The 144,179-nt window shown below is 36.5% G+C and overlaps 1 protein-coding gene across 1 annotated transcript; it reads left to right on the top strand.

The window, feature by feature from the left end:
- Nucleotides 1–53,989: 53,989 nt before the first annotated feature.
- Nucleotides 53,990–139,362, top strand: LOC134531626 (membrane-bound alkaline phosphatase-like). The gene is made up of 8 exons (XM_063367384.1): nucleotides 53,990–54,205; nucleotides 57,672–57,845; nucleotides 101,319–101,510; nucleotides 114,410–114,611; nucleotides 118,060–118,194; nucleotides 126,960–127,151; nucleotides 129,895–130,017; nucleotides 138,878–139,362. Exons 1-8 carry the CDS (start codon nucleotides 53,999–54,001, stop codon nucleotides 139,150–139,152), a joined length of 1,500 nt encoding a protein of 499 aa, XP_063223454.1. The 5' UTR covers nucleotides 53,990–53,998; the 3' UTR covers nucleotides 139,153–139,362.
- Nucleotides 139,363–144,179: the final 4,817 nt, after the last annotated feature.

Below are 144,179 nucleotides of genomic sequence, written 5' to 3'. Positions count from 1 at the left end.
CCAAACACATCTTCTGCTGCCGATGAAGCTTTTCCACTAAGAAATGTCAGCCCTAACATTTTTTCAGTTATTGAAGAGCCTACAAGACTTCTTCAGAGTCCGCGTCCTAAATCACCACCGGGAGGAACTGCATTTTCAGTAGGCCCTAGTGACATTTCACCATCTCCAGTAATCGCTAAAGCAGCAACAACAAGAGGTAGGCCAAGAGGAGCGGCATGTGTTGTTACATCATCTCCTTTCAAAAACAGCCTTCAAGAAAGTCGTAAACGAGCTGCCAAAAAAATCCGGCCATTTCAGCCTACTGGAAAAAAGAAGAATAACCTAAATAAACAGCTATCTGGGAAGACTATGGATACAAAGCAATCAGTTGAGCGTAATACATTTGACGAAACTGATGCTACTTGTATCTATTGCTCTGGAAAGTTTTCTGATAACAGAGCTGGGGAAAAGTGGGTTCAGTGTTTGGAGTGTTTGGACTGGAGTCACGAAGAATGTGCTGACAATGAAACTGCGCATTTCGTATGTGATATTTGCAAAACCTAATCCACCACTTTAGCACATATATCTACTGACATAGGGCTACACGTATGTGGTTAGTGCATCCTTATTACAATCATGTTGTCTAGAATGTTTTCAGTGTGCAAATAAGACATTTAGAATATTTTAGTAAATGTGTGCAATATTATTCTGCTAAACTTTACTATTAATAACTTCTTTGTCTCCGAAACATGTACCCACTGTATACTTATACAAATTAAAATGTAATCTTTGTTTAAAAGTTTTAATAATTTCGGATGGGTAAAGTGGACCCATGGTTCCACTTTACCCACACTGTTCGGGTAAAGTGGACCTTTGCATACTTTTTTATATATCACTATATAAATCCAACATCCTGAGTGAAATTAGTAGGTTCCATATTTTCGTTACCCTTACATACCACGCTGTCATATTGAATAGAAAGATATAATTATCTTATAAAGATACTGAAATACAACAAAAAAACAAAAGGGGGGTCCACAATACCCGAAGCTCCTCTGCATTTTGAAGAAGGACATGTGCATACTTATTTATATTAAAATGTGATCTCTCAATGTTAAAGATGGTGTAGGCCGCATATACAAAGGTAGATCTAAAAACCTACATCGTACAGACTTTCTCATATCAGCAAGATTAGTGCATTAGGGACTGGATGCATTTATATTCAAATAATTATTGGTATTTTTTATGTTCTAAGTAAAATATTAGTATTACTTTGTGTACGCAAATAAATATTATGTTTTGTGGAATATTATTACCACATTAAAGCAAAAGTAGCACATTTTAGAACAATATATTTTGAGTTTATGTAGGAAATTGAGAAATAACATAAGTCCAGCATTTTTAAATATAGTTTTTGGGGGTGTTGTAAATACAATGTCTTTCTTTTTTACATTAAAGAGAAGTAAATTAATGTTGTAATGTATCCATAGTATCACATATACATATTTAGCCACACGCCATTGAATATTACATTTTATTCACTTTCTGTAAAATCTGTTGTTTGTGACTTATGTTGTTTCTCAAATACTTAATTCAAATGTTCATTTAACCACAGACCGGTTTAGTACAATGCGATCGTTTAAAAAAGGGAGTTAGTTAGAACTTTCATTTACCACAAAATGCAATTTCAGTTCCTATTCGCTTGCCAAACAATATTTAAAGCCACAGATCGTTCTTAAAAAATACTGATTTTAAAGTTTCGCTCAAAAAACAGTTCAAACTCTTTGCTCAAGAATTTCATAGTCTACAAATTATCACTTTACTATCAGGTGCCATCACTATTTGACGTAATAGTTCTCGCAACATTTGTGCAGCTGTTTCATACCAAAAACGTCTCTCAAAATCAAATCTTCTCTACACATTCCAGTAAATAAATTACGAGCTCATTAGATAGCGTGCGCTCAGATAGCATAATCCTACGTCAATTTCCGTAAACGTATTTTCGGAAAGCAACAGCCTTTGTTTACCGATTTAAACTGTCTACATTACACATAACGAATCTTGCAAACCGACCGTGTTCACCCGCGAGGGCTCAACTATCACCATAAGCTCCACGCTGTTACTTTGTTCTTTCGGCGCTGAAGTCCAGCCCACGTAACGGGCGCTCTCGCCCAGCCCTGCGTTTCCATGACATCACCCAGCCGTGGGTCGGCCAGCAGTCCGATTTTTCCTAACCTAACTAAAACTAAGTGTATTTTGGAGGGGTCCGGGTTATGGAGGGACCTAGGTGCGTCTCAGGTCGAAGCCTATACGCCTAGTCATGCTGGGATTAGCCATGCAGGGAGAGGGTCGCATGCATCATGTGCTAGGAGGGGATTGGCCAGCCATGGCAGCGATTGGCACAATGACTAACTCCCCTCACTCTTAAATCTAGACTATAACTAGAGATAGGTTGGGCCCAGGTAAAACCTGCATAGACACAGGGAAAACCCTGGGCACATTCATGCGGGATGCAAATTGGCATGCATTACGTGTAGGAATTTACAGGAGACAGAGGATGGTCTGGATGAAGTGTTGGACAGAGTAGAAAAGAGTCTACCATGCGGGGGTTGGGCACTTGGACTCGTGGTCCGCTCTGCTAATTGTCCAGTACTGGATTTAGTGACCAGGGACGCCACCCCCCCTGGTGGTGAGTGGTTGCACTGACCACTCACTCCGCCGCCAGTCAGCACCTAAAAAACTAAGAAACTAGCCAGCAGTCCGTTCCCACAGCGCGGCAGCGAGTCTGGTTCTTCTCGGCCATTTTCGGGCTCGTTCGGCTCGCACCCGAACATCGACAAGCCTTATGGCAAGCAAATAAACCAACTAATAGATTCTTAAGTTTTGCAAAGAAAATGTCTCTCGAACAAAACAAATAATAAAAAAATGAATAAACTGTAATGAGCTTCTCTCTCTTCTCCCACCGGTACAGTAAGGGGAAGAGGGAGAGTCTCTAAGAAATAAACACTAAGTTAAGGCGTTAGAACGTTTCCTTTTATTATTTAGGATTATTTTCAAAAGTGCAAAAGGTAATAACAACAATAATTTATATTAATAGCTGCACGCCACATTTGCCACTAAAACTAACAGTTTTGCAGATTACAACCATGCTGGTGGCTAATACATTTATATAAATCTCCTAAGATCACCTCATGCCACATTCGCCACTAAAATTAATAGTTTTGCAGATTACAAACATGCAAATGGGTAATACATTCATATAACTTTCCTAAGATCACCTCATGCGACATTTGCCACTAAAAGTAACGGTTTTGCAGATTACAAACATGCTGGTGGCTAATACATTTATATACATCTCCTAAGATCACCTCATGCCACATTTGCCACTAAAAGTAACGGTTTTGCAGATTACAAACATGCTGGTGGCTAAAACACTCACATAAATGTCTAAATAATTCTATAAAATTGTATATTGTCATCAATCAAGTTCACATAAAAATTTATGACTTTACAAATATATAAACATATATATATATATATATATATATATATATATATATCAAACGCGGACTATACAGCTTCTCAATAGCCACAATAATTCTTCAAAAGTGTCACACCGCACTTAAATTTTGATTGTGCAGTAATCAGGCCGTTATCCAATATAAACTAAAATCTATTCCAACCTGGGTCACCGATGATTTCTGCCCTTCCTCGAAAAACAGGCAAAATCCAGGAAAATGGCTGCTTGCGGCGCGGAGAAATGGTATAATCCCATCTCAACAATGTCAGCTATTGGAGGAACGGGACAATTCCACCACAGAAATTGGCTGCTACCGGAGAAACGGGGCAATTCCACCTCAGGAATTTCTGCCATCGTAGACCGACACGACACAAAAAAAGTTATAGCTCACTGCTATACTATTCGCGCACCGCGAATCCACAACCTCTCATGTGAGTCTTACAACTCTTCGTCAATCCCCATTTCCCTTGTAGAGCCCAACACTCTTCCTAGACGCTACCGTTATAGTCTCGTCTCCAAGACTCCCCGAAAACAACTCAATCACAGTTCGCCTGTTTCTCTTCAGCTTGACCCACCTCGTCCCACTCCACCTAACTCGTTTTCTCCCTTCCTATGTTTCAGACAACAAAAGAACAACGCAACCACCAACCTCACAAACCAAAATTTCCCGCGTCGCACTCACCACAAAAAAAGGGGGCGCTGCCAGCACACAGCTAGCAGTGACGCCTTACGGTTAAACGGGCACAACATACCCGGACGAAGAATATAAACAAACAGGTGACGGCCAAACTCGTCAAACTCGTAATCAAACAAATATTGAATATAAAATAGTAAAATGCAACAGGTATTTAGTTAAAATGCAGACACCCTGATGCCAAAGACGACGGAAGTGACGCAGATTTCTTTGGCATCGTCGACAACAACCACGGGGACCTTGATGGTTGTTGTACCACCGACAGCGGAGATCTCGTCTGTGACGACGCAGATCCCAATGGAATTTGTATCGACGTCACCAACAACACTAGATAAGGGTTTAACAGGTGAAGTTCCACCAGCAGAAGATACTTTAATTCCTGCTGCAGTGCTTTCTCGAGAAGAAACCTCAACGAAGGACTTTTGGCCAGCGAAAGAGACTTAAATGGTTGCAGTATTAGTAGCATTAATGTGATTTACTGAATGTGCATCGGCATCTTCCCAGCATCTAAGTCATTTCCGTGACAATATTTTCTTGAAAAATAGTAATTTTCATCAACTCGAGAAGAGAATGTGTTAATAATCTTTCTCGCAAAATGATTGTCTGCAAAATGTGTCGCATGCAATTTAGAAGAAATTTTAAGTTGAAAAGACACTTTAAGACATGTTAAAGTCCTGTTGTGAGATAGAAAGTAAAGGTTTCGCTGCAACAGCACTGCATTAATGTGCATAAGAGCACACCGTTATTTGGCATAATAGCATTAATATAAGTATCTTGTTCGTCTTCACGACTAGGTTTACTTACAGCTACTGCGATATGTCTTTTCAATTTTTCCATGATGCACGAAGGCACAAGAACATTAAGAATTACTATCGTATGAATTTACCCTGGGATAAGTGTGTGTTTAGTTTACTCGTATTGTTAATTTGAGATAACACATAAAAAACGGTAAAGGTGAAGTGCGTGTGCCTACTGTGGACCTATCTGCAGACATTTCCTGTCCTCGGTTTAGGTTGGAGACTAGTTTGAGTACAAGCTCACAAGCAGATGTGCTGCAACTGATTTCGATAACGTCTGAATATTAAACGTAACCCAACGCTATGATCGGTGCATTACAAATAATTGATAATGGGTTCCACTTGGCTTAATCTGCATTTCGTGGAATTTTGAAAGACTACTATTATCTTAATTTGTTAATTTCTTGACATCAAGCAGAACAATATCAATCAGCTTACTGATAAATTAGCAACACATAAATCTTTATAATACAACTTGTGGCTGGACTGTGTGTATGTTATATCCGTTCGAGGACCAAGTGAAGAGGCGTACTTTCAAGACAATGAATACTATCATTTACAGTTTTGACTGTAAAGCAGTGTGTTTATGTTGAACAAAGTATCGAGAAACTCTGTACTAAAAGGAAGACTATGTCAGTAAATTATCGGGCTGGTCTCTGTCTTCAGTAAACCGATTGGAGCTGAAAATTATGCAGTTCAAGCCAATGCAGAACTAAAGGTTTATTAAATTGCTTACTTTCGCAAGTTTTCCTGTAGTAGAAAATAATTTACATGACTAATTTATATTTGTAGATTTCTTGTGTTTTTTTTCTGGAACCTTTAATTTTATGATAATTTTAATGAAATATTTTATTTACCTGAAATTATCTTTTATTTGCACCAGTCAAAAGATCGAACCGAGGAGGGAAACCGATTGAATCAATAAATTTTTAACAAGTGATTTTTCGAAGATTTTTTTAAATTTTGGCCCAAATACTAGGTCAATAATTAAATTTTTTTAATATGGTGTCTAAGACAGTCAATAAGATGGCGGGTGATTACTGAAAACAAGATGGACGCCTCTAGCATACGAAAACAAGATGGCCGTAATGACGTTATACTGGATGATATAATACCTGCGATGCCATTAGTGGTGGGAGTTCAGTCTACCGGTGCCTTCCGTGCAGGAATGATCTGTAGACATTTTTCTCTCTCACCAGGTTTTAACAGAGATCCACATGACATAAGTGCATTTTATTTAAATTTATTAAATGATTTATGGAGAATTTAAAGTCTTGTTTCTCATTTTTAGCATAAAAACTACTGATTTTATTACCTATGGTAGTCGTGACATAATGATATCAAAATGTCAGAATGATTTTTATTAAAATTTTACTAGAGATATAATTTTTTTTAAATTTAAAAAATTTCTAGATTTTCTATTTAAATACTACAGATTTGTAGATGGTGGATGGGACATCATCCAAAATGGCGGTGAGTTCATGATCAAAGTCAAAGCTCCCCACCAGTCGCTTATTGGAGGCTTGTAAATTGGGAATTTATGTCTCAGAGGAGACAATTCAAGCCTCTGGCATTTTTTGGGAATAAAACGGGAAAGCTTCCTTTAAATCAGGAATTTTCCCTCGAAATAGGGACATTTTTAGGAATATGTAAGAGTTTTTAGGTATTCTGAGGAATTTGTAGGAGTTTTTAGGTATTCTGAGGAATTTGTGTCACCAAGATGGTCACCATTACGTCAGAAGAGGATATGCCATTGACCCTACATCACAACTCACCCATAACCCAGTTCCTAGTAGACCCTTTTATATAATACTCTTATTTTATCCGCTGAGTGCAGAGGTTTCTTAATTTTTGTATTAAAGTATGTTTACACATTGTCTCTCACCAATGAGTGTCTGGAACAAGAAGCTGTATAATCAATGTTTATTTTAAATATGAAAGTTCGGGTAAATGATTTATTTTTTTTTGTGGTCAATCTTATAACTGTTCGTGTGAAGCGTTGAATACATATTAACCATAGGCGGGTGGTTGGACGCAGAAACGTAGGGAATATTTTATTATTCTGAATCCAAAATTTTATTTTCCAAATGTTTACAATATTACAATTATTGAAAGACACGATAGTTTAAAAATTTTGTGCCGGCAACAAAGCATGCGTATAATTACTGCAAAATATTATTTGACTTCAATGTAGTTTTAAAATACTAGATATATTTAGTATTTGGACAATGGATGTGGAGTGTACACGCTTACACAAAATGTTTGTCCTGCAAAACATTATTTACAAACTCTTGATGTTTTATCGACTTCCGTCTTTGATAAGTGCGTGGAGATACATAATTTTGTTATTTCATTTATAAAATTGTTAAAGAAACCTAAGCTTTCTGCGCTTTTTAAACAAAAACATTTTTAAAAATAATGTAATATTTTATTCCTTATTTTATAATAATAAAGTAATAATTTAATAGACACAAGTATATGTACTTTTGATATAACTATTCTTACACTATACTTCCTTCCCCTCCTCAATTCCCGCTTCACTATTATTTTTGATTAAAATTTGTGTTTTCACTAAACACCTCCTTTTTACATTCCTGCCTCTATTTTCTCTATTTGTGCAATGAGAATGTTTCTGCAATCAGACTCTCCTCCTCACACCCTCCGGATAATCACAGCACTGCTTCTTCTTCCCTGAATATTTGAAATATTACATTAATTGACACCTTTTGTACTAGACACCCCCACTTTCAAAACTACTGCCTCTTTTTACTATGTTTGTGTGACTTGTGGATTTCTGCAATCTTGACCCTCAATCTCATACATCTCCAGCCAATTGCAGCACTGCTTTACACTCACCCCAGAGAGGAGAGGACTTAAACAGCTCCTCATTGGACAGTTATCCAAAAGTTTCTACTTTAGACAACACCTCATAGAGTGGCAGAGACACTAGATTTGACTACACAGAGATGTTGGGGGAAGAGTGGAAGATTACCAGCAGAAGGCAACCCAAGAAGTCTCCAAGGGACCTGTAGATCAAAATAGTGTGGCGTCAAACATCCTACGAAAACGAAAACAAATATAATACAACGAAAATAATTGTCATTACACCATAGAAAAACGATCGATAGTTAAAAAATATATTTTACGTATAGGACAAAATTCTAATATCCATCGTTTGTCACACAGTTTTTAAAACATGAACCAAAATTTTGGTACGTCACGTCGAAATTTAAACACTGTACCTTAATTATGGCACAATTCTACTTAATACTTAGGCGTAAGTAATTACAAAATACACAGGTTTCCGCAATACCATGCCACATTTGGGGCTTTGAAGACTGCCCCCACCCTCCTTGGGGATAATACCGGACAAAATCGTGGGATGGGTAAAATTTTCCGACGTCAAAAACGTACTCCTTCGGTAACGCTATCTACTTCGGCGGTTAAGGGTAAGTGGCGTTTGGGGGGAGGGGGATTGAGAGAGTAAGGGTAGTAGATATGTTTTAGGCTTGGACGTTACCATCGGCATTCCCATTTTGTTTTGACATCTCCTATAATTTTGTCCTTTTTCTGTAGAAAAATTCTACTCTTGCTCAATTAAATTAATAGGACAAACGATGCACATTTCAAAAAAAATTTCAGTTACATTTCATATAATCTTTATATCTGGAATTCCTCTTCTGCAGACAAATTTCATTCAGCCAGTCAGATGGGATATGAAGACATAACACAACAAAGGCCGGTGATTTCTTTAAGTGTTGATTTTAAAAGTTTGGGTATAAATTGAAATGAACTACATTAATAGAAAAAAGATCTGAATACACTGATACAAACAACTTTTTTTTTGTTAAAAATGCGCTAAAAATAGCTCTAGGTAGAAATGCATTCAAAAAGCATAGCTTATTGTTCGATATTAGTACGATTTGTTGGGTCTTCCATTAAGTGCTGTGACATTTTACTTGATATGGATTTCGGCTACCATATCATATATATTAAACATATTAAACTTGATTGATGAGAGCTAAATGTATTTTGAAGATATAATTTTTTATGTTTTGGGGTAAGTTTGTTTAATGTCGTAAATTATGTTGCACGCACACTACTGTTTTATAGAAACAGGAGTAAATAGCGTGACTTTTATCTGAGCTATTAATTCTACACCCAGACGCTGCCACATAACATTATATACTTTGAGATTCAAACAATTTATATATGACTCAATAAAGATAGTGTTATCAGTCGTCTGTCTTAACGGCATATAGTAGCCTAAAAGAGATATTAATTGGATTACATGTGTGTGAAGAACTTGTGCTCATAAGAAATTAAAATTTATTGAAGTGACAAAGTAAGATTTCAAATTTGGTATAAATAATATAAAGACAATTATGGTTTGCTGCATAGCGTCATAGTTGTTCCTCTAACTTACAACACGATGCAGTTTAAAATGGCCATTATTTTGGAGGCAGTATTTTTTTCGGTTTCAACAACTCCTCATATGGCTATGAAGAACAGTATTGATGGTAAGTAGTTGGAAATCATACCTATAAATTACATCTTTAAATATATAAGGTACATATGACTTGAATTTGATTCACTTTTTTTCTAACATAAATCTCATTATTTTATATAATATTTGGAGGGAGTAAAACTCTAATTTTTCTTTGCAAATAAATAAATCATTGTCAAAAACTTTTATTTCGGTACTTAAATGAAAAAATCTGTAAAATTTTTTTTGAAAAAATAGAGCAAAGTCGTTTCACAATTTTTAATTTGGCAATTTTCCATTACATTAATTTAATATCATGATTTGACAATTTAATTTTAATGGAAAAAAATTAATTAATGTAGTAAATAAGCAAATAAAAATTATTCAGCGAGTCTTTCAAGAATCTCCAGTGCTGTGTAAATATCTTACCTTGGTAAAGAGCGAGCTATTGTGTTCTCATAATGAAAATAAACTTAAATTATGTAACTCGGGCACGAAATTTAAATTAAAATTCTTTGAAATAATGCAGGGCTTGATAAATATATGAAAATGATATTTTTAACAATATTTAATGACGCAAAACCACCGCAGTTTTAAAGATATAATCGCTGCTTTAAAAATAACTTGAATTTATTAACCAGAAAATTGTGTTGGAAAAACGTGGTGTCCAAGATATTTACCACTTTGTTAGTTCTCTACAGCATAACGAACTAAATACTTTAACGTATTTTTCGTGCTTAAAGATACTGTTCAATAGATTAATTTTACAAAATTAACCTGAAATCGTTTAAAAGTCATATTATAACACGAAGTACGCGTATGTTTTTTTTCCCTTAAACTACATATATTAGTCTATAAACAAAAACTTAACCTTATTGAAAAGATTGAATATTAAAATTAAACAGTAAACAATTTATCACCGAATTGTTTTATTTTTAATGGCGTCGAACATTAAAAGGCTAATAATGTGTCGTGTCTCTACAGTATGATAAACGCTGCGCTATTTCTACACTCAGTTTTAACCAAATCTTGTAATTACAGGATTCCAACGTATTTTTAAAGTTGTCATTATTTATTTTTATTACTATAAATGATAACATTAAGTATTAAAGGATTGTTGTACTATTATAAAGTGTTATTTTTTAAAACCTATGTGTGGTGTAAACACTGCACTGTTTACGAAATATATTTTACGGATGAATCACGTGAGTACGTAATCTTTTCAAGATTTTTGAGAATTGCACAGATGGCAGCAATGTGTTACACATTATCGTTCCAATCAACTTCCATTCCATTCACGCAATTACTTATACTAAATGCCTTAACCAAGTGCTAAGATGTTTGTACATCAATAAGTAATAATTATGTAATCTATACTAATATTATAAAGCTGAAGAGTTTGTTTTTTTGAACGCGCTAATCTCAGGAACCACTGGTCCGATTTGAATAATTCTTTCAGTGTTGGATAGTACATTTATCGAGGAAGGCTATACGCTATATTATATTATCAATAACATTAGAAATCCTTACTTAAAGTCCAATTTAGAATCAAATGCGCTGGAGGGGGTTAGATACAACATGCAGTACACGTACGAAGTGTGTGTTGACAATGCCGCAGGTGCTAGAAGTTTATTTCCTATTGCCTATAAACATTGTTGACACGCACTAGATGCCTTATCATTCTTAATTTTCCCATACAAGTAAAAAACACCTGTGTGATATTAACAACGAAGCAATCAGTACCCTCATAAGAGTTCAAATAGTATTTAAATACTTTTTATCACTTTAAATCGCAAACCTAAACTATTGTTTTGTTTCCTCTCTCTGTGTTTAATTTGTTTTTATCTTTAACTAGAATTATTTTTATTATTTTTAATTAATTTTAATTTTTTTTCCTCTCCCGTTACAATTCTGACAAGGACTTGTACACACACACACACACACACACACATATATATATATATATATATATATATATATATATATATACTAGCTGCAGTACCCGGCTTAGCCCGGGCTGAACACCGGGTGATATATTGTCCGCGAGTTACAGCAAAATGAATAGCGATATGTCCAGTGTGGTGGACATTAAGAAATAACACATAATTACTGTTTGTGTATCTGTGACCTATGGTTTTCTGTTTACCCATGGTGATCGGTTGAAAGGTTTAGAAGTTGATGCGCTACAGCGCCATCTAGAGGCGAGTTACAAAAAAAAATTGTTAACATAAAAACCGTCTCCATGATAAAAACACTTTGATGTGCCAACTTTCATGGCGATCGGTCAAACGGTGTAAGATTTTATCGACGACGTACATGCCAACATCCAATTTATATATATTCTTATATTTCGAAATTTTGGGGCTTTCACTTTTGCGGAAAGTGGATGTTCAGGACCTCGAATGGTTTGGAGCACTCCATCTCGAAAGAATAGATATTTGAAATTCCTGAATTTGTCGAAATTTTGTGGCTTTGTTCCCAGAGGGGGGCGGGGGGTTCGAGGACCCTGAATGGCTCGAAAACACTTAAAACCGAAACAGATAAATTTTTCAAGTATTTTAAATTTTGGACATTTTGGGGCTTTTTAACCACCTGGGGGGGGGGGGGGGGTTGACGTTGAGGACCCCGAATGGCTCGGAAACACTCCAAATCGAAAGAGATCTAAAGGAATATAAGAATGTAGGCATTTACTGTACTCCTATCTACCATAATAACAATATTGACAAATAAAAAGCTTATTTCCTACCTATTAATAATTATCTAAATAAATTAATAAATAACTCTATGTTTAAGAATTTACGTACATACATAATTTTAAACTTCAAACTATACACACCAAAAAAAAAACTAAGGATGTTTGTGAAACTATATATATTCGTCATAATGTTTAAAACATTTGTAGGATTTCGTTATATGTAAAACTGTGGTGGCAATATTCGCTTATCCAAAGGAGTATAGAAATAAATAGAGACATCACTCCCTGTACACACCACAAATCTTTGAATTAAGTATAAAAAAAACATAGGTAGTCCAAAATGAAACAAAAAGTATAAATAACAACTAATTTGACAAAAAATTATACAACTGGAATGACAATGTTAACATCCGCCTGAAATTTAATAGAAGTAGGTAGGTAAGAATATATATATATAAGAAATTAAATGAAATTAAAACATACATCAATAAAATTATCTTACACTCAACCAAACATAATGTTTAATATAAAATAAAGGAAGATGGCAATTACACATAACTATTCTTATAAATAAAAAAAAATCAACTTTCCTGAAATAGTTAAATTCTAATTTTTCAACAATATATTACATAATTGATAATATTTCTGGTCTTCGGTCTCAGCAGCCCTAAGACTCTTGACGCTCAGCAGATAAATTATAAACACTAAACCAAACTCCTTGCAAATAAGTAGGTAATGTAAAAAAAAAAATAACAATATTGACAAATAGAAAATATTAGTAGGCCCTACCTACCTATGAATAAATTTCGAAGAAATTTATAAGTTTAAGAATTTATGTAGAGTACCTACATAATATTAATTTTGAAACTATCCACACAACAAAAACCTAAGAATGTTAGTGAAACTAATTTTTTTTATTTGTCATAATACCTAAAATACGTATGTTTCCAAAATAAAACAAAGTATAAATAATGACCAATTTGACAAAAAAAATTGTACAACTCGAATGACATTGAAAACATACACGTGAAATTTAAAAGAATTATGAGTTTCCTAGGTAGGGAAAAAAAAAATATATATATATATATAGAATAAATAAAATAAAATAAAAAAGGGTGCGTGTACTTAGGTACGCGCATGAGAAGTTATACTTCTTTGGCATCATTAAAAAATAGTTTTTATTGAATGCAAAAATATTGCGTGAAGTCCCTCCGTGTGGAAGAAGTGAAACTTCGTAATGTGGAAATAAAAATAGGAATGGGTAGAAATTGACTTTTAGTGAAATCATATTGTATCAAATCAAACTAAAAATATAAAGGAAATAAATTTGTAACGATTCATAGATTGATCTTCAGAGAGAGCGAGACACCTATTGAATGTCTATAAAACTAACTTTTTTATGAGAGCAGATTTTCATGAAATAAATCATGAAATCATTCAACGATAAAACCTGTTTATTTAATCAAGCGGACGGGTTCGCCCCAAGGAGAAAATAACGCGGCGAGAACTCGTGGACATAGAGAAATGACACACTCACTATTTATGTGTCTATGAAACATGATTTTTTTCTGCAATTTAAATTGTAATATACAAAAACGGTATTGAAAATTGAATTAAATATGGCGACACTACAAACTGTCAAGAGCTTTTTTTTCTTACTCTCTACTTAGTTCCTTACAATAGCAAAACGTAACGTAATGGCTTGAAAGCTATTTCTCGGCAGGCATAGATGAATGACACTAACAGTTTGTATATCTATGACACACATTACATTTTTTAGTTTTTTCTTAACTCAGAATCGAGATAAAATATCCAATTGTGAATCTAAACCATCCTCGAATCCCCGTGAACTCACACAAAAAATTTCATCAAAATCGGTCCAGCCGTCTAGGAGGAGTTCAGTGACATACACACGCACACAAGAAATATATATATAAAGATATATATAATCGAAATACCACTCACTGACTCACTCATCACGAGATCTCTAAAACTATACACCCGATTGACTTGAAATATAGCATAGTTACTCATTTTGTGATATAGACGCTCACTAAGAACGAATTCTGCGGAAATCCGATCCCAAGGGGAGTTTCGGGGGCGTAATAAATAAAAATTTCCAGTTTTTGGTAGGAAATCACCATGGGAACGGCTATTGCTTTGTTGATGCTTCATTCGTCTCTATGGCAACGACTATTTCATTGTTAGTGCAGTCCTCATCACCGTTGACATTTTGCGGGTACTTTAAATATCAAAAATTGCCCTTTTTTTCAAGTATATATATTTTACAGACTTGAAACTTCACAGTAATGTTCCTTATGTTACGCAGGATGACATTTTCCGGAAATTAGATCCCATGGGTGGTTAAAACCAGGCAACAGTGGGTACTTTGTCTGCATGAGAACAGGATTTTGCATTGTTCATGCCTTCTGCGTCTCCATGGCAACGGGCATCGCGCGGCAGTGGCGTACCCACAAAAAGGGGCATGTATAATGAGCGGCGCAAGAGTGATCTGCCTGTAGGCTGCCGAAGCAAATTACGGGTACATCAGTTGTACGTTACGTGCACGAGTCGGGAAAACATCGGTGCTATTCATTTTCTCTCCGGTACATTATATAGCATTGTAATAAATTTTCACTGAATTTTTTTTATTTACCATTACTGTAAATGGGTGATGTGGCTTAATTTTTTTCCATTTGTATAGCCGTGCGAAGCCGGGTCGGGCAGCTATTAGATTAAATATTTCTCTACTAAGATATTATAACAGCAAAATTTCCTTTTTTAAAAGTTCTTTGCATTTTCAGAATACTATGTTATACCTATATCATACCTACATTAACAATCTACTTTCCTACACATTATATAAAAATGAAAACTGGTACAAGGATAATGAAAATACTTAAAATTCTAATATTTTTTCTAATGTTCATATTTTAAAGCCAAAATAATTATTTTTAAAGATATAAATCACAAAAAAAAACAATCATAATACAGTGGTAAATATTGGTGTTCTTAAGCACTAAGCAAGTGCTTTTATTTAATTATTTAATTTACAATTCTTTAATATTGGTAATAGCAAAAGAATGGTAGAATTTTTTCCCCATAAACTGTAATAGTCAATTAAAATAGGATCATTTTAATTATGCTGTAATCCAGAGAATACGCCGTAAATAACTTAATATTCTTCGAAGTTTGATACAATGTTAATTTAGCTCATTTCATGATATAAAAAATCGAAATTCCTCAGTTTTATTCCCATCCAAGAGTAGAACTTGTTTGAACTTAGCATATTACCTTTTAAAACCAAAAATTAGAAAACAATGTATTTTGATATAATTTAGACAATTATAATATTAATTAAAAGATAGTCCAATCCCGCTGGTTTTATTATTTTCTACTTGTTAGCAGATAAACTTTATAGTATGAAGCCTAACCATCGCTTAAACAAATTTATGTGCATATAGCTTTAACAATGTATAAAGGTAAGGTGTGTTTTAATGTTTATATTCTAGTTCGAAAATACCACCTCATACCTCTTTCCTTTCCCTAGAAAGTAATCTTGGTAATTCCTGATAAAAGTTTTCTAAACTGATTATTAAAATAACAGAATTTGTAAATGAAAAGGAAGATCACTCTTTCTACATAACATTTTACAATAACCACCCCATCTCCCGTTTCCTCCCTCCCCAGGCAAAATTTTGGTACTTTTGGATGATTTTTGTTCAAATAACGAAAAAAGTGAAATTAAAATATTAATTTTTTTCATCTGTTTCCAAAAAAGAGAAGGTAAATTGTGGCATTCCTTGGTGAAATTTCGCACACTTGACGAAATTTATTGTGTACATCTAATTTCGAAAAGCACTTGATATGCACATGAGATATATTATAAACCATTTTTTCACTAGTATTAATTTATACTTCTTTAAGTTAAAATTTTTGCATGCGACAGAAATGCAACGTTATTGCCAAAGTCGTCCAGCTAGCCAGACAGCCGATCACGTGGCAATATATATATATATATATATATATATATATATATATAGAAAGATATATTCTATTTTATAAACATCGGTTAATATTTGTGACATAATTACCGGGACTGTAAGCTAGAATAGTACGAAATAGAAAAAGAACCAGGTGCAACTTTAAAATAAATTATAATATTGAAATTATAACACTGATATACCAATATTATCCATTACTTTCGGAGTTATATCCCTTTCTGATTTCAATTCTAATCTCCCCACCAACACTTGTTACGTCATGAATGAAAATTTTTACCGGTTAAGTCCTATGTAACGATTACGAGCAAAGTCTGCTCTACTAAGATATATTTACTTCAACACTGTAGCTTTCATAGTTTACGAGTTTTAAGCGGTGTCGAATCCTTAGCCCAAGTGACACCGCACCCGAGATAAAAGACAACTATATTCCTGTTGGAATTTAATGCCAAAGTCGGTTATTGCGTGGTTTTATACTTCAGATCCCTAAGTTCGAATCCCACCAAGTGCACTATTTTTATTTACTTTTTTATGCAACTTTTTTAACTTTATAACATTTTATTTAAATATATATATATATATATATATATATATTACTGCTTGTTCTTTGAATAACAAACAATTTTAATAAATATTATATTTAGCTTAATCCATTTTATTCTGAACTGGTTGAAGTATGCACACTTGACATTCGAAAAAAGAGGAATGTTGCTATCCTCATTACATTTGGAACAATCATTTCCATCCCCTTTTCCCACCACTTTAAGTAAACATGTTCTAAAATAACATTTATATTAAAATGAATATTACCACCACTATCTTATTTAAAAAAAAAGAGGAATATTACTGTCTACAAACCCACCATCCCAAACAGAGTTAACACCCCATTTGCCTTTCCCCTCCAATAAAACATAATTTAATATTTTTGTATGAAAGTTTTGCCGAGCTAACGAATAAATTGAAATTGTAATTAGTGCATACATTTGTTTGAAAAATGCTTTAAAATCAACCTATCCACCTTTTCACCCCTTAAATAAATTATTTTTGGTATTTATTGAAGAAATTTAGCATAACTGACAAAATTACTGTTTGAAATTAATTTAAAAAAATAAAGAATTCCACTATTTACAAAATATTTCGGAAAAACCACCTCATGTTCTATTCCAGCCCCTTGAAACAATGTTACGTATTTGTTATTGAAATTTTGTATATTTTTCATTCAAAATAAGACGAAATTTAATATCCAATTATGATTACAAATTTAAAAATAATCACAAGCCTCACCGCCAGCAACTAATTTATAAAATAAAACATATTTTATCTTAGTATTCGATATACTTAAAAAAATTGGTTGTCTGTAAAGTCGGTTTACGGATGATAGTTCAATGTGACAACGTCATAACAAAACATTGATGAAATGATTGCATACTTTTTTGAATAAAATAGAATCATCTTTATTTTGATAATAAAAGAATAAATACTTGAAATTATACTAGAAATGAGATTTTTAAAATGCAAGAATAATTAACCTTTATTGCCGAAATTGTTGTTGTAATAAGCAATGAAAACCACATTCTTTCACTTCACTTTATAAACAGTCGACGAAACATTTCACGTGACAATTGTAATTAATTTTAAAAACTGGCGTTTAGCTATAAAGTTTAAATATAATTATGAACAAGTTTTCATATAAATAAACTGTAATCAAATATCTATCATAAATTATATGAATCACCATAATTTTTTAGTCAATTGTAACATAACCTTTTATTACTGCACTCACTGACAGATGCTACTTTTTTAATAATAAAAAAATAAATACTTGAAATTATACAAGCAATCATATTTTTAAAATGCAAGAATAATTAACCTTTATTGCCGAAAATGTTGTTGTAATAAGCAATGAAAACCACATTAACTTTTCATTTAAATATAATTATGAACAAGTATTCATATAAATAAACTGTAATCAAATATCTAACATAACCTATTATTACTGCACACGCCGACAGATACTACTTTTTTAATAATAAAAGAATAAATTAATGAAATTATACTAGAAATGAGATTTTTAAAATGCAAGAATAATTAACCCTTATGGCCGAAATTGTAGTTGTGATAAGCAATGAAAACCACAGATTAAAATTCTTCGAGAATATTTTACGTTTTTATGTCTTCCAGTGCTCAAAATGATATGCAATTGTTGCCCTGGGCACGAAATTAATTTATAATTCATTAATAATAACGCCCATCGCGATAAACAAAGGTAAATATGTATTAACGAGTGCCTGGTTCCCGCGGCAGCTGATAGAGAGCACGATTCGTTCAGTTCGCGTCCGTCACCATAGATAGCAGCACCGTAGGGGAAAAATATAATTTCGTTTTTATAATACGATTTTATAATAAATACGCATCCCAAATATATCAAACTTATTTATAATGGGTAACAATATTTTTTAAAACATTGTGCAAAAGATCCCGGGTGTAATTTGAATTATTATGTGTAACTGTAAAACACCATTGCTCGTTAAAAAGTATTTGAAAATTCAAAATTACTTTTAAATAACCGTATCGACTGTGCTGAAAATCGGTGGACGATCGTTAAATTATATAATATTAATAATTCAAACGACGAAAACATGATTGAAAAGTCAAATCGATTGTTGTTACAATCAAGTGGAAGAGTGATACGGCGCATGCGTACAATGAGCGTAACGGGACACATCCGTAGTGGGTCAATGTGCGTTACGGGACACTTTTTCGTGAGTGCAGCCGGCGTTCATCGAAGGATTAGATATTGTCACGTCAAAAAGATGCATTTAATCTGCGTAGAGTCCGGGAAATGCTGTGTGCATCAGCTTATATGTCTACATAGCCCAAAATTACCACAGTATTTACTGAGCTGTAAATAATGTTTTATTAGAAAACCACGTAACCAGAATATTTAATTATTTTTCAAAACAATTTTTATAATAGTCATGTGTATAAAATCTAAGGAAGTATATCTTTTAACGGCCAACGCAATAGAGCAAGAGCCCACGACGGCCAGACCTTCGTTATTTTATAAAAGCTGAAAGATTTCTGTGCATGTCCCCTATAAGTTAAGAACGACCAGGGACTATAGAGATAGGGTTGTGGTTACTTGGGCAGGTAACAGGTATTAAAGGTGTTTAAAATAGTACCTTAAATTCTTTAAAGTATAAAAATAATTTTTTTATTTTTTCGTAGAGATAACTTTTGAAATCTGGTCATCCATTGCCGGACACTTATGACAGTTGCTACCCCTTGCCAGACACCCCTAAACTTTAATAAATTATAATTATACTTTCGTTATAGTATAAAAGCTAAATATTATATATGTTACTTGGGGACCTATGAAAAAATGTTACCTCAATAGCCGGACAGTTTTAATGGTTTTTACATCTGGCCAGACACAGGATTATACTCTCCAGGTAGATGAGGGTAGGCAAGCATGGGGCTAGAATACAGGGATTTCTTGAGGTCTTGAAATGCAGTCTCACATGCTGAGGTCCAGATAAATTGTCTTTTGTCCTCGGTCAGCTGATGAAGTGGTTTTGCGATTGTCGAGAACCCGGGCTCAAACCGTCTGTAGTAAGTGCAGAGTCCCCGAAAACTTTTTACTTCATGCTTGTTTTTAGGTTGAGGCCACTCCATAACAGAACGGATCTTCTCAGGATCTGTTCGCACTCCATCGTGCTAAACGATATACCCAAGGAATGTTACCTCATGCTTGAACAAGAAGCACTTCTTAGGACTTAAGCTGGCCATGGCGAAGCCTGTCGAATACATCCTGGAGATTTTGCAAAAGTTCCTTCACTGTATTACCTACTACAATAATGTCGTCCAGATATACTAGGCATGTTTTCCAAGTCAAGCCATGCAGGAAAAGCTCCATCAATCTCTCAAAAGTTGCAGGAGCATTACGTAACCCGAATGGTAACACAGTGAACTGGAACAGACCACTACCAGTCGTAAAAGCAGTCTTCTCCTTATCCTCTGAGTGTAGCTCCACTTGCCAGTAACCACTCTTCAGGTCCAATGTAGAGAACCATCTGGTGCCAGAGAGTGTATCAAGTGTGTCATCGATACGTGGCAGGGGGTAGCTGTCATTTTTGGTGATGTCATTCAGCTTTTAGTAGTCCACACAAAACCTCAGTTGGCCATCCTTCTTCGCCACTAAAACAACTTGGGGAAACCCAAGGACTTGCTGATGGTTCTATTACACCACCTTCCATCATACTCACGATCAACTTCTCAGCCTCTTCCTGTTTTGCTAGAGGCAGCTATCGTGGTGCCTGTCGGATCGGCTCTGCATCACCTGTGTTGATGCGATGATAGACCAGGCTGGTTCTCCCAAGGTCAGTATCCCGTGAGGAAAATACATCCTGGTTGTTTACTAGAAAAGCTACTACATCTTCTATTTCCCCATCTGTCAGATTATTTTGGCATGGTCTTAGTAGCTGCTCTAGATTCGGGTTCAGTGTTTGCGCATCATGTCTAACAGGTGAGGAAGACTAGAATTAGCCTACCCAAGAGACTGGTTCGCAGCTAACTATTGGGTCCACTGGTTTAAGGACCTTTGTTCGTGAGTCGAGGTTGGCACCCTGACTGGAACAACCTCGCCGCATCTTGCAGTGCTTCGAGCGACCAGGAGTGTCTTCAATCCTAACTTCGTATCTGGCTCTATCAGGTAGCTCATGTTGCCCCTAGGGTCCCCCGTAGTCCTAGCTGTTATTATCTTCTCATAATTTGCTGGAATTGAAGCAGTTTCGCTAACTACCACTTGCATTACAGGAAATTCTAGTTGGTCGGGAATAAACAAAGCCACATCTTCATCTTTAATACGCAGTACATGTCCTTCCATGTCAATAACGAATCCGTATCGATTCATGATGTCTACTCCTAATATTACCTCATCGGTGATATCACCAACAAGATAGGTCAGTGATAATGTCCAAGTTCCAATCCTTAACTCCAGATTCAACTGTCCATGCACAGGTGAGGTGTCGCCGGTTTGCTGTTTTGTGTCTGTATGGAATGGGTGTTGTTTTCATTTTTTCTCTATTTACAATATATGTGCGAATAATAGATGCCAATGCTACTGTGTCAACAGTAAGTAAACACTGTCTGTCATTGATCCATCCATTGAGCAACAAACTGTCATGGCCTCTACGAAATACGGATACAGGATAAACCCTAGGGGCTACCATTTTCTGTAGAGCTGGCATGCATCCCTTCATACGAGCTATTGCTCGTTTCCCTGTTGATCTTGTTTTTCTTCCTGTTGTGTTGTCTTCATGCATATGGGACAGTCCCACTTGATGTGTCCTATTTCATTGCAGATGAAGCACCGCGGGCATCCTCCTGCTCTTTTTATCTTGTTACCTGGAGTATCATTCAGCAGCTTGTTCAATGCCCTTAGAATATCTACTTCATTAGTGGTGTTTCTAGAATTTGCTGCATTGTAAGGCTCCAGTCCAGTTCTCCTTGTCCTGAAGCTTGTGTTTCTTGAGACACTGCGTGCTGCTTCGATTCCCAGGGCATGAACCAAGGCCTCACAGCTCTTCTTGTGTCGGGTCAAACGAAGAGTTTGCTGAACCTCCGCATCTCGGAGCCCATCTATAAAAGCACTAGTGGCTAGCTGCTGGCGGAACTCTGTTGGTGCTTCTGGGTAGGCGAGGTGCACAAGTCGCTCGATGTCGGCTTCGAACTCTTGGAGGGTTTCCGAAGATCTCTGTTGATGTGTCTTCAGGGCTGTTCTGTACACCTCGCCCATGTGTCGGTTGCCATACCTCAACTAAAGTGCCTCTACTAATACCACATATTCTTTCTGGTCTGTAACTGGTATTGTCTGCAGCAGCTCTAGTGGAGATCCTCGCAGGGCCAAGACGAGTGCCATAGCCTTTTATTCATCGTCCCACCCATTTACTTCAGCAGCTGCCTCAAACTGTCGCCTGTAGACAGCCCACGACGATTGGCCATCAAAGGTGGGTGGCTTGAATTTTGGGAGACCAGTTGCACCTTCCACCTTCACATCTCCAGAATAACTACTCCGTTTTGTAGCAGATATAGCTTCCTTGAGTATATGATGCCACACTTCGGTTACCGCTGATACTCGCTTTTCAGTAGCCTGCTCGAGTTGAGCCAGCTGTTGTGCTACTAGTTTTTCATGTTCTGCTACATGTTGCTCCAAACACTGTACTTTGCCTTCTAAGTGGTTGCTGTTTACATCGATCTTCTTTTTTAATTTCTTCTTGTGCAGCAACTATTTCGTTTCGCATCTCTTCTTGGTTTTTCTTGATGTCCTCTATCTCTGTCTTCATAGCATTCTTCATCTCCTCTTGGCCGTTATCAATTCTATTCTTCATCTCGTCCAGCCTATTCTCCATTTTCTCCTGGCAGTTATCAAATTTATTCTTCATTTCGTCCTGGCTGTTATCAATTTTATTCTTTATTTCATCCATTTTCTCGTGGCTACTCTTCAGTTCATTCTTCATTTCTTCCTGGCTGTTATCAATTTTATTCTTAATTTCGTCCATTTTCTCGTGGCTACTCTTCAGTTCATTCTTCATTTCTTCCTGGCTGTTATCAATTTTATTCTTCATTTTGTCCATTTTCTCGTGGCTAATCTTCAGTTCATTCTTCATTTCTTCCTGGCTGTTATCAATTTAATTCTTCATTTCGGCCAAGAATTTCAGGCCATTCTTAAGCTCGTCGGCAGCCATCTTTCTTGTCCACATACACTACAAATCCAACACTAATGTCTTATGACGACACTGCAATTTCCCCTATGTGCTAACCTAAACCCCTACTAAATACTAACACTAATTTTAAAACTACTACACTCAAAACTAACTACACTTCCTAACACTGTTGCAATCTCGAAAATCTAATTAAATTTTAATTCACTATAAACTAATCCTAAATTCTTTAAATTAGGGCTATAACACTTCTGACACCAAAAATGTTACGATTTACAGGGTTCGTAAAGGGATATCCCAATTTAAGATTATATTACACACACACAGTTTTATTTATTGCCACTATTTACATTGCTAGCAAAGAATCTAAAAATGCCAATTAATCAATTGTACTTAAAAATGTTGCTTCCTCAGTCACTCGCTTTTACACACCGCACACCTGGGCCGCACCTCTGGCGCAACTCTCGCCGCAGCACCCCTCGTGGTCTTCCGTCGCAGGACTCCGTCACCGTACTCCGCCGCCGTCGTCGCACTTCCCCTTCGCCGAGATCCCACTCAACGTCTCGCTCGGAACTCCGCCACGCCCGCGACACTATCGCCTGGAACTGAACTCTTCGCCCTGGACCATTCGTCCAGGGACTTCGTCGCTCTATCGCCAGGAAACTCCGCCGCGGGAAAACTCCCGACATCACTGAACTGAACTCTGAGGTCGGCGTCCTCGTTTTATATATCCAGACGCAATTTCTAGAACTTACGAGCGCGGCTGGGGCCTGTCGCTTTATTCCGCGCTGACCCGACGGCAGAGATCTTTCGAAACACGTGTCGGCGGCTCGAGCAACTCCGCAGCTGTCAGGTTTTGGATGTCAAACTATCAGCGTTGCGCGGGGAAGAAGAGGGGGAAACGGCGACCCAGGTGCGCGCAGCATCTCATGTTGCAGTGGCCACCTGTCAGCCAGCTAGCGCTGCACCTGCGCGCCGCAGCTCTGCTGACGTTCGTAACAATACGTTTGTACATATGTAGCACAAAGAGCATGAAAACCTATTATGATCAAAATTTAGTAAGGTCGTTTAGTAGGTAATTTTACTAAGAATAGATGCCTAGGATAATAAAGTAGTTATTTTTATTTTTGGTGACATAAAATATATGTTAATTTAGCCACCAGAAAAAACAACATAATATCCTATTCGAAATCAATCTGAACTCTTTCTAAACTGCCGAGCGACTTTCTTGGCCTCAAAATCACCATTTCGTAAATAGCCTTTCTTCACTTACGTTACTGGAAACAATACTTAACTAAAAACGTATTTCAGTTATAAGTTTGAGTTGAATTTTTAAATTGTAGGAAAACAAGCCTTAATCGAGAGAAAATGCCGCGGATAAATCGAATATTATCCACATTTATTACGGTCATACAGCGGCTTCATACGACAGCGTTTTAGAATTTGTTAGTAAATATGCTATCAATTTAAATAGTTGACTCTCTCCGAACATTGGATTTATAGAATTTAAAACATTTCGTCGTCGAAGGACATTTGAGTCATTCCGAATGTTAAGAAAGCAGCCAGCACAACGTACAATATCAGTGGTGTTTGGAAGAAATTTATTTTACTGCTTGGATATTAACGTATTATACTGTTGGTATATCCTACAAAAAAAAAAGATTCCTCACAAGGTCAAATTCAATGTCTTTTTGTATCCAAAAAAAAATCTTAAACCACTGAATGGCTTATCGAAATTCGTGGGTGAAGTTCGTTTTTAGTAACTTCTTGGGGAAAATTTGATTATAGAGATATGTATTAATTTTAAGAGACAGACGTCTATTGAATAAAATATTACCGAAACCCAACATGTGAAAATTGTTTGCTTGTTCGGGCTAGCGTCATGTGTTACTACAAACGGAAAAAAAATACAAATATTAAAAAAAAGTTATGCTAATGTTTTCTGAATAAAATATTTTCATCAACGGTTATTTTCAAAGCCATATTTTCTACAAACTAAAACAAAATCACAGAGTACGTCATGATATTTAGCGAAATTCGCCAGTAAAGTTATTCACACTCGGAAACTTTGTACGCGAAAGTTAAAATTATTTGTTACGCAATAATTAAACCTAACTTACTGTATTTGTAAAACAAATTGTAAATGTTAATTTGCGTGCGTCCGTCTTGACGCATAAGGCAAGTGTAAGATGGGTGGCATGTGCATCTTACACCGTTAAATATAATAAAATGCATGCACTCTTGTAAATTGTTAGTGAATCCTACTACACGTTCAGAAAAATCGTTGAGAAATTATTGATTTGTATGGAGCTTAAAATGTTTGAAAATTGAAAGTTATACTTCTTTAGGCGCTTTATGAAAAAATGATGAGGGTGAAATTTTAAAATGCGCGCGCATCACTGTAACACAAATTTAACAGGTTGAAGCTGCGCGCGCACCATGTGACGACATTTTCACAGGAAGATGGCGGACCCACGTGTATGAACATAAACCCACATTAGGAGACATACCAAACGTATTGGTGTGCCAAATGAAACTTTATGATAGCGAAATTACCATGGAATTAATTTTCGTAAACTAAAATAGTGACAGTAAAGAGTAAATCCCAAGGTTTAAAAAAAAACACATTATTTTGGTATTACATAAAAAAGAAAACACATTTTTCTCGTAACCTTCTGTCAGATCAGTGGTAATACTGCACGGTTAATATGCTGAAGGGTCGTGGGTCAAACTCGGCGGTAGGTATTTTTTTTACTTTTATTTTTGAAGTTATACTTCTTTAGGCGCGTTATGAAAAAATGATGAGAGTGAGATTTTAAGATGCGCGCGCATCACTGTAACACAAAATAAACAGGTTAAAGCTGCCCGATAAATCGCTCATTAAGTCTCGCAAAAAATCTACCAAAAAAATAAAAATTGAACCTCTATTAGTCGCGCATGTTGGCACGCTCGTCGCCTATGATCACTGTTTTCATATTTATAATATTTATCCACATGTTACAAAATTCTACATTCACAGCACGTGTTTTAGTTTCATACAAGTGCGAATTATATACCGTATGTGCTAATAAATTATATTCAGTAGCGATTTAAATGGAATATTTTAATTAATTTTATTTACTACTAGCTGCCCGACCCGGCTTCGCACGGCTATACTAATGGAAAAAAATTAAGCCACATCTCCCATTTACAGTAATGGTAAATAAAAAAAATTCAGTGAAAATTTATTACAATGCTGAATAATGTACCGGAGAGAAAATGAATAGCACCGATGGTTTCCCGACTCGTGCACGCAACGTACAACTGATGTACCCGTACTTCGCTACGGCAGTCTACAGGCAGATCACTCATGTGCCGCTCATTATACATGCCCCTTTTTGTGGGTACGCCACTGCCGCGCGATTCCCGTTGCCATGGAGACGCAGAAGGCATGAACAATGCAAAATCCTGTTCTCATGCAGACAAAGTACCCACTGTTGCCTGGTTTTAACCACCCATGGGATCTAATTTCCGGAAAATGTCATCCTGCGTAACATAAGGAACATTACTGTGAAGTTTCAAGTCTGTAAAATATATATACTTGAAAAAAAGGGCAATAAAAACAAATTAAACACACAGAGAGGAAATAAAACAATAGTTTATGTTTGCGATTTAAAGTGATAAAAAGTATTTAAATACTTATTGAATTTTTATGAGGGTACTGATTGCTTCGTTGTTAATCTCACACGGGTGTTTTTTTTTGTATGGGAAAATTAAAATGATAAGGCATCTAGTGCGTGGCAACAATGTTAATAGGCAATATGAAATAAACTTCTATGCGCCTGCGACATTGTCAACACACACTTCGTACGTTTACTGCATGTTGTAACGAACTCCCTCCAACGCATTTCATTCTAAATTGGACTTTTAGTAAGGATCCCTAATGTTATTGATAATATAATATAGCCTATAGCCTTCCTCGATAAATGTGTTATCCAACACTGAAGAGTTTTTCAAATCGGACCAGTGGTTCCTGAGTTTAGCGCGTTCAAACAAAGAAACAAACAAACTCTTCAGCTTTATAATATTAGAATAGATTCGTAAATATTAGTAAAAAAAAAATGTGCCTTTATATTTTTTCAAGTGCTCCAATATAATTGAGGTTAACTATCGGTATGTATTATTTATTGATATAAATTAAAATATTATTATTTAATCTAATTAATAATATATTATTTAATTATTAATAATAAATAATTATTATTGTTTATTTAATATTTAAAAAATAAAGAAATTAATTTAATAAAACATTTAATAAAATATTTGTGATAATTTAAAATTGAACATTAAATTAAAATATTAATTTTTAATATTTATTATTAAATTGAATAAATAATAAATATTTATAAATTAAATGAACACATTTAATGAAAACTTTTTGATAAACATGAAAAGTGAATATTAAATTAAAAAATATTAAATATTTAAAGAAATGAATAAACTTAAATTAAATTTTGGAAATTATTAATAAATTTATTTCTTTTCTTTTAAAATATTAAATAATCAATAATCAATATTTAAAATTAAGAATCTTATAATATTAAGTACAAGTTATGTTTTATATATTTATTTTTCTCTAAATTTTATTTATTTATTTTTTTAAATTTAAACTGAACTTTATTGACTGTGTTGACTATCTTTTTCCAGCACTTGTATTATTTTATTGTAATTAATTATTTGCATGCAATGAAGAACTATTTTTTAATGATGCCAAAGAAGTATAACTTCTCACGCGCGTACATAAGTACACGCACCCATTTTTTTATTAATGGTGTTATTTAATATGTTTTTTACCTAATTTAAGGAAGAACAAAATTTATTCGTTTGTTCAATGATAATTACTCTACGCCGTAGGGCCTACTCATTTAAATATAGTACAGAATAACAATGACTTTGAACCCTTTTTGGTGAACATTTTAAAGATACCCCTTGACGTATAAACTTAAATAGTCCTAAAAATTTCTAAAAATACCATTATGCGTCAAAAGATGTGAAAAAAATTTTATCGTAAGAGATTGTCTTGTATTTTTTCTTGAAAGTTTGTGTCACTTTCATTAATCACGAATAGGTACCTAACAATCTGTACAACATTCTAGTAATTTTTTGTGAGAGTCTCTGTGAAATAAAAAAGGTAAAGACGAGAGTGAGTACATATATGAATAATATGACTTTCTTCTTGCCTATTGGGCTTGGTAGTGTAAAGACAACGGTTAATTTTTTTGTGGTCTTCCCGAGGTACAAGTACAGAACTAAATTGACACTGATAAATATTTATCACGTGACTGGTTTCAAAAACGTTTTAACATGAGTTATATTTTTTAATAGCGATCTGAATAAAAGAGGATAAATATAAATAAACTCAACATTTAAAAATAATATTTAACATTTTTGGAAGTTATTTCAAGTTTTCTTTTTATTTAAATTTTAATTTTTCTTGGAAAAATTGCATATCTGGGATTTGGATTTCACTCTGTGCATCAAATTGTGCATGATTGATCGAATTTTATTAAGTGTAAGATTTTTCTGTCAAGGTGAAATGTCAAAGATTCGAGGTTGAACCTGACCTGCACAACTCTAAATTTTGTTTTCACCTCGCCAACTACTTGTAACAACGTAGAAATTTGTATGTCTAAGAAAATGTTTTGTAATTTGCTCTCTTTTGCTCCGTTACATTATCAAGTTAATCAACATAAAAATAATACCTGCTGGAATGTTACTTACCGTTTCTACTTCATTTAAAGGAACGTTGCCGATGTTAAAAAAACGACAAAATTTTTGTGATTGCAGAAGTCGCGAGTAAAGTTTATACAAAATCCAACATTTTAAAAATAGATCAAATATTAATCAGTCCACTCATATATGTCTTGTGTAAATAATCTGGGCTCATTAATTTAGGTATTGAAAAAAAAGTCTGAATTTTTTAAAAAAAATATTTGTTCAATCCTTATTAAGCCATTTATGTTTTATATATATATTTCATTAAGTTTTGTTAAAACAAACCCCATTGATAATTAATTTTCCAGATTGAATGTTTAGTGGCTGAAGCCCTTTAAGCATGGACAGATTGGTACATAATATTGCACGCGCATATTTTAAAATACTGCACGAATCATTCAAAATTATTTACAGTTAGTTTAGTACACTGTAAGTCATTATGTTTTATTATGTAATACAAAAGAAAAGGCATTTTTTTGTATGTTTACGAAAAAACTTCTAAAAATTTGTTTCTACGCTATTTCTTCATATAAAATTATAACCAAATAATAAATATGTGAATACAGAATTAAAATTCTAGAGCAATCGTTAAAAAAATAAAATCCTGAATTATTAATTGTATACACAGATAAATAATTATGGATAGAAACAGTTATCTCAGGAAAAATCCAATTCATGTGCGTCTAGAAACCTAGTTCCTAAAATATGGACTCTCTTAAACAAAACACGTTATTAATCGCTATATCAGTGTCAAATTTAATTTCACAACACAACTCTTGAACTATGTATATGTTTTTGGCGTTTTTTTCCTTGAATAGTCCAAGCTACGGTCAGATTCCATCCGAAAACCCTCAAGAAGTATACAAAATTATAACGCTAGGTTTTTTAAAATTATTTTTGTAATTTTACACCACTACACCACAAGCAGTAGACGATATACCTGGACATAATAAAATGTTAAAGTAATATTTTGCTACGTATAATGAAACCAAAAAACTACTAAAATATACATTGTTAATTGTATGATTTTAAAATTCTACAATAATTTTGTTACATATTTTATATGGAAGGTTAAAGCTATACGAAATTTGTTATTTCATCCATTTTCCAAAGAATAAAAAAAAAACCGTTACATGCTCCTACTTAAAAAATTACTAAGTGCAAATTTCTTTAGACAAATTTCAAACTAAAAAAATATTTTAATTGTGATTTGCGCATAACAAGACCTTTACAAAATCGCTTCCCTTTGATTTGATTCGATTACTTTCTGTGTTTTGTGGGATAGTTATGCATTTGCTATAACATGGTGACTAACCGTGGTCACAAATACATTTAATTTCACGTAATAGTTCACCGAACAAAGTTTATCATAGAACATTGGATTATTTATTAAATTTTCCGCTTCACAAATGACCAATTTAACAGAGCTTTCCCAATTAAACACATTAGCATAAAACTTTAAATTACGCAGTAAAAAAAATAAATTAAAAATCGGTATTCCCTATGACAAAGAATAAGGCCAAAATAATTATCGCCAGTTATAAAAACCATGCAATAAAAATACCCAGTAAATTTGGGTTGCTGAGAAATTGGTACTATTTTTATACATTATTAGCTAATTTAAATGGCCGGTATTTCCACCATACCTAAATTTTGATGTTAAAATTTAATTTTCAGTTTATTTTGCAATTCTTTTGTTAGAAATCATTTTAAATACTTTACCCCTTCTTTACGGTTTTACTTTTTGTTTTGAATATAAAAAATGCGCTATTTTGTGGGGTGTAATTTATATAATTTATAAAATTTATTTTTCACAATATTTTCGCCGTTAAATGCACGGACTGTGTGAGAATGCCATCTGCCGAGAAGCAAGCAAGTCTGAAAAAATGTAGTTTTCAACGAACCACATAGAGAACGCTGGTGGTGAAGATGGTATACATCGCTACCTTACTTTCAAAGTGAAAAGCTTTGTAGGGGCTGGATATAAGACCATATGAAAACATTTGCCACAAACACTCAACCAAACGTTTCCCCAATCAATATCCACACATCTTAGAAACGTCATAACTCAGAAATTAATAACTTAGAACTATCACAACTTAGAATCACACAACTTAGAACTGTCATAAGTTAGAAACACGTAACTTAGAAACACGAAACGCAGAACCACACAACTTAGAAACGTCGTAACGTAGAAAGTCATACTTAGAACCATCACAACTTAGAAACACACAACTTCGAACTGTCATAACTTAGAAACACGCAACGCAGAACCACACTACTTAGAAACGTCATAACTTAGAACTATCACAAGCTAGAAACTCATACTTCGAACTGTCATAACTTAGAAACACGTAACTTAGAAACACGCAACGCAGAACCACACAACTTAGAAATGTCGTAACTTATATTGTCATAACTTATAACTATCGCAACTTAGAAACTCACAATTTAGAACTGTCATAATTTAGAAACACGTAACTTAGAAACACGCAACGCAGAACCACACAACTTAGAAACGTCGTAACGTAGAAAGTCATAACTTAGAACTATCACAAGTTAGAAACACACAACTTAGAACTGTCATAACTTAGAAACACGTAACTTAGAAACACACAATGCCAAACCATATAACTTAGAACTACCATAACTTAGAAACACACAACTTAGAACAGGCATAACTTAGAAGATTATATCTTGTGTGTTTCTAAGTTATGTGTTTCTAAGTTGTGATAGCACCCCGCGAGCCTCTACAATTCGAACGAGTGTGTGCCTGTACAATTTCGCAGCTAATTCGGAAATGGCACTCGCAGTGTGAGAAGAGCTTGCATATATAAAAGGCGTGCAACCATTCGTGCCTTCAGTTGTCGTATGACCTGCAAGAATATGTTTTCGTTTCATCCTGCCAACGTGTATGAGAGCGTTAGACCTAGCTTCAGCAGTGTCGAGTACAGCAACTGGGATGCCGGGTATCTGCGTACATATATATAAACCTGTGATAGAGGCGCTCAGCACTGGTGGTTTTCACACCTACCTGTGTCCTTCGAACCGACTCAGCAGCTGTTGGATTGCTGCAAACCTGGAAACTGTCCTTTCAACGAAACTAAGAACTCTGAACTGTGTGAAAAATATGGTCATCAACTGTCATGTGTAACTGTCCTGAAACGACAGTGAAAGCCTGTAAAGGTTTCACTTGGCCTTCTAAAACGGCTGTAGATAACGAGAAACGCTTGCAATTTCCTTGTTTTTTTTTTGTACTGGTAGAAATTACATATTTTTTTATATTTCTAATTTTTTTTTCTGGAATCTGTCATTTAGTATGGTAATTTTAATAAATTATATTTTTTACCTATAGTTAATGTTATTGTTTTGATTAAGAATCGAGACGAGATAATAAAATCAATCATTATTCTAACAAGTGATTTTTTTGATGATTTGTGATTTTTTCGAACTTATAGATTAAAAATTACTGAAATTCAAGATGGTGGCCAAAAGTTAAGGTGGTGGATGCCAAGGTAATTAATAAATACTACACACCATTGGGTAAAAATTTAACTAATAGTGGCAGTGCCATCTAGAAAACGACAACAAGATGGCCATCATAATTTGTAACATATGCCTTGGCAGTAGTGGTGTGAGTCATATAGCGGACAGATTCCAAAATGGCGGAATAATTTTTTATTGAAAGATTTTTATTAAATTTTTAATTTTAGTTTTCAATTTTTTCCATTAAAATTTGACAGCATGTTACGGATTTTCAAGATAGCAGCCGTAACAAAAATTGCATCATTTGTGGAGTGGCAGAATGTTCTAGAAAACCAACTAGCGGAATACGAAATGGACGAATTAAAGATTGCGGATACAATAAGGCCGCCGAGATCAAGACCTAGGTCAAAGGTCAAGGTCATCCAAGATGGCCGCCGTGACATCAATATCCTACATGGTGGACATCAGCTCCGTCTCCACGAACCAGAACCGATGCCAGTAACTACCAATATATACTACTGTAGTGACGTGGCATTTCAAATTAGCGCACCCTTACTCTAGCTCCTTACTCCGAGTCCAGGGTTGGGAAATATCAAGTTATACTAATTCTAACCTAGAAGCTAAAAACCCATTAGGTAATTTTTGGGATCTCGTTTCAAGAGTAAAATTTCAATAAGGAAAAAAAAAACCGCAAAATTACACATACACTCACATAAAAACAGCAAACTAGGGTGAATATCTTGTGACTCTCTATGAACTAAATGTCACATCAATCGGAAAAAAATTAATTTGTAAACTGCCCAAACAATACTTTCATCATAAATACATATTTATTTAGGTAATAATAAACATGCCTTACAAAATTTAACTCTCTTTTTTACACGCCTTTGTTTGCTTTATTTGTAACTAACGATGTATTAAAAACTTGAAAGTCGATTTTAACCTATTTCTAATTGTCGAATCGATTTGGAACTTTGCAAGTGGTGTCATCCGGACGACTAAAAAATAATTTCACGACTATTACCTGAAGAGAGAAGGGTGGGTTATAGGGGCAAAAGACAACTATTTTCGAGCTTAAGTCTTTTTGTGTATCCACGAGGCCGGGGTGTTGCGGGATATTAACCCGGGGATAGATTTCCTCCCGCTTCACCTCTCAGGAGGTCAACCCCCAAAATTTCGAATATTAAAAACATTTGATTCTCTTTCGATTTGGAGTGTTCCTCCGATTGAAGAGGCCGGTACATGGTGGTAACTTTGGCCGGGATTCGATGCACCCCCACCCCTCACGTACAGGAAGTAATTTTCTCCGATTTTTCAAAAGTCAGGAATATTGAAGTACGTTGATTTTGACGTGTTCCTGAGGTTTTTGGGCACCATCGTACCTCCTCTGGTGTTAGCTCAGATTTATGGAGGGGGAGGGGCGTTAATTGCGTCTGAAATTTTCGGGACTCAAAAAATTGATTTTGTGGTACACTTGGAGGAGTATTACGCGAAGTCGGACGTCGGTGGGTCCACAAACCACCCCCCACCCCCAGGGGCCGGGGTGACGGGGTCCTGGCACTTTTCAATCAAATATTTGTTTTCTAAAAAAAAAGTGTTTACTGGGTCAGTCTTCAAGCCTTAGATAGAACCATACAATAATGTTTTCGGCCACTGTGTTGTGTTGACCGTTGCTATACCATGTGTTAAGTATTACACGCTATGTCTAATAGGTGTTATATGGTGTATTGTGAGAATCCAAGATAATTGTGCGCATACCCTCAACAAAGCTCTCATATTTTTTTACTATAGGACCGATGACAATACAATAATTTCATAAGTATTGTCTGTAAAAACAAAAAAACACTACTTTAAGGCTATGGGCAGTAAACATTATTTTGGTATATTTATGAGGCCAGGGCATGTTGAGAAATTTACCCGAAGTCGTCTGCCCTCCACAATGTTGATGGGTTGTTAATTTACGGGGCTTTAAAATTAGACTTGTGGTCTATTTCGAGGAATTTTTAAATTTTTTTATTTAATATGAACTGAAAAGTAATAATTTAAAAAACTAAAAAAAAACCATGTTTTTATGTTCTTTAACTAAAATGTATTTTTATTTGTATTTTACTTATTTAACTTAATTATATTCCAGCTATCTTTAAAATGAAAACATTAAATAAGAGGGAAATGAAATTAATATTAGTAAGTTTAAATCATTTGTTCATTCTACGTACTAACATTGCATCTAGTATGTCATTTACTTGTGATATAAATAAATTACAATTATATTGTAACTTATCTGTGAAATATTTAACATAAGGTTAGGATTGAAACAGAGATTCGTTGATCTTGTAACACATTTGCTGCTCTCTCACGCAGATGACTACACCATGCATCCAAGGGAAGCAGCCCAGCCCGAGACTTTCACCACGGAAGCTCGAGGAGAACAAGGTAACTATCCTCCCGCTCTTGTTTCGACAAATTTAATACATTTCTTTGTTTAGTTTCAGAAGTTATATTGCACAAAATATCAAAGTTTATACACTGACATGTTAAAAGCATTTCAATTTTTTACAAATGATAATAAATAAAATAGTAGAAAAATATGAAACTGAACTCCAATTGTATGAACATAGTTATCAGGCTTTTATTTTGAAGCCACGTATGTGAAAATGTTGTTGTGCCCTAAGTTTTGGCATGCCTTATTGCCACCATCTCCAAGGTATTGATTTTCCAGCATGACACATCATCTATGCTCATTACTTGACAAAAAAGGACCGGACATAGTGAGAGCTCCGTGAACTTTAACGAAAACGGATGACTGAATAAGCTAATTGTATTATCCCGTCGCTCTTCCTCGTGTTTACTTTTTCCTTCCCCCCAAGTCCTTGAGCAGCAAGGGTGGACCCCCGGAAGAGGGGTAGTAGACAATAAGTGTGCTTCCAGTAGTATAAAAAAGGGGCTACTATACAGGATCCAGGGTGAGCCGGTCCACCATCTTGGAACGTGATGTCACGATGGCCATCTTGAATGACCTTGATCTTAACCTTTGACCGAGACCTTTACCCTGGCGGCCATTTTTGATTCACGATCTGGAATCCGTCACTTTGTTTTTCTGCCATCTTGGTTTCTAGAATAAAACGCCATGTTTTGATGCCAAAGTTGCAATTTTCGTTAGGTCGACAATTTTGATTTTATAAACGTTGCAACTTTCGTTACGACTGCCATATTGAAAAACTTTAATTTTTATCCGGTTTATTGGGAAAAATTGAAAAATTGATTAAAAATATAATTAATAAAATTTAAAAAAAAGAACTCCTGCCATTTTAAAAACTGCCCACCATCTTAAAAATCCGTACTTTTAATGCTCGAAATCATTAAAATTAAAACATTTATAAAAAATTACTTAATGAAATTTTCAAATAAACCGATCTTACGACATGGAGTTCTGAGTCCTCTGTTAGAATCCGGCGAAAGCATCCCTTCCCCTGTGATGGCAGATGGGATACTGACCCCTACCACTTTTTACCCGGACATATATGAACTGACATTTCCCCTTTTTTGACTCGTAAATTACTCCCACTTCTCCTTTTCCCAGAAATTACGTGTTTTTCAACCCTTAATATTTAATTTCATTGACTATTTATACCCCCATGCTCATTTCTGAATGCTGACACCCCACCCTCTAATTAATTGCAATTTTATTGGCTGTCAGCCTTCCTGCTCATTCCTGATTGGCTCCCGACTTTATGAATTGCCCTCCAGCTGTAATCTAACTGGATATCATTCCTTCTATATTTACTCCTGATTGGCTCACAACTTTATTAATTGTAATGCTATTGGCTACGACCCCTTGTATGTTTATGCACGATTGGCTCCCCACTTAATTAATTGTCCTCCAGGTTTAATCTCATTGGTCCTTCTCCTTAGTTTCCCCATATATTATTGGATATACCTCAACCCCTAACTTAATTTCATGCTTTAAATATGGAATCGTCATTACAATTGCCCACCTCGCTACAGGCGGGTTAGCTATAGAGGAGACCCGCGAGTTGTTACAGCATCAGGTTTTATTTCATGTGCCATACCTTCTTTAGAGGAAACTCGCGAGTTTGTTATTGAAATGGTACAGGGCTACGTAGGCATGACCTAAGAAAAAATTCGACAGTACCTGACATCCACCATCAGCAGCACTCTCGTCAAGTTCCTGGGGATGAAGTATTTATTCTGTACCTGCACCATGCTATTCTCTCGACCGCTGAGGCGCGTTGCTTGCGCAAGAAGAGAATCAAGATGAGGAAATTTGACAGCGGTCTGGGAGAAGAAGAAGTAGAAATTTAATGTTTATGCATCTAGCAAGACCTCCTTCCCGCCATCGCACTCTCGCATAGCTCAGTATTTATTTAATATCGTCACTGTTGATGTTGCGGTAAAAAAATCTCAGAAGACGTCTCCGGGATTTGTCAGCTACGTTACCGCCAGCCTTCCACCATGTCTACAAACATGCCCACGAGAGAATTATACGAGGGCGAATGGAGGGCTTTGGGACTGCCGCAGGGGCCTTAACCAGGGGGGGGGGGGCGTTAGGGATCACTCCCCCCCCTTAGCACCAAATCTTTAATTAATTTCTTATTCATCACTCAAACAAATTTCATATTAAAATTAATAAAATTTTTACCATTACAATATTTAAATTTGAGAACCGAAAACTGCTAAAATAGCACTATTTTACACCTTAAAATCCAAATTTTCCCGGGAGAGGACCCTTGGACCACCCGCTTTAATACGGGGGGGAGGGGGGGCCATGCTTCTTAACACCCCCCATACACAAGTCCTGGCTACGCCATTGGACTGCCGACACCACCGCCGTCCGTCCTGGACGACCTGTGGCCGAGCAGCTGTGGCAGCTCCGCCACCTGGTTAGCCCAACCAATATCCACGGTCAGTTACATGGACGTCGTCAGGGGCGACGATGAACACTACGACGACACCGACGAAGGTGAGCGTGACTTCTCCACGTGGTTCTGCGACCTGTGTCCATATCCTCGTCTGTTCGAGACGGACAAGTGCACCTTGTTCAACATCGGCGAGGATAACTACTTCTTCATCCGGGCCAGACCGCAGTGCGCCACCACATCCCACGTGTTCGCTATCTCCGTCACATATCTAGAGATGTGCCGAGACGGTATGCGTTTACGGCTTAAATGGGACTCGAAAGATGCCCACAGGACATTGAAACCAATGTCGGGCTTTGACTGCGAGGATTCTAATTGTGATGTAAAGCTACGCCACTCGAGAGCAAGTTTCCCCTGCTCGCTTTAGAACTTATAACTTCCCGAAAAGTCTATTAATATTATTTCGTGAAGTAATAAATTACTTCACAAAAATAATTCGATCAGATTTGCTCTAATGCTATGTTATTACCAATTCCAGCACTTAAACAGCTTCATAGCATATTCATCATAAATTAACACAAATTATATGCTTAAAACTCAAGCATAAACATTTACAAAACTCAATTTATTCGCATAACTAATTATAATTCTAAAATTTAAAGCATATAGATAAGTATTTAGGAATAAAATGATGTTAGCGCAAAGAGCCTAAAGCATAATTGTTTAAAAAAACCCACCCACAAACGAGATAAAATGCTCATTACAGACCTGACAATGACAAAATTACTTGTTATATGTAGTTTATTATATTAAGAAAACTGTATTATGTTAAGAAAATTAATTAACTTCTTTCATGATATATTTTATTTAAAACCATTTACATGCGGTTAAAATTTTAAACATATATATATATCATATACATTTCTCAGTTCATGCTACATACATCTTCCATTAAAAAAATTAATTAATTTGGTTTTTAGAGGGAAAAAATATAAAAATATCTCGCACAGATCCTGGTAAAACTGTTAAGGAATGTTACACAATAGAATCCCCGCATATATCGATACAAGTACCCTACCCGTACAAATTTTATAGTATTTTTTGAAGTAAATTTTTCATGTGACCAGATCCCTACACTTCTTACATAGAAATCTCGTACGGTCAAGTTTACTGCTACAATCATTATTTTCATGAATTCGTGTATTTCGTCATTGTTCAAAAATTGTAACACAATAGCGACATATATACAGCAGCGAACCATCATATTCGGATATTATAGCAGTAGTTTGCGATAAATATAACAGCAGCTGATTTCAATAAGTTCTTAGTAGCCTCATTATATGATGATGCAGTTATTATAGAGGACAGAAATCATTCGCCATTACCATAAGTCCTTCGATGTAAAGATTGCAAATGAACTTAGCTTTTACAGTGCCTAGTCAAATTAATTTCCTGTGTGAAATGTACACAATATTCGTCACATAGAAATATCACGCGAATATCCTTCCGCAGCCATGGTTTTCATATCTTATTGTATTTTGTTGATATTCAAAACTTTGGCGACGGTACCTACACAGATGATACATATGTAGATTCTGGGTCATCAAAGGCTCGGAAAGAACAGTACTTTCAATGTACATGTTGTAGGCTTTGTCACGACTGTCGCATGAGCCGGAGATTTCACAAACTTCATTGAAAGCAAACCTGTACTAGATGACGAAGAAGGTGAGCTAGTGACGACTGATGCGGAAGCTGGAAATTTCTCACACTAGGTTCGATTCACCAAATTCGATGAAATTGTAGGTATCGAGGTCTCCTCTGCTGTCGATAATGAATGCATCGAAATCTCTTGCAGTGACGAGTCAGCAGGAACTCTGGAGATGTCAGCATCGTCGCCATAGGGACCTCTGGAGCTGTTGGCTACGATGGCATCGGGATATCTGTTGCTGTCCGCGTCGCTGCCTTCAAGGTGCCCGGCGTCGATGCTAAACCTTCCACCAAGTTCTCTGCAGCTGTGGACCCCTATGCCGTTAGGATCTTCATCCCTAATGGTAGAACTTCCATTGAGGTCTTTTTAAATATGGTAAAGACGCCTTCAAGATCACAAGAATAGTGTCAGACGAGTCGACCTAGACTATCCTCAAACCACCGTAACCAGTAACAAACTTAGATGCATCCTACTTAGGCAACGCTTATATACAAACTGTTACTGAAATATTAAGTGATTCAAAATGGCAACAATTTCCATTACTTAATTTAATATATATGACTATTTTTTATGAATTTCAAGGAATGATAATTTCCAATTATATTCAAAACACTAATCGCACAGTGTAAATAACCGCTACATTTTAGCTTACCAGAGGACCAAGAGTCTCTTTACCATGGAAGCTTCAGAATCCAAACATCATTGAAACTACTCAAATATAATTTGAAATTGAACAGCTACTTATAACCTCAACTATCTTCAGTTGACTACTACACATGACTACAATATTTTATCTATACCAAGCTAGGACAGAAGTCAAGTATTTGTACCTCTCATCCCCAGGTCAGGAGGCCTGTAGTGTGGATATAACTACAGCCAATATATTGTCAATGGCGAAAATCTGTACCCAGCCTCTTCGAAACACGAGGTCCTCTGTGTTGATCCTTGATATGCGTTACGACAAAAGTCTCTGGAACAAGAGACCTGCTGTATATGTTTACTAGGCATTCTTATGCCTGACATAGTACACACTAATAAATATTTTCGTAAATAACCTTAAATACTATCAGGGCACTAGCAATCGTTTATGAACATACAACAGACCACCAACATATATATCAACCTATGTCAATTCTACATTAAGATCTGAACTTAAATTCATCGTCTACTCGGCTGCAATAAGCTTACATATCCCTTAAACAAGTCATCTAACAACCAATAATTTCCTAACATTCGGGCATTCAACTGCATACTGACAGTTGACATATTCAGAACATTATACATTTGTATAGGACCACGAATATGTGAACCGTTGAACCTTCAGAACCGAACAACACATAAATGATGCTGGATACAAGTAATTTGACGCTCATGTTCCTTCATTGACACTCAATTCGACACTCATTTTCATCATTGACACTCAATTTGACTCAAATCAATTCTTTAAAGTAGCAAACAGTATTTACTCATATGTACTTAATTTTGAGAATGAATAAAGACACATTTTAAAAATACATTTTTATATTATACTAGCTGACCCGGCCACGCGTTGCTGTGGCTTAAGTTTTTGTTATATTACATTATAGTAAACAATCTAAGAGGAACAATAAGAGAATGTGTAATATGGTGATCTCCTTATTTGACTTTCTAACACTATAACCCTTTAGTACAATGAAATTATTTACGAACAAAGACGAAAATATTGATGTTGGTATACAAATTCACTGGATTGAGATTTGAAGGGGAAGTACGTTGAACACAATTAATTAAAATGTTCTTACACTAGATATTTAGCAGAAATCAATAGGTACAAAATAAAAATTTATCAGATTTAATATTTCCATTTAATTTTATAACAAATATAAGTATATTACAGTATAATACAGTAAATAACATGTGACGCTTAAACTCATGAATGAGGTAGGCAAGGCAGACAGTCTTAAACTTTTAAACATTAATATCTATTTTTTTGAATTATAAATACTTTCAATTTCAATTTAATTTAACACCAATCGGTGCACAATGTTTTTGGTTAACCTGTCTTTAGCTAACACAAATAGATTCGACGGTTTCCCAACACGAGAACACGCAACATATAGTTGCCCATGAGAAAAACATGGATTTTCCAAATCTAAACCACAAATGGACATTGTTTGACCTTGAGATTTATTTATAGACATGGCGAAAGCTAAACGAATTGGAAACTGTAGCCTTTTGAAGGGTATGGTAGAATCTGATGGTATCATCGGAATACGTGGCAGCAGGACCACTTTTCCTTTAAACTTCCCAGCCAAAATGGTTGCTTCAAGAATGTTTCCGGTGATATTTTTGATGACCAAACGCGTACCGTTACATAATTGAGGTGGATTCAAATTACGGAGGAGAATAATAGGGGAACCAATCTTTAATCGAAGATTATGTGGTGGCATTCCAGGGATATCTAATGAATTTAAAAATTCAATCGGAAAATTTACACTTTCATTTTCATCAACAACAGTATCGATTGATTTAAAAGACATCAGATCGCCTGGTAACAACTGTTGTATCTGGAAGTTAATTTCGTCAACATCAACGTTTTTGGCTGCCAAAATCGCCCGTTGACTAAGCCATTCATGATTCAAATAATTTTTCTGTATATCCGGGAAAATACTCTGAATCAATTCATTTTTATCCTGAACAACATTGCAAAAAATGTCTGGTAGTTTAATGCATTGCGTATTTGGTTGCAGTTCTATTTTACCGTTCCCAATATCTAGTAGTTGTTCGGAAAATATTTGTGCTGATGGATCATTTTGCAATTGTACTCGCATATTTATGGTCAATCGAAGTGTTTCAACACTTCGCCATAAGAATGATTGTTTCAAACATGCATTAATCTCATCCGCGAAAGTAGAGCGAGGTATAACCGGTAAGGTCTGCCGGAAGTCACCAGACAAAAGTAAGATAGCACCACCGAAAAGTTTATTATTGCTGTTTAAATCTTGCATAGTTCTGTTCAATGCTTCAAGTGAATATTTGTGTGCCATTGTGCACTCATCCCAAATTATTATAGAACTCTTCCGCAACACTGCAGCTATTCCACTATTCTTTTTGATGTTACACATTGCATCTGGTTTATTATGAACGTCCAATGGCAGCTTGAATGTTGAATGTGCTGTTCGCCCACCATCCAGTAAAGTAGCCGCAATGCCTGACGATGCTACTGCTAATGCGATTTTTTGTTGCGACCGTATTTTGGCAAGAATCAACGATATTAAAAATGTCTTAGCGGTTCCACCGGGTGCATCCAAGAAAAAAAAAACGCCTTGTTCAGCAGCAACAGCCAGCATAATCCGATCATAAATAATTTTTTGTTCTGCTGTCAGTAATGGTTCACTGTTCATGATAATTGTTGCTAAACTTCCATGCTCATATTGATTTTCTCGTTGTAAATCGGTATTGACTAAGTCGGTGGCTGGACGATTAGGTGATGGCATACCATAATGATTAAGTGGTAAATTTGAAATAAGAACACATAAATCCTCGATCAAGACCAATGCTTCATTGTACATCTCTGGTGTATAATCTATGTTTTGGCATTGATTTGTTTGTCTAATTCGGTGCAAGATGTCTTCTGTCATACAATTTTTATATTTTTCCCACAAAGTTTGTGCTTGCGAGGGATAACATGTCGTCAAAATAATTGCAAACAACTGACGAATGTTATTCGGTGTTGATGTCAACGCAGCATCAGCAAGCGTTAAGTTCCAATGGTTATCGTCTTCTAGCAATTGCAGTTCACGACATGCATCCTGGTATGTATTGAATACTCGACCATTAACTGTTCGTAAAAATTCAAAAGACGTTGGTCTGGGAACATTCACCAATAACAAACGTAAATAGAAGCACTCACGTTGCTTTGGATGTACCGTGTAAAGTCTCCCCAATGTGTTAGCTTTGAATATGCCTGTAATGGAAGGATGTGGTTTTCCTTGTTTCCGTGGCTCCCATTTTTTACTGGATTTGTTCCATGTGAAATAACGTGGAACATCACCATACACCAATGTCTTCGCGAATTGGCCAAAAACATCAGGTTTTTGACACAATGTAAAAAATTCAGTTAGAGTCGTTTTCGGAGCTTCGAACGCTCTTTGGAGAACATTTTCTTCAGTGAAGTATACACGTTGACCGTTTTCAAGATGTATTGCCAGATGTTGGACAGCAGGATCTCTTTCGTGGATGGAAAAGCTGAGAATATGCCAAATAGCTTCATTGCTGCTAATGTATCTGCCCATTTGGTATCGTGCTATTTCGTCATTTTTATTTATGTTTTGTACTTCAAATATGGCCAAATCACTGCCTTTGTTTACATATTTACAAATATACTTAATTGATTTAACAGAACTGCAAAGCTCAACATTGATATGAGCTTTGTAAGTTTTTGAAAGTAGTGGTGAGTATGGTACCACCCACTGATTATCAAACTCAACTTGATTTGGAAAGTTCGGCAGTCGCATTGTAAATGTGTGGCCACCATTCTCAGTACTTCTGCGGCGATACATTGGATAACCATCAATATCCGTGATCGTGTCATTCGTATGCGGCTTTGGGAAGTTTTTTTTACATTTTCCATTTTCCATGCACGGTGACGTCATGTTGAAAGCACCGCATGGCCCATGGATCATGTGTTTGGTGACAATATCAAATAATTCTTGATCAATTAATGGGTCTGGAATTTCGGCTCAAATTATTTGATCGATTTCTTCAGGACGGATTCTATCTTTAAGCCAAACCAAAATGTGGGCATGAGGCAAACCTCGCTTTTGCCACTCTATCGTATACAGCCAACAACGTGTGATACCAAAAATTGAATATTTAACAATAAAATCAATTAAGGATTTCAATTTTTGTTTAAACACACGTGCAGTTAAATCATGACGATGAATGGCTTGTTGTCCTGGCAATAGTAAAGTTTGTATCTCTTCCCAATTCGGATTACATGTGAATGTAATAAATAAATCCGGTCGGCCGTAATGACGTACGTAAGTCATCGCATCTTGTTTGTATTCCTGCATGTTCCGTGGACTGCCGATGTAGCTTGAAGGTAAAATGAAAGCATTACCGATGTCATTGGGATTTAAATTTCCATCGATGTTTCCAGCAACAGCATCTCGTAAGTGAATATATTCTTCCGATCGTAGTTTTGCCTGGTTGAATCGAAGGAATCGCAAGCGTTCGCTTTCGACCTTAGCATACATATCAACAATGTATTGATGGAACAGCTGACGATATCGAAGGATATAATTGTCTTGATATTGTCTAACCATTATTCGGTGTGCGTAGTAGTTCATTGAGCTAACTTTATTATTTCTGTAATCACCTAAAAAAAATAAAAAATAAAATGCAATACGAAATTAAAATCTATACATACAGTAAGAAAGTAAATAGATAATTGTCAAACTTACCGGTATTTGGATCATACTGTTTGATATTAAGGTGATATTCATCTTGTCCTTGCCAAAATATCAATGGATATTGTACTGCGTCATATGAACGGAGTAGATCCGAAATCGTACTGACAGTGTTGTCTCGCCGTGTAATTTTTATAGATCTTTTGTCAACTGGATCACCAACCATGATAACAGCAACCTCATCAACAGTTGGAGCGTTGAATCTACCAGCATGTTCACCTAATGGTACTTTGTCGGCTTTTATGACGATTTGATAATTGTCATTTTGCAGTCGTGGCGAAACTCTTTTGATCAATTGAATTAGTTGATTGTGATCTTCTAAAAATTTTTCCAATAATATCACAATTGCTCTTTCCTCTGCTTGTTCAATAAAATTATACAGGCACCGAGTCGTCACGCGCTCTTCACAATCGCCCATAAAATAAATTTGAAGAAATTTCGGATTGTTATCAGGCATTGGCATCAGTGATCCGATTTTATGGTACACCTGGCCTTGAATTTTGAATGTAGTTTCAAAATTACGTCCATCGGATGCACGATCGCAAATTTTAGTTGCCCCAAATGACGTCATTTGGAAGCAAGTATTAAATTTGCGTATCTTACGCAAAAATAATTTGGAATCATCTGAATTGCCAGTAAGAAGGGATAATAAAGGCTCCGGCGGAGCGGGTAGAGGTGACAGCACAACTTTTCCTGATGCGCAGCACATGCCGGCTGCTTCATTCCGAAATTTCAATGCCTGACAATATTGACATACTTTATCCATTCCACCGATAGCAATTTTTGAATGCGCTGAGTAGTTAATATCTGGTGCATATTCAAAGGCAAGCCGAACGAATGATGCACGTGTTAATGAGCGGCTGATCCGTTGCCTTTGTCGATCTAGTACTCGTACTGTAGCTATGTTTCGTTTTCGTGCCGCTCTTGTTCTCGTAATATTCTGTTGCAGACGTTCGTCACGCTGTTCTTGAGATTCTTGTGCACGACTTTCTGCAGTCCTGATTCTTTGAGCTGCATTTCTTGTTTCGATTTGTTCTGGTAATTGCTGAGCTCTTTCAACACGTTTGCGTCGTGACCCTTTGCTGCTCGCGTTGTTGAGGTTAGATTTTTTCGGTGGCATTTGACTGAAAATAATAATTTAAACGTTTAAATATTAGAAAGAGGAACTGAAAAACATGTTATCATAGCACATTGAAATAATAAGTGCAAAATAATTTTCAATGGAGGTTAAATAAAAATAATATAAAATTTTTTGTACAATTATTGAAAAAGTGTGGGGAGCTTTGTGTCATTTTCTCATTGATATATTAATTAACTTTTATAAAACTATATGATATTACTTACATGTATAAATTGAAATTATTGTTCCTGTGCTCCTACTGTGGCTATGTCTCGTTCTCCTGCTGCTCTTGTTCTTATGATATTCTCTTGAAGACGTTCGTTACACTGTTCTTGAGATTCTTGTGCATGACCTTCTGCTGTCCTGATTCTTTGAGCTGGATTTCTTGATTCAATTTGTTCTGTTAACTGATGGGCTCTTTTAATACGTTTGCGTCGTGCCTCTCTGGTGCTCGCGTTGTTGAGGTTAGATTTTTTCCATGGCATTTGACTGAAAAAAATAAATTAATCGTTTAAATATTTGAAAAAAAAATTGAAAATCATTCTAATTAACTTTTATAATTATGTGATAATACTGACATGTACATATTTAAATTATAGAGTTTAAATAATAATTTCAATAAGAATTGAAATACTAATTTAATCGTTTAAATATAAGAAAAAAAATCTGAAAAACTTGTTATCATAGCACTGAAATAATAAGTGCTAAATATTTTTTAATAGAGGTTAAATAAAAACAATAAAAAAAATATTTGTACAACTATTGAAAAAGTGTACGAAATTGTGTATCATTTTTGCATTAACATTTTAATTAAATTTTATAATTATGTGATAATACTTACATACATATAACTGATGGGCTCTTTTAATACGTTTGCGTCGTGCCTCTCTGGTGTTCGCGTTGTTGAGGTTAGATTTTTTCCATGGCATTTGACTGAAAATAATAAATTAATCGTTTAAATATTTGAAAAAAAAATTGAAAATCATTCTAAATAACTTTTATAATTATGTGATAATACTGACATGTACATATTTAAATTATAGAGTTTAAATAATAATTTCAATAAGAATTGAAATACTAATTTAATCGTTTAAATATAAGAAAAAAATTCTGAAAAACTTGTTATCATAGCACATTGAAATAATAAGTGCTAAATATTTTTTAATACAGGTTAAATAAAAACAATAAAAAAAAATATTTGTACAACTATTGAAAAAGTGTAGGAAATTGTGTATCATTTTTGCATTGACATTTTAATTAAATTTTATAATTATGTGATAATACTTACATACATATATATTCAAATTAAATTATAAAGTTTTGATCAATGAAGCACAAATAAGTAAAAAACAGGATTAATTTCACTGTATTATCTTCATTATAAAATGAATTCAATTTACACTTCAGTCTAAGTAACATGCTAACACCAAAAATTTAAAAAGTGGAAATAATTGAATTATACGGTATTTCGTTCACTACAAAAGAAATTAAATTAATTTTATAGCGTCAACAACACGTGGTAAATATGCTGTTAAAATGTAGCTTATATGACACGTTCGTAGATTTACCATAGCAGCGCCATCTATTGATTACTTACTCAACCCAGTCGAAAGGTATCGACATCTGTAAGAATCATTTGGAGTTAAACGTGCTAAATATTTTTTAATAGAGGTTAAATAAAAACAATAAAAAAAATATTTGTACAACTATTGAAAAAGTGTAGGAAATTGTGTATCATTTTTGCATTAACATTTCAATTAAATTTTATAATTATGTGATAATACTTACATACATATAACTGATGGGCTCTTTTAATACGTTTGCGTCGTGCCTCTCTGGTGCTCGCGTTGTTGAGGTTAGATTTTTTCCATGGCATTTGACTGAAAATAATAAATTAATCGTTTAAATATTTGAAAAAAAAATGAAAATCATTCTAATTAATATTTATAATTATGTGATAATACTGACATGTACATATTTAAATTATAGAGTTTAAATAATAATTTCAATAAGAATTGAAATACTAATTTAATCGTTTAAATATAAGAAAAAAAATCTGAAAAACTTGTTATCATAGCACATTGAAATAATAAGTGCTAAATATTTTTTAATAGAGGTTAAATAAAAACAATAAAAAAAATATTTGTACAACTATTGAAAAAGTGTAGGAAATTGTGTATCATTTTTGCATTGACATTTTAATTAAATTTTATAATTATGTGATAATACTTACATACATATATTCAAATTAAATTATAAAGTTTTGATCAATGAAGCACAAATAAGTAAAAAACAGGATTAATTTCACTGTATTATCTTCATTATAAAATGAATTCAATTTACACTTCAGTCTAAGTAACATGCTAACACCAAAAATTTAAAAAGTGGAAATAATTGAATTATACGGTATTTCGTTCACTACAAAAGAAATTAAATTAATTTTATAGCGTCAACAACACGTGGTAAATATGCTGTTAAAATGTAGCTTATATGACACGTTCGTAGATTTACCATAGCAGCGCCATCTATTGATTACTTACTCAACCCAGTCGAAAGGTATCGACATCTGTTAGAATCATTTGGAGTTAACAGATAATTGTGATTGTCAAATAATAACAGACAAATAAATAGCAATAAATTAAAATTGCGACTATAATTTGAGATTTAAACTATCCTATCTCTCAAGTTGGATCGAACTGCACATGGTGTGCGAATTTTATTATAATCGGTTAAGTGGTTTAGGAGTCCATTGAGGACAAACATTGTGACACGAGATTTATATATATTAAGATTTATATTGTTACGATTTACCGCGGGTTCGTAAAGGATAGCCCAATTAAAGATTTCATTACACACAAAGTTTTATTGATGGCCACTACTTATATCACTTACAAATAATCTACTAATTTGGCCAATAACCAATTGCACTTTAAAAATAATGCTTCCCCAGTCACTCGTTTTCACACACCCCACACCTAGCTGGGCCGCACCTCTGGCGCAACTCTTGCCACAGCACCCCTCATGGGTCACCGCCGCGGGACCCCGCGGCCGCCGACGCACTTGCCTTCGCCGAGGATCCGCTCGAGCCTCACTCGGAACTGAACTCTTCGCCCTGGAACCTTCGTCCAGGGACTTCGCCACTCTATCGCCCGGAAACTCCACCGCGGGAGAACTTCCGACTCCACTGAAATCGCTCACTCCCTGCCCTGGAACCTTCGTCCAAGGACTTCGCCACTCTGCCGCACCCGCGGCACTATCGCCGCGGAAACTCCGCCGCGGGAAAGCTCCCGCCTGAACTCTCACTGACTCTCTCTCTCTGAAGCCGGTGCCCCTCCGACTTTTATATCAGTCCAGGCGCTTTCCAGAAATCACGAGTGCGGCTGCGGCCAGTCGCGTCATTCCGCGCCGACCCGACGGCAGAAATCTCTCGAAACACGTGTCGGTGACTCGCGTAACTCCGCAGCTGTCAGGTTTCGGATGTCAAACTAACAGCGCCGCGCGGGGAGCTGTGGGCTGGAGGGAGGGGAAGTGGCGACCCAGGTGCGCGCGGAACATCTCATGTTGCACGGCCACATGATGTCAGCCAGCTGTGCACCTGCACGTGTCGCAGCCTTGCTCACGTTCGTAACAATATTAAAAATTCATAATTATAAGTATTCTTCAGCCAACACACCATTAACTTAATAGATGTATCCTCCATTTCTTAGTTAATAAAGTATATTCCACGATTCTTTGATAACGATACATTTTCGGCATTTTTCGAAGCAACTAAAAGTTGCAACCTGTTCACCAATATGTTTGGGTCTTTTTTTACAATATGTAATCAATTTCACTTGACGCCACCATTTTCTTCAAATGTTAACTGTTCATATTCTGAAAATCGTTATAATAATGAGATTGATCATATTCGTCAACATCGGTGCTCTGTCTTTGTAATTGTCATTGTCATCAAGCTTACTTGCTAAGAGTAAAACTTTTTTTTTCCCAAGTCACTTCTCACTTTTTCTGGAGATATAGTGAGTCAGCATACTGCATCCCACATAAAAAAATAACATTATTTACCTCAATGCAAAATGAGAGAACATTTGTTGGCAAAAATAGGAACTACTTGCGACAAGTTTTTTGTATTAGACAAATTATATCTCGCGAAAGAAATATTAAAAATTCTATTTAAGTAATTGTTTAATATAAAACTCTCAGTTTGCATCTGGTAGTTACCTCAGAAGTTAAGATGGATCCTCATTCGTTTTCTGCAGCTGTATCGAAAGGACAAAAGTGTAAGATTTGTAGCAATGAATTTATCTTAAGAAAGAATGCTAGAGAACACGAGAAGAATAACTATGTTAAAGATCTACTACGTAAAATGTTAAGTTGTGATAGGTGTAGCAAGTTGTTTACGTGAAGAGAGAGCTTAAAAAGACACAGCTGAACTTGTAAACTCAAGCCCACTTACAAGAAAGAAGACAACAATGAAGCTATTATTCTAAAGAAGAGTGTTTTTGCCCGATGTCAATCATTTTCCTTGTCTTAAAAGTGATTATGTTCATAGATCTCCTGATGTCGACAAAGAATTTAAATTGAAGAACGTTGGTGATTTAACGAAGACTGAAGAAATTGGAATTATCATTACCATGAAAATTGAGAATACATTCAAGCCGAATTCAAATAGATCCTCCGTACTTTGTAAAAATAATGGACTCTTAAAAGGGAAGCTTGAAGACTATGAAGACACTTCAACGTCATTGTTTTCGAATTCTTACAGTAATCCAAGTGAAGAAGCTGACATTTACGATGAAGGCGAGAGTGACTCTGAAGTTGGTGATAATACCAAAGACTGTGATGAAACATCTAAAGCTGGCAAGATCGAAGGATCTGATGAAGCCCTGAGACCGAAACGATGGAAACATGATAAAATAAATTATTATGATTAAGATAACGATGATCACTGGGACGATAGAAATCTTCAAAATATTAATAACAAACATTCAGGAAGATGACTATAGCAGAATAGATTGATTAGACATCATGAGAAGATCCTAACATATTGGCCGATCACCTGAGACTACTGATGACATCAATTAGTGAAAGGAACTACTCGCACATTAACGAAATTGCCTTCATACTCAATGAACTGAGGAAAGCTGGCTACATAAAATCATGAATTTTTATATCTGCATGTGTATAAAATAAAGAAAAGTAAGTTATGTTTTGGATTTAAAAATTATGATTTATTTCTCGAAACCTGATTTCCAACTAAGACTGAGTTTTCGTAATACAGGTTCCTTTTTTTATTGTACTTCTGAATGTGCTTTCTATTTTTATTGTGCTTACGAATATGATTCTTTTTTTTAATGTGCTTCCAAAAGTGCTTCCTCTTTGTTCAATGTGATTCCGAACGGGTTTCGTTTTTTTGATTGGGATTTCTTTTCCTTAATTGTGTTCCTAATTGTGGTTACTTTTCGTTGATTGTGTTTTGGATTGTGCTCCTTTTTATTGTACTTCCATTTCGTTGGTACTGCTTCTAATCGTGCTTCCTTTTAGTTTTTGTGCTTCCAATTGTGCTTCCAATTTTGCTTCCTTTTTTTGATTGTGCTTCCAAAAATTGTTCTTTTTATATAGCTGTGCTTCCAAATGTACTTCCTTTTTTATTGTGCTTTCAAATGTGCTTCCTTTTCATTGATTGTGAATCGTCAAGTCTGTACTCAGGACATGATTGGTCTCGTGGTTCTGAGATGCCTAGTCTAAACGTCTGATATTGGACATGGCCTGTTTAAAATTTTTGTCAAGTATCATCGATAAATGTCACTTTGTTCGGATACGCTTGGCCTATATGCCTGACGAAAAATTAGACTTCCATGGTTGACATAGCTACAATGCATTTATTTTGTCGGACAGGTGTCTTGTATAGAGTCGTTTTTCTTTGAGAGAATGATCAATAATCTCCACGAAAGTTAATGGGTAACAGAATTTAAAATTAATTTTAAGATTTAGTTACTCTTATCACTGGCCGAGAATATAACCAAGGACGGAAATACATCGAGTCAATCTTACATTAAAAGATTATTTTATTATGATTTTTAGATTTGTTTTCCGAATTTCTGGGTAAGTTATTACACATTTCCATTATGGAAGCTAATGTGTCATAATCGGCCTCTTGGAGGCTGGTTGACTGGGAACCTAAGTGCTTTTAATATTTTTGCAAAATTTTATTGAATGAATATTTTGTTATCTAAAATTACTTTTTTTTCGCATGATCCAGGGATCGAACAAAGGACGGATATTTATCGGATCAATTACTCTTTTAATAAGTGATATTTCTGATGAATTTTGGAATTTTACACGAATTTTAAGCTTAATAGCAGGTAAAAATTAAACTATCATAGCGGTAGCGCCCTCTAGCAGACTATAATTATTTGTCGGATCCAAGATGGCGGCCTCCAGCAGACGAAAACAGGATGGTGGACGTGACGTCAATCTGGCTGACATAATATATTCCTTGGCATTAGTGGTGGGAGGTCAGTCTGTCGGTTGCTTTCGTGGAGGAAGGATCTATCGCCATTTTTCTTGTCCTTACCGGGTTTGAATCGAGGACTCTGAGCTCCATGACGTAAGTTTGTTTCTTAATTAAAATTTTATAAAGTTGTATTTTAAATAAGTTTTTTTATTCAATCATAATTTTTCCCAAATTTTAAGCTAAATAAATTCTAAGTTCTTAGATGGTGGACTTGACATAATAATTTAAAAACGACAAAAAAATTTTATTTCAATTTTTATATAATTTTTAAAATTTTTTCAAAAAAAAATTGATTATAATTACGGATTCTCAAGATGGCGGACACTACTTCATCCAATAAGGCAGCCGAGATGAAGGTCATGGTCTCAGAGGCTTTAGGCGGTTTGCCCATGAGGAAGTTTTTAGCTGCTTTGGGAATTTTCGTTTTTTCTAAGGATTTTCGAGGCATTTATAATTTCGAATTTTTAGAGAATAAAACGGGAAATTTTTTCTTAAGAGTGTCCCCCCTTCCCGACCGAAATAGGGAATTTTGAATTTCTAGATTTTGGTTTAGATTTTTTTTTCTAAAACCTCGAAATTTTTATGAAAATTGTCAAATTTTGGGCACATTTAGGTAAATTTTGAAGGTCAAGGTACATGGTCAAAGTCACAGGTTAGGTCAAGGTCATCTATAATGGCCACCGTGACGTTATATGAGAGTAGGTTCCAAGGCAGCAGACACTGCCACCAACACCACACTGATTCCAGCCGCCGGAGGAAACAAATTACACAACTCACAATAAATGCTCGTTCTTTTAAGTTTATTTTTATTCAATGTTGAGTAGTATTGTCCTAGAGTATTCTGGGACAGTTATACCAGGCATGTTTGAAGAACGACGTTTCTTGAGTTTCATCTTTGTTTATGTTATTTATGTGCTTTTAAATGGTCTTTGACCATTTATCCAGTGTACAAGCATTCTAATTAATATAACTAATCGGATGAACTTGTTATGATAATGAAAGTTCTGAAAGTCTGGTTTAACATTGGTGATCATAATACTGATAGTAGATTTTGTCCTGAAAACTGGTCTCAGCCTGTATTTGATTCACAATCGTTATTTTTTTTAGATGCATCACTTAATATTCTGGCCGTATTTTGTTAAATTAAATTATGAGTTAATTTTGACATATGTGAAAACATTTTATAGGTGTGTATTTTTAAGTGATACTTGTTTATTAGGGTTTATATTGTTGTCAGGGAAAATTATTTCAGCTCGGTAAATTTAAATGTTATTTATGCTCGTATTTACTTTTTATATAGAAGCGACGATCCTAACGCTTCAATAATCATTGAAGTGTGGGTATTGGCCTGTATTTATCGGTTTCCCGTTATATTTTGTGGTGATCAATGCAGTTTTCCTTAAAGACTAGAACATTTAGGAAAGGAAGGTTCTCATCGTTTTCATTTCATAAATGTAAGCATAGGTAGGCAGAGGGAATTAAGAAAATCCTCAAACGAAGGAGATAAAGTTTTATATCTTGGGTGCTATGCCTACATCGCTTGCCTGGTCTACCTTGACACTGTTGACATCATACATCTATATCAATAATGTGAAGAATACCATTGAAGGAATGAGATTTTTATAGTGGTCTGGTGGCCTTCTATTAATTTCGTCAGTGTGCCTCGTATACATTAATATTCCTTATCGATATTTTGTTATTTATGAGTGAGGTGTACATAAAATTTTAGTCTGTTCGATCAATGTTTTAAAGGCTGGCACTTGTGGGGTTCCAATTTACTGATGCTGTCAGAACATAGAACTGACTCTTCCACGTTTGAATACATGGTCTTTGAAAGTTATTCAACACTTGACCAATAGTGAAAAGATATTTCACTCGGTCAAGTGTAATCACACCAACATATGATAGTAAATTGGTCTTCTGCACACTAATGTGATTTATTTTACTGCTACTCGGTTAAAATTTCTATGCCTATCACTTAAAGCGCTGTAACTAATACAATATTAATTAGGGAATAGCATTACTTTACTATAACCAAAATAATAATAATGTACGCATCCACAATAACTAGTTTTAATTTGCTACATAAACAAAGTATTTTATTTATTTGCTGATTTTGTGTAAACTTAAGTTACAAGTGTATGCTCGAGGTTAGAAAAATGTTGGTTCTATTTTCAGACCCTAAGTTTTGGAAAATGAAAGCACAAGAAAAATTACTCGAGCACTTGAAAACATTCCCTAATTACAATGTGGCGAAGAATGTTATAATGTTCCTTGGAGACGGCTTGTCAATACCAACGATATCTGCTACAAGAATCTACTTGGGAAAGAAAAACGGACTACAATATGGGGAAGAACAGGAATTGTTTTTCGAGACATTTCCATACACAGGACTGAGCAAGGTACGTTATTAGATAATTAGTTATGTAAAGCTAGGTTGTGAAAGTTCTGACAAAACATTACTGCCGCATAAGTGTTTTAACTAGGGTTAGTTGAAAAATTTATGAAAAATTATTCATAAAATATAATTATATATTTGTTTACATCATGTGTACCTATGAGATTATAGATATTTTCTATATTGGATACTATTTAAATTTTTTCCATCTTTTAAACAAACATTCCTTGATAAATAAAGTAAACTAAATAATTATGCTCAAGTACATACGAGTATAGCATAAAATTGTAAAAGTAGTTATGCAATGAGAAAATATTTTTTTTGTCTGGAAATGCAAATCAGCCATATACCATAACGACATTACATGTAGGTATACGAGAAGGGATCAGAACTTCTGGCTCAGTAGTTAGCTCCTAGCTGGCGATCCAACGGCCCTGGGTTTAGGACTAGGTATTCTGTACCGCGGAAGGCAACGGTAAGCCTCAACATCCACACCACAGTGGTCCTTAGCTGGACCGGCTTGGACACACTCGGCGAGGCCAGAGATAGTGTTCGGGGTTAGCCACGGATGTGAAATACTGCCACACAATAGTCGTGAGCTTCAGGAAGGGTTAGACTCTTCCTGCCATGATACTGGCATTTTCCAGGCTTACACTAAAGAGGCTGGGTTATACCTAGACGTAAGTATGTGAGAAATTTACAACATTGCTACCGCTCTAAATGTTATCGGTTTTTGACTCCCTCATTTTCCTTTATAGTTGGTACTAGTACACTGCATTAAGTATTTTAAACTGACTGGTTAATCCAAAAACATTATATTACCATGAGCTGTGTTTATAAATCTTTTATGTTTGTGTTCGTAGACATCCGCTGTATCAAACTGCCATAAATTTGTATGAATTTAAGTATACTCCTCAAATTCGGCTAGTTAAACTTCAATCACTTTAACTATTTTAAGATTAAATAAATGTTTCCATTTGGCCCTCAAAAAGAACTTCGTTTTATAGGTTATCTAAAAATATCCTGAAAGTATATTCTCGCACGATACCTTTTTAAGGGATATTTTACATTTTATATTTAAACTTAATGAATATAATTTAATAAGCGTTTGAAAATAAAATTATAACTTAAGTTATCCAATACATAAAAAATACAATTTAAATTTTTTGAGTAAATACAAACATTTCAAGGAATATTGAGTAAAATCTGTAAAAATTAAAATTATTTTTATCATAAAAACGGGATTTTCTTTAAAAAAAATGTAAATAAAATATATTATAGTTGTTTTTGTCAAACAGCATGTTAAATGTTTGATTTTCACCGAGAAAATATAATAAGCTCGCGTTTTAAAGTACATTTTCAATAGAATAGAGTATTTAATGGTATATATTATTATAAATTATAAAAGGTTCTTTTCGAATACACTTTAAAAATACTGATTGAGTAGGCAGATATGTAATGACAATTATTGTCATTAGAGTTATTCCAATGTGATACATATAATTTTGTATTTGTATTTCATGTTATATAAATGATAATTTTTATTGTTAATATTCTTAGATTATCCATACTTAATATTTGCTTAACCAAATAGATTAGGTTGTGTTAGGACACTGCCACAAGCTTTAAACGTGAATACGCTATGTAAATGGGAAGTTAAAACGCAGTAGTCAAATAAACTGTTTATTATTTAAATTTCATTTTTTTTAGTTTACAGTCTCAATTTATATTCGTAATAATACAGAAAGAAATAATGGCAATTGTAATATATTTTCCTGTTGCCCTTCTAAGATCAATTTTAAACATTTATGGAGGTATGTTTTACACTATTGCCACATTGCCACCAAAATATCTGGCCAATAAGTTTGATAAATTTAGTTTAAATCTTTTTACTAACGTTATATGCATATCTTGACTATTTTCATTTCTATATGACAAAATATATAAGCTAAACTATAGAAAATTCATTATATAATTTATAATTTTATCTAGATTTCGCTCAAGAAATTCTAATATCCAGTTTTCCTTTTAATTTAGGCGCCTTGATGGCGAGTATGCAACGGAAATGGAAAGATCTACACACGCACTAAGAACGGAAGTTCAACATGATGAAGTCTATAATGGTCACGCACCCAACATCAGTAGTCATCCAGATAGCCAATAACAATAGCATCGGGGGAAGTACCAAGCACAAATCTTTGTGATAGCAATACTAACTTGAAAATAAAATTGATAAAAATTAATAGTCACAAAAATAAAAATTCACAACTTTAAATATAATTTGCAATAATGGAATTACACTGTAAATTTTAGTGGTATTGGCGGCCGTGGTGCCGTCGGCAACGCAGCGTGCTACGGTGCGGGGCATTGGCTTCGAATCCTGGGTAACACATGTTTGTAATTTGTGTTTTTCTCAACATATAATTGGCGCTTACCAACGACTAAAACAACCACAAGTTTGTCGAGGTTACCAAAGAAATACAACATTAGGGGTTAGGGAGAGGCGGTGAGAGAAGTGATGAGTACGAGGTCGGGGGAGAGGATTGTTAGCACACTGGTGACTGCCACACATTATCTAAGGTAAAAAAAAAAAATTGGTAAATTTTTTAAGCTGCAATCTCAAATATCCCTGATAGAATTTCTTCACAGGCGTAAAATATGTTTTAAAATAGGTATATTGTTTAATTTTTGTTTGTTTTATATTTTAATAAAATTATGTTAGTCTTTCATAAAATTATGTATTTATAATTTCTTTGAATTACTCTACAAAAATGTTTCTCCGCTTAAATTTACAACATTATTTAAGAAAACTTAAAAAAAATCACATAGCTGATCCTAGCTATGATACTATGCAGCCGCAGCTGCATGGACACCCAAGTAGCCGACAGTTTGTGCAGTGCCACTACTTGCAGGAGAAACATGGCACCCTCAGTACAGAGGTGTGTGCCATAATGTCCCTCTTTCAAGCTGTTTCAGATATACTATGCTGACACCCAGGTTGCTACTGCTTGCTCGTGCAGTGCAAACACAAAAAGTGGAACGATGACACTCTCTGTGTAGAAGCGTGTGCCTTAATGTGTCTCTTTCACGATGTCGCAGACACAATTGTGGACACCCAGGTGGTGGACTGTGCATGCTATGCCACTACATGAAGGGGAACCATGACACAGTTCTTCGTAGATGCTTGTGTCCTAATGTCTTTCTTTGACGCTGTTGCAGACATACTGTGTGTACACCCAGGTGGATGAATGGGAGTGCAGTGCTACAGCGTGAAGAGGAACTATGGCACACTCATGGCAGTGGCGTGTGCCCTAATGTATCTCTTTCACGTTGTTGTAGATATATAGCGTTAACATCAGGTTTGCCTAGACAGCGTGCAGTGTCGCCACCTACCTATGTGATATGAAGGGGAACCACAGCACATAAGGCGTAGAGTTGTATGCTTTGAGATCTCTTTCTCGCTGTTGCAGACCTACTGTGTGGACACCCAGGTGGCTGACTCAGCTTGCAGTGCCACCGCCTATCTCTGCGGCGTGAAGGCGAACCGTGGTACAATGGGCTTGTCGGCTAGCGCACCCAGGAAGAGCTGTGAGGCCATGAACAATGCCTCTAACCACGTGGAATCTATCTTTACTTGGGCACAGGTCAGCTAACATACAAACTGCTTTAAATTTTCCCGTACTGGAAAATACTTTGTTCATATTTTGTGTAAAGGAGCAATTGGTTTTCATAAGTTTGTGAAAGTTACTAGATATTTTAATCAAACCCAATTTTTATAAATCTATTTTTTGTAATTTTTGTTTTATATTAAAAGGTAACTGAAATTATTTTGAAAGCTTATAAACTTATGCTTAAGCTTATGTTTTCATGATTTTATATTTAATTTCTATTAATCCCTGCATAGTATTCAGCTGATATAAAGACTAAAAAATAATAAAAAATTTAAAAATAGCTGTCTTTAAAAACTGTAAAATTTTTATTGATTTGGTTAGGCGGCTATTATTTTTTTCAAATTGTAATGGATTTTACACATAGTCATTGCATACAAACGAAGGCATTAAAAATTATTAATCTCAGATTATGTGGTAATCACAATTTTTTTTTAAAACACGAAATGTATTTTAAAATGTGTTCAATGTAAAAGAACAACAATTTTTTCTGCCAACTAAGTTGTTTAGTTCGGAATTAAAGCCTATCTATAAGGTTCACTAAAATGTAATGATAAAGTTTATTGAAATGAGGACTACATAATATGTGAATATGACAAAAATTATTTACTTACCATTTCAGTATGGTAGCGGAAATAATAGTTTTCATCATCTAAACTAGGGTGTTAAATTTTTATTTATAAATCTTTACAATTATTCAACTGAATTTAAATAATTCAACAATTAGTTTTTATGGTAATAATTTATTAATATAGAGGTATTGGTTCGGTTACTTGATAAATGTGTAATGTGATATTTATATATATATACATCCTTCCCAAATTAATGTTTAAATGGCTGATTATATTATATTTCATTTAAAATGTTATTGGTTTTTGTCAGTTCACATATATTTATCTAAAACTTAAACCCTCTTTCAGATCACAAGAAAATCATTTCCTAATAACTTCTTGTAAAATGGTTTATTGAAAGGACTTAATAGCAAATTATTCCAGAAAAGTGAGTTAACCAATTTTAAGCTTCTGTTTGTTTACTGAATTCAGTGCCCAGCCAGATTCTTTTCCCACGAAGTTTCTTTTAGGAAATGTATTTCGATACAGTGTTTACAAGCCATTTTAAATCATAAAAATTGTAAAAGGCAGTATTTATTATTTTGAAAGCACACTTATTCAATGGGTGCTCTAGCAGCTTCGTTTTACTACATAAACTGTACAAAAATATAAATAATATTTTAAAGTTCCATTTGTCACTACCTCATCTATTAATGATTAATTATATTTTGCTCAACATCACTAAGAAAAATGCAGACGTCTGTAAACTTATCTAGGGTCTTTAAAAATAAGTATTCCTTCAACATACCACCAAATCCATATTTAACCATTATAATTTACCTGTAATGCACCGATCTTAGACTTAGGTTATGATTCATGTCCATTCACCAACGCAATAAACTGTAAAAATGGTGTAATTTTACACTATGTATATGCAGCAGAGTCTCCATCATCTTTAGTGTAATTTTACACCAATACGTGTTGGTGTATTTTTACTTAAACACAAGAGTAAAATTACACCAACATATTTAGGTGCAAAATGACACTAACATTGATAGAGACTGCTGCCAAATACATTGAGTGTAAAATTGCAATTGGTGTAGTTTTATACATAGCCTATAGATGTTGGGTATTTTTACTTCGTGTTATGTAAATGTTAAATTATAGATATGTAAATTTACTACAAATGCCAATAAATATACTGCGTTACTTAATAAATTTACCCAAAATACTAACATGTAAATTTGTACTACATTCAAAAGTAATTTACTTTTATTAACTTTTAGTTATTTTTGAATAATATGCATCTTATATTTCTTTCTAATATTATCAACTTTTAATTTATCATGTAATTACTTCGTGAGTAACCTAGTGGAGGCTCGAACCCACAAACTTCCTATTATTAGTGAAGCATCTCAACCTCACGACCATCGTGCACAATAACAATCATGAAGAAATGGGAATAAAATTGTGCAACCTAATGTCAATTAAATGTGTGTATGGTCAGTATAAACAGTAAAATAAATTTTATTTTTGCAGTTCATTGTTCGTTGTACATTATTTTCTGTGATAACTTTTATGTACTTTAACAATAACCTAAGTATGTACATACAACTATAGTATACGGACAAAAAAAAAAGGAAAAATATTTTTTTTAACACTTATTTTACATGTAATTTCACACACACATACAAATGTGTTATATAACATTTAATTTATTTAAATAAAATATTAACATTTTTATTTTTAACGAAGCCTGTAGCAAAATTGTTTTATCTAGAAATATAAGAGTTAAATTACACAAATAGTGCTTAATTAAAAAATTACTAAATGTAAAATTACCAAATGCTTGTAATTATAATTTTGCGTCATATATATACACTAGGGGTGTGATAATTATAAAAAAGGTAAATATACATGGAAAATGCGTATTTGTACAACAATTTTGTTTTTTTAGAAACTCAACCTAAATTTGGTAAAACATTTTACGTTAAAATAGCAATGTTACCAAAAAATGTGTAAAATACAAAAACATTAGGTGTTTATCCAAATAACACGACAAAAATGTAAAAATACACTTACACCGAAAGTGTAAATTTACACTTTTTAACAGTGCAATATGCTTCTTATCTATTTTACTACTAGAACCAATGAGCATAAGAGTCTACGAGATGCCAAAATATACGCTGATAGCTCCGCAGTATATAAATGGACTCCACCTTTATAGTAGTTCACATGCATTCTCAAACTGTCAAATGGAGTAAAGCAAAGATGGCACTTATTACATCAAAAATTCATACTAGAAGAATTCTTCACGCAGGTTCACTTTGTGTATCTTTGTGAGTTATGGCCAAATGCGAAAGTCATATTATAGTAGATGCAAAAATGACTATTTGAAGACAACGAACATTTCAAGTCTGAGATAAATGGTGATGTTTCTGCTATTGTATTTGTAGAGGCAGAATACAATAATTTTGAGCTGTTATGTTAACAGTCTGCCACACATTATGGCATTTTCAAGTATTTGTGTGCCTTTTAAAATTATCCGCTTATGACATTTCTCGCAGCTTTTCCTTCCAAGGTGAATTATTCGCACATTCGCTCATCTCATGTCGTCAAAGATTACTGTTGTTGAAAACACCTCTACGGAAGATGTCGATGAAACTTCAGTGGTCATCGAAGAATAATTCACCCAACTTTATGTAATTGAGACAATGAAGTATCTTCAGCTGATAAAAGGCGCATGTTGAAGTCTTATCTGTTGAGAACACTGCACCTGTTGAAATCTCTTGAATCGACATAAGTAAAGGAAATGCTCGTGAAACTATCACTGAGATGTTTGTGGATATCAGCATCACTGCCATTAGGATCCCTGTTGACAATGGTACAACATCAATCGAGTTCGAAAAAGATAATGCATGCTCGCTAACACCAAATATATTCTATGTGAGGTACTGAAGAGGTATTATCTGCTGTCTGCAGAAGAATAAATAACATTAACATAATGATATATTACACTAGCTGACCCGGCAGACTTCGTACTGCCTAATTAAATTGCAATAAAGTCCTTTCAAAATGATTTGTAATGTGACATTTTTTTGTTACTACATATATTATAGTTGGGGCAAAAAATTCTCCTGAACAGAACCGTCACCCTGGTGATAGGGCGTTGTGAATAAGAAATATAATTAAATAAATCATATATAAGCATTTAAAAATAAGTAATCTATTTATTGTTAATCATGTGAAACATAATAAGTTTTATTTTCATTGTAGTGCTTTGTGATATACGATGTTGTTTGTTTGATTATCTGGCGCATAGACAAACAAATCTGATGATTTTCCAACACGGGAACAGGCAACATACAATTGACCATGTGAGAAACATGGGTTTTCCAGATTAATACCACAAACACTTAATGATTGCCCCTGGTACTTGTTTATGGTCATAGCAAAAGCAAGCCGAACTGGAAACTGTAGTCGTTTAAAATCAAACGGCACATCATTTGGAATCATTGGGATGCGAGGTATGAGAACGTCCTCTCCTTTATATTTTCCTTTCAGTATAGTTGCTTCTATCACGTTGTTTAGTAATTTTTTTTATTGCTAACCGTGTGCCGTTGCAAAGACGCGGTTGGTTGATATTTCGCAACATTATAACAACCGATCCAACCTTTAATTGAAGATTGTGAGGTGGCAATCCTGGCAAATCCAGCGAGTTTAAAAATTCTGGTGGATATTTCACTACATCATCTTGGTTAGTAGCGGAATCAACTGATTTATATATCCTCGATTCGCCTGTAATTTGTTCTTGTATTTTTTAATTTAATTCTTTTACATCTATGTTTTTTGCAGCCAATATAGCTCGTTCGCTCAACCAATCATGGTTTCTGTAATTTTGAGAAACATCTGGAAACACCTTCTGAATAAGTTCATCTTTTGATCGAGTTAACTGACAAAAACTTGGAGGAATGTTAATGCAGCCAGTCAACATGTCTATAGGAAATTTGCCATTACCAATGTCAATGAGTTGTTTAGAGAATATGTTTCCAGATTGGTCATTTTGCAACTCGACACGCATATTCTTGCTTAAATGAAGTACTTTGACATGTTTCCACAAATTGGAGGACTTTAGACATGCATTGAGTTCATCAGCTGGTGTTGATCGTGGAATCACAAGCAATGTTTGACGAAAATCTCCTGCTAATAAAATCATAGCACCACCAAATTGGTTATGATTGCTCCGTATATCTTTTAATGTTCTGTCTAAAGCCTCCAAAGATTTTTTATGTGCCATCATGCATTCATCCCAAAAAAATAATTTACACTGCTGCAAGACCTTTGCCATTGTAGAGTTCTTAGAAATGTTACAGGTAGGAGTTTCATTGTTTTGCATATTTAATGGCAATTTTAATGCTGAATGGGCTGTTCAACCACCTTCAAGCAAAGTTGCTGCGATTCCCGACGAAGCGAGTGCAAGTGCAATTTTATTTTGTGAGCGAATCGTTGCTAATATTAATGAAATCAAAAAAGTTTTTCCTGTACCAGCAGGTGAATCTAAGAAGTCAATCCCTCCAGTTTTATCATTTATTACTTTCATAAGATTATCAAATACATACTTCTGTTGTTCATTCAACAGTGGAAGGTTCATTTGAATTAATTCTTTTAAAGTGTTGAGATCATACATTTTTTCTCGATTCAACTCTTTGTTAAAAGCATCATGCATTGGACGATTGGGCGCGACAGGCCTAAATGAATTAATAGTTTGTTTGACATCATCAAGCACATGTCCTCAATTGAAATCAATGCTTCGTTGTAAATTTCTTCACTGATTAGTATATTTGGATTTCCCATTCGATTTCGTATTTGATACAAAATATCATCACACATATTATCTTTGTACCTGATCCACAAATCAATTGGGTTTGATAGGAAGCATGTAGATAAGATTATAGAAAATAAAGTACGTATTTGATGAGCGTGTGATGATATTACAGCATCATTGAGAGTTTGATCCCAATGAGCGTCATTTTCTAGCAATTGCAAATGTTGACAGGCTTCCCTGTAAGATCCACACAATTAACCATCAACAGTTCGTAAATGTTGGAATGATTTTGGGCCACGTACATGGACTAATAGTAGTCGTAAATAAAAACATTCATCATTGCTTGGATGTACTGAATAAATTCGACCAATGGCATCGGTGGAATACACATCTGGGTATCCTTGAACTTGTTTCCCTTGTTTCCGTCTTATAAATCTCCTTGAGGAATGATTCCAAGTATAATATTTTGGCATTTCAGAATATAGCAATGTTTGTGCAAAATAATCGTTTTGATGTGCCTAAAAAAAACTGGTTAATGTAGTAGATGGTGGCTGAGCAGCTCTTTGTACTGCATTCTGTGCTGTAAAATACACTCTTTGTCCATTTTCTAAATGCACAGCTAAGTGAACAACAGAAGGGCGTCTCTCATGAATAGGAAAAGAAAATATTCGCCATACTGCTTCATTACTACTAACATAGTGGCCCATTTGGTATAGTGTAACTTCATCATTGGAATTCTCTCCACCAATTCCAATCACAGCCATATCACATCCTTTGGTTACATATTTGCAAATGTATTTAATAGATTTCACTGAATGGCAAAATTCAACGTTGATGTGTGCTTTGAAGGTTTTTGATAAAATGGGTTGATCTTCCATTGTCTGCTGTCGATCGTCGACGATACAGTGGATAACCGTCATTACCAGTAATTGTTTCTGATATTAATGTCCGTGGATATCGTTTTGAACATTTACCATCCATCATACATGGTGCATTTTGATTAAGAGTTCCACAAGGGACCATGTATGATATTTTTGATAACTACCTCATGCAATCCAGGATCTACTTGTACATTAGGGATTTCTGCTGATATCACTGCATCAACTTCATTTGGCCTTATCTTTTCAACCAACCAAATAAAAATGTGTGCATGTGGCAATCCTCGTTTCTGCCACTCCACAGAATACATCCACCAGCGTGTCTCACCAAACACATAATGTTTTACGATGAAATCCATTAAAGATTTCAATTTTTGTCTAAATACTCTTGCTGTAATATCATGAAGATCAATGGGTGATTGCCCAGGGAATAACTCCTGCTTGATTTCTATCCATTGTGGATTGCATGTAAATGTGATGAACAAATCTGCTGTACCATAATGACGAACATACGACGTGGCATCTTGAGCATATTCATGCATATGTCGAGGGCTTCCGATGTATGTTGCTGGAAGAATAGTCATCCGACCAACATTCTGTGCATTTCCATCAGTATTAATCGCATCTCGAAGGTGAATATACTCTTCAGATCGGAGTTTGGTCTGATTCAACCTAATGAATGTTAATCTCTCCGTTTCAATTTTAACATACATGTCAACAATATATTTGTGATATAATCGCCGACATTTCAATATGTGATTGTCTTCGTTTTCCCGAATCATTAGGCGGGATGAATAATAGTTCATTGAACTGACTTTTTTGTTCGTTTCGGAACCTGTAAATAGATTTTGTTTTGTTTTGTGACATTGTTGAAATATAAAATTAAAATCTATAATATAGTTACTAAGATATTATCGACATAGATAAACTAATATTATAATTACCTGTAATGGGATTTATCATTTTTATTGAGAAATCATAGCCATCTTCACCTTGTCAAAATATAATGGGATATTGCAGTGCATCATATGAGCGGTGTGTTTCTTTTATACGTTGTAATTGATCATTCCGACGATGTAAAACAATATCACGGGATTCCAAGTTTTCTCCAACTACAACGATAGCAACTTCATCAATAGTTGGTGCATTAAAACGTCTTGCATGTTGAACCGCAGGTGTTTTATTAGCTCTGATTACAATTTTGTGATTATCTGATGGCATCAGATCCAGGGCAGTTTTAAACAATATAATCAATTGATTGTGTTCAAGAAATAAAGTTTATAATTGTTCTACAATAGACCTCTTTACTAAATTGTTATGTGCACAACGCATATTAATTTATTGTGCTGAATTGCCCATGAAATAAATTTGCAGGTATTTGTAGTTGCTATCTGACACTGGTAACAGTGAACCGGCTCTGTGATATATTTGGCCTTGTATCTGTAAATTAAAATAAATATTATTTTTGCACCAAACACTATAAAATAAAATAATTAATCAATGTGGGGTATAAATTTATGGATTATCAATGATCAAATTTAATTTTTTTTTCTTAAAAATTATAGCTGTCTCCTAATTAGTTGTAACTAATATCTATAATCAAATAATTATATTGTGTTTCAAAATAATAAATGTGTTGCTAAAAATGAATCAACAAATAATACGATGACTAAGTGATGATTATGAATAGTGACACATCTTAACATAGGTGACAGAACATATTGTTCGCTAAAATAATTATGATTAATTGATATAATACGTACCTTGAAAGTTGGCATAAAATTTTTCCGAACTACATTTGTTGAACCAAATGATGTCATTTGAAAGCAATTGTATATTGTATACTGTTGAATATTTGTCAAAAAGTGTATGAAATCTGTTCCTATTCCTATGAGTACAATGGCTCTGGTGGTGGTTCCAATGGTATCAATTTCACTTTACCGTTTTCGCAAAACAATCCATTAGCTTCGTTTTTATATTTCAATGCCTTACAATGTGAGCAAACCGAGTTCATGGAACCAATAACAACACATTGGTAGTTACTGTAGTCAATTGACACATCGTACCTGAAAGCAGCTCGATTCAAACTTGCGCGATTATTAGCTGAATGTCGCGCTTGCGCTTCACGCGTTTGTGATATCCGAATTCTTTCACGTTCATTTCGGCCGTTATGTTCTAGTGCAGCATGATTAGATCGGCAATTAGCTTGGTTTGTAGCATTTCGGGTTCTTCTACCTAAATTGCTTCGTCTAATAGGAGGCATATCTATATTATAGATTATTTTGTCACATGCAATAATTAGCGATCATAGGTAAATAAACACTGCACAAAATACTATATAGGTTAAGAATTTTCAGTTGACAAAAGCAAACTCATTAGGGTAGGTAACATAAAATCCAAGAAAAAAAAAACACTGACATTGACAGTTTGTTGTTGTTTCAATTTTTTTTTAAAATTTGATATGACTTGGAGTCAAATACTTCAAGCCGTATTTAAAATAGGGAAATGAAATAATAAAAACTTAAACTTATGAAACACTTTTGGTAACGCTGGTTTTGTTGGACTGATGTAATGACTTGAAAACTGATGCATTTTAAAGTAAAACAAATGAAATAATATCGCGAAGCTGACCAAATTGAACTATTCGATTTCGTATTATTTTTTTTTATCTCTGCTCCAACGCACACTGTTTTGATAGATATGATTGAACTTTGTACAGCGGTAATAAAGTGCAAATTGACTCTTTGACGTTAGGAACATACCTACATTGTTTAAACAGCAATGAGTGCTCGTTTTAGTTAGAAAACGTTTGTATGGGAAAAACAAAAGGGCTGGTTTTAGGGTTTTTCCGGCAATTATTCGAATTTTTCTCGCGGTAAAAACCATCTTTGAACTTCAACGAACATTTAAAAAAAAATTGGCCAAATTGGTCCAGGCGTTGTTGAGTTATGCGCTTACCAACATATTTTGCGATTCATTTTTATATTATAGATAATGAAAAGACATGAGCTGCACTCTGCGAAAACCACAAGGGAACCAAGTATTCTGCTTTCTGGTCCCGTTTATATGCTTACACACACACACACACACACACACACACACACACATAAAATTTATAATCTGTGAGTCAAAACGACAAACACTTTCATTTGTGTGAATAGGTTCAGAAAACGTTTACTTTTATAGTTAAGAGAAATAGAATAATTGAAACATTGAATGTAAACACTCAACTTAATATTAAAACAATGCTAATACGAAAAGATCTGTTTTCTTTTTGATAGTAAAAAAGTACATTTGAAGTGAGCTTTAGTTAAAAAAACATGTCTTTGCAAGTTACAATAATGTAATGATGACCAAGGATACCAGCTTGGTGCAGCTACTACAGAGAACACAGTGACTGTCGGCGTAGCTGTCATCAGCATCTCCGCTGACAATGGTGCACCTTTTATCGAGGTCGACATTGGATATGCAGGTTCGCACACACCGACATCTTTCAAAGCTATATTTATTTACTATTCATTTGTTTACATTAAAATATCATTTCATGAAATTATTTTTTGATTAAATAAATATGTTCAATTTAATGTTTTATTAATGTCTATTTCGAAAATATATAAAAGTTGATATTTATAAAACTTGTTCAAACAAATGGAAACCAGTTGTTTTGACTAACATATTAAATCATTACCTGTGAAAATATAACCCTGGATAGAAGGCAGGTTCCTCAATTTCCTTGCGGCTTTGGCAGAGTACAGGTCATCTCTAAATAGTACATAATATAGAATAATTTTTTTACTATCGAATCTGCCCAGAGAGCAGTTAATCCCTCTTCAAATCATAACTTAACATTTATGTAGTATTAGTGAATTTTTATTTCCGATGTCGACCTCGATGGACAGTGTATCGAATTCAGCAGGGATACTGATGGCAGCGATGATGACATAAACTGACATCGCAGTGGTAGCTGCAAAACTGGTGCAGTTGGATAGCATATAAGACTTCAACTTGTGCAGAGTCACAAGTTGAGAAGTTGACGTCTACTGTTACAAAGACTTTAGTAGATTCATAATTGACGAATGCTAAATTTTCGCAGCAGACTTCTTCCGAGCATCGATGCCATCTTTGGGGTCAAGTGTACTCCAACAACATTTATATCGGACGAAATGAAAGGATCTAATTTGCGAAGTATCCACTTCGTTCAAATTTAACTGCGAGAAATATAACAAGTAGTTCGCTACAAACGATCACTGAAAAAAAAAAACACACACACATGAATCCATGCAAAGGCCGTGGTGAATGAGCGAGGGTTAGATATTAGCTCAAAAGCATTGAATTTATGTGGATAAAAATTCAGCATACATTATTGAAGTAACAATAACTTCACCATTTGGCTTGGGCCTGAAAGGTTCGTTGTTATTAAATATTCATTCAGCAGCTACTGTGATATATCGTTTTATTTGTCTATAACTCAAAAAGTTATAAAAAGAGTAACTGAGTGAAGAATCCAACTTGTAGGAAGTTCCGCTGTGATAAAGTTTCATCCTTCGTTTACTTATATTGACTATTTTAAAAGACATGTAAAATCTGAAAATACGGAGTCTGTTTGCTACTGTGAAACTAGCTGCTTACGTTTCAGCTCCGTAAATTAGATTGGAGACTCGCCTGGGCAGATTATTTATTAGTAAAATAGATGAGCAGCAAACGATGGCGTTGTTGGCTAGAAATGAATCCAAACCTGTGACTGTGCTCGGTGCATTACAGGTAAATGATCATGGTTTTTACTTGGCAAATATGCATTTCAATGAACGTTCAGAAACTATTCCTTTTTAAATATCTTAGGTGTGTCAAAAGACATCTGCACTTTTCTTGGTAACATTGAGCGAAATAAAATTAAACAGCCTATGTAGGAGAGACACATGGAACTTAAAAAAAAAAAAAAAAAAAAAAATAACGTTTACTTGGACCTTCTATATAGTAAACTAAAGCCATTCGCTGACTAATTAAATACGCATGGCTTCAATATGATGAATACGGGCATTTACAATAATTCTAAAAACATGCAGTAGTCTGTGAAACACAGTATTGAGAAAATCTGCGTGGAATAACAAGACATTATAGGAAAACGATCTGACTGCATACTGACTTCAGTGTACAAAATTAAGCAGTGAATCGGTAATTTCAACTCGCTACGGAAGTAAATAAATGCTTCTTGGTCTGCCTGGTTATGCAATAGTAGTATATTTTGGGGGCTCCGGGCACAGGGTTCAGGGTGTGGTGCCTGGTGCCGACCACCATCTTGGATTCTGACGTCCCAGGCCATATTGGATGAACTTGACTTTTGAGCTAGACCTTGGCGTCCATCTGGGATCCGCCATCTTGGATCCGCCATTTTGGATCCGACATCTAGGATGTCGTCATTTTGATTTCTCAAACATACCACCATTTTTATATCAGCCATTTGAATTATTATGTCACTGTTGCAATTTCCGTTACGGCCGCCATCTTGAAAATCTTAATTTATCATCTGATTTTAATGAAAAAATTTATAATTTATAAAAAATTCAAATAATAAAATTTTAACAAAAATAATTTAATAAACGCACATACGACATGGAGCTCGGAGTCCTCGGTTCAAACCCGACAAGGGTAAAAATAAATTAAAATGGTGACCGATCCTTCCTCCATGGAAGCCGCAGGCGGACTGACCCCCCACCACTTATGTCAAAGTATATACATATTGTTAGCTAGTATGGCATCATGTCCGCGATCTTGAAAATCCGTAAACTATAGTGCTAGAAATTCGGAATTTTTTTAAATTTAATAAAAAAATTATTAATTAAATTTTAATAAAAATCTTTAAAAACCACCGTTGCACTTTTTGTTGCGGCCGCCATCTTGGAAAACTGTAATATTTATGCTAGATATTTAGAAATTTTTTTAAAAATTATAGTAAAATTTTATTAATCTCATTTTAATAAAAACCTATTTAAAACGCACTTACGCCTTGAAGTCCTCTGTTCGAACCCGGTAAGAGCAAAAATAAAAAAAATCTCGATAGATCTTTCTTCCATGGAAGCCACCTGCAGACTGACCTCCCACCACCAATGCCAAGGTATATATCATCAGCTGGTATCACGTCCTGTCCGACATATTGTTTTCGTCTGCTGGAGGCCACCATCTTGTTTTCGTTGACTAGAGTGCGCTACCATCATATTTGTTAAAATTTTACCCGACAATTTCACTGCATGTTAGATTTATTTATTTATTTTTATTTTTTTGGTGTCCACGCAGTTGAATGTCTAAATCCTTTGGTAAATTTTCCTTAATGTTATTTCAATGTCATCAAATTCGTAAGAACTAACACATAACTGAATTTCTTGAGCAGTCCCATCACTTATCAGAAAGCGGATCTTGCAATTATCTTTGTGTATATTCTGTATTGCATTTTATGTTAGTAATCTGTGAGCCCAATTAACTATTCACCTTCCATCTCCAGAGGTGGGAAATTGACCACCAGCAGCTCCGAAGTGTGATCTGTCAACATAAGGGTTAGTGAAATGACTGACTAATTTTCATAACAGTACAGTTATTTTTCAAGCAAAATATTTGTCTTTTAATTAAAATTTTTATTAAAAACAAAACTCACATGTGTGTGCAGTTTGTTTCGTTTGGCACTGTTCAATTTTGTAATCGTTGTACAGCATTGTTCAATGCAGATACCATCTAAGCTCTGGCTGTGGTCTTAAATAACCTTAACTATCAAAGTTCTCGGTCTTTATTACATATTTTATGTATGCTACCCTGTGCGTGCCATGGCCTGTCAACGAATCTAATTTTTTAATAACACACTCTCGAGTCTTTGCCTTGCTAGGTAAATTGACTCACGTAAACACGCCTCAGAAATTTGTTATATTCAGTTTTCGAGCGTACTTGATAAAATATATGTTGGTGAGCGGAATTTTCGGCACATAACTTAGCATTTTTTTCACTCGTTTATTTGTCATGTTTCGACCTAATTTGTGGGGTCGTAAGTAGAGATCTGCACCTTTTTTTCTCCCATGGCAATGAATTCCATGCTATCATTGTGTCTTTGTGCTTCCTCCAATTTCTTGTGCTCATTCTTGGAAGTATTGACTACATGTATTATACCACTCGTAGTACCGATGAGGCCGCCCAGGGCGCCCAATGTTGGTAAAAGTAGCGGTAGAAATTCTCACAAATTTTCTTATCTAGAGTATGTCTTTTTTGCTTTACTTTTACATCCCTGCATCAGTCTTACGTTTGGTCTTGCGGGGATTGGCTCAGCGAGCATCCATTCCTAATTTGGTTTTTTCCTTCATGATTTTGGATATGCCCCATGCAGCGATTTTCTCTTAATTTCCTGCGTCTGGTGATTTACTTATATCTTCGGCTTCTTGTTCAAATATATCCTCAGCTTGGTGTCTTGATTCCAGTTTCCTGTTGGGAGAATAGGCTAAAACGGGCTGCATGCACTTCACGTCAAGAGAATTTATACCCACGTCACCTCGGGGTAGTCGTTTGGCTAGTTTCGTTCCTGTAGTTCGAAAGGCAGATTGTTTATCATCGAGTTTACGAGACCTGCGCTGATGTGTTTTTGTTCTTACCTCTTCGAGTCATTATGCGAAACTGCGTTGAAAGTAGAAAATTTAATTACTTTTATATAATTTCGTTAGTACGGTGCAAGTTGTCATGCAAGAATAATTGTGTTTACGCATGCACCTAAAACAGTAAGATGTAGCTAGTTTGCGCGAATCGCGCCACAGCTCGTTATTGCCTTCTACTGTATGATGCATTATGGCAAGCCCGTAAAACTACGGCAAAACTTGCGTGTTTGCTCTTAGAACCAAATGACCTTAGGTTCGAAAATATGTACCTCTATTTGAAGACATTTTTAACAGCCAAAGTGTAAGCGGCTTGTTACGATTCTATGATCGGTGGAAGGCCTGGAGTATTTTCCTTTTATCGATAATACTGATGTGCTACCTCCTAGTAAAGCTCCAGCCAATTCAGTTATGATCTTTGACGAAGTCGTGCACGAGACGCAATGGATAATCCAAGATTAGGTACTTTTCGATGGGCATACATGCAAAAGACAATGCGAACATCATAGTACTTTTTCACATGGACGAAATTAATTTACTTCACACTTATGGCGATCACGTAAACAACGACACGACTTTTCAGGAATACAAATACACGTGCTACTTGTGCTGAAAAAAAAGTTGGGATTCCTTATTATAGTCAAGGATTGGCCTCTGTATAAAGGCATGTACAGACAAGGTTTCGATAAGTTTATCGTCAAAATTTGGTCCTAGTAATCGCACTACTGAACTGCTTTCTGTTCTCGAGTCTCACGTCACCGATATCCGAAAAAAAATTCTTTACTGGGTCAAAACGTAGATCGTGTGAAAAACGAATTACTAGAGTAACTGCTAGCCATCGATTAGCTCGTGGATGTCACGAATATTCGAATTCGCGATATGATAGAAATATTAACTTCGCAAAGAAACAATGATATGGTTTTTTTTTTAAGTAGTCTGAATGCATCACTAACTCTTTTGGCAACGAAAACAGATTTTGCTAACTTCAGGGAAAATGTTCATGTGGACGAATAAAAACAGTATAAAAGGAAGTCTAGAAATCTGTTTTCAGCCATAACAATGTAAAATATGGACAGTGACGTTCATAATGCTGGACAGACTGTTCGTGAAAAATATCTACTTGCTAGAAGAGCCAGACTTGCATGTAAAATGGAAAATGAAGAGATATTTAAAGAAATAACTTGTCATTATGACTAATAAAAAATTAAGGAAGAGCCATCCATCATGGTGAAGACAGAAGTTGATGACGATATACCAACTGTAAATAAGAGAAAAAATTAATCAGATCGAGAAAAGGAATTTAAATAAGCATTGTCTATACACACGAAATAACTATGGAAAGGAGGACACAAATTTAATGCAATGGTCCGAACATACTTGAGATCTTTCACGAATTGGAATAATACACGACCTATGGAGTGTACAGAAAACATAATAGGTGTTTCCTTGGTGCTAAAGAAATATTCTTTTTACCAGGAAATATCATATGCGTAGAATAGTACAAAACACATTGGTCTCCAGGTGTGTACGAATTGTTTTTTCGTAGGGAACCTGAAGGCTCTTCTGACGAACATTTGCAAGAATACAAGAAACTTCTAGAACTAACTCATGCACAATATCAGAAAAGTAGGATATATAAAAACATGAAAAAAAATACATTCTCACTCATCTCTTCAGTGAACTAGCAATACTAGCATAGGTTTAAAAAAGTTAGAAAGTGGTCAGTATTTTGAATATATGTATTGGTTTGACCCAAACGAATTGGTCGACTGGTTAAGACTTTTACTTGCTTGGTTAGGTGCAGGAAACTGTTCGCACAGCAGAGAAATAGTCTTCATACTCGAGGAACTGGGGGAAGCCAGTTACATACACTGAGTCGAACCAGAATCGCTCGCGAACTTCACACTCCTGCAAGACGAAAATACCTTCGATGCAAAGTTGTAGTGCGTGGACGTGATGATTTATTCCAGGCGGATCTTGCTGAGATGATACCATATTCATGAATGAACAATGATTTCAAGTACATGTTAATGGTCATCGATGTGTATAGTAAGTTCGTTTGGGCCAGACCTGTGAAATCGAAAGATGCATATATGTAACCATGGTCATAACATACATTTTCCTTGATGGATGGGTACCATCGTACCTGCAAACGGATCTTGGCAAAGGATTCTACAGTGCGAGCTTCAAGGCTTTGATGAAGTTTGACATCAAACACTACTCTACATTTAGTAATGTCAAAGCCTCTGTTGTCGAAAATTTTAACAGAACTTTGCGCACCCAGATTTGGCATCAGTTCACAGCTAACAGAAATTACAAGTTCCTGCACATCTTGCCAAAACTAATAAGCGAATACAATTCCACGGTGCATTTTATCCTTTATGGAACTAAAATTACCTAAGAGAAACAAAAACAATTAAAATTAACCAAACCAATTTTTTTTAACTAAAACCAAATTTCTAAAATTTTCGCATTGTTATTACAATACTAATAGGTACATAAAAAAAGAAATAATTATTGAGTAAATGTGGTCTTTCCAATTCAAAACCACTAAGGGTCTTGTGCGCACTGGTGACCAGGGTCATAAGCAACCGGCTGTTATGCTAATTAATATTTGTTTTATTTTGTGTTCACGAATGATTGTAGGTCTTGTTTACATAAATAAACGTGTTCATTAACACACCTAGATGTAGATTATTGTTTAAATGTCTATTAAGTTCCTGATAATTATGTTTTTAAAGATCGGAATGGCCTGTTATACTGTGTGGCCTACCTTAAACTTACAAGGCCGCATGGTTTAGTACTTAAGTTTTAATTAATAAAATTTTTAGCACAAGGAAATGAATGATTGAGAATTGTATGACAATCATCAAAGTTGAAAAAAGATTTACACCAATATGGGTCTTTGATGGTAATATAATTACCTAATGCTGAAAGAAATGAGTTTGCTAATAGAACTAAAAAAAATAATGCGAATTTTTTTTAGTTTATTTTGTTTTGAAAAGTGGTTATGAAACATATCGCAACCACTCCCCCTGATCGCTGGGAGGCGGGCAGCCCCACTCCAGCTAGGTGTGACTGGGGCCAAGCCACAACACGATACACCGCCGCACTTGCACTTCCTCCAAGCCTAGCTGCTAGTAAGGAGCTCGCGGCTTGCGTTACCAAAAAATTAAAAAAAAGCAGAACAATAGCAAACATTGCCAATGTGGAAGGAATATTTTACCAAGCTACTATAAAAAAAATACTTTCCAAATTAAATACTATCTAACTGACGTTTATTTCCCCCCTTTGTAGCTGAAAACCACAAAGAAATTGATAGAAAAATCACCAAAAATAAATCTAACAAACGGCTCGTGTCTCATTATATCGTAACTACTGAAAATTTTACAGCTTTGCAAATTTTAATACATACACCAGTTATATTTTAGCCCACTACTGCAGCCACCTATTATTTCATACACCTATAATACTAATTCTGTATTTGACAATTAAAGATCTGGCGTCAAACTTATATCTATAACATATAACAAAAATAGAAATAGATAAAAAATAATGATATACTAAATTGATTGTTTGTCTTTTAGTTTCTTTGCACTTATCAGTCACCCGACCAAGTAGGCGTTCTTGCATAGGCGCACAACTGGCTTACATACCAGACAGTTTTCTTATTTCCCGAGTGCAGGGCCGCCGCACTGAGAAACATTAAATCCGTTGGCACCGCGCGTGTACACCACGCGACCAAAGTTTATATTGCACCACCGCTCGCTAATTACACGGTCTTTCTCTATTACTGAGAACAGCCAAACAAATCGCACCTTTCATACTAGTTCAAGAATATAGTTTCTCAAAATATATATCTCACAAGCACGCCGTTGCGATTAACCGCAATCTAGTCCATCGTGAAAACTTGTTACTCCACTAAACCCACGCTCAGCCTTGCCGGAGTGTAAGGCAATCAAAAATAATAAATAAAGATTTACAGTAGCATGACGTAAAGATCCATGGAAACTATAAACGGTCACTGTTCCGCCAAAATAAAATACAGAAACCACAATAAACGGAAAAAAAAAAAACTTTTCCCTTACTACAGGAAAGGCTCAAACGTCCAAAAAGTTCAAAAGTCCGGCCATTAAACAAACCAAAAACTACGCACTACACCGTAAATCCTCTCGTCGGCACTGCGCTAAAAGTTTCTCCACCACCCCAATCAGTCTCGCTGGAGCAAAGACCTGTAGTTTCCGAAACTCAAAGTTTTTCTAATTTGTTGCGGGTTGGAGGGGGGGGGGGAGGGGAATGGTCACGCAAGAACAAACTCGCAGTCCTCGTTGCTGCAGGCGCCGTGTTGCCGTGTTGCATAGGCCCAAGGTCCGGCCCGGCCCTGGGCCTCGCGATGTGACCCCTCCCACAGCTGGCTCGCACCCCGCTCGCCCCCTCCCCCGGCGCACGTGCAGCTCCGCTCTCAGTCCACGACTTTCATTCCGCCGGGGCCCGCTCGCAACACTCCCAGCACAGAGCGTAGTTCCTGCAGACATGTCCCGCGTTTAACGAGCCCAACTAAACACATTAGAATTATGTTTTAACTACCTCTTATTGTCTACCGTTAAATAAATCACTCTATCCTAAAATAACTATACCTCCTATAATTTTGAATGGTCATATCCTTTTCACGTATTTTTAAAATATGAAGAAAAAAAAATACACACAAACTGAGGTGGGCACGCCTCAGTGCACATTGATATTTCAAGGTGGTTACAGGAATTTTCCGGTGTCAACGGTTAAGTTTGCTAAATTTAAAATACTGTAATAAAACTGATGATGGTTGGTAAGGTTAACTAAATTTTGAATACCTACTATAAAATAGTGTTAACAGTGTTTATAAATTAATAATTTACAACGAAGCTAATCTTACATAGCCAACAACTAATATGATGATAGCAAAAAACCAAACATAACACCTATCAGGTGGCCAATTTTCAGGAATATGACAAGTGGCGAATATGTGGGTGCTGACAAATTCCCGGAATATGATAATGTTGTGTTGTATAAACTTGTGAAAGTAATAAGAGAATCAGAAAAAATAGACGATTAATCACATATCTTAGGTGGGTTGTTTCATTTTCCACGTTCCCTCGAGATATGATCGCATTATCAGATTTCACACTAAATTGCGACCCAACGCAGAACAGAACGGTTCTCCATTCGGCGTGCCCCATCCACGATGTTCCTCCACCCAGTATGGTGCTTGTTTCTTAATGGGACACTCACCATGGGCCTACGTGTACTGAAGCAACCTGCATCAAGACGATGACGGACAGTTTGAGATGACACCTTGCATCCTGTTTCTATTTGGCAAGGCACGTTTTCAAAAGAGTGGCTGTCTACCCCTCTTCTGATGAACTGTTAAAAGACACTGCTTGTAGCTCGTACTATAACTGAAAACACATCTTGTCTGATCCAAAAGGCATGGTCCCTCTCATGGCAACTCATTAACCATCTTAAAATTACTAATGTGTATCTTTATTTATGACCGCTGAATATACAATAGTATTACGATATATATGTGTGTAAAACTGTGTTCGTAAGGGATAGTCGAGTTACGTTTCATTAAGTTGATTACTAATATTTACATTAATAATAAATAATTGTACTTAACAATGTCCGATCACAAATCACTGGCACTTAAAAATGTTTATTCTCAAGTCAATGTATGTCAAGTTCAACAGCTCGCACTAATAAATGGATCTAGGCTCAACAGTGGTTCACCCGTTACCACGCACCTGTCCACACACACAGTCTCGCGCCACTCGGTCGCCGCAGTCTCACGATCCAGTCGAACTCCACGACGCACCACTTTCACGTGGGGGGTTTCTCTCACCCTCTTCGTCGATGTCTCACTTCCCTTCACTCGCGGAACTCTCCGAACTCTCGGAACTGTCACGGGACTCGCTCGGCATCCACGTGGCACACACCGTCTCCCGCGACGCTACTGTGGCACCCTTCTCGAACCGACGAGAGCAACTGTTACGAGTCTCGTCATCCCGGGCCGACCCGACGCCTGAAGCGTCGAGAATGGCGTCGCTTGCTCACGCCATTTCACGCGGTGGCCCACGGAATTCCCAAGGCCGTTCAGCTACAGACAACAGCACCGTGGAAGGGGTTGCGCGGGGAGTGGAGGGGGAGGAGGGTATCGACGACTCTTGTTATCCGGCCAGGCACGCGCGGCATGCCTTAAGTCAATGGATGACGCGTGACGTCAGTGGCCGTGCGGGGCCGCCAGCCAGCTCTGAAGCTGCATTGCAGTCTGGTCTTTCGCGTTCGTAACAATATTATAGAACAGGTAGTCTACTCTTTAAATATTTGTTAGAACAATCATAATTAGTGGTAGTCACACACTTTATTGAGGAATTATGGATTTTTAAAAAGGTTCTTATGGTTCCTCGGTTGTCCTAAAAATGTGTATTTAGCATTACCTTTAAAAGAAAATCAGAGGGAAACAAGCCTATAAAATTATGTTATTATTGTTGCCTTTGGCTCTTTTCACCTACAAATCCTGTACGCGCGCATGTCGGGTTACTTACATAGTTTGACAAATTCATATTTGTTTTTGTGGATTCATGTTTTCTTGCAGGTTACTTATATCATTGGCACAATATTACAACATGTTTTAAGTAGCATTATACTGTTCATTTTATATTATTTATATTAGTTTTCAAACTTTATTCAGTTTCATCATTTGTCACAGCAGAGTTCAGAACATGCTGGATCAAAGAAGTTTTATTTTACATGTGTGAAGAAATGACAAAATATTTTAATTAGAGAAAGTAATTATTTCACACGTCACTTTGTCATATCTGCAAATTTTTTTCACTATTGGTTAAGATAATAGAAAGGAACTAGGTTCTCACTGTACTGGTGATTTTTGCGAATTGGGAATAAATTTAAAATACTAAACGTGAGATTGGTCTTAAAATTAAATAACATATATTTATACATCTTAAAAATAATTCAAATTAAAGCAATAACATACCTTTATATTAACTTGAAGTAATTATCAGTGGCAAAAAGGTTTAGATTTTATTTTGCACCTAAAGAAATTCATTTCAAAGAAAACGTCTACAATTAAGTTTTGTCATACATTTAAGACATACATATAGGGTGGTAATGATTTATCCCACTATTACGAAAAGAGTGCGCTGAAAACATTTCCTAAAAATCTTGTCACCAGAAGCTATGCACATGCATTTTTGCTTCAGTAGATGATCCCCACAAGCTGTTGCCATATATAACTAAGTTATTGCAAAACGTTTTACCAGTCCAAATATGGATATTGGTAGTGTCCTAAGTTTGCCATCCTAAACTCTGCATGTGATTCATTGAAACTTCGTGTTCAAATGCAGCACTAAAATTTTTAAGTGCACATTAATGCTAGAGAATCACATTATCAAAATTTAAATAGAAAAGTTAAAAAAAAGAAAAAAATATATTATGTTAAGCTTGGATTTGAGAAATAAATAAATAGTTATTGAGAGGGAAGAACGATGCCTATGTGTTTGGTTTTTGACATTTATTATATGTATGCAAATAAATTAAAAATGCGTAAAACTCATTCGTGTACAAATCTATGTTTAATTCACACACATAAAGGCACCATTAGTCGTTTAATATTTAGTTAATATGAAACTACATACAACCAAGTATTGCTTAAGTAGCATATTCAGAAATTAAATAAATTGAATTTAGGATTAAATAAGTGGTAAATAAAAACTGTACAAGGTTCTAATTTCTATAACTTTGTCACTTCGTCAGCATTTGTACCATTTCACAATTGATTATTTTGTCCATAAATGTACTGATCCACCGTAATTTTAACAGATATAGTTTCTGGTCTATTCTTGAGAGTAGAAATTTTGGCTATGCCATTTAGTTTGAATTATATTACAATGCAATATTATTGCTAGTGTCCAACCATGATATTGTACAAGGAATTTTAAAAATTGTTCCTTTTAGTTAAGATCTTATGGTATTCAGTGAGAAGAATACATGCTTTATTCTTAAGAGAGATCAAACCTCTTGCAGCAAACAAATTATGTTATTTTTCCTTCTTTCCTCATCATGTGCTTCTTTGTAACATGAACCATAGAGGCGTGAATAATTAAATTGGGAAATGGCTAACACATCTTGTCATGCCATGGGAAACGTTACTTTCATCAAATCTAAGTACTTATATTTCTAATGGCAGCACATTTTACTATGGCAGCCTAGAACACAGAAACTTGCGAGGAAATGTGGCAGACAGTGACGAAACACATTTCAAATAATTATTAGCAAGACTTGAATATAAATGTAATTTATTGGCAAATCTCCGAAATTGCAGTATATACATATTCCTTGTTAGTACTGCTTTGGAACGATGCAACAGATTCAACAGATGGACATCAGCAGGTGGAAGAGTTTTATGAAAATGATTTATGTCATTAAAAACTCTTTTACCTCAAATGCAAGAAAGAGAAGCTATAACTTTAGAAATTTATTGTCTATAAATAATCTATTACACACACTTTAAATTGTTACTGTTGTAACAAAATATTGTCAAACTGAAATCCAAAATATTACAAGAGCAGCTCATCTTAAATATACATTCAATTCTAAAACAAACAAAAAAATTATTGTTAACACAATAATTTGAAAATCTTTTTCAGAATATTTTAACGTATGGTGTTTTTTTTTGCTTATAAGAAAGCACAAATAATTAAACACTTGGTCACCAAAACACTGTAAATTTTAATAAATTTGATTTATAAGTTAAAAGTATCTGTTTTAATGATCGTTAAAAGAATCTTTTGGTAAATATTTGATTGAGAATATTAGCAAAATGGGGAGGAATGATTTCTGTCTTTTTAGTTTTTTTAAAGTACAAGTTGCTGTTCTACACAGTTATCCAGTTTATGCACCATGTTCAGTAATCATTCATTCATTCCTGTTGTAAGTGATTTTGCAGTTGAAAGGTCACGTCTCTCGTTATTTGTATCTTATTTATAAATAGTATGTTGGAATGTGTGGAATGTGAGTTTGAGAGTTTGAGAGACAAGTGACAATTACTAAACATAATTTGATAAACATTATTAACATTCAGTGAACCGGAGCCATAGTTTTAACCCGATTCTACAGATAAAGAAAAGGAAACAACTTATAATTTGTTACTTTATACTTTCCTGGTCTGTATAGTTTTCCCCTGTATTTTACAATGACATGACATTAACAATTAGGTTAAAAAATCAAAAATCAAAAAGGCCTTTCAACAATACATTTTTACGACAAGTAATTGTGATTATATAAAACTGTTTGGCTTATGGTTGTTTTAGAGTCCAAAGTTATTTCAGAACATCAAGAGTGGAAATTAAATGATGTGACTGAAAGCAGATGCTTCACTTGAACATGGACAGACAGCCATTCTGCCGGGAGCCTCCTGGGAGGAGACATCCTCAGGACGCGCTGACGAGGGAACCCCTCAAATGGCAGGATAACCTGAGAAACGGTTGGATTTGGGAAAAACTTGGGCCCACTGCATCCTAAATAATGCAGCGTGATCAGCGACAACACCAACTAAATGAACTTCGACTCAAGGTGGGAACTTACCAAAAATTAAGGAGCGTTGAAGTTTAAAAAGGATTCCTATTACCAATTATGTGGGTACCCAAAGAGTTTTCAAGACATGAAGAAAAGACGACGAAACACTAGGGAGACCGTGCTCAGCCGCGTAACCGACACACCTGCAGAATACACCACGGAAAAATCAACAATAAACGAAAACTACATGTCAATACAAACGAAACTTTTGGGAGTCGATTCCGTAGTTTTCCGACTACATGTCGTATCCAAACTTGTCACGGAGCACTGATACGAAGAGCAGCTCCAACGATTGCGGCGGAATGTTCGGTCAAGAAAACGGTTCGGAAAATTCTCTCTGAAATCACAGAGCTGAGAGGAGTAGCAGGCCTTGTGTATCATTCCGCCTGGAAGTGAAAGTAGTGCCGGAGGGTGGGACTTACACGCATGTGCAGTACGTAGGCTCCCAAAAAATACGGGGGAGGGGCAAGATTGACATAGAAAGTAGTCCATGGAGGGAAATAAAGTGTGCAGGCCAGGAGATTGTCGAGTAGCGAAAAGTTCTAGGTGGTGGCCTCGTAAAGTTGGGGGGGGGGGGGGAGGGGGGTAAATGTTTCCAAGGCCTCCACACCTGTCGTGCGTTATGGATAGTTGGGTTGGTGAAATTAAGAGGGGGGGGGGGGTTAACAGGAGGATCACCCGTCTAGGTCCAGTGGCGCTCGGGAACAGAGCAGACGAACTAAATTTAGTAGCGCCAACCAGTAGTTGGCAAAAGTGGTGCTAGATGGCGCTCAGAGATGCCGTGAGAAGGCGGGGAATAGGGTAGAACACTGCCTGGCGGGAACAAGAGAAGTTAAGGGGCTTAACTTTAGTGACACCTGAGCCCGAGAGATAGCTCAGGAGGGCGCTGCGCTCGGGGGCAGATGTGGGCGAAGGTAGAAGCCCCCCGGGAGGAGGAAGCTAGGGAGGGGATCTGGTCGTTGGCCGGACCTGGGTTCCGATCAGCACAGAGGGGGTTAAGGGTTATGGGGAGAATGCTGGCACGGCCTGACACGCTATACCTGTCATGCTCCGTCAGGCCGTCCAGGGGTCCGCGTGCCTGACGAAGATCGCAGAGCCCAGCCCATACCTTCCCGGGATCCGTGCTTCAAGCGAGCCGACTGTCGCAAGCTCTCGAGTGCAGGGTGTGCTGCACGCAGGGACGTTTGGTTAGCCTAGAGGGGGGGGGGGGAGTGTTATCACGCTGCTAACATGGTGTGGGATGAAGAAAGCGCAGCTGGCCCCTGTGTCCAGATCAACAGGCTAAATTATAAATTATAAAGTACCCTTTGGATACAGGAGTTAGAAAATTTTAAATAGTAACCTCTTTATATTGATCAAAGTACAAAAAAAAAACATTGAAATTTCATAGTGCCAAGAAAAATTCCTTTTTTTGCGGCACAGAAAAACTAAGTTCTATCAGGTGTAATCATTGCCTGGATTATCATAGTTTTCTACACGAGACATGCAGATCTTTTTGCAGTTTACATAAAGTTGGGCGATTTTCTAGTTGATTTGCCATTTGTTCTAGTACAAGCCAGAATTATTTTAATTGGTCCTTTTAATGAAGTAGGCCTATTTGATAAAAGTATTGTTGATCACATAAATCTGATTCCTGAGGAAATCAGTCACTGCTCTCGTAATAAGAACTAAGCACTGATTTGAACTAACACAGGTTATTTCTGGCGTATGCGTAACTTCATACCAACACTTATCTATACTAATATTATAAAGCTGAAGAGTTTGTTTGTTTGTTTGTTTGAACGTGCTAATCTCAGGAACCAGTAGTCTGATTTGAAAAATTCTTTCAGTGTTGGATAGTACATTTATCGAGGAAGGCTATAGGCTATATTATATTATCAATAACATTAAGGATCCTTACTAAAAGTCCAATTTAGAATCAAATGCGTTGGAGGGGGTTAGTTACAAGATGTAGTACACGTACGAAGTGTGTGTTGACAATGCCGCAGGCGCTAGAAGTTTATTTCCTATTGCCTATTAACATTGTTGCCACGCACTAGATGCCTTATCATTCTTAATTTTCCCATACAAGTAAAAAACACCCGTTGGATAGTAACAACGAAGCAATCAGTACCCTCATAAGAGTTTAATTAGTATTTAAATACTTTTTATCACTTTAAATCGCAAACCTAAACTATTGTTTTTTTCTTCTCTCTGTGTTTATTTTGTTTTTATTGCCCTTTTTTCATGTATATATATTTTACAGACTTGAAACTTCACAGTAATGTTCCTTATGTTACGCAGGATGACATTTCCGGAAATTAGATCCCATGGGTGGTTAAAACCAAGCAACAGTGGGTACTTTGTCGGCATTAGAACAAGATTTTGCATTGTTCATACCTTCTGCGTCTCCATGGAAACGGGCATCGCGCGGCAGTTGCGAACCCACAAGGAGGGTCATGTATAATGAGCGGCGCAAGAGCTATCTGCCTGTAGACTGCCGTAGCGAAGTACGGGTACATCAGTTGTACGTTGCGTGCACGAGTCGGGAAAACATCCGTGCTATTCATTTTCTCTCCGGTACATTATACAGCATTGTAATAAATTTTCACTGAATTTTTTTTATTTACCATTACTGTAAATGGGAGATGTGGCTTGATTTTTTTCCATTAGTATAGCCGTGCGAAGCCGGGTCGGGCCACTAGTGTTTCATAGATATACTATACAAAGGTATTTATTAAGCACTAGCAATTGCTTGGTGTGTGTTACAATGCCTCTTTGTATTTTCTTTAAGTTTATACACACATACAAAACATCTCTCTATCCATTTCGTTATCTCTATGTAACTATATATTTCTTATTAATATATTTTTATCTCTTTATATCCATCTCTCCATATTACTCCATATCTCTCATTCTCCCTATCTCTATCTATATACATATATATCTCACAATGTTTCCATCTCGTATATGTACCTTCATATATATGTAAATCTCTATACATCTATTAATGAAATTATACTGATAATTCTCTATATCTCTAACCCGTAATTTTTATCTCTTTATATTTATATATCTTTTCTATGTATATATTTATTATTATCTTAATCTATATATCTATGTATATCACTCTATATATAACTCTCTAGCCCTTTACCCCTGTATATTTACATATCTTTATCACTCTTCAAAACTCTCAATTCCTCTATCACTCTCTCTCTAACTCAGTCATTCTCTGCCTTTCTTTCTATCGCTTTCTTTATATCCATCTTTCTTTATCTCTCTATCTCTCTCTAGACTCGCATGCCATCATTATAATTCGGATCATAGAAATTTGGAACTGACATTAAACTGACTTACTGGTAACTATCCGATACTAACTACTCGCGCGCTAACTTAATTTTTGCTTTGGGGATGGGTATTATCGAAATCTCACCTGAAGATTGACCTTCGTCGTGTTTAAAACATGGAGGTTAGAATTACCCTTAGTCAATCTTTGCATTTTAATACTTGAAGTTAAAATGAGAACTATCTCTAACCCCTTTTTCTACTTCTGCATAGCAAAACAATTTTTGGTTATAATGAAATTTAACCCTTATTTCCTGCAGATGTGTTGATGTTATGTTTCTTTAGCAATATTCATTATATGATATCATATTAACGGTTCATACTAGAGAGTTTTTTTTCAAGCGGTTATCATATTTATAACATATTAGCCTTTATACAGCTACCGTAACAGTACTTTTAACATACAACTATTACGAAAACTAACACCTCCATGGTTTCAAAGGTAAAATGTGCAAAATTTCATAGAGTTCGAATAAACTTGAATTATCAATGCAATAACATAATTTTATGAAAAATAAATCATTTCTGCTTTAAGAATTGGTGTTATCTGAATCTCACCTAGACTGTACACTAATTACCATTACAACGATTTCCTTTCATTACGGTCAAATGTTTCGTTCCCACCAATAATAAGATATGCGTTATTTTTATTTATTTTTTTCTATTTTAAGATGTTGCCCACAAACTTCTTTTTCCGTATAAAATGTATTTTTAGTTTAAAACCATTATTTGTTAGGATATTACAGTTTACTTATTTAATTTACTGAAAAACAAAGTTGGCGATGTGTAAAGTTTTTTTCTAAAACGTTTTAAATCTTATATCCGTAGAGTGTAAAGTTTCTTTCTAAAACGTTTTCAATCTTATATCCGTAGAGTATTCATATTTTGTTCAGGTGATTAATGTATAAAGTGCACTCGCATAGATCAATATCGATATCGATAACTCGCCGATTGCATGCAAGTCCAACGCTCTGTCTCCTCGTGCCGAGTGTACTACATTTAATAGCCCGTATTCTTTCGTGGTTAGTCTGTACTACCAAGATAGAATGGCGAGATTTCACCAAGAATAATTAAAGTATGCTTTAAGGTTTTGTTTTGTAGAAATCTCACCAATACAGTGGCCTTCCCCTTGTCTCGAAGGTCAAGTGTGCAAAGTTTCAACTCAATCGGATGAACGATGCGTGTGTGTATAGAAGATGAACACACAATAATTCATTTTTATGTGTATAAGATTTTCTTAATCTCTGTTTCCGTGCACCACACAAGTCACTTGCAGTAGTTGGAAAAAGGGGGTTCAAGCACAGGCGGAGGAGCCAGGAGCCGGCCGCCATCTTGGATGACGTCATCGGCGGCCATCTTGGATGACGTCATCATGACCTTTGACCTTGACCTTTGACCTTGACCTTTGACCTTGCCAATCCATGCCAATCAATGCTAATCCATGCTAATCTATGCCAATCTATGCCAATCTACGCTAATCTATGCCAATCTATGCCAATTCGTATGCCAATCTATGCCAATTCGTATGCCAATCTATGCTAATCCATATGCCAATCTATGCTAATCCATATGTTAATCCATGCTAATCCATGCTAATCCATCCGCCATTTTTATTTCTAGAAATTTCCACCAACTTCGAATCGTGACGTCACCGTTGCACTTTTCGTCACGGCCGCCATCTTGGATTCGAATTTTTTTTTTCGAACTTCAACTTTTCGAAATTCGATGTAATCATCAGCCGCCATCTTGTTTCGTCTGCTGGTGGCCGCCATCTTGTTTTCGTCTGCTGGTGGCCGCCATCTTGTTTTCGTCTGCTGGAGGCAGCCATCTTGTGACGTCATATAGTTCTGTTGGTCGCCACCAGATAGCACCAGGGATTATTTTATTTTTTTCTTTAACTAAAATATTTTCAGTGCCGAGGCTGGGATTCGATCCATGGGACGTGAAAACGTCCAGGATGTCGTGGTTACGAGGCGGACACCTTGACCACTAGACCACGAGACCAATTGAGATATGGTGGAATAAATAATCTATATATGCTACGTACTGACGGCAAGTTTATGATAAATGGGGGGGGAGGGTGTTTTTGCCTTCCTTAATGCATACCTAAGGCGCCACATTTGAAATAAAAATTATTATACAGCCGCCATCTTTAATTCCAGCACAGACTACCAGATGGCGCCAAATTCAAATATTAGTTGCCAGAGGTGCCACCATCTTGGTCCTCAAGTTGGCTGGTAGATGTCGCTAGTATCGCGCGCCAAATTCAAAAATTAGTTGCCAGAGGCGCCGCCATCTTGGTTCTCAAGTTGGCTGGTAGATGTCGCTAGTATCGCGCGCCAAATTCAAAAATTAGTTGTCAGAGGCGCCGCCATCTTGGTTCTCAAGTTGGTTGGTAGATGGCGCCACCGTCGCCATATTTTAGTTAATATAATCGATACCAGATGACGCCACCGTCGCCATCTTTAGTTCCTAGTGTTGCTACCAGAGTGTGCCACCGTCGCCATCTTGAATTCTTAAAGTTACCGCCGGAGCGCGCCACCGTCGCCATCTTTAATTCTTAAAGTTACTGCCGGATGGCGCCAAGTGTTATGTAGTCAGTCTAGACAGGTCGGGAACGAGTCGAGACAAGTCTAGACAGTCGAGACAAGTCGGGGGACAAGACGAGACAAGTCGGTAGCCTGTATTCACCAAGTTTTCCGTTGCCGCCATCTTTAAATCATAAAGTCGCTACCAGATGGCGCCACTGTCGACCATATTTAATTCAAGGCATTGTCGCCAGAAGACGCCAAGTTTCAATTTAAAAACCTACAAGTGTTATGCAATGTGTAACCAGTCGAGACAAGTCGGTAGCCTGTATTCACCAAGTTCTCTGTTGCCGTCACTGCCATCCGGGTATCTGACGAGTCCTAATTAATATACTCGTACACATCCTACCTCTATGACCTCTACAAACAAACTGACCGTACCTACTCCAAAATGACATATATATTACACCCACATGCAAACATTTGATAACCATCAAGAATGTCAACATACAAAAATATATTAACCATCGCTGAAACAAATTTCCCTACATTAATAACAATAAAAAAAGTCCGGTAAGATACTGTATTTTGCCTATAATTCAATAAATGATGATAGAGAATTAATAAAATATTGGTGTTGTGTAGAGTCTCTCTCTTCTTCTCGTAGTGGCGGAAGACATCTCGAAGGTAGTGTTAGAATTTATGTATTAAAGCAATCACTCTAGCTGAGGAGACTAATAACTTATAGTTACAATTAAATAATAGCGGCAATTAAATGGTTTTTTTAAATTAAAGCAAACAACTTAAATGTTAAACACATATTTATTTAAATCTTATTACAAACAGCAAGGGATAAGAAAAAACACTGATTTAAAAGAATTAAATAATGAGCAATAAAAGTACATAATATTCACACACTGCACATCATAGTGACAAAGGCAACATAACCTATTTACATAAACCAGAGACCCAATACCTAAATATATATTATAACTACAAGTTACATAGGGTATAATGTACTCTAAAATACATATTAAAGAGAAAATTGATATAAATAACATTATACTTTGCTCAATAGTTCCAGAAGTAATGAACGCACTGCTACACGAGCAATTTCAACAGTTCTTTCATCAATAGTGTTTTCTGTGGAACATACTTGAGTGGTGTCTTCACTGATCGGACCTAGATGACTGAGATCTCGGGTTCGACTCTTGCGAGATGTAGGAAGGCGAAGCTGACGCCTGCGTTTATGCTGGACTGCTACTAATGTAGTAGGTGCTGGCGATGTGGGACTCATCTGGGTACAGCTAGATGATGTCTGGACTGAAGAAGTCTGACCACATGCAGATGCTGGCGGTGACTGAATAGTTGGTAGGTTGAATGCATGTGCGAAAACCTCTTCAGGCGTTGCAGGGAGAACTGTATCGTCTCTCATCATATTCACACTACAATTTCCATAGCCCAGACAGTTGATAACTTCTAGAGGCGTATCTTGAGGTCCTGGGTTTAAAACCTGTTTCACGTGAAACACAGCGTCACAACTCTCCGAAAAATGTTTTAAAACACCGTCGATCCACTCACTATAATCAACAGTGCATAGCCCAGGTGTTACACTGGAGTATATCCTGTTCGGTTGAAAGTTAGACATCTCTGTTAACTACTTCTGCGGTAGGTCCTTACACCACCACAGTTTCAGCTCGACTGCCAATGTACTGTCAGGTCTTAGATAATGGACGACACAATCTACCTTGTTGCAGGATGTCTCGATGATGTCCGGGGCCTCCTCGTCACAATCACTGATCCAGTGATGACCAAAGTTGCAGACCTCTAGTTGAAGTAACCATCCTTGGTGACGTAGTGCACACGGCAGAATCCTGGCGTTACTTCCGCGTACTTTGCAGTTGGATCGAACAGCATTTGCTTGAATTTGTAGCAGCTCTATACCCACACGACTATGTGTTGACTGCTGTGTCTAGGGTGTTGACCTCAATTTATACCGCTAGGACCCCCCTCCAATCATGTCACGTGTACCGTTGCTTCCGTTGTTGTCCCCCCGCCTTGCTGGCGGCCTCCAACATTCGAACGAGGTGATCAACCATCCAAGCCCTAAGCATGATCGCATTGTGTCTTGAGATCGGACCTGGACACCCAAGTTACATAGAGTATAATATACTCTGAAATAAATAATAAAAAGAAAATTGATATAAATAACATTATACTTTGCTTAATAGTTCCAGAAGTAATTAACACACTGCTTGACCAGTGACAGGTGTAACTAAATATTAAATATATTTTATTTTCCATTACCTTTCGTGGAATTTATTAATCATTCACTCTACGAAAAACAACTCAAGACAATATACCTGACCATCGAATTAAATACAGTACCGCTATGCCTTACATGAAAGTCTAATTAGTCGATAACCTATAAATCGTTCATGTACAAAGCCACACATACAGGCCAATTTTCTATGAACCATGAGACCGAGTCATGACAATATCAGACGTATAGGCTAGTCATTTCAGGACCGCAGGACCTTCTTCGTCTTTAGATAATTACAGCCATTTAGACCATCATGAAATTTTTATACATACTAAAGGACCAAGCGACCTTGAAAAATATTTTAGTAACACCAAGAGGTTTTGAACTAGTAAATATTCAGTCACTACATATTTTACTACGCGCAATCAACAAAACGGAAGCACCATCATCAAAAAAGAAGCACATTTTGGAAGCACAATCAATAAAGAGAGCAGATTTGGAAGCACCATCAATAAAAAGGAAGCACTTTTGGAAACACCATCAACAAAAAGGAAGCACATTTTGGAAGCACCATCAACATAAAAGCAGCACATTTTGGAAGCACAATCAATAAAGGCAACACATTTGGAAGCACCATCAACAAAAAGGAAGCACATTTTGGAAGCACCATCAAAAAGGCAGCACATTTTGGAAGCACAATCAAAAAAGGCAACACATTTTGGAAGCACCATCAAAAAGGCAGCACATTTTGGAAGCACAATCAAAAAAGGCAGCACCTTTTGGAAGCACAATCAATAAAGGCAGCACATTTGGAAGCACCATCAACAAAAAGGAAGCACATTTTGGAAGCACAATCAAAAAAGGCAGCACATTTGGAAGCACCATCAAAAAAGGAAGCACATTTTGGAAGCACCGTCAAAATGGCAGCACATTTTGGAAGCACAATCAAAAAAGGAAGCACATTTTGGAAGCACCATAAAAAGGCAGCACATTTGGGAAGCACAATCAAAAAAGGCAGCACATTTGGATGCACCATCAACAAAAGAAGGAAGCACATTTTGGAAGCACCATCAAAAAGGCAGCACATTTGGTAACACAAGTTACGAGAACTAAGTCTTAGTTAGAAATCAGAATGCAAGAAATAAAAACATTAAATTTTTACTTTTATATTTAATTTATTTCTTAAGATTATACAAATAGAAGTAAAATAAGTCATTATTGTATGTAGCCAGCTTTCCTCAGTTCTTCGAGTATGAAGGATATTTCTTTTATGCACGAATAGTTTCCTGCACAAAGTGAGCCATGTAGAAGTCTTAGCCGGTCAACCAATAAGTTTGGATCTTTCCACGATGTGTAATCAATCTCTTCTTCCACCATCTCACTTGCTTGTTTATTATAAATACTTTTAATATCACAATCGTCCCAGTGATCATAATAAGCGTTATCAGATTTATTTATTATAACACGTCGTTTCCATCGTTTCGGTCTCAGGACACCGTTACATTCTTCGATCTTGTCAGCTTTAGGTGCTTCATCACAGTCTATGCTTTTGTCAACAGCCTCAGAGTCACTGTTACAATCACTGTAGAAGACATCCTCTTCACCCAGATTACCATATGAATTCGATATCGATGATGTCGAAGTGTCATTATCGTCTTCATGCTTCCTTTTTAGGAGTCCATCATCATTTTTACAAAGTAAGAAAGATCTACTTGAATTCGGCTGGAATGTATTCTCACTTTTCACGTTAAGGATTCTTCCATTGTCTTCATTCTTCCATAAATCATCTTCGTCCTTCAATTTAAGTTCTTCGTCGAGATCGGAAGAGCCACGAACAAAATCTCTCTCAAGACAAGGAAAATTATTGTCGTAATGCACATCACTATTCCTTAGTCTAGTAGATCCATCGTTGTACTCTGGCTTGTACGCAGGCTTAACGTTACAATTTCTGTCATGTCTTTTTAAGCTCTCTCTCCGCGTAAACGACTTGTTACATCGAACGCAACTTATCACATTGCGTAGTGGATTTTTAACACAGTCATTCTTTTGGTGTTGTCTTCCATTCTTTCTCAAGATAAATTCTTTGCTGCAAAACTTACACCTGTGTCCTTTCGATACAGCGACAGACACCGAATCAGGATTCATATTAGTTACTCTGACTAATGTTAGATACAAACAGACAGTTTACCAATTGGAACCATTACTTAAATATAATTTTTAAAATATTTCTTAAGCGAGAGTTAAGTTATCTCATGCAAAGGTAGTTGCTGAAAGTAGTTCTGCTTTTCAACAACAGATGACACCACGTATTGCTTGCAGGTAAATATTATTTCTTTTTTTCATGCGGGATGTAGGATTCTCACTAACGACCGCAATAGAGGGATGGCATCGCTAGACTCCAAGGAGAAGGTAGTTTGTTCTTCCAGTTAGTGTTTCTCAGATTTCTCAGGGTATAGGTATTATTATTTGACTGAATAATGATTTTTTTTTAAAATTCCACCTAATAAAAATAAAATAGAAGCACTCAGAGAAAACCGTCAGTGAGGATGTCTTTTATGAACATCATAAATTACCAATTTTTTTAAAAAAAAGTCCAAAATTAATCCTGCTTAAGCAACATGAGAGTTCTAGCACAAGCGGGCTTGTGAACTCTTTGCTTAAGCAACATGAGAGTTCTAGCACAAGCGGGCTTGTGAACTCTTTGCTTAAGCAACATGAAAGTTCTAGCACAAGCGGGCTTGTGAACTCTTTGCTTAAGCAACATGAGAGTTCTAGCACAAGCGGGCTTGTGAACTCTTTGCTCAAGCAACATGAGAGTTCTAGCACAAGCGGGCTTGTGAACTCTTTGCTTAAGCAACATGAGAGTTCTAGCACAAGCGGGCTTGTGAACTCTTTGCTCAAGCAGGATTAATTTTGGACTTTTTTTAAAAAAATTGGTAATTTATGATGTTCATAAACGACATCCTCCCTGACGGTTTTCTCTGAGTGCTTCTATTTTATTTTTATTATGTGGAATTTAAAAAAAAATCATTATTCAGTCAAATAATAATACCTATACCCTGAGAAATCTGAGAAACACTAACTGGAAGAACAAACTACCTTCTCCTTGGAGTCTAGCGATGCCATCCCTCTATTGCGATCGTTAGTGAGAATCCTACATCCCGCATGAAAAAAAGAAATAATATTTACCTGCAAGCAATACGTGGTGTCATCTGTTGTTGAAAAGCAGAACTACTTTCAGCAAGTACCTTTGCATGAGATAACTTAACTCTCGCTTAAGAAATATTTTAAAAATTATATTTAAGTAATGGTTCCAATTGGTAAACTGTCTGTTTGTATCTAACATTAGTCAGAGTAACTAATATGAATCCTGATTCGGTGTCTGTCGCTGTATCGAAAGGACACAGGTGTAAGTTTTGCAGCAAAGAATTTATCTTGAGAAAGAATGGAAGACAACACCAGAAGAATGACTGTGTTAAAAATCCACTACGCAATGTGATAAGTTGCGTTCGATGTAACAAGTCGTTTACGCGGAGAGAGAGCTTAAAAAGACATGACAGAACTTGTAACGTTAAGCCTGCGTACAAGCCAGAGTACAACGATGGATCTACTAGACTAAGGAATAGTGATGTGCATTACGACAATAATTTTCCTTGTCTTGAGAGAGATTTTGTTCGTGGCTCTTCCGATCTCGACGAAGAACTTAAATTGAAGGACGAAGATGATTTATGGAAGAATGAAGACAATGGAAGAATCCTTAACGTGAAAAGTGAGAATACATTCCAGCCGAATTCAAGTAGATCTTTCTTACTTTGTAAAAATGATGATGGACTCCTAAAAAGGAAGCATGAAGACGATAATGACACTTCGACATCATCGATATCGAATTCATATGGTAATCTGGGTGAAGAGGATGTCTTCTACAGTGATTGTAACAGTGACTCTGAGGCTGTTGACAAAAGCATAGACTGTGATGAAGCACCTAAAGCTGACAAGATCGAAGAATGTAACGGTGTCCTGAGACCGAAACGATGGAAACGACGTGTTATAATAAATAAATCTGATAACGCTTATTATGATCACTGGGACGATTGTGATATTAAAAGTATTTATAATAAACAAGCAAGTGAGATGGTGGAAGAAGAGATTGATTACACATCGTGGAAAGATCCAAACTTATTGGTTGACCGGCTAAGACTTCTACATGGCTCACTTTGTGCAGGAAACTATTCGTGCATAAAAGAAATATCCTTCATACTCGAAGAACTGAGGAAAGCTGGCTACATACAATAATGACTTATTTTACTTCTATTTGTATAATCTTAAGAAATAAATTAAATATAAAAGTAAAAATTTAATGTTTTTATTTCTTGCATTCTGATTTCTAACTAAGACTTAGTTCTCGTAACTTGTGTTACCAAATGTGCTGCCTTTTTGATGGTGCTTCCAAAATGTGCTTCCTTCTTTTGTTGATGGTGCTTCCAAATGTGCTGCCTTTTTTGATTGTGCTTCCCAAATGTGCTGCCTTTTTATGGTGCTTCCAAAATGTGCTTCCTTTTTTGATTGTGCTTCCAAAATGTGCTGCCTTTTTGATGGTGCTTCCAAAATGTGCTTCCTTTTTTGATGGTGCTTCCAAATGTGCTGCCCTTTTTGATTGTGCTTCCAAAATGTGCTTCCTTTTTGTTGATGGTGCTTCCAAATGTGCTGCCTTTATTGATTGTGCTTCCAATATGTGCTGCCTTTTTTGATTGTGCTCCCAAAATGTGCTGCCTTTTTGATGGTGCTTCCAAAATGTGCTGCCTTTTTTGATTGTGCTTCCAAAATGTGCTGCATTTTTGATGGTGCTTCCAAAATATGCTTCCTTTTTGTTGATGGTGCTTCCAAATGTGTTGCCTTTATTGATTGTGCTTCCAAAATGTGCTGCTTTTATGTTGATGGTGCTTCCAAAATGTGCTTCCTTTTTGTTGATGGTGTTTCCAAAAGTGCTTCCTTTTTATTGATGGTGCTTCCAAATCTGCTCTCTTTATTGATTGTGCTTCCAAAATGTGCTTCCGTTTTGTTGATGGTGCTTCCGTTTTGTTGATTGCGCGTAGTAAAATATGTAGTGACTGAATATTTACTAGTTCAAAACCTCTTGGTGTTACTAAAATATTTTTCAAGGTCGCTTGGTCCTTTAGTATGTATAAAAATTTCATGATGGTCTAAATGACTGTAATTATCTAAAGACGAAGAAGGTCCTGCGGTCCTGAAATGACTAGCCTATACGTCAGATATTGTCATGACTCGGTCTCATGGTCCATAGAAAATTGGCCTGTATGTGTGGCTTTGTACATGAACGATATATAGGTTATCGACTAATTAGACTTTCATGTAAGGCATAGCGGTACTGTATTTAATTCGATGGTCAGGTATATTGTCTTGAGTTGTTTTTCGTAGAGTGAATGATTAATAAATTCCACGATAGGTAATGGAAAATAAAATATATTTAATATTTAGTTACACCTGTCACTGGTCAAGCAGTGTGTTAATTACTTCTGGAACTATTAAGCAAAGTATAATGTTATTTATATCAATTTTCTTTTTATTATGTATTTCAGAGTATATTATACTCTATGTAACTTGGGTGTCCAGGTCCGATCTCAAGACACAATGCGATCATGCTTAGGGCTTGGATGGTTGATCACCTCGTTCGAATGTTGGAGGCCGCCAGCAAGGCGGGGGGACAACAACGGAAGCAACGGTACACGTGACTGGACTGGAGGGGGGTCCTAGCGGTATAAATTGAGGTGAACACCCTAGACACAGCAGTCAACACATAGTCGTGTGGGTATAGAGCTGCTACAAATTCAAGCAAATGCTGTTCGATCCAACTGCAAAGTACGCGGAAGTAACGCCAGGATTCTGCCGTGTGCACTACGTCACCGAGGATGGTTACTTCAACTAGAGGTCTGCAACTTTGGTCATCACTGGATCAGTGATTGTGACGAGGAGGCCCCGGACATCATCGAGACATCCTGCAACAAGGTAGATTGTGTCGTCCATTATCTAAGACCTGACAGTACATTGGCAGTCGAGCTGAAACTGTGGTGGTGTAAGGACCTGCCGCAGAAGTAGTTAACAGAGATGTCTAACTTTCAACCGAACAGGATATACTCCAGTGTAACACCTGGGCTATGCACTGTTGATTATAGTGAGTGGATCGACGGTGTTTTAAAACATTTTTCGGAGAGTTGTGACGCTGTGTTTCACGTGAAACAGGTTTTAAACCCAGGACCTCAAGATACGCCTCTAGAAGTTATCAACTGTCTGGGCTATGGAAATTGTAGTGTGAATATGATGAGAGACGATACAGTTCTCCCTGCAACGCCTGAAGAGGTTTTCGCACATGCATTCAACCTACCAACTATTCAGTCACCGCCAGCATCTGCATGTGGTCAGACTTCTTCAGTCCAGACATCATCTAGCTGTACCCAGATGAGTCCCACATCGCCAGCACCTACTACATTAGTAGCAGTCCAGCATAAACGCAGGCGTCAGCTTCGCCTTCCTACATCTCGCAAGAGTCGAACCCGAGATCTCAGTCATCTAGGTCCGATCAGTGAAGACACCACTCAAGTATGTTCCACAGAAAACACTAGTGATGAAAGAACTGTTGAAATTGCTCGTGTAGCAGTGCGTTCATTACTTCTGGAACTATTGAGCAAAGTATAATGTTATTTATATCAATTTTCTCTTTAATATGTATTTTAGAGTACATTATACCCTATGTAACTTGTAGTTATAATATATATTTAGGTATTGGGTCTCTGGTTTATGTAAATAGGTTATGTTGCCTTTGTCACTATGATGTGCAGTGTGTGAATATTATGTACTTTTATTGCTCATTATTTAATTCTTTAAAATCAGTGTTTTTTCTTATCCCTTGCTGTTTGTAATAAGATTTAAATAAATATGTGTTTAACATTTAAGTTGTTTGCTTTAATTTCAAAAAACCATTTAATTGCCGCTATTATTGAATTGTAACTATAAGTTATTAGTCTCCTCAGCTAGAGTGATTGCTTTAATACATAAATTCTAACACTACCTTCGAGATGTCTTCCGCCACTATGAGAAGAGAGAGACTCTACACAACACCAATATTTTATTAATACTCTATCATCATTTATTGAATTATAGGCAAAATACAGTATCTTACCGGACGTTTTTTATTGTAATTAATGTTGGGAAATTTGTTTCAGCGATGGTTAATATATTTTTGTATGTTGACATTCTTGATGGTTATCAAATGTTTGCATGTGGGTGTAATATATATGTCATTTTGGAGTAGGTACGGTCAGTTTGTTTGTAGAGGTCATAGAGGTAGGATGTGTACGAGTATATTAATTAGGACTCGTCAGATACCCGGATGGCAGTGAAGGCAACAGAGAACTTGGTGAATACAGGCTACCGACTTGTCTCGACTGGTTACACATTGCATAACACTTGTAGGTTTTTAAATTCAAACTTGGCGTCATCTGGCGACAATGCCTTGAATTAAATATGGTCGACAGTGGCGCCATCTGGTAGCGACTTTATGAATTAAAGATGGCGGCAACGGAAAACTTGGTGAATACAGGCTACCGACTTGTCTCGTCTTGTCCCCCGACTTGTCTCGACTGTCTAGACTTGTCTCGACTCGTTCCCGACCTGTCTAGACTGACTACATAACACTTGGCGCCATCCGGCAGTAACTTTAAGAATTAATGATGGCGACGGTGGCGCGCTCCGGCGGTAACTTTAAGAATTCAAGATGGCGACGGTGGCACACTCTGGTAGCAACACTAGGAACTAAAGATGGCGACGGTGGCGTCATCTGGTATCGATTATATTAACTAAAATATGGCGACGGTGGCGCCATCTACCAACCAACTTGAGAACCAAGATGGCGGCGCCTCTGACAACTAATTTTTGAATTTGGCGCGCGATACTAGCGACATCTACCAGCCAACTTGAGAACCAAGATGGCGGCGCCTCTGGCAACTAATTTTTGAATTTGGCGCGCGATACTAGCGACATCTACCAGCCAACTTGAGGACCAAGATGGTGGCACCTCTGGCAACTAATATTTGAATTTGGCGCCATCTGGTAGTCTGTGCTGGAATTAAAGATGGCGGCTGTATAATAATTTTTATTTCAAATGTGGCGCCTTAGGTATGCATTAAGGAAGGCAAAAACTCCCTCCCCCCCCATTTATCATAAACTTGCCGTCAGTACGTAGCATATATAGATTATTTATTCCACCATATCTCAATTGGTCTCGTGGTCTAGTGGTCAAGGTGTCCGCCTCGTAACCACGACATCCTGGACGTTTTCACGTCCCATGGATCGAATCCCAGCCTCGGCACTGAAAATATTTTAGTTAAAGAAAAAAATAAAATAATCCCTGGTGCTATCTGGTGGCGACCAACAGAACTATATGACGTCACAAGATGGCTGCCTCCATCAGACGAAAACAAGATGGCGGCCACCAGCAGACGAAAACAAGATGGCGGCCACCAGCAGACGAAACAAGATGGCGGCTGATGATTACATCGAATTTCGAAAAGTTGAAGTTCGAAAAAAAAAAATTCGAATCCAAGATGGCGGCCGTGACGAAAAGTGCAACGGTGATGTCACGATTCGAAGTTGGTGGAAATTTCTAGAAATACAAAATGGCGGATGGATTAGCATGGATTAGCATGGATTAACATATGGATTAGCATAGATTGGCATATGGATTAGCATAGATTGGCATACGAATTGGCATAGATTGGCATACGAATTGGCATAGATTGGCATAGATTAGCGTAGATTGGCATAGATTGGCATAGATTAGCATGGATTAGCATTGATTGGCATGGATTGGCAAGGTCAAAGGTCAAGGTCAAAGGTCATGATGACGTCATCCAAGATGGCCGCCGATGACGTCATCCAAGATGGCGGCCGGCTCCTGGCTCCTCAGCTTGTGCTTGAACCCCCCTTTTCCAACTACTACTTGCCCTGCCTGTGACCTACTTAGTGCAAGACTAAAAGTGGATCCGTCGAACAGTTCTGAAAACGAAGCTGGAACTGCACCATCGAAAAATTGAGCAGGCACTAAAATGTATGAAAGAATATCACCAGATGTCGGTTTTACATTACATCAGTGTTACAACTTGTTCAATGGACTTACAGCTGTGTTTCTGAAATATTCACAAATGTTTTATTTAAGACAGCTCTCAAACTTAAATTTTGCGATTCACGTTGAGGATAATGATGTGGGTTTCAGGCACCTTTGGCATGAGGGGATCGCCGGCCGTGGAGGAAATGAAATCGTCTCGTGTGTCCTAAAAACACTGACTTCGGAAATTTACAAGAAAAATCTGATTGTGGAGCAACAACTGCTGTAGACAAAACAAAAACAAAATTATAGTGTTTCTTTGGATATATCTAGTGACAAATGGCTATTTTAAGAACATTAATCACATTTTACTCGTGTCCAGTCACTCATTATTTACTTAAAACCGTGATTTAAGGTTGACAGAAAAGCGTAAAAAGTCACCAAATGTATGGTGCTAAGAGATTTGGTTGAGATGTTTAGTCATCGCAGGCCTGCACTTCACATCAATTCACAGTTACGAAAATAATGGATTCCTATGACTTTAAAAAGGCAGAGGTAAACTACATTCATACTATCAAACTTAAGATATATACAGTGCAATGGATTCAGGTGTCTGCTGACAACCCTGGACTAATAGAAACAAAACCCACATTTAACAGTTTGGAATTTAGGTAAATGTTTAACGTCCCGAAAGAGGGAGTAACTGTAGAAAAAATCAAATCTATGATGTTACCGCAGCTGGAACCAACTAGTCATATTTCTAAATAAAAGAAGACAGATCTCGAGCAAATGCTTCCATACTTGGATTCAGATGAACAGCGCACCTTTTATTCTAACATCATTAGCTTATGAAACGCATAATAAGCTTCAGACAATGGCACATACAATCTTATTCAAGAAAACGACATGTGGATTTTCATCTTTCTATTTTTTCTAATGGTCTAATCCATATATTTTTCTCATTTTTCTATTTATTTATTATTTTTAAACCGTACATTATTGTCCAGGTACATTAACTACCAATTCTAATGTTAAAAGCACTTTTTTGAAGTAAATTTATATTCTGCAAGTTTTGAATTGATTATTTTTTTCAGAATTTTTATTTTGACATTTACAGCTTTTTTAATGTCCAGTCTTCAATTAGTGTTTTAAAATGTTTCATGTTAATATTTTAGCAATGCCATAGAAGTATAACTTCTAACGTGTGCGAAAACTTTAAAATGCTAACTGTTTAGATAGACAACATATTAATAAAATTCCTTGTCTAAACGGTCATTAGAAACAAGAGCATCACAAGGACACAAGGCTAAGCTTGAGAACGTGCTGAGGGACTCGCTCACAGTTGTTCCCCCTGCGGCAGGAGGCGGGCAGGAGGCGGGCAAGAGCACGGGGCTGGTGACAACAACGCGCGTGACGCACGCCTCGCCGGGCGGCGGCTACGCCCACACCGCGGAGCGCTACTCGGAGTGCGACGAGAACGTGCTGACAGACTCGCTTACAGTTGTTATCCCTGCGGCAGGAGGCGGGCAAGAGCACGGGACTGGTGACAACAACGCGCGTGACGCATGCCTCACCGGGCGGCGGCTACGCCCACACGGCGGAGCGCTACTGGGAGTGCGACGAGAATGTGCTGAGGGACTCGCTCACAGTTGTTCTCCCTGCGAGTAGGAGGCGGGCAAGAGCACGGGACTGGTGACAACAACGCGCGTGACGCACGCCTCGCCGGGCGGTGGTTACGCCCACACGGCGGAGCGCTACTGGGAGTGCGACGAGAACATGCTGACAGACTCGCTCACAGTTGTTCTCCCTGCGAGCAGGAGGCGGGCAAGAGCACGGGACTGGTGACAACAACGCGCGTGACGCACGCCTCGCCGGGCGGTGGTTACGCCCACACGGCGGAGCGCTACTTGGAGTGCGACGAGAACATGCTGACAGACTCGCTCACAGTTGTTCTTCCTGCGGCAGGAGGCGGGCAAGAGCACGGGACTGGTGACAACAACGCGCGTGACGCACGCCTCGCCGGGCGGTGGTTACGCCCACACGGCAAAGCGCTACTGGGAGTGCGACGAGAACATGCTGACAGACTCGCTCACAGTTGTTCTTCCTGCGGCAGGAGGCGGGCAAGAGACCGGGGCTGGTGACAACAACGCGCGTGACGCACGCCTCGCCGGGCGGTGGTTACGCCCACACGGCGGAGCGCTACTGGGAGTGCGACGAGAACGTGCTGAGGGACTCGCTCACAGTTGTTCTCCCTGCGGCAGGAGGCGGGCAAGAGCACGGGACTGGTGACAAAAACGCGCGTGACGCACGCCTCGCCGGGCGGCGACTACGCCCACACGGCGGAGCGCTACTGGGAGTGCGACGAGAACGTGCTGAGGGACTCGCTCACAGTTGTTCTCCCTGCGAGCAGGAGGCGGGCAAGAGCACAGGACTGGTGACAACAACGCGCGTGACGCACGCCTCGCCGGGCGGCGGCTACGCCCACACCGCGGAGCGCTACTGGGAGTGCGACGAGAACGTGCTGACAGACTCGCTCACAGTTGTTCTCCCTGCGAGCAGGAGGCGGGCAAGAGCACAGGACTGGTGACAACAACGCGCGTGACGCACGCCTCGCCGGGCGGTGGCTACGCCCACACGGCGGAGCGCTACTGGGAGTGCGACGAGAACGTGCTGACAGACCCGCTCACAGTTGTTCTCCCTGCGGCAGGAGGCGGGCAAGAGCACGGGACTGGTGACAACAACGCGCGTGACGCACGCCTCGCCGGGCGGTGGCTACGCCCACACGGCGGAGCGCTACTGGGAGTGCGACGAGAACGTGCTGAGGGACGGCCTGGACCCGGAGCTCTGCAGCGACATCGCTGAGCAGCTGGTGCTGGCCCGGCCCGGCCGCGACATACAGGTATACAGGTGCTTCCAGCTCACCATTCCACACTTACCGAGACTTACATTACTCTTTACATTTAATTTTGGAGTTACTTAGAGAAATATCATTTTTTTTAAAGATGTTTATTTTAAACGTCATATTCACTGTAACATTCACAGAATAGAGCTTAATCAGCCAAATTCGTCAATTTTTTTATCTTTTCTCTGATTTTTAAACAAATATTTGTACTAGATATATAAGGATGTAAAGAGGTTTGCTGTAAAGGTTTTATTTTTTTTTTATCTGTTTTATACATACTTTATAACACACATTTTCTATTTGATTTCAAGTGGTTCTAACCAATTCCTGCCCACGAGACTTGGTCCCTTGCCTTCAGCCACTAAAACTGGTAGTCTACATTGCCTAGTATTTTTCTTTACCATTACTTCTCGGGTCCCCATGATTCCCAATCTTTCCTGTGACCAAGTATGCAGGACTAAGTTTGCCTCTGCTAGTGCTGGTAGGTCCGGTCACAATCTCTTGCAAATTTCGAAATTGATGATTGGAAACTCGCTCCTGTGACTATCTCCATGGGTAGTCTCTGACCATCTAGCAACACATTTAGGATAATCGGTGGTTCACTTGTTCACCTACTAGCCGTTGTCTGAAACACACTGTAAACTGCTGATTCATCCTCTTCTCCAGAGTCAGTTTGGTTTTTCAAATTGTAGGTCCCAGCCGTGTCCGCGGCATGCTTCCCAGACTTTCCCATCTCCTTCCTGTCTCACGCTCCGCTGTTCACTCCTGCATTCCCCTTCCTCTTCTTTGTAAAACACGCTCGTTCTAGGTGCCCTGTTCGAGCACAAAAATTGTACACCGTCTGAGTGTGTCGGCAGTGGTTTGGGCTGTGGTCTCCGTTGCACCTCCAGCAAGCGCGCCTGTCAGCTGCAGGTTGTTGGTTCACCTGAACTGGGCTTTGCTTCTGCTTTTTTGTCATACCTGATGCGCCCTACCTTTAGCACTGCCCCCGCAGTTGGGCTCGGCTGTGCTATTAGATCATGGACATTGCGGCCTGTGGCTTCCGCAGCTGTTGCTAACTCAACCGCCTCCTTAAATGTTAATTTGTCCTTTGTCAGGAATGTATGTTGCACCTTTGTATCACGAGCACCACACACCACCTGGTCTCGCAACATACGATCTAAATCCGCAAAATTTCAGTGGATGCTAAGTCGTCGCAAGTCCGCCACGAATTCTGCCACAGATTGTGTCCTTCCTGACATGCTGTTAGTGCTTCGGCCGCTGTTAAAAATCTTCCTTGTGTCCTTCCACTCCCGAACCCGATATTAACACACTCAACCAAACGACTTCACAAACACCATCTAGCCGACCCCCGCAGGGCCACCAACCTCTCCACTACAAAAGTCATACACGACAGTATCATCTCCACTAAATCAATCTGTAATAAATCATGAAGCCCATATGTCCACACTCTTCTACGAGGAAATATTTTACGAGTGAGTAGTGTGGGGTTGTGTGTTGAGACAGAAGTGCGTTTAAGAGACAAGCAATAGTGTGTGTCACTGTCAAGCCGAGCTCCAGTGGGGAGAGTAAATTGTGGACTTAATGAAAGAGTGATTAATTGGATATGGACATTTAAAATGTTATTTAATTAATAGTGTAAATATTAGCTAATGAATAAAATGTAAAAAAATTACCTGGGCTATCCTTTCCGGACCTCTATTTACCACTGGTAACAATATTTTATTGTTTCTAACCAAAAATAAGTATAACTTCTAAAGTGCGTTCATAAGTACATGCAATTTTTTTACATTGTAACTATATGTTATCACATGTATAGTTATTATAATTAAGAAGTTATTTTAAATCATAACTTTTTTATTTCTATTGTTTTCAATATTAACAAAAATGCTAATAATGCTAATAATAAAAACTTTTATGATTTGAGAGCAAATATAGGGAATAAATTTTAGGCAAAACATTGAAGCCAGTTTATATGAATGAATTACAGTTTGTCATGTAAACAGAGAAGACACTAGATATTTGTAGTGGTGAAATGATGATAATGGAGCATTAATGGAATCCATTAGTAGCCAAAATCAGAGTACTTTGAGAAAACACATTGTTAAATGACAATGCCCAACACATTTCCCACTTATGAACAGTACAGGTTTGATTCAAGTGAGAAATGAACCCGGATCATTTTGGTAAGAAGCAATAGATCTGACCACTCAACTATTGTTGCCTGAGGAAAATTTTAAGTTGCTATTGTAACTGTGAGAATTATCATGAACACAAGGCTGGCATGTTCTGTAGTTGCTGTTGTATCACGGGCACTGCAGATATAACATCCAGATTAGTTTTTATGTAAGTGATTAAAATACTACATGGTGCTGAAACCCAGGGATTCTGTGTAAACTCTAAACGAATGTATACTATATCGGACGATTCTGCAGACAGCCGCAAATCTCGGAGACAGTTGTCAGTCTCAGAAAATGGAATGTCGTTGTTTGAGAAATATTGCTAAAAACATTATGAGTATAATTCAACAGCAACCAATTTCTGGAATAAACCTCCGGAATTATAAGTTGCTTCTTTTACGACTGCTGTAGTACCTGATTCCACCAGTATATTGAACATATTTTAACTCACTTCCACAGAAAGCAAAGATCTTAACATCATTAATAAATAAATTTGGTGTACATTTCATTCCGAAAACCAAAACTACTTAAGAAATACATAATTTAAAACAAAATAACACAATCTGAAGGTCAGCATTCTACAAATTCTTAACTTCCTCAGTCAATCAAAGGAAAAAATGTGATTTTGAAGACCTATATTGCAATTGGCTATATGAAGAGATTGCTGTGGGAATTGTAAATAATATGGTTACAGAAAAATTCTTAGCAAACGGTAAAAATTTATGGGGCATGTGAAATGACCTATCATATACAGATCTATCTACACAAACAAAAATATTTCACCAAATTTGTTTGTTGTTGCATTTGCTTAAATGAAATAGCCAAAATTTGTAAGTTAATTTTGTATTACATAAGTATTTTGAGAAAAGTTAAAAATTAAGCTTGTAAAATATTTGAATAATTTCACTAGTTTTCCCTAAGTTTCAATGCGTATTGGTTGAGTGAACCCATCACTATAGACCTTGCGTTGATTATACATGAATATCAGGTTAAAATAATGTTTATAGAAGATTATCAGTCATATAATGTAACTATAGTTAGGTGGTATTGACAAGTGTGTAGACACTGTAACTAGAGAGTGATTAATGTTTCACGTGTTGTGGCACCTGAGTGCCTGAGTTCTGATTGAAAACCAAATAGTGGAATTAAGACTTTCCGTTAGTTTTGCAGCAAAAATAAGGTAAAATTTAATTATTTTTTTAAAAACTTAGATACTCTATTTACCATCATTTTAAATCTATTTCTTAAAATTCATATCGATATATAACTCAGTAATTGTGAAAAAACACGAAAGTGACTCAATTATCACAAGAATTTATGACTAAATTATTGAATCACTGAATGAAATGGTACAAAGAAGAGATAGGCGGGGACTCTAAAACTTGACCGAGTGGGGTCCATATTGGCACCCGAGCGTAGCACCATTCTGCGCTATCTCTCGGGCCCCTGCGGAACTAAAGTAAGGCCCTTTAAATTTATTTTGTCCCACCAGCTGTGCCTTCCCCTAGAACTAGTCTTCGAGTGGTAGGTTATACCATGACATCTCTGAGCGCCACCTAGCAACACTGTCGCCAACTATGGTCGGCGGAAGTAAGTTTAGTTCCACTTCTCTGCGACAAAGCGCTAATGGATGGACGGTTCTCCTGTAAACCCTCCGTAAAATTTTCTTCCGGTGTAGAGGCCCTTGGTGCCACGAATTCCACCTCCCTTTCCCGGGACCTCTCCCCTATATCTTTTTTCTACTCGACAGTCTCCTGGCCGGCACACTTTTATCCCTCCGTGGACTATCTTCCATGTGAATTCGCCCATTTTTTATGCCCTACGTACTGGAAATGCGCGTGCATCTTGCTCACCGGTACTACTTTTACTTCCAGGCGGAATGATACACAAGGCCCACTATTTTTCTCTGCTCTCGGCGTGATTTCGGAGTGTATCTTCCGAGCCTTCGTCGAAATTGCGCATGACCGCCGCTCAAGTCTGATTCGCTCTTCGCTTATCAGTGCTCAATGACAAGTCACGATACGGGATGCAGTCAGAAAACTATGGGATTGACTCCCGAAATCTCCATCTATTATAACATGTAGTTTCCTTTCCTGGTCTTTGCTAACTTTTTGGTATTCTACCGTGTGTCGTGCTACATATCTGAGCATGGTGGCTCTTGCGTCTTTTTATTCTTCTCATCATGTTTTGTTCACTTCTTGACTACTCACATAATTGATAAGTGGAATGATTTTTTAAAAACTCTGACACCTCTTTTTATTGTGAAGTTACGACTTTGAGTCGAAGCTCTTTTGCCTTTTCATGTCATTAATGAAGCTGCATTATTTGTAAGGTAGTGGGTCCAAGTACCCCCCAAATTCAACCGTATCCAGATTTTTGAAGGATTCCCTGGTCAGCGCGTCTAAGGATGGTTTCACCCAGGAGGCTCTTAACACAGCTGTTGAACGTATGTGTTTAAGGGAAGCATCTACTTTCAGTAATCTATTTGCATTTGACCTTCAAATCACCGAAATTCCCATGGACACTGAAAAAACAATAAGCTATATAAATTTTTGTGTAATGTTATTATAAAAACATAATGTTAATGGAACCTTTCTAAAAACTTAATTTTGTTAATTATATTTTTATTCTTGTAAACTACGAAAACTTTCTGCTGACCAGTAAATTATAGAGTAACAAACCTAAATGTATTTTCTTTTCCTTATTTGTAGACCCTGTCAACCACACAGGCTCTGATCCACTTATTGTTAGTAATGTTTAACAAATTAAATTTTAGTCATTTTAATGTGTCTCTCAACCTCTCAAACTCAGCATGTTTTCCAACACCCTATTTATAAAAAATATAAAAATAACTGAGATACATTACAAACAGGTAGCATTTGGCATGGTTATGTTCGCCTTATACATTCAGAGTTTATATAATTGTTTTTTTTTTTTAATCGCCATAGACAGCTTTGTGTTCGTAATTTAATATAATTTTCGCTGTGCGTGCTACTCGTAAGGCCGTAATCATAACTTTCTGTAATTGAAACTGTTCTGAAGATTCTAATTTTTTAAATAAATACAGTTTCATTGATTCACTTATGTCTTAACAAATTTATTTAACTTAAGTTAGTTCTATAGATATTTTGTTCGTTCAGAAAGTTAATAAATAGTGCACACATTTCACTTACCAATTAAGAGGGTAAGTCTTTAGTTTCTGTGCCATGTGTCACTAAGCACGAGTGGTCTTTCAAACATCTCTTACATCAGTAAAATTGAAAATGTCAGTTTGCCTTTGTATCAGATAGTAAGTTTCCTGTTTCGTGGTTTTTGTTGTCACACCTGTAGTGTTTATAGGCAGCCAAGCCATCAGTTAGCCTTTGTTCCGGTTAAATATATTATCCTTTCTTCCGCAGTCTATCATTTCAATTGTTCTAATTTTTATGGCGATCGCTGTAGATTTTCGGAGATGGAATAAGCTCCCCGCTTTTAAAGCTAGCGTCCTTTTATTTTATCTTTTTTGAAGGTTGAGAATAAAGCACAATAATAATATTAAATTTTCCACTCCACTTTTTGTTTCCTTTATTATAGTTTTACTCATTTATTGACCATTTAGTGTGAACTGGGCATCTTATAGACGTTGGTATTTAATCAGTCGTAAAGTAAGTAAAGTCGTTTGGTTTTTAGCTGATCACCCTGGTTTTCGGGTATTGTTTACACTCAGTACTTTCCACCCTTACCTACGCACACAATTAGTTTCCTGGGGTTGGCTAGCCTATTCGCACTGTCTCCTATACGTCAACAAATCCCCGCATAGCCTTGGCGGCTGCCCAACCTTTAGGGCCCCCCTCCCGACTTTACCACGTGGATGACAGCAGCTGAAAGCTTGGCCCCCACCTCCAAATCTTTCTTCCGGCCATCGCTCTACAGGACCAGGCTGTAAAGATAAGCCTGGCTATCTGCCACACGCTCTCCGGCATCCACATTTAGCGTTACAAAGTAGCTCTACCATGTTGCCCTGTTTAGTATTCTTATTATTTAATTCTTAAATTCTTATTATTATTTCTGAGTTTCTGCTTCGATGCTCAGCCTGAGTCAGACACCATAGTGCCTAGTATGAAATAGTGTTTAAGTGTAATATTAAAGAGCTCTATAGAGTTAAGAGTGTTCTATAATTTAATGTATTTTTGAAAATATGGTACACTTTAATTTTGTACAATATAAGTCTCGTAACGATCCCCAGAGCGTTTAGTCGCAAATGACGTTTCTTTTATCTGGTAAATATAGCTGATCATCAACTTTTGCAATGATTGTCCCTGAATTTTTGCTTAAGGACGAGATCGAATATAAACTAGCTCTGAGGAGTCGCGATGCCCAAGGCATTACACAGGCCCTTAGGAAATGTCTAAGACCAGCTGTTTAATACAGCATACTGACATCCCCATGAATTAGCATTGGATGTGCTCGAGGAATTTAATTTTTGTTGCTCGAAGAACTAGGATATTCAGGTGCTAGGCAATAACATTGAAAAGGAAACAAAGCAAAATCAATTCCCATAGGGACCACCACCATTACCAGATGCCAACCGCTATCTTGAATTGTGACGTCATGGTGGCCATATTGGATAACCTTTACCTTTGACCATGATCTTCAAAATTTGCCAAATTTTGCCCAAAATCCGCCAAAATTTCCAGTTTTTTTTTTTTGGAAAAAAAAATTGGAAAAATAAAAATTTCCTCTATTTCGAGGGGAATGATTCTCGTTTTGAGGGAAATTTTCCCGTTCGATTCTTAAAGGTTAAAAAATTCGGAATTCAAAAAATCTCAAAAGATTTTTGCATTAGGATGAACTAAGTCCGCAATATGGCTTAAGAATCCATATCTAAAAAAAAACCTAAGCCACCGAGGAAAAAAATTCAAATTAATTAATTTGTGTCCAAAAAAATAGCTCACTTCAAATGTTTAGTTACTTGATCCTTTTGGATCCTGTGTTCGATTCACGATGAGGGTTAACATGTAGGTAATTTATTAAATAATATTATAGAAAATACAAAATAAAGATTTTTAGATATAATACAAATTTATTATGTCACACATACCATATTGAATTATAACACTACCTTTGTCATTATCGTTACGCCAACCTTCTAGTAAATCTGTAATTTTTGTGATAGAAAATCGGGGAAATTTTTAAACTCATAAAAAATTAATTAATACAATTTAATAAAAACTATTTTTTAAAAAATGTAACACATATCGTTATGGTCACCATCTTGGATTCTAGAAACATTGCATTTTTCGTTACCTCTGCCATCTTGAATTTGTATGATGTCATCGTTGCACTTTAGTTACAGCAGCTGTCTTGGATAATAGAACGCTGCAATCTTCATTACGGCTACAAACTTGGTAACCCGTAATTAACGTATAAAAAATTTGGAAACAATTTTATTAATCTATCAGATCGAAAATTTGATTGGTTTTTAGCACTACGAGTTCTGAGACTTAAATTCCTCCTTATTACTGGCGGCATTGCAATGCAATTAATGTTTCCATTCAAATAAATTGTTTCAATTGCGACACAATGAGCGTTGCGAAGAATTACGATTAAACTAAAATTTGACAATTTATTCTATTTATTGATAATGTATAATCGTTTGTCACCTAAAAACGCACCGTATTTCGTAAGTTAATCTGTAAATTTGTGTGAAATAAAACGACGAAGCTTAATTCATTTCAAGAAACGATTGCGATGAACGGACAACAGAATCACAATTCAACTGAAATCAAATAACTGAAGATAGCGAAAAAAGTAAAAAAAAAAATATTTATTTTAATTTTGGGATAGAATGCTTTATTCTTATATACCTATTTAGGGGAGGACGGGGCAAGTTGACGAGCGGGGCAAGACGACGAATGACTTAGTTCTACGTCATGTTACTAGATAGCACCACCTAACAGACACTACTAGCGCTCCACACTGCTGGGCACTAAAGAATCGCACACTGAAGCCGCTGCCACCATTTAGTTGTTTGTTAGATGATGTTCGTACATTTGGTCTGACGTATTGTAATTTTCAAGAACTTCGAAGTAATATCTCATGGACAAACAGGTAAGATATTTGGTTATTCAATGCCACACATTATTACCTTAGACAATATACTTTTCTTAACCACTATATATTGTTAACCTTTTATATTTTTCCCTAGCGAAAAAATCCAATACTTATAACATTGCTGATCAGGGCATGTTGACTGGGGCAAGATGACGACTCGTCATCTTTTTTACAGTTGTTTCTTAATTGTTCATGCCCTACAGGCTTTCATTAAACAAAAATTCTAATTAAAAAGTATTTGGCCTACCTAATTGTATTTTCTTCCTAGGAAATGCCTATTCATGGTGGAAGATTTCGAGAAGTTTTCACTGAAGAGCAGCTAGAAGATTTAAGGAACTACTCGACAGCAATGGATAACATGTTTTTTGGGATGACAAAGCAGCAATGTAGAAGACTTGTGTTTTACTTTGCAGAATATAGTGGAATTTCGCATCCGTTCAATGTGGAGACCAGGATGGCAGGTGAGGATTGGTTGGCTAGTTTTATGAAAAAATGTAAGTTAAGTTTTTGGAGACCAGAGGAAACATCGATTGCCAGAGCAATGGGCTTTAACAAGCCAAATGTTGACAAGTTTTTCTTAATTTTGAAATAAGTGCGGGAAAAACATAGATTTCCAGCTTCTGCCATTTACAATGCAGGTGAATCTGCACTTTCCACTGTACCTAATAGGCTACCAAAGGTTATTTCACCCACAGGAAGTAAGAGAGTTTCCAAGATCGTTTCGGCAGAGAGAGGAAGAAATGTTACTATTATTTGTTGCATTAATGCTTGCGGATATTACCTGCCCCCTTTTTTGGTTTTCGCAAGAAAATGGATGCGACCTGAACTTGTGGAAAGAGCCCCTCCGGGAACCGTTGGGCATTGCAGTGATAATGGTTGGAACAATGGAGAAATATTTGTGTTGTTTTTGAAACATTTCGAACTACATGTGAAACCAACCAGTGAATTTCATGTGATGTTGCTTGTTGGCAACCATAAAACACACGTAACACTGGAGGCTATCAACTTTTGCCGGAAAAATCACATCGTTATGGTCGAATTTCCACCCCACACTACCCATCTTCTTCAAATGCTGGATGTTTCCTTTTTTGGGCCATTAAAAACCTATTACAGTCAAGCTTTTGACAACTTTATGGTCACTAATCCAGGGCAAGCCATAACTGACAAAAAAAATTGGTGAGCTACTGAGCACTGCTTATTTAAAAGCAGCTACAGTCGGTAATGCAGTCAATGGGTTCCGAGAATGTGGAATTGAGCCTTATGATCCCCTTGTGTTTACTGAGCATGATTTAGCTGCAGCGAACCCCACCGATCATGATCTTGCTATGGAAAAAGCAGTTAATGAACATCAGGCAGAGAAAAATGAAGAACCAGGACCTTCAAGAAATGCTAGATCCATTGAGCCAAGACCATTAAGAAATGCTACTCCCATTGAGCCAGGACCTTCAAGAAATGACATTTCCATTGAACCAGGATCTTCAAGAAATATTTCTCCGATTGAGCCAGGACCTTCAATAAATACTTCTCCCACAGCTTCCATTGAGCCAGGACCTTCAAGAAATTCTACTCCCGTTGAGCCAGGACTTTCAAGAAATGCTACTCTCATTAAGATAGGGTCTATCAGAAATACTACTCCTGTTGAGCCAAAACTGTGCCGAAGTGTTTTCGATTTCAAACTATTGCCTAAAGAAAGATCATATGTGAGAAAAAGGATAAGTCATAAGCAATGTGCAAGTGTCATCACAAGCTCACCCATGAAAGCGATGCTGGTTCAGAGAAAAGCTCAGAGGATAGAACAAGAACGTTTGAAGCAATAAAGACATGAGTCTCGAGATGCCAAAAAAAGAACTGTTACTAAGAAACTGAAGTTCGATTCTCGAGAAAAATCCAAGAAGCTCCAACTTTCGCCAGGCATTACTTCAGCTCAAATATCCGAAGTGCAGTGTCCTGTGTGTGATGAGATTTATGTCGACCCTCCATCAGAAGATTGGATCGAGTGTTGCAAATGCCACACATGGTGGCATGAGGACTGCTCGAACTTTGAAGGAGGAAAATTTGTTTGCGATTATTGTTTATAAAAACACCAACTCTGAATTAGTTTTGTAAGTTAACTATTAATTGTAATTTTCAACAAACCAAGCCTTTAATAATATGCCATATATGTAAAAAAGCATGTAACAATGTTAAATTAGTTAATTTACATTAGTTTGCATTCTAAGAATAAATATGTTTAAACTTGTGTCAGAAATGTGATCTTACCTCGTAGTCAAAGTCATCTTGCCCCGGTAACGGGGCAAGATGGCACATTTGTATTATATTTTTAAAAGGGCAGAATTTTGGAGATAATATAGAAATATAGATTTTTCCATGTAGTTACACCACGACAAAAGACTATTCTAATCGTGCCTGGAAAGAAGGAAATCGTATTTCCAAAATTAAAATTATTAAAAATGGCGAACTCTTAACATCGCCAACTTGCCCCGTCCTCCACTACTAACTTACAGATTTTTTTTCCAATTGAAACAAATTCAATTAATTTTATTTTCAATCCCGTAGCTTAACGAACCAAAAAAAAAAAAAAAAAAAAAAAAAAATCCGCCAAATATGTTGTTTTCCGTCAGTTATGATCAAAAGAACATATAAAAATTATGATATTTGCAGTTTGTACGAATCTTCCGACTTTTCTTTTTTTCTCGAAAACCTTTGCAGAACCATAATGAACAAAACGAAAAGAGAATTACGTATATCCATCGTTCGAAACGTCTGAGACATCTCAGTTCATACAAATATCTAATAAAAATAATTTTTCAGTATCAACTCATCTGAAAGTTTTCTGGTCAATTTTTCAAAATTTTATCAAAAAACTTTTTTCGAACAATTACGAAAAATTTAAAAAAAAAAGCCCAATCGGTCCAGGCAGTTCTCAAGTGATTTACAAAGTTTGGTATTAAATTAATAATACAATGCAAGATATAGTAACAATTGGCTTCTATATGTGTCTACAAATAAAATTTCTTTTTTCTTTGGAAACAAACCCTCAGAAAAAATCCAGCAAGTACAATAAAAGTCATTACTCACACTCTTAAAAACCGAGCTGAAGTAATAACTTTTACAAAGAATCAACCCACCTGGCATCATAAAATAACACATAACAACCCATAATCATCCGAAAATCCTAGTGGTAAATTGATTATTCCTTATGTAATGTCAGTGGAAATTTCATCGGTGATGGTATAATATTAGATGACGTCAGAGGCTTATCGGAGGCTGTAGACATGGATGCTTAAGCCTCAAGAAGGAATTTTTGTTATTTCTAAGGCAAAAGTCAATTGAGATTTAGCAAACTCCTAATTTTTAAATTTTCGAGGAATAAAACGGAAATTTTCTCTCGAAAAAGACAAAATGTTTTAGGAATTTTTAGTCATTTTGAGTCCAAAATGGTTGCCGTGACGTCACAGGTTGGTCATTTACCCCATCCTCTATCCTCAGCCGGAAGACAGTTCTCGGAGCCCCATTTGTACACTACTTATACATATATTTAAAACTGAAACGTATTTACCACAAAAACAAATTAGCAATGCTGGTCTAATATTTGTTGCGCCAAAAGATAAAATGAATCATAACACCTGTTTTCCAGTGTCCCCTATCAGTCTGTGCCTGAGGACGGGAACAGATATCACTTCCCGAAACGTCACACATGTTTTCATAAGAAGCCTACTGTTTCGTCTTGGCTGTCGTTGTGGTGGTGTCATCGTAAGGTGTCCATAATTTTTGTTTTGTCACATTTCTGTGTTCGCATGTGCGTCTCTGTGTTATGTTTTCCAGATAATATGTTTAGTATTAACGTTTGGTTTGTGTATTTGTTGCTTTTTTCCAAGATTCTTTTTTTGTCTGTTTTCTGTTCTTGTTGCAACTGTCTCGTGTTTATTTACCTACTTTGTTCGTCTGTGCTGCCATATTTTTTTTGGCTAATTCATTATAAGGAACAATTTGTGCTGTTTATGTTTTTTCGTTGTTTGAAATCGGTTGTTTTTACTTATTTTCTGCGTGTCTCCATTTTAGTTCCTTTACTTAGGTATTAATGACATAGAATGTTATCAGGAATGACTTATGTCCAATAACCATTTTAAATCATAATTTTCCGACATTTCAATGTTACGTAACAGTGAACTCCAATTAACGTTAAAAGTCCCGTGGGTAATTAATTTTAAGAAAAAAAGAATGAGTTTTATGTTTATATATATAAGTTAAGACATTTATTAATTTTCTGGGTATAGTTTACAATATTGTCATTAGGTTAGTTTATTGAAAACGCATAAAATTGTCAATATAACAAACATAATGTAATCTATGTGGCGTATATGTTCGCAATTGTTAATATTTGTATATATTTAGGGCATAGTTTTCGGTAGCCGACAATAATTATTACATTTTCTTTTTAAATAGAATAAAATTGTTATGAAGTTACTTTGTTATAATAAATTAAAATTATAGTACTTGTAGAGTAAAAATAAGATATTAATTAAGAAGTTAATGTGACAAACAAGTGAATAGTATTAGTTAAATGACACCATACAGAAAATTTTTTTATCTAACACAAGTAACTTAGACTCTGACCTTCAGGTTATTCTGGGCGGCGGTCGGAAGATGTTCAGGCCTGTGACGTCTGTGGACGAGGAAGGCGACAGTGGAAGTAGGCTGGATGGCGTGGATTTGATTTCTCGGTGGCACACAGACAAGCTACTACGTGGAGCCAGACCTCACTACGCTTGGAACAAGGAAGGTTTGCTAAAAATGGATATAGAAAACACCGACTTTTTGATGGGTAAGTTATGTTCTTCTGCCTACAATTCACTTAACTAATTGAGGCTTAACGTCTCGTCCAAAATAAGGTCATTGAACATGGCACAGACAGCGTCATCGGGGAAGGTTTCGGGAAAGGCTTTTGTTTAGGAACCAAGCAAACCTTTTCCTGGAGTGATTTATAAAGCCATTGGGAACCGAAATCAGGATGGTCTGACCATGATTCGAGCCAGTTTCATCAGGAATGCGAATCCAATATTTTACGAATGCGCCAACTCATTTAATTACCTGCTATGATTTATACGATTTCCCCCCGTCTCTTTTAGTAAGTCGGAATTACTGTGGTAATTCTGGATATTTTCAACGCTAATAGAATCAAGTACTGAAAATTTTACATTTAAATAAGCAAATTTAAACAGTATTAATTTTAACATATAAACTTATATTGTGAAGTATAACTAAGACGCGTGCTTTCTGAAAAGGCAGGTAGTAAAACTTATCTTTTGTTGGTTTTTTAAGTCTTGTTCAAAATTAGCAAGAATTTAAAAGGTTTCTTTATTTGATGAAAACCGGAAAAGATAATTGAATTATACCCTAAAATGGGAGGTCAACGTGTTAGATCTTTTGTGGTGTTTATGCATGTCTATTTCTTACCTAGTCGATAATAACAATTTTTTAAGACTACCTTAAGATTAAAATATTTTTAAATCCTGCAAATAACATCAATGCACAAATTTGAAGAGCTGTTATTCAAACAGCAAATGTTCATAATTATTGTATTTTATTTATAATATATTAGTGCCTCGAATTTAATAGAAAAAGTGCAAATCTCTCTTTAGGAATTTCATAGCAAAAAATATCATTAATCATTAATATCCAGATTATAATATTTACTGTAGAAAAAAAGGAATTCAGCTTTAAAGTAATGCGTATATATTTTAATTGGTTATGTTTAAGAACATACACTAATATACACACAAACAGAGTTACTACACACACACTTCCAATTAGTACTGGGACTGATATAAAGTTAATGTCTCAGAAATATACAATACCCAAAAAAACATTAACTGACATACTTTGTGTCAGAGTCTTATACAAACACCGGAGGTATGGTGGGAAACTCTGAATCCAAATGTCTGAATCCAAATGTCTGTATTATTATGTAATATTCAGTATTTAGTTTGACTTGCATAACACGTCATATAGTTCTGTGATACACACACACATACACATACACATACATATACATATAATGCAGGCCGACTAGGCAGTTAGTAGAGAACACAAAAATAGTCATCTCAAGACCACTGAGCTGGCGATTTGGAATATTAATCTTTAAGTCAGTTTATATATTATAATGTTAATGTAAGTGATTACACTTTCAGAAATGTCAATAGAAAACAGCTTGTATTAGACGTTACACGTATTTACTTTTACGTTTCTTGGCGTCATGTGTTCATTTGAATAGAAATGGCTGTGGTACAGCAGGGACTTAAGGTGCTCTCCTCACTCGGAAACACTACTAAACACAATTACATTTTAGTACTGTCCTGCTACATCTCAATACTTAAAGCATTCACAAATTCCCTAGGCATCTATAGGCAGATGAACGTTAACAATTTTCTCGGTATTATTCACAAATTATATGGTGCTTCTGTATGCCGTGATACCAATTCTAGATGAACGGTCCAGTAGAAACATTTCAGTTGGTTAATTTATTAACATACGTTTATTTAAAATGGTGAAACCTGATTGGCTTGTGTGTAGTGGTGACATAGCACCAAGAGCAAAAATCACTATATCACTCATTTCTTAAAACATAAACAGTATCTGTACGTTCACTGTTATAAAAACATAAATTTTGGTACAGTTCATGTTTTTAATTTTATACAAAATATTTTTTTTAGCATTACAATGAACTCTAGGAAGGCTCCAAGTCATTGCACTTCGTAAGAATTATTACACGTCCTAGAGTATGATGAATTAAGAGTGTTTGTTTCTATTGTCAGTATCGGAACAGGCATAAAAGCATTAAACATAGTTTAAAACTTAAATAAATAAAGTTTATAAATTAATACTACCTAATATTAGTGACTGTTTTTCACAAAATACAAACATTTGTAAGCAAGTTTGTATATTTAAAGCTCTACCAGATTTATTTTTATATCTCACATTCTGGTAATGTAATAATTTAATGAGGTTATATTTCTACCATGCCGTTTTCATTTACTCCGCCAAAATTATTTAAGGGGATTTTTTCTTCTTTAGTTCATTTTCAAGTAAATTAATCTCTTTGACCATATTTCCGGTTAATGTATCCTAAATGCTCGTATCACCGCAAATGTGTGTCTTCTATATCATTAAGTTTCTCTTGTCCACCCACTTGGTCCAGTGGCTAGCGTGTCTGGCCGGTGAGCCAAGGCCATTTTCCTGGGCTCAGGACTGTTTGTGATGTCCCTTTTACCTTCACCCCGTCGAAGGTAATGCCAAACCACTGAAGAATCATCCTGCCTTGGCAATCATAGGGAAGTCATAGTTGTCATTACTATTGCTTTGCCTGTGTTCACGACAATCAGGAATGGGTAAAAAAATCTATCATAATCTTTACAAATTAAATTATCATTAAATATTGTTTCTTACACTATCTTAAAAATTTACCACTGATATCTGCAAGGACAATCTACAATCAGGCATCATTTAAACGATGATTTACTCTGAATTTTTTTTATAAAAATTATAAAAAACAAATTATTCATTATGGCATTAAAACAAATTAAGAATAATATACTTAAAATTTGATAGGATAGAAGATCCAGCAGTTTTACAATATATAACAGAGTTAAAAAATTGCATTACCTTTTTTAATAGGTATTAAAAAAGTTTTGTTTATATATATATATGTTTAATGTCACAAAACTTAAATCAAGCCAAAAAAACAAGCTAAATTTCCGTTAGAATGGTTTCCTACGTAAGAACCGTTCATATATTTTGTTTTGCATAGGCGTGTCAAGTATCTAATCCTGAGTTTGACTCTAATAAATATGTTATAATTGATAATAGATTTGAAAAAAATGGCAACATTTCGAAAAGTTGAAAGGTATTTTAAATAACCAATGATTCTGAATATGAAAATTGTTTTAAAATATTTGTTTTCATAATAGTTTGGAATTAAAAACAACATATTTCCATGTGCTTGACACCAAATCGCATTTTTTTTGACTACTTGATGTAAATTTTTTAAACCTCTGTTATTGGCAAGATGTACAATGATTAGTGTTTTGATTGTCATCAGCACCATATTTGTATTTATATCTAATTAAATGTTAAAATAAGAAGATATTATCAGGTGTTGGCATCTAAAGAATTAGGCACAATTGTATACCAAAGTGTTGTATAAAATATTCAATTGGTTTAATGTTTAATATAAACATTTACAATATACCTACATTACATTATTTTCAAAATAGGATTATTTGAGTCGGATCATCTGCTGTACAACCTCGACACTGACGCCACCAAAGAGCCTAGTCTTCCCGAGCTGACAGAAGTGGCGATTAAAATGCTGCAGAAAAACAACAAGGGATACTTCCTCTTTGTTGAAGGTAATTATAATGTTTACTTGCCCTGTGTATCAGTGCATCTATGTGGACTGTAAAAGTGCGGCTATGTAAGATGTATATAAGTGGTGGTCCAGCGCCTGGCTATGTGAGTAGTTTGTAAGTTGTGGTTTGGCGCCTGGCTATGTGAGTAGTTTTTAAGTGGTGGTATGGCGCCTGGCTATGTAAGTAGTTTGTAAGTGGCTCTGGCACCTGGCTATGTGAGCCGTTTGTAAGTGGCGGTCCGGCGCCTGGCTATCTGAGTAGTGTGTAAGTGGCTGTCTAACGCCTGGCTTTATGAGTAAAGTTTAAGGGATGGTTCGGCACCTGGGTTCGGGGTAAGGAGTGGAGGAGCGCTCAACCATCGACCGCCGTCTTTCAATGTGATATCACGTCTGCGGTCCGCCAATTTGGAGTCAAAACTTCCTAAAAAAGAATTTAAAACACTAAAAGTCGTAAAATTGTCTTATTTAGGGGGTGAAATTCCCATTAGGAGGAAAAATTATCTTCCACCCCCTTTACCGTAAAAAAATCAAGGCTTGAAATGTACCTGTAGTGGCTAACATTCGCCAAAATATTAATTTTAAATATTATTTTTGGAACGTACGGTGACGGTATGTTCATCAGAGGAAGTTTGAAACCTCCTAACTAAGATAAATATACATATAAAATTAAACTGTGGGATTCCTTGTAGTTTGCGATATCAGACAGCCATCAATGTGCTGAAAACGATAAACGGGAAAGTCATGGGACGGGACAAAATATATTAAAAAAACGCTAAAGATTGACTAAGGGATCAGAGCGTAAATTCCGTAACAAAGTATTTATATCAAAAGCTTAACATCCATACAAAAACATTAAATACAAAAAAAAAACACGCAAAAGAAGTATTAATATAGTAAACATTTCAAGAACAAAATGGTAATAATAATTTTAAGAACAATAACTTTACCATTAAATACTACTATATTATAATTTTTAAAAGACTAGAATAAATAGTCATTATACGATCTGCAGATCCAGGTGAAAATATGTTACAGACCAATACAAGGCTGAACAAACCATTTAAGAAAAAGAAAATTTTCACCAGCAAAGAAAGTAGTTACACTAGCCCTAGGACATACTGCAAATGTCGGATGAATGCAATTCAGAGGTTCTGATCATTGGTACTCATTGTACGCGCGTTAAAAATCATTAAACAGAAATATTAAAAGAGAAAAACACGAAATCCAAAAATAATTTAGACGGTGGCACTAAAACGAAATGTACCCAAAACATACTACATTAGCTAAGTGAAAATGTATCGCAACTAGGTACCGCATGTAAACATATCATTAAGGAAACTTCCTTCCACCCATTATCGTACCTCGCAGTACCGCTGTCGCTACTAGTACATCACTTTGGAGAATCACACAATTAAAAAATTAGAGCGATGCGAAGGTTTAAAATATAACACCACCAAAATGTAGTTGCGTATGCACCTAGATATCACTACAAGCACATATTACACAGCCACAATGAGTGCTAACTGGCAGCACGACGGGAAACGGCATAAGCCGCCCCCAAAAGACTAGACCTGACCAAACCAATGCGGACTAAAAGTCAAAGTGCCCCACCCCTTGCATAGTAGAACTTCTACCACGCCCCACTCTTCTTCCAGGACCATCCTTCTATTCCTGTAATCCACCTGCTTGTAATAATGCATGACCTTTGCATCCCGCATGTATGTGCCCAGGGTTTTCCCTCTGTCTATGGAGGTTTTACCTGGGCCCAACTTATCTAGTTTTAGTCTAGAACTAAGAGTGAGGGGAGTTAGTCATGGCGAAAACGTCTGCCATGGCTGGCCAATCCCCTCAGAGCACATGATGCACGTGACCTTTTCTGCATGGTTAAAAACCCGCATGTTTAGAGCGTATAGGGCTTGCCCTGAGACGCACTTAGAGTCTTCCCTACCTAGACCCCTCCCTTACACACTTAGTTTTAACTAAGGTTAGGAAAAAAAAAACTACAAGCAGAACACAAGCGTTGAGGGTGGCGGGAAGAAGTGTAAAGTATATGGAGAAGGGAAGAACATGAAGTGCCACAGCCAGCAAAGTCCGACGACCGAAACAGAAGGAGGCAGCACTAGCGCTCACCTGTTAAAAAACCTCAACATTACTTACGTACCCATTTGAAAACCATTTCCTTGGGTAAGTTAATATCAAATATGAAATGAAAAAAAAAACAGCTAACATTCTTAATTTAGTGTTTAGTTTCAAACAATATTGTATACAAATCCTCAGCGCTAACGTTTATAAGTTCAAAGACGTAAATATTTTCTTCGAAGCATCAATCATTGTGTCCTTTTTATTATACTATATTCTATAGCTACTAACTATTTTGGTTTATATTAAATATTTTATTTACTTTAATAAAATACAAACAATAATATTTGTACTGCACAACTGTGCCAACATTAACTGAAATGGGATCAAAATTATTATAATTCACATAAACAATTATTTATTAAACCAAATTTACTTTTAAAGTATTCATAACAACTCCATTATTTATGTCTTTAAAATAAATTTAAAAAAATGCTATCTATTTCGATGCCTTTATGGTGAGCACATAAATTTTCAATAGTTCAATTTTATTTAGCGTTCTCAGGGTTAATCAAAAGAAAAGGTTAATTTATTTTGCCCGTTAAATCAGTCGGCCGGCATGAGGTTTTATCCCAGACCTCTGGCCTTGGTAGTTGTGTGATTTATTTATAATTATTATATTAAAATTTACGCTTACTTTAAAATGTGTGAGATTATATAGGCTTCCCGCGTATTTAGCATAGTTAATAACGATTACTACGGACGTATTTTCACTGGCGTCAGTAAGTAATCAATGTTCAACCATACCTGGTTCTGGCTGAAACTGGCGTCACGTAACGTAAAACGTAAAATATTTACGTGAGACTGGTCTCCCAATATAATCTTCAATGACCAGTGTCGGCCGATGTTTTCTGCACCAAATAACACTGTTTAAATAAGCGGCCACGCTAAAATTACTTAATATTACACCGTTTCTCTGGCCAGAAAAGCGTCGAGTGACGCTAACGCGTTTTGGCCATTGTAGAAAAAAAAATTTTTTTCTCACTGAAAGCAGCCAATTACTGTTAAGCATTTACGGCGTGGGTTTACTTATCACCAATCAGAAAATTATATTTAAAAATTACTATTGTTAGTGAAGAATTTCACCAGGAAGACTGTTTACTCATAAGTTGCCACGTTAACGTGAGATAATATTGCTTGCCAATGGTACCAACATTAATTTACAAAATTTCTATCGCTGGCGGCGAAGTCCGTTAAAAATGAACAAAAATATTAAAATAAATACTCTGTACGCCGTATCAGTACACTTGGTTGACTACGATCACCTCATGACGGCAATACGTTTACCAAACAGCAGGAAAACTCAGCTCCAGACGAGGGCTCAGCAAAGCCGAGAAACAAACGCTGGTGACGCACCAACAGGCGCAGCTACATGTACAACGCAAGCATGTAGTGGGAAGTCGGCCACCAGGGGTCATGCCTCAATCGAAAGTGAACACGCAATAGCTAAAAGCTAACCTGGTCCCTGGATAACGTTGATGGCAATAGCAAGGCTCTGGGCATGCGTCAATAAGTTGACGTTCCGTAGGAAATGCTCAGAAGCCTCCTCGAGAAGCAAAAGTGTCGACTGCTGTTGGCTAGGGGCAGAGACGAGTCGTGTGCCCGCAGGCGCGACGGGAGATCAACCAGCAGGACACAGCCGCCACCGGCAGGCCAGACAGGCCAGATGAACAGCGACTGGATGAAGAATGAAACGGAGCCTGCCGTATCACCGTGACATGAGTGCACCCAGTATGTAGTAGGCGACGTCACAGCCACAGTAAGCTGGCAGTCTCGTGAAGGTGGCGCCCAGTTGTGTGGTTCCAAGAAGCCACTGCACCCCAAGCCAATTGCTTAGATTGACAATCATGCAGCCCCATGGGCTAGCCTTGTCCACAGTACTAGCAGGCGCCACTCAATCAGTCGGGGTACACAAGGAGGATGGAGGTAGAAACTCTTTCAACCCTCTCAGGATATAGCATCAGGCTTCAACACCAACATAGTTGGTTGCATGGTGGAGGATCAGGTGAGGGCGGACATAAAAATAGAGTTTGAAGATATTCGCTGTTCTTTCTCTTCTTTCGGTGGGCTCATCGTGGGGATGTACATTGGAAAACCCTGTTAAAGAAAAGAAACGAAAAGAAACAAACCAAAAGCAGTAAAGAAAGAGTGCAAAAAAAACCTTAAAAAATTACAACCGATAACTTTTCACCTAAGAAACATGCTTCTTACGGAAATTTCCCTTCCACCCAACACTCAGCAATAAGGTGGTCACCTGTCAATTTTTAGAAAACCGATAACGGTGGAAACAAATTTACATTAAGTTTAATAGAAAGAAATGAAAAGATGAAATTTCTGCACAGAACCAAGTTACTTATTTAAAAATTGGTTCACCAAAGCGCTCCCTAACGGAACCATTAGATCATTCCGAATAACTCGCCACATTCTCAAGTAGGACGTGAAAAGACACATCGGGTTTGCCAATTCCAGCTCTAAAAATATAGCAGCAGAAGAGTATCCAGTCGCCATGTGTACTAGTTGTTCAATATTTTTAAAAACTACAAATCAGATTCCTATTAAGTTTGATAATGGCTGTAGAAGGCAATGGGAATGCTTTTAATCACTTTATTGACAGGTTCAGATTGATTCTCCTACAGAAAATATGTACTGCTCTTCCCTAGTTAAATCACCCATGCAAAACATGTATCTCTTAACAGGACGAACTGGATATACTTCGCGGAGTTGGAAAATACAATGGCCGAAGTACTAAAAATTTCCACGCCTGGTTCCTAAGAGCCTTAATGATACAGTAGCTTTCATGTTTTTAAGGGGCATCAGGATTACAAAATTAGTAAAGATATCCAAAACAACTAGCAAACAGCTGTTTCCCTCGTGAAAACGAATCAGAGGAACAAAATAATAAATGTGTATGGGGCCTGCCAAGGGGGAACTTGGCAGGAGGGGGGATCGATGTTTGCGGTGTACTTTGTGTACTACGGCGGCTTGGAAGCTTGATTATCGTGACACCACTGATATATTTTTGTACATCACGACATAACCCTAGCAAAGCCAGAAAGGCGGCCATTTTTTTAAGTTTTTTATGGATAAGTAACCTTCAATGAACGACGAATGGAAGTACTTAAGCACCACAGGATGTAGCCTAACTAGCAAGACAGCTTTGCATGCGTGGCTATTTTTGCCTATGAAGTACAGCAACAAATTCTTCTCTTCATAGTGATGATCTTACATAAACTAGAACTTTTCTGATTTTCCCAAAAAGGAGATCGTCCTGTTGATTTTCTCATAGCTTGAGACATGAATAAGGAAAAATGGTACAAACTTCAACTTGCACGATTTGCAGTGAACTATCCTCCACGATAAACTCATAAGTTTAAAACATTAGCAAAAGTGAGTTGGCGACTACATTCTCGCTGGCATCCTGTAAAGTAATGCAACTTAAAGTGAAAACGTGATAGAATGAGCACCTAGTATCCCAGCTTGCCTAGCTGATCAGGGTGATTTAACAACCAGCATAGGTGCTTCTTTTTCAGAGGTTCAAAGTTTTCTCTGGGAGCTGAAATGCGTTCAGCTGGCAGATGTGATGGGTTTCAGGATGCCATCCACTCTATACCCTTACCTTTATCATAGATGCAAGGTAAGAAGCATCTATGTGCAATGCAAAGAAAACCTTTGGTTCAAGTCTAGGAGGACTAAAACCCGGGAAGACGAAAACCTTTTTTACGGAAGTCACTGAGAGGCAATGTAGCTGGAACCAATTTGGAATAATCCAAGCAACCATAACAGACTTAGAAATCGCAGTATACATGTAGGGTTCTAGGGGCACGGGAAGTTGGGATATTTTTTCAGGACCTATCAACAGTTTTCCGCCGCAATTATAAAGCCTGAATATTTAACATAATTTTTGGCCAAAAATATTTTATTTGAATTCGCTAAAGGCTAGCTTTCCAAAAGTGATCAAAGACCCCATTCATTTAAATGAATTATATTTTCTTCGGAACTATGGCAGAAAAAACAAAGGAAAAATTTAGTTAAATAAAAAATTTGAATTTCAAATTACTAGCATGTGATCAAGGATTTTGCTTGGTGCTTGACTTACAAAACACACTCCCATGGGAATTTTAGTCAATTCAAACTGACCCCTTGGAGTGGAGAAGGGATATATTTTATGCATGCTAGATCCAAAAAAATTGACAGAAGCTAAAAATCTAGATCGATTTCTGAAATAAATTTATCCTTTCATTATTGTTGGAGGGTGCACTCAATCATCGGTAATGGGAACCTATTATCTTAAAACATATGACACAGCGCCGTAAAATTATGAACCAAAAAGTATTCATAGCTGTTCTTTCTGAAAACAAGAAAAGTAGGAATAGAGTAATTTCGACACAGTAGGCGCAGTGACTTCTTCCATAAGCAGGTGGTCGATTATTTTCCTTATTATCTCCAATTTGTGCAGAGACACCTTAAGATTTCTTTCATAAACGGGCGTTTATCCAAAAATAAAATCATTATTCCATAAAATTACATTTTCTAAGTTGTCTAGTGATGATGTCAGAGTAAGAATGGACTAAATCCCCAATAGCCCATGTTTTTGGTATCTCAACCTTAGGGGACTCCACGGAAAAAATGATAGTTAAAAAAGATTCCAAAATCAATTAACTTTAGTAGTAAGGACTAAATTAAAATATAATGCATGAGCGAACACGACACCGCCTAAGTTTTGCCCAAAAATCCAAACCTAGGATTAGACTTCGGACAAGCTTAGGAACAATAAAATAACGCCTGGCACTAGTGCCAAACTATGGGAGGAAAAATATTTCATACATACTCGGTGACACAAAATCAAGTAATTATTATTATGATATTTTTTTCAGTTTTGGGGAGTTCTTTATTTTACGATTGCGACGACCACCATATCGTGCACTATTTGACCATTTCCTGGACAACGATAGTGTCCGTCTTCCTTACAACAAAAGCATTTGCGCTCGTTCGGACAGATTATCTTACTGCATATTTATTATATTTATCTCTTCTACCCAAGATGTAATCCCTGGTTGGGGTTTGCTTGGGTATTTACACGTACTGTATATATATATTATATTTCATAAAACTCACAGTTTTTTTTAATTACTTATATTTTCCTTAATCGGTTTCCAGGGGCACAGCATTGTCGTCATCGATACATTTATAACTACACCTGTTCGATTACTACAACTCAAGAAGAACAGGCAAGAATATTGAATGGGTCATTGTACACATATAGCATTTCTTTAGTCAGTTAATTCTCATTTACCTATTTTAGTTCTTTTTCTATATTATTCTTCTTCAAACAGAAGTTGTTTTAGGTAGAGTACTTCCCCGATTTCTGGAAAAATTCACATAAGTTATCTTGATCCATTATCATTGTCTGCAACCTTGTTTAAATTTTATAATCTTTCAATCTTAATTAGCTACCCAGATCTTCCGATCTTTTTCAGATGCTAATGGTTTCCAATCTTGATCAGTTGTATGTATCTGCCAGTCTTCGTCAAATGTTATTAGCTTCCGGTCTTGATCAACTGTAGATGTCTTCCGATCTTGATTGGCTGTTGTTATCTTCTGGTCTTGGTCAGATGTTGTTGACTTCTAGTCTTGGTCAAATATTGTTTTCCAGTCTTGATGGGATGTCAATGTATTCCGGTATTGATCAGATGTCGTTGACTTCTAGTCATGATCACTGTCGATGTCTTCCGGTCTTGGTCAGATGTTGTTGGCTTCCAGTCTTGATAAACTGTCGAAGTTATCCGGTATTGGTCAGATGTTGTTGGTTTCCGGTCTTGTTCAGCTGTCGATGTCTTCCGGTCTTGATCAGATGTTGTTAGCTTCCGGTCTTGTTCAGCTGTCGATGTCTTCCGTTCTTGGTTAGACATGTGGCAGAGCAGCGATGTGAGAGTGTTGCTGTGGTATTGTGAAAGTGCAACAGTGTGAGAGTGCTGCTGTGGTATTGTTGCAGTGCAGTAGTGTGAGAGTGCTGGTGTGGCATTGTTGCAGAGCAGCAATGTGAGAGTGCTGATGTGGCATTGTGGAAGTGCTGCTGTGTGAGAGTGCTGCTGTGGTATTGTTGCAGAGCAGCAATGTGAGAGTGCTGATGTGACATTGTGGAAGTGCTGCTGTGTGAGAGTGCTGCTGTGTCATTGTTGCAGAGCAGCAATGTGAGAGTGCTGATGTGACATTGTGGAAGTGCTGCTGTGTGAGAGTGCTGCTGTGTCATTGTTGCAGAGCAGCCATGTGAGAGTGCTGATGTGACATTGTGGAAGTGCTGCTGTGTGAGAGTGCTGCTGTGTCATTGTTGCAGAGCAGCAATGTGAGAGTGCTGATGTGACATTGTGGAAGTGCTGCTGTGTGAGAGTGCTGCTGTGTCATTGTTGCAGAGCAGCAATGTGAGAGTGCTGATGTGACATTGTGGAAGTGCTGCTGTGTGAGAGTGCTGCTGTGTCATTGTTGCAGAGCAGCAATGTGAGAGTGCTGATATGACATTGTGGAAGTGCTGCTGTGTGAGAGTGCTGCTGTGGTATTGTTGCAGTGCAGTAGTGTGAGAGTGCTGTGTTGGCATTGTGGCAGTGCAACATGTGTTGAGTGCGCTTGCAGGCGGGCGGATCGACCAGGCACACCACGAGACGCGCGCGCAGAAGGCCCTGGATGAGACTGAGCAATTCCAGGCTGCAGTGCGCGTGGCCGCCCAGATGACCAGTGAGCAGGACACGCTGATTGTCGTCACGGCAGACCACTCTCACGTCATGACACACAACGGTTACCCGCGGCGGGGCAGATCAGTGTTCGGTTAGTACCACTGCCTTACCCTTGCATCTTGGTGCTCGCTAGCGACACTGCACGTAGCCAAGTATTGATCATAGTTTGTTCGGGCTGTTGTCTGTTTCTAACGTATTGGACCTTATACAGTAGATATTATAAATAATTATATTTAGTACTTATATTGTTTTATTATCTAAATACTTTATAAATGTCAATATCGACACTGAGACTCTACTTTCAACTCCTGATCTCTTATATGACACTGATCGGACCATCCACTACTCACTCACTTATCTTGCACAGTTCGTAGGCTGGTTTTGACAAGTTGTTGCTCGCCTGTAATTGAAACAAGTCATCCCGATCACTGAACGGGCTAGTTCACCTGTTGTGCGCCTCAAACAGCACTGCCAACGATAACCCCTAGGTTTTGTAAACAAAAATATAACTTTCCAAAAAATAAGCACATTAAAATCTTTTGGATATAAATGTTTTTTAGCTCTATTTAAAATTTGTGTTTGTTTTTACTTTAAATATGACTATAACCATTTTACAAAATGTGTTTCCATTATTATTTATTTTCTTTTAAAATTAAGTAATAATTTTCTTATTTATTTATTTATTTTTATATGATATAGCAGCACCAGTAAACACTAGAGCTACAAAATTTCAAACCTTTATACTTAAATAATGGGATTTCAAACTATTTATGCACGTTATTTAAACAAAGAAATCAATATCTTTAAAATAATTCCTATTTTTTTAATTAAATTTTAGTATGTACGTAACATTTATACCAAGGAACAAAATATAAGCTGTTAAAAAAAACATAATTTAAATTAACACCCAAGCTGCCATAACCATGCCTACATAATTCAGTATAAAGGGGGTTTCACATTCTGTCTATCGCTAATTTAAAACAAATGACTACAACATTATATATAATAGGCTACGATGTTGGTCTGCATGACGTTGATAAACTCCGTCAGTATGAAAGATCCCCATGAAAGTTGGGACTTCGAAGTGTTTTTTCACGGAGAAGGTTTTTTATGCTATCCTTTTTTTTTGCAACTCGCCGCTAGATAGTGATGCAGTGTATAAACTTCTAAACCATTCAACCGTCCACAATAAAATTTGAATTCATAGATACTGGAACAAAGAGAATATTTTCTCGATATACAGTTTTCTATAACTCGCCACTAGATGGCGTTGCAGTGCAACACCTTCTACACCGTTCGTTCATCGATCTCCACAAAAATTGGTATACATAAATATTTGAATGCCAAGAATATTTTTTCGATATCAGTTTTACTATAACTCGCCACCAGATGGCGCTGCAGCACATATTTGTCTATTCCTTTCAACCAATCGCCGGAAAATTGGTATACATAAATAGGTATTTGAACATGGAGAATATTTCATCACTATCCATTCTGTTATAACTTGATAGTGTTATAGATAGTGCTACAGTGAATTAACTTCTATTCCGTTCAACGTATCACCATAAAAAATTTATATTGTGATGTTTACTGCGCGTATTGATAATTTAATTATATGACGAGTCAATTAGAATATAAAGATATATTATTTTCATATGAGACTCTTTACTAGAAAATTAAACATCCTCACTTGGCTCAAAACGTTATATATACATAAAGTAACAATTTTAATTCAAGAATAAATTTATACTTATCTTTTATATGTTAATGCTATGTTAATACTATATAAATATTTTTATCATTTTACTCACAATAGTAAAATGAAAAAAATATATTAGAACCTTCAAAAACTTATTTTTATCACAAAATACAAACATTAATAATAATATTTAAATGGGCTGCTCCTATAACCAAATATTGGCCTTACTTGATTATTTGCATATCTCGAAATATAAAACATAGAAATCTCGTGTCTCGTGTGCTTTATATAAAAAAAACAGGTATTTAACAAGTTAGTAAAATATTTCAAGCAAGCAATAAAAATTTTAACAACTCAATTAACTTTTTTAGGTGCAGAAATCTTACCATCCTAAATCTGGAGAGTAAGAACTACCATATCTTTCCACGCAGGTACTAGGAACTTGCGCCAGAAAAAAAAAAAGTTCAATACCCATGACATGTTAATGCACAGTACCAAATCGATGTGTAAATCATACAAATACTGGTTGACTTACTTATTTTCTCGAATTATGGTCAAATGGCAGGTGCTACAAGAACTCGTAAAAAAAGGAAAAAGGGAACTTAGAGTTTGAAGGTCTTGCCAATCAGGAGAAAAAAATAAATGATTTCACAACTCAGCTAAATATATCCTACGATATATTCGTGCCAAACTCATGACGAAGAGGTTCACTCCCACAATGTCTCACTACAAGACAACAACCAACTCTCTCGGTCACCACATCCCCAGTCACGATCCAAGCAGCAATACGCCGCAGTACCCTTGTACATAACGCTACGGGCCACCGGCACACCCATACGGCCAGAAACATCGTTTCTAGCGCCCCTACTCAGCCAGTCAGCTGTGGCGCTCACAGCGGCAATCAAGGCAACTATTAACTGCGCTCACGCAACGCGCGCACAAGCGACTAAATGACGCTACAAATACTGTTGGCGACGCACAGAACACAACCAAAATCACAAACCAAATGTGATGTGACACAGACACGTTACGAAGTGAAAATATATTTTTCTACTGTTTTGTACTGAAATCATTTATGATACCATGTTCTATGATGTATGATTAATATCATTTATTGCAATGCATTTTTTTCCAGAAACTGCTGGTGTTTCAAACAGAGATGGTCTTCCTCACTCTATATTGAGCTACGCTAATGGTCCTGGATACAAGAGGCCAACCAGCAATGGAAGCAGATACGATATCTCAACAGATAATATGCGTAAGTAATGTAGCTTGTTTAATGATTATTGTTCTGTTAGGCATCCTGAGTACAACGGAACCATTCTTCTGTCTACCATCTGAAAAATTGCACAATCAGATTACCTTGATTGAAAATTGTTTATCATCATTAACATATGAAGGGTTTCTGGCAAAAACAACCAATGTCAAAAAATGCCAAAATTGAGTTATTAGTAGACAGAAAATAACATTTGTGTAATTTGTCTACAGACATCTCATATTCCACAAAAACATCCATAGTCACTCAGATACAGGTGCATGAAATGTTGGTACTTCTGCAAAAACAACCAATGTCAGTTGGCTTTCCAGTTAGAAAAACCATAGTCACATGAAAATGGTTGTTTTTGCTTACAAGCTATAAACAGTCGTGATTTAACATTAAAAATAATATTAACAACATTATTTGGAATAAAGTACATATAAATTATCCTTTGCATATAAAAACAATCAATATTCATTAGTGTGCATAGTGCAATTTATGGATCTTGTTAAATCCTGAAAATAAACTATTAACATTATATAATCTTCTATACTAATCAATAATATTGGGGAAAAAAAATTACATTCAAAATTCCCGCTTAGAAATGTTTAGTTCGGGAAACTGACACCACAGCGCGGTAATAAACTTTCAATTCAGGCTAGGAAGAGCCACTTCTATACCCTGTATGTTCTATGACAGCATTTCTGCCATGTTGTGTTCTGGGAATTTCGAGGTTTGTGTTATAGCATGTCGAAAGTTGAAAGGGATCCTGAGTGCAGTGTAGCGTGGCCAGTTAAAAGGCGGAAGAACAGTGCTGAAATACTAGTTCACTGCCTCCATCTCTTCAAAAAAGTAACTCACATTTTTCCGATGAGGGGTCACTCCTTTCTTCCAAATGATCAAGACTTTGCACCGATTGAGAAGAAAAAGGGAACTACTTCACCAGAAGTACCTACCAAATGACTGGAATGAAATAATCAGTAGCTGTCGCAGCAGACAATCTCCATTTGATTTCGTCGTTGTGACCCAGGAAATGCTTTATGATTACAAACTTGCACAAGCTCCTTACTTCTTAAAAATGCCAAGACCATCCCTGACTCTCAGTAATCTTCACCTGATGGAAATCGTAGATAACTGCCCCTATGTTTTGAAAAGGAATACATACTTTGGCCACTGGGATAAGTGCAACATTCGTAACAAAACTGTGCTTCCTGAAAGTATAGAACTAACCCCATTGTATGGAGGTCCAATTTCTCTTTCACCAGCGAAAATGCAGGACTTAAAACGATTGTGTGCATTCCTTCAGAGGCCAGAAATCAGGGCGTTTTACACACAGCTGGAAGAGAGTCCAGAATGTATTAGTGGCGATATTGATATAGATGAAGATGACAACAGTGATGGATGCATCGAGTGAAGTCATTTTAGTGAACCATCAAATTACTGTGCTATTTCCTCATTCAGTTTTCAATCATGTGTGATGTAAAAACCGAAAGCAGGGAAACTAACAGAAGTATATAAAATTAACATTGTCTATCAACAAATTTTAATTAATAAACTGAGATATTGCCATTATCTCAAATATACATGTACAAGTAGAATTTCTGATGCAATATTTGATAAATTTAAGGTATGTAATGTTTTTTTCTATCAATATTGTAGGCAGAAACAACCAATGTCAGAAACTATATAATTTTAAAAAGGCTAATTATAATCTTTCAACATTAAAAACTTCAACACACTGTTTCTTTCTTGTATACATGCGTATGGACAAGTACCCAGATGTAATTTTAACATAGAATCACATTTAGAAAGTTATTTGATTCTCCTGAAAATTTCATTTTTTCGACATTGGTTGTTTTTGCCAGAAACCCTTCATATATGTTACCTTATCAATGCGATAGTACCTATAAAATAAAATAAGAAGTATTAAAGGGGGATGGTGGTGTTTGTCTAACGTGAAAAGTCTACGGCAGAGAGGCACTTTTAGTGTATTGGATTAAACTAAAGAGAGACGTTGACTATGTACCGTATTTTATTTTAACAAATGCCAAACACTGAACTGTAATTAAATTTTATTTTTAGATAAAAAATTTGTTGTTTAGGTCAACAATTCTTACGTTGGTCTCTCATGTATGAAGTGAGAGACTAAAGGCATACATCAAAATATATTTGTGTCTGGTGAACCCACAATCAATCGAGGTATTTCAAAGTCTTTGAGAATACCGCAATTAATTTGAGCTTAACAATTTTGGAATATAGTTGGCATCTATGCACTTAAGGCAGATACTACGCAAATGAAAAGCCACTATATTTTCACCGGGTAATATAGCCTGTAGAAGAGGAGTGTAGTGAGCTTTCGTCTTATTTTTAACATTTTTTCGAACTAAAGTTAATCACATACGTTGCAATACAGAAATGGGTTTGTTGCGAAGCCATGAAGCGTTCGTCTGCTGCAAGCCAGTGGTATTGCATCGCATCAATTTGACAGATGTTAGTATCAATCGACTCGGAGACGTGTTCAACAAATGTGTGTATGTAACGCCTTCACTCACTTTGGTAATCGGATCGGGTACACCAAGGGCGATGCGTCAAATTTGCGACGTTACCGAAATTGTCTTACTCGCTCGGTGCCGGAATTTTGGGGTACCTTTGCGTGTCTCAGAGCCTCCTCTTTTCAAACATATGCTTACCTTTTGTAATTTTCTTTGGCTGGCTCATGCGTGGGCTGAGGACGAAGTAGGCCCTTATGATATTATTAATTTATTACTCCTAACAACATTAAATTTTAAATAAGAAAATTTATTTAAAGTTCACTAAATAATGATTAACTTAATCAATCCTAAAATTTTACATTGGACCTGAATCAATGCGCTATAACGTATAGGTCGTGAGGTACACTTAACTAAAAGAACTGAGAGCACCATTTTTGACAGGTTTAATGATTTCTGCCCTTCTTCAAAACCTCCTGCTCACTGCAACGATAGCTAAAGGTCGTTAAAGTGAGTTGACTATATATGCTAGAATAAACACAATTGCGTCTTTGGTTTTTCAGGTAGGAAAATATTAAAACGAGACGATGTAGACATTTTCCTTGCCTTCAAAATATTAACTCTGGTACCAGAATTATCTGGTTTGATTTGAAGAAAGTTTAATAGTAAAGACGTTCATTTCAGAAGAAAATAATTCCTCATTCACCTAAAAAACTATTTCTATGAGGTGCCTCAAAATATTTCGATCTGGTTGTAAAACTATCGGTGCTGCGATCGAATTTAGGTGACCACATCCATTTTGCTTGTAATGATGTGATCGCAAAAATAACTTGCTATATTTAAGGAAGCGTGAAATTGAATTTTCTTCCCTTTAGTGTTAGTTTTATGAATTGTTGTTTCCGATCTGCTGATAAATATTTCAACTGTTTGGACGAGTTTTGCTGATGGTTCAAAAGTAAAAACTATTAGTTTTTTAGTTTTGGTGCTGCAATTTTCTCTAAATTTCTACCACATTCTTTAATTGTTATTTAAATGATTCATGCAATATGACGTTTTGATTTAATGCAGTTTTTTGGACGTACGCCATTGCAGTTTTGCACTGTTTGTCATGGAAAAATTCCGAAAATAAAATAAAGAACAGAAAAAATTCACAGGAAACAAGACTGAACGGAACCAATGATAAAACTAAACAAGTGTTATGGACTACACAACGACGACAGCACGGACAAAAAATGTTCAACATAAAAATATCAGACAGCACAAGAATTCCATTGAAGGAAGAACTTAGTCATGGGAAATATAATATAGTAACACAGACAAACACATTGGGATAACAAAGGCGAGACATTTAATGCAGGCAGCCAACAAAACGTGGACAACGCAGCAAACATATAAATACAACGATGAATGTAACCAAGTATTGTAGACAACACAACGACGATAGCACTGACTGACACAGAAGATTTCCAGTGAGAACAGATGCGACGTTTCGGGATCTGCATCGGTTAACGTCATACGGCACAAACAGACTGATATTGGACACTAGAACATGTTAGAGATCCTCTACTTGCATGGCCAATGGCAGGCGAGGGATATCCAGATTGGTCGCCCCAAAAAGGGGTGATATTATTGGCTTATGTATTGCTGTGAGGGTTGTGGTTTTGCAACTGAGTTGTGTAGTAAATTGTTTTCTTTTTTTCATGTCAAATTCCACTATCAAAGTAAAACATCCATAGATAAGTTTCAATGTCAGAACTGTGTGTATTATATCCCCTGTGAACGTGTTGTATGTACATAGGATTAACTGTCAGGGCCCTTTCAACACGCTTTAAGGAGCATAAAAATAACACAAAGAAGTGAAATACTCAAAAATATATACTTGCCTAATATGCCTAGGAAAATTGTCATAGAATACTCTGGGACAATACTTAACTACTCATACAAGAAGAACACCCATTAAAAGGGAAACTTAAGGAATCAGCATTTATTGTTAGCAATAGCAATATTATCAGTAAACAAAGCAAGGAATTTTATATATATAAATACCATTAAATATGATCGCCGTGTTAGCTACTAGCCAAAATATCTCTTAGTCAAAAAACAACCCTGATGCTGTAATCGTTTTGTCGAGTGTTTAATTCCATGATTTCTATAGGTTCTTTAGGCATTCCATATTTTCTAGAGCAAATTTAAAATTTGTAAAAAATTATATATTTTTTGCTACAAATGCGTGTTTAAAGCCAGATGTCAATATCGGTCTAACATAAAATCCAGAAAAATGATACTCACCCGATATAGAGTTGTATGCAACTCTATGGTACAGTAATGTATGGTACAGTAATTTTCACGTTTTAGTGTAGGATATTTAATACTCAATGAGACAACAGACAATGCTTGAAGGAAGCGCTGATGTAATAAATATTTTTAATGCTAATGGACATGATGCAATACCTATAGTTCCCATTTATAAATATTTTCTCTGTTATAATTTACTAAAGGTAATTAATTTACATGTAAGAGTAAAAGAATGCGTAGTGTTTTATTATTAATCCACAATGAAAATGATCAATGATCTTCAAACTGGTAAATAGCATGTAATAACTACTAAAATAATACGGTAAATCGGTTTCAGTTATTTCTTTATTTGTGTCACAGCGAAGCCTTACCATCACAAATAAACGGTTGTTTAGTTTCGAGCCACTTTAATCTTGTGTTGTTCTTTCGCGCTATGGTCGTATCAGCATTGTGAATCGTATTGACATAATGTATAATACAGGTAGAAAAGTTAATCATTTTACTACCGGTATATACTCTTACGTAGTTAACACAGCATGTTAATCCATTAAATATAACGCAGTCAACATAACTCATTGTAATTCTGGCTTATTGAACTTCCTGTACACCGACAAATTGTAAACTAGAATTAAATTAAATTCAATAGGTTTTTATTGACAAACTTTTTACACTTTACAGATCTTATTAGAACATGGCATTCCAGCACTCAGTGCTATTTTGCCTAATATAATTGATATATGCATAAGAAATTATTTAAATAAACATGTTTTGCATAAAGGAAAATTTAAAAACCTTTCATATTGTCTTTTGGAGACTTTTTTGGCTCAATTTCTTGGTTTGAATCTTATACCTAAAATTACATTTAAACTATAATATTTACACATTCTTAAAAACACTTTGTATTTCACTGTACATAAATATAATAAGTTGCACTGACTATAAAAAATTAACAATATATACATACATGGCACTGTGGTGGGCGTCCATGTCTATTCACTTCGGATGAGCACTATGGTGGGTGTCTCTTTGACTTGTACTTGTGTTGCCCAGTCAGGGTGGCCTGCCAGGGTGGTATTCTGTTATTAGTTTGTGTGGGTGCGGGCGTGTTATGTAGTGTTTTCCGATTTTCTGAATGAGTGTGGACGGGTGTTGTGCTGCTTTGTTGAAAAATTTGTCTGTATATTGAATAACTGATTGGCGTGGTTAAGGTGTGTCTGCAAGTTCGTGTAGCTGAATGTTAGTTATATATTTGTCTTTACCAAGTGTTGCTCTGAGTAATTTATTAAAGCATGTTTTTAGTTGGTGGAAGCGGATGTCGGGTACATTGGCGAAGATTACAGATGAATATACAAAGATAGGTACAATGTACGCCTTGAAGAGGCGCACTCTGTCCTTGGCTGGCAGGGGGCTGTGGGGGCGGAGAAGGGTGGAAAGCGAGTTGTACGCTCGGCTATATCCTGTTGCTCCCGCACAGTAATTGACTACGCTATCGGAGACCGTTGTGAACACAAATGTAGTCATGATGATTGTAAATTAAAATAAAAGTCATAGTAGCAATAATGTAAACTGATACCTCGTACAATCAAAATATCTAACGTTTCCTTTATTCCAGATTCGTTTAATGCGAGTTGCATGTAAACTCAACCTTGTTTTCTTTACTATTCTTCGTTAGTCTTTAATAGCTTTCATTGTAAGAAAAGTATATACATATCACACATCCAAAGCATGTAAGATAGAACCACGACCACATCCAGGATGCCTCCCCCACAACTGCGCCGGGTCACTGCACGCCGTGTGGGGAGTGAAAGGGTCAGGCGCACCATCACCTCGCCCCGCGCGAACATAGCGAGGGCGTTTCTGCGGCCGAGAGCACGCCACGCGATCCACAACCAACTGCAAAACATGCTGCAGTTGTACCTCAGCCTCTCGGAATTTAATGCACTGACCCTACATTTTTATTGGTGTAAATTGTGTAGAAAGATCAAGCGCGTGTCCTTCAAAGTGTGCCCCGTACATCCCGTGAATACTTCGTAAGATACAGCAGCTTGAAAACACAGTTTTTAGCTATGTTGAGGGGTTCTAAATTATTGTTTCTGGTGTGCGAATCAGTTTGAAAAGCTATTTATGTACTTAATTGCCTGAAGTGTGTGTTCTTTTCGTAAGAAAACAGATTTCGAAAATATTCCATAGATTTATTTAATAACGTTTATTTAAAACACTCTGCAACGCTTTCACAAGCTAGTTAGGCAGGTGTCATAAGTAAAAACATTTATCGTATGTCTATAAAAGTTATCATTTTCCGGTTCATTAAAGGGAAGACAAGAAAAAATTAATTGCAGAAAATTTAATTTTTTAAAATTAAATATTTGTCATGTTTTGCAAATGTATGTTTTGAATGGTTGTATTTACTTGAAAGTATTTCTAAATAATAAAAAAAAATCAGATATATAAAGGGAGTCTTCCTGGATGTTAATTTAATGGTTTTTAATAACCATATTTAAATAATTTCATTTTTTTGGGAAAATATTTAATAAAAATATTGAAATATAAAATTTTGGATTGAAACTTTAAAATGTTAAAGAATTTTGTATAGCTATTGGTGTAATCTATAATATAAAAATGAATCGCAAAATGTGTTGGTAAGCGCATAACTCAACAACGCCTGGACCAATTTGGCCAATTTTTTTTTAATTGTTCGTTGAAGTTCAAAGATGGTTTCTACGGCGAGAAAAATTCGAATAACTTCCGGAAAAACCCTAAAACCAGCCCTTTTCTTTTTCCCATACAAACGTTTTCTAACTAAAACGAGCACTCATTGTTGTTTAAACAATGTAGGTATGTTCCTAACGTCAAAGAGTCAATTTGCACTTTATTACCTCTGTACAAAGTTCAATCATATCTATCAAAACAGTGTGCGTTGGAGCACAGATAAACAAAAAAAAAATAAACAGAAATTTAATAGTTCAATTTGGTCGGCTTCGCGATATTATTTCATTTGTTTTACTTTAAAATGCATCAGTTTTCAAGTCATTACATCAGTCAAACAAAACCAGCGTTACCAAAAGTATTTCATAAGTTTAAGTTTTTATTATTTAATTTCCCTATTTTAAATACGGCTTGAAGGATTTGACTCCAAATCATATCAAATTAAAAAAAGGTGAAACAACAACAAACTGTCAATGTCAGTGTTTTTTTTTTTTTATTTTAGGTTACCTACCCTAATGAGTTTGCTTTTGTCAACTTATACACGAAACGAATTCTTACCTATATAGTGTTTTGTGCAGTGTTTATTTACCTATGATCGCTATTTATTGCATGTGACAAAATAATCTATAATATAGATATGCCTCCTATCCGACGAATCAATTTAGGTATAAGAACCCGAAATGCTACAAACCAAGCTAATTACCGATCTAATCTTGCACTACAATGAAAATAAAAATTATTATGTTTCACGTGATTAACAATAAAGAGATAACATATTTTTTTATTTATATTTTTATTTATATGTTTTATTTAATTATATTTCTTATTCACAACACCCATCACCAGGGTGTCGGTTCTATTCAAGAGAATTTTTTGCCCCGACTATAAAATATGTAGGAACAAAAAAATGTCACATTACAAATCATTATGACAGGACTTTATTGCAATGTAATTAGGCAGTACGAAGTCTGCCGGGTCAGCTAGTAATAAATATTTTTATTTTAAATCACCGGTAAATATAAATATTTAAAGGCACAATTTAATGTATTTAACATATTGTAGGTACATTATTTCTACCAACATTTGAATCTATAATGATTGGTTAGAAAATGAAAGTTTATTAAAATAATAACATGCTTAATTAAATTTTGCAAGTCAAATTTCTGCACAGAGAGACTTTACTAACCAGTTATTTTCCTCAAAAGAATCAAGGATAAAATTAAATTTAATAATTTTCTGGAGCCATAATTATCATCAAATTAAAAATATAATTTTATCTAGGAGTATTGTTCACGTACAGTAGTGGACCCTCCGCCGAGAGCGCGGAACTACAGTGCCGGCAGACGCACAAGGCGAGGCATGTGTTGCAGGCGACAAGGACTACCGCTTCCCGGCGCTGGCGCCGCTGGGTAGCGAGACGCACGGCGGAGACGACGTCCCGGTGTTCGCGCGCGGGCCCTGGGCGCAGCTGTTCACGGGAGTGCTCGAGCAGCACGTGATCCCGCACGCCATGGCGTTCGCCGCGTGCCTGGGCGACGGCCTGACCGCGTGCTGGGCGCGCCGGCACGCGCTGCGGCCCGAGGACCTCCTGCACGTGCCCGTGGCGCCCTGGCAGTGGTCGCCGCGTGCCTGGGCGACGGCCTGACCGCGTGCTGGGCGCGCCGGCACGCGCTGCGGCCCGAGGACCTCCTGCACGTGCCCGTGGCGCCCTGGCAGTGGTCGCCGCGTGCCTGGGCGACGGCCTGACCGCGTGCTGGGCGCGCCGGCACGCGCTGCGGCCCGAGGACCTCCTGCACGTGCCCGTGGCACCCTGGCAGTGGTCGCCGCTGTCGCCTGTTCGCGCCTCGCCTTGAGGCCGTCCGACCTGCTCCGACACTGGGCCGCGATGAACAGAACAACCATTCGGATATTCAACAATCCTTGTCTCATCGTTACTTGCAGAAATTATAAAACAAGTGCAACCTTTGCTGGAATAAAGTGTACATTATGTAAACTAACTAAAGCCAAAAGAAATATTATCGCAATCATCTTGGAACAAGATTGTTTTAACTTAATAATTTCTGCTATTAAATTTTGCAACTGAAGTTCTCCAAATGTCAGGAATACTTTAACCATAATTGAAGGTAATTTCTACGGATGAAACGTTTTGCAAACCAGTTTGTTAACATTTTTTTCTTTTTCTATTATAAACTGATTTTAAACACTTTTGCATCTTTTTTTTTTAGTTTTACCCATACAAACAAATAGTTTTTTAAAACTAGACAAACACCTATAAATTTAGAGTGTAAAAATACTTTTTTAAGATGGCAGTGCAGTAAAATTCTAATGCTCATGGACAGCCTCAGCTAAAGCCTGCTATCCAGATCCATATACTTCACCCAGTGGCTATTGTATTGAAACTATGCAAGAAAAGTATTAAAAAAAATTTTTCCTGCCTACGTCGCATTCTCTGGTTTGGTTCAGTTAGATGGATTGGTTGCTGAATCCAACGATTCGGTGCAAGGCGATGAATACGATGTTTTATTTATTACCGGGAAAATGTGGCACTGTCTGTGTATTTCTTCACAAAGATTTTTATTAAACAAGTCAAAAATAATTTTCAAAAATTAGTGGGCATGTACTTATGTACACGCCTTAGAAGTAAAACTATGTTTTAAAACAACTATTTTAAAATTATTGTTTTAAAAATTATTCAAATTTATTTACACTTTTTTGTATCAGGAAAAATGTATTTTACAGCACAATAGATAAAGAATAATAATGTGTACATATAGCTTACCTGGTTATTGCCTGGAATTTACACAGTGTATGGATGCTTTTTGTTAGAGGCAATGATTCGGATATCACTGGTGTCATTCAACACACGTTATCTTTGCACCACGACATAGGAGATGTGTTTCGTCGCATCTCTGATAGGACGCCACCCACTTCACATACAACTGCAAGCCCTGTTTTCCGCCTGATGGTTAGACAATCAGCGAAGCTTGAACGAGGTAAAGAAGAAGCTTCTCTTTCATTTGACTGTTACGTTGTACCGTAAATTTCGCTTGCTGCTTATGCATTCTGCTTAACTTCGACGAGCAGATTTAAGAATATTATGGTTAATAATAACCATTTCCCTTGGAAGGGCGTATAAACCCCAGATTTGCAGTGAAAACGTCACTAACACCACAAGAGGGTCCCAGCAAAGCTTCGGCCGCCCACTACACCTACCGAAGGAAATCGTCATCGCCGTGGTAAGCCCTGCCTCAAGGAATCAAAACCAATGTATTTGCTTGACGTGACCAGTGCAGAGCGTCTTGGGTTCAAGTTCTGAGTTGACGAATGAAGACTCGCTCAGCGAGTAACTAGTAAAGTATTAATGAAAGTAGTTTAAAATAGAGAAGTGTGGTAAAATGTGTATCTTGCGGGAATACGGATTTGTGTTGGCTTTTGGTGGTGGCTTGCCATGTTCGGGCGTTTCCGCCACTCGTTGTTTATGATCGTGACCTCGTCGACAATCTTCGGTAACATTATACTTTTTTCATCCGCAATCTTGCAAAATTAATTGTGTCGCCTGTGTTGTACTCTTCCGTTGCGGGAGGTCATTTTTCTTTTTTAATTTTCTCAGTGTTGGCTACTCCTACTTAAAATATCGCTTTATGTTAGTCATTATGGTGGTTCCTTAAACTATTTAAATGATTAAAACATAATTCTGAAGTGAGCAGATTCGAACCCATGACACTCAGATTACTAACACAGTGCTTTAATAACTTTTATCTACAGGGTCAAACATAGTAAATTATTCTCAGTAATTAAGTATCTGGTCAGCTCGATTGCTGGTTTGGAAAACCAAGACCTTTCACCGCACGGCCATAGAGAAATTCACCATACTGATAACTAAATAAGGTCTAAAAAATAATGCATATTAGGAGGGTTTTGCAGCTATATCTTTTTCAATGATTGCTAAGTAACACACATCTTTAACAAGAGGGAAATGAGAGGGAGATGGTCCCCGAGAGGATTGCATCGATAGTAAATCCCCCCTACCTCCAAGAATGTAAATAGAGTGATCCGTTTTCTTGTCATGTTGGGTTTTTTCACTATGTTCATCCCCGATTATGCCACCTTGTGTGTCCCACTATATAAGTTTTAAAATTAAAGATGTAGAATTTAAATGAGGGAAGGAAAACGTTCACGCCATTAATAAGTTGAAATGGGAAATTTAAATAAACAACCCCCCTCCCCTGTGTTAAATTTTCCGAATTTCGAGAAAAAAATATTTGGTGTATTAGATGCTTCTAGTTTAATGCTAGATGTCATAATTCTGCCCGAAGGGGAGGTGGAATTGCAACCAATTATTTTTGCCAGCAGGACTTTTAATAAGATAGAACATGCTATAATGTATATGAAAAAGACACCTTACCATGTATGAATGCTGTAAAAATATTCGAAAATTTTCTTAAGCACGCTGAATTTGAATTATGGAGCGACAATCAGGCCTTTTTGTGGTTGTTATCACACCCCAGTTAAATAAGGAAAATTGAACAGATTTAAAAAAAATTCAACAGATTTAACTTCGAAATAAACAATGTAAATAGAAGGAAAACGTAATGGCTCACGCATTATGTCGAATGTACAATTACAATCCACAGGAGTTAGGTGAAGAGAAGGTTAGAGAGGAGCATGAGGCCTAAGCGGAGGAAGAGAGTTGAATTTAGAGGAGGTGGTAAGTGGTAATGTCCGGGTAGATTTTCCTGAATGTTTTACTGGCATACAGGAATGGCAAGATAAAGATGAGGAAACATGAAATATTTGTAGCAAATTGCAAGAAACCAGGCTAAGAAAATTATTAGCTGTTAAAAGGGGTGCTGAACATAGTTAAAGTTCTTGTAAGACTAGTGTTTGTGATGGAAAGTTTGCATAATATGGTGATCAGTTATTTCCAAGACTCGGTGACTAAGGCCCATAGGAATTATCGATAGGACCCTGGAAAAATATTCAGAGCAGATTTTTTAGGCCATATATAAGGGAGGGAGTATGTGGCTTAATGTGTCACAATAAGTGATTTATGCCCAAATGATAAGAAACCGAGAAACAACAAAGAAGGTTTCTATTCAGTACGAAGAAAAATTTCGTCCCTGAGAGTAGGAGGAGTAAGCCGGTTCTGGGACAAATGTAAATATTTATTTAGCAAAGATGGCGGCCCCAAGGAGTCGCCGTCTGCTGGGGGCTGCCATCTTGTCGGCCTGGGACAGTGTAAACATTGATTTCATAACCTTGACAACCAAACAGCATCTGCTGGAGGCCGCCATTGTTGTTGACATCCATCACCTTAGTTATACCTTTGGATGCCAGAGCGCGCCACCATCGCTTCGAATGCAGGAGTTTGGTACAAAAAAAACCTGGCAGCTGGGGTTTGACCCGGGGGACACAAGAACCTAGAGATTAGAAAGCAGACACCTTACCAACAAGACCACGAGATCAGTTGAGGAGTAGCGAAATAAATAAGGAATATATGCTCACATTCTCAAAAAAACACTCTGAGTATGCTTAAAACAAATGCCACCATACTGCTATAAATCCCTAAAGGTAATTTTGCTTAAAACAAATGAAATCATACTAGCTATGTTAAAAAAATCACCCCCTCCATGTATGCTTAAAACTAATGCCACCATACCAGCTATGTTAAATAAACCACCATGAGTATTCTTAAAACAAATGCTGCCATACTGCTATGTTTATAAAACCCCCACCCCTAGTATGCTTTAAACAAATGCCGACATACTGCTATGTCTAAATACAGCTCCCAGGGAGCACCACATACCCTCGCCTCCATCTTTTATGCCAACAACCAACACCAGAGGGCCATAACCTCAAAACCCACGCACAGAGAGCATCAACTAGGTGTTGTCTGCTGAGACTCCACACACACAATTCACATTATAATTCCCCACATCATATTATATACCGGCCCGCCCGGCTGCCGCATGATCGCCAGGAAAAAAATTACGCATGTTACCTTGGTGCTCAGTAATAAAAAAAATCATGTATGCATATATGTAGGCATAAATAAAATATAATAATAATATATTATCCCTACAATAATAGCAATCCAAATAGCATGAAGTGCAGAGAAAGGCACTCCGCGGCATGTACAAATTAGCATACATAAAATAAAAATGTAGGACGTAACACCTTAGTGTAGGAAAAACTTACTCGAATAAAACCCGCCTACCCCGGCGGCATGTCATGATAAATAAATTAATTAAACTGGAGAAAAAAGTCATATTACAAATAGGTTCGCTATAGTGTACGCCGTGTGGAGTGCAAGCCGCCCACTCGACGGCGTGTAACGATAAGTAAATTTATAAAACATATAATAAAGATATATTTAAACGGGAGCACTAGAGTAACACCTCTCTACGCCGTGCAAACACTCGGAAGACTGTTGAAAATTTCTCGCGCTCTGGCAGCCAGCGAGAAGTGAAAGTTTTTTTGAACACTGGCCCCGCTGCAATCGCCGCGTGCTAAGCGTGAAACACACATTTAAAAAACGTACAGCCCAGTGATACATGAAGGTAATCAACCACCGAATGTATGAGAACACTATAACTGTGACAAAAATACCATAAATCATATTTAAATAAGAATACAAATAGGTATTAATAAACCAATTAAAACATACCATGT

The sequence above is a fragment of the Bacillus rossius genome, chromosome 5 (genome assembly GCF_032445375.1).
Source record: "Bacillus rossius redtenbacheri isolate Brsri chromosome 5, Brsri_v3, whole genome shotgun sequence".
NCBI lineage: Eukaryota > Metazoa > Arthropoda > Insecta > Phasmatodea > Bacillidae > Bacillus > Bacillus rossius.
Note: the sequence above shows the minus strand (reverse complement) of the source record. Positions and strands in the feature narration are given on the sequence as shown.

Coding starts and splice junctions, on each gene's coding strand:
- LOC134531626 (XM_063367384.1), top strand. CDS start 53,999: ATGAAAGCACAAGAAAAATTACTCGAGCACTTGAAAACATTCCCTAAT. Junction 101,511..114,409: donor GGCCCGGCCGCGACATACAG/GTATACAGGTGC, acceptor TCTGACCTTCAG/GTTATTCTGGGCGGCGGTCG. Junction 130,018..138,877: donor TATCTCAACAGATAATATGC/GTAAGTAATGTA, acceptor CATGTGTTGCAG/GCGACAAGGACTACCGCTTC.